Source organism: Myzus persicae, unplaced genomic scaffold (assembly GCF_001856785.1).
Source record: "Myzus persicae strain clone G006 unplaced genomic scaffold, MPER_G0061.0, whole genome shotgun sequence".
Taxonomy (NCBI): domain Eukaryota; kingdom Metazoa; phylum Arthropoda; class Insecta; order Hemiptera; family Aphididae; genus Myzus; species Myzus persicae.
In genome coordinates this window covers 631,209-775,387 of record NW_019104244.1, presented here as the reverse complement: position 1 = coordinate 775,387, position 144,179 = coordinate 631,209, and the positions used below count along the sequence as shown (strand labels likewise).

The following is a 144,179-nucleotide window of genomic DNA, read 5'->3' as shown; positions in this document are numbered from 1 at the left end:
GACAGTGACGGTGGTTGTAGTTGTCGGTGATGGTGGTGGTAGTGGGGGAGATGATGGTGGTGGCGGAGGTGGTGGTCCGGGGTTTAAGTCGAGTTTGTAGAGGGATTTATTTCGGACGACAATTATTTTTTTTCCCAACGTGTAATTTGACGACGCTTGTCATGTCGTTGTCGGTCATAGCAATAATGCGAATAGGCCAAGCGGCTTTTCTTTTCTCACATCAGACGGGCAAACAAATTAAAGTATACAAAGTGCGAAATTCTGAGCAGTTTTTGGAATCGAAAAAATCTTCTTATGTTTGACATGGGGACATCTACTAAAAAAAAATGTGTTAGATGTAAGGCGCTTTTAAACCCTTCGACTCCACCGGCCCATCATCTTGAACCGTGTATATATATATAAATACAAGTTTACAACGTTTGTCGATTAATTTTCCTCGTTGTTCTTCTGACTGTGTTCAAAATGACAGGACCAAGATTAGGGAGGACTTAAGCCAGAACACTTGTTGATATTCCGCCGAGATACTACATCGCAAACTAAAAACGAATCATCCTAACGTTTATACGTAGTAGTCCTACCCACGAATGAAGGTCAGCGTTTTTCAAAACTCGTACAAATTCGCTATTTGCGTGGTGATAAAATATTAAAAAGTTGCTTGTGATAATTTTTAGAAATATATAATTTTAATTAACTCTGTGTGTTTGGATCGCATCAAATCTGATCTATTTATGACGACACATTGTGGCGTTAGACCATGATAATAATATCCCTTGACTTTTTGTGGTATGTAACGCGATGCACGGTTTCATGGTTCATACTGTGCTGTCATAAATCATATTGTGTTATTATTTCGAGTAAAATAATCTTCCATATGTGTATGTACAGGTAATACAATATTTTTCAAGTATTTGAACGGTAATAATATTTATAAAAAATACTGTAATAATTTAATAGCGATCCATACGTTCGATAATAGAACTTTTATTTAAATCCACATGCACCAGCTGATTATAGGTGGCTCCGCCCGCCACCGCAGAAAGTTCTATGCCAGGAAATAATTATTATTTGTTTACCACACTATTTAGCTAGTGCCAATATATACTTACTCGCGGTTTTAGATGTGTGGCTTCCCAATAAATAAATCATGTTATGATTACCCAATAAATAGTAGCCACCAACCACCAATTTGTTTGATGTAGTCTGCGGAGGGTACACCTATTTGTCTTTGTAAAGTGGCGGATCTAGGATTTTTTTTTTTGTAGGGAGAGGGCAACATTTTTCATATTGATTTTATCAATCCAATATTCAGGATTGGATGTTAGGTCTTATTTTTCTAATATGAACAATTTAAAAGTATAGTAGAATTTTTATAATCAATCAAATCAAAGATGTATAATCATTATTAATTCATATTATTACAACTACAAATATAATATAACTGCCAAGAGGGGGAGGCAGACCCAACACTGCTTATCTTACCAGTAGATCTAAATAATTAGTTCCTTTCGTCAGTACACAATATAACAACACGTATAAAACTTGTATACGAAAACCGATGCCTCGAAACCGTCTTGAATCTTAAGTACATTTCTTTATATTCACATTTTTAATGGGTTTTCTATTGTCGTACGTTGTAGAGTCAGCCAAGAGTCAGAGAAAGTTGTACAACAGCAGGACGGACACCACCTTCGCCAACTTCGTCATCGCAATAACTGCGGCATAATGTGGATTATATGGTTCTTGGCCACCGCCTGTGCGATGCTTTCCATGCGAGGCGCGCACTCCAACGCCGGACTGACAAGCACCTCTTTCAGCAACGAGCTGCGCACTGGTTTCGCAAGGCTGTTCCAGAACGGCATCGAACAGCCGCTGCAGCAGTCCCAGTTCGTGCTGCTCAACCCCACCGAATTCCAGCCCGGCACGAGCCAGCTTGTACAGCGACCGCCGCCTTTCAGCCCGCTGGCGAGCACGGGTTACCAGTTACCGCGCCCTAGGTACGAGTTGCAGCATCTGTCGTGGGTGATTCCTTATTATTATGTCCCTACCAGGTACCTGCCGCCGAGGGGTGGCAAGCGGCCCAACGACGTGCTGGTGATCGTTGTCAAGACCAAATCGAATTGTACGACCCCAGCGGCCAACGGGACAACACCCGCGGACGGTGACAACGGCGGAGATGATGGAGACGACGGCATCGACGACGACGTAAGCAGCGGTGGTCATCCGTATATGATATACCTAACCATCTAAAGACGCGTTTATAAGGCCCAGAGTTTGTTGACCCCCCCCCCCAAAAAAAAAACTGTTTTTATCTTTTAAAACGTGTTTTTTCCAAGTTTGTTTTTTTTAAACGGTCGAATTGACTTTAACTAACAGGATTACATGGAATAATATAGTAGTCAAGTTTCCTACTTTAATCTTCAAAAAGTGTGTTTGATATGTAAATAATCAATATAATTTATAAGTATTGGTGTGGGCTTTATGACTAGACAATAGTATATTAAACTAATATATACTATGTACTATAATAGAAATAAATAACCAGTTAGATAATAATTATCTCTAGGCACAAAATAACATAATAACATCAGATCACAGAATTGAGATTATTAAAATATAATTACTTATTATTATCATTATTATCATACAAATATATGAGCTTATCGTAGCTTGTGTGCTAGCTTTTGATTAATTTGCAAAATTCCATAAATAAAAGAATATGGCTTGAGGATTTTAAATCTTAGTATGGTCCAGTTTTAGGGTTTTAGCGTTCTAGGGTCATATAGTATCCAAAGACAGAATGTCAAGCAGCGTATATAAAGGTTCTATCAAAAGAAAAGTATATGAACCTAATACTACTCTAAGCATCTGAGTATACGATCCAATCTTATGGCAGATCACCATAATAGAGGACTGAGAAGTAAAGGACAACATTTATTTAAATCAACGTAACCGGTTTAAGGTTTTGTATAATTTGTATACTTTATAGACGAGATTCTATTTGATTTGTACATACTTTGCTGAACTGACATGCTTAACTGAAATTAAGAAATGTCACATATTCGAGCGCTTTGAATAATCCTTACAACATAACGCTTTTGTCCTTCAATGTTTTGACCAATTACCAAGTAGTGCATTGATCGTGATTTTTAGGGATGTTACTCAATGTTGTATGGAGTGAATAAGTCGTAGAGCTCGATTTTATAAAGAGTAATACCAAATGTACCTTAAATTTATGAACGAAATTACATACACGGTGAAATTAATACAAATTTAACACATACCCGATGAATAATAAATGTAAATAATATTTAATTAAACTGATTCAACACTAATACCTGAGTGTCGATATTACTGATGGTTGGGTGGGTGTTCCTTGAAATATATTGCCCGAAGTAAGAAATAACTACTAAAAAAAAAACACGCGACCACGCCTCTGTCTTAGTTTTGGGTGTTTCCGAAACCCCCACGATGAGTTTTCATAAAAAAATTAATAAAATCCATGTGTGTGTGTGTGTGTGTGTGTGCAAGCACTTGCGTATAAAGTGAAAATTATTTTGTAGTGATATCTAGCTGGTATGAACATGAACAATCAAGCAGCAAGGACTTTCATGAACTTTTAAAATGTTAGGTTTAACTTCGTGATACAAAAAATAACTTATTCGTTTGATTCTTGTTACGTATTCTATTTATTTTGTTTACTCTCATTTCATTATAAATTAATTTTAGACACTACGTTTTTAAAATTTTAAATTAAAATCAAATTATTGTCAAAAAATTTTATGTTGTACCATTAGGTGTATTAAAATAAAGTTATAAAATAATTATAGCCTGCAATCGTTTCGATATTTGAACCACCTATTTGAGAAACGACCTATTCGAGTCACAAAATATCACAAATTGAAATATTGAGGGAATGTGTTATCAAATGATAGATGGATCATGTGTACATATTTGCAAAAAGAAATATTTAATATTATCACTGTAAATAATCAGTATGAATAAGGAATAACCATTTGTCACTGGTAGCGCTAAAACAGTTTTTTCTTGTTTTCTCCAAATTATCTTTTATTGACTTAAATGGTTTCTCAAATAGGTGGTTCATTTATAATATTATTATTATAAACATTGATTATTACATAAATATTATAAATTAATTGACTTAAAATATATATAAAAACGACCCACAATCATTATTAAATATCAAAATAGACAAATAATAATAATCATAATCGGATTTATATGATTTATATTTTATTCATTCATTTTTGGTTAATATGGAAATTTCTTGTCATGATCATAATTTCGTTACAAATTTTTTGATAAAAAGTTTCATTTCAAAATTCTGGACGATCGCTCGAACCTGTGCCAGTGTACCATACCCGTTTTTACCGAAAACGTATTTTTTATAAAAAATCAATATGGACAGGAAACTCGCTGTGTATAGCCCACTTTGGCCACTCGTCCGGCCTGCAGCAGCAGTCATCCATATTCATATCCCGATCTCCCGACCCATGAATCGCATGTGCAGGTGTGTGAACCTTATACCAAATTGTGTGCCCACAGGGGCCGAATCCGGACGACGATGTCGAAGAAGTGACCATCGTGGCAGGTGCCACGGAGAAGGGCAAGGAACCGTCCAGGTGCGTGTGGGCCATTCTTTCGTGCTGCGCCCCATCCAACACACCCATCCGGTACACGTGTTTCGACGTGCTGGGCTGCAGCACCGCATTCTGGGACACCAACCCTTGCGTTCCGGCCATCATCAAGACCGCTTTGGACCAGGCCACCCAGTACTACGGTACGACCATGCCCACCAACCGCACCACCACGCCAGTGCCCACACCACCGGCCGTCCCGGCAGCGGCCTCCACCGATAACGTGGCCTCCTTGATGACCGGCACTTCCGCGGCCGCCACTTCACAGGTAGACCAGACCACACCGGCGGCCACCACCGTCGCTTAGTCGCCGTTTTCGTTGCAGTCCACGCTTCGCCACTCGTCCGACAATCAATCACCGACCATATAATATTTTACAGTCAACATTTTACGTATAACCTCTGAAGATTTAACCAAAAATCATTTAGAACCAGAGGGTGCACTTCTGCGTTTACTGATAACTCGAACCTACCTCAACGCAGTAGGACCACGTATATCTTATTCTTTATTTCTCGCAAAAAAGAAAACTGGGCCCACCTGAGACATGTGGGAGACCACATATCAGGAATAAATTATTGTACAACTCCCCCTTTACTATAATATTATTGTACCAAAGAATATGACAATTATTAGGAATTTGGCTCGAGTACCAAATATCAGTGACGTGTAATTAATAATCAATAATTTTTTATAATAACCGTTTTTCTCTACTAGTAGTGATACTGATTTAGAGTAGATATTGATTTGTTTACATTTTTTAGCATTACATTGGTTGACTAAGGAGTGTACCAGATGGTTTTATGTAATCTGTGGTTAAGGCTAACTCAATGGTATATAACGTACATCGTTCACAAAACGTAGCTAAAACATAAAGCAGCTCATGTCTTAAGCAACTCATTCCGCAAACCAATACATCTCGACATGAATAAATTATAAAATATTATATTTAATTGATTTATCTGTTAAGTGAAATTTGTAGTGCACCAAATATTATAATACAATTATTATATACAACGTAAGATAGACGCCGATGAAAACATATACAATCCGGTGCCGGATCTAAGACATATTATAGTGACGCCCGCATTTTTCTCAATTTATAGAAAATTTGTCTTTACGAAAAAAATTTCGTTTTTTCATTTTTTTTTTTTTTTGAAAAAAAATTTCAATGTTGGTCTGGTGTATTAAACGCACAAAATGATGTATTGTAAATAAAAATATGAACATAAAAGATGTTTCGAGGTATTTAATAAAAAAAAAATTAATAACTAGCAGAAAAACCAATTTTAAAAACTTGTTTCATAGGCCTTCTTCTTTGCAACGAAATCGTTTGTTGCATCATCATAATTAATTCTTCGTCCATTTTTTTGTTATATTTTTATGCTTAGCATATTATTTTGCTCTGTTATATATACAGTAATAAATATGTTTAAAAATTAATACACTGTGTATAGGTTGGTACAGTATTAATATACAACTGCAGTACAGTTAGTTACTGTAACTAAATCATGAAGGTTTAATATTGTTTTATTTTTCTTACGGTTCGTTTCTTCTTCAAATTAATAAATTCTTGGCTTTTTTCATCTTATGTAATAAATGTTGAAGTAACTTTGTACGAACCACGTCAAAGACAAGGAGAACGCTCTGCCCCATAGACCCGGCACTAATTGTATCAAATACTACATAATATCGTGTATAATATAATTAAATATTATGTCAGTCTCATAGTTTTTTATGGATAAATAATAATGTTTTAAAAATATGTAATACTAATTTTATTTTTCTAATTGAATATAATAAAATAAAATATTATTTTTCATCCACGATTTTTGCGTATACAATTTTATGGCTTGAATAATTTTCATTTGGCACATTTCATTGATTCTCCTTTAAATTAAAATATTGTCGATTCTCTCCACAGGTTCTTTTCGACAGACATTTGAGATTTTAAACCCACTAAAGAACCGACTAGTGATCATACAATGTTTATTCTTGAATCAAAAACACTTTGTCTGTCTCAAAAATTGTGTATATTTTATTATTGAATATAAAAACATCACAAAAAATGGTAACTTTTAATAATCCCCATTCGTTTTAGCGTTTAGGGAAAATAACTAAAAAGAATTTGAAAAAAAATAAAATAATTGACGTCTATACCTTAAAATATTCGAGATTCTGGTAACTCTGGTAATGAGTATCTATCTAGTATCTATATATCTATGCGCGTAGAATTAGGCTATTATATCATAATTTATATAACATATGCTTATAATTTGTAGTATTATTTACTAAAATTTGACTTATCATGTCAATACTGATAGAATAAAAGTCTAAGCTCAAAAATTTAAATTTTTACTATTCTAGTTTTTATTATTTAAGATTAAAAAAAATATTATATACAATCTACTACTACTATACGGTTAAGCAAGGACTATGAATAAATTATTTATAGCAAAATTAACCCTTAGAGCATTAGCATAAATATATATGTATCATAAATATTAAATATTTGAATACACAAATACATGAATAACAGTATTATAAATTAGTGCTGCTCATAAGTCTTATTTTAATTTCATTCAAACTAAATTAAAAAATTGATTAAAATAATTTCATCGTTTATCATGATTACCTAAATGATACATCATATATATATAAATATTCAATTTTATTATATTGAAACAATAAAATTTTTAATTTATTAATATCAAATAACTAATAAGCTCTCTGGCATTAGGTACCTAATTGTCTTTAATTTTGTTGTTACTTTACTTTCATACAGTGATTGAACTATATCAATAAACTATTATATTAATAATAATTATGTAATAACCTAAACAACCGTGTTTTTTAATGATCTATGTAGGTACTAAGTTAAAATATTTTTTTTCGTATTATGTTTTAATGATTTTTTACTAACAACAAATCTATTTTAGTTTTTAACTGACTCTAATAGTGTTTGAAATTAATGCAATAAGATTTATATTGTCAACTTATATAGATGATAGGAAAGGTAAAGTAAGGTCAAGCTTTATTTATACTTTTGGGCCTTTCAAAGAAAAATATACATTTTCTAACAATACAAAAATATAAAAGTTACGTTTGATTTTTCAAATAATGAACTACTTACTGTAGGAAATATTTTAATAAAATGTGTCGATTAGTAGTTTAGGTAATTATTATTTGTACTTTTTTGTTAACTACTCTGTTATGTAAATTAATACTTTATTATGACTCGTTCATAATAAAACAATACAAGTACAGAATTAATTTGACATACATGAATTGTATGTACTATGTGTTTGAAGGAAAGTAAATAGAATTATGGTGTCACGCACCTGTCATCACTTGCATTTGGTAATATACCGAACGCACACTCCGGTCGTTACTATCAGTCAATGACACTACAACTCAATCACAGAGTACTTTTGGAGTATATCATCAAAAAAAAAAATCCAAACTGTTCCACCCTTGTCGTCTCCATTATTTTCACTCGGGCAAATGTCTGCCACATTTGTTGTCCTCATTTTTTTCTTGATAAATCCTATTTTTTATATGTATATATATATATACGTACATGAGTCAAAATTAAACGTTCCAGAAAATAAAAATAATATCAAACAAAAGGAACAACAACAAAAAAAAATAGTTATAATAATAATAAAAATCCACCAACGGTATATAAACCGAATCGATGGTCCTTGAAATGGAAGAGCGAGTGCGCGTGCGTGCGTGCGTGTGTGTGTGTTCGTGTGTGTGTGAGCGTGTAAATATATACCCACACTACTGCAAATAGTCAGCAATGGAGGAAACCCTGCTTCACCGGTTACACGGAGTGTGGGGTGAACAAGACCAACGGCAATTTCCTATTTCAATTTTTCAACCCGTTTTCCGGCCCGCTAACCACTGCAGCAGCTAGCGCGTCAGAAAATTTAATCAACCTTCCCGCCGCTCGTACCGCCGCCGACTTCACTGCTGTGCCATACAAATATACAATACACTACAATTGCCGACTACTATAATAATAATAATAATAATAATAATAATAATAACAATATTGTATTGTACACCACTATTTACCGATACTGTTACTACTACTTCTAATACTATATTCTACGACTACGACTGTTAACACTAATCCATATAACTGTTATTATCATCGTCGACTGTCCGCAGTTAACGAAACAACGAGGTGGAAGGGGATGGCCACTAATCAAAAAACCGCATTTTCTGAAACCGTCGAGTATAAGAGACATTAACACGAAGACCCTAGCATGTTCGCCGGTAGGTAGCAGAGCGGCAAGATGACCGTTTGTCCGAGATGAGTTAATAATATGACAACCAGACGACAACACCTCGATTGTTTCGAATCGATCGAGTCCAGACTTATGTACTATGTACCTCGACTTAGATTGAATGTCACATTTATCATTGGTTCTGGCTGTACGGTGAAGTAATGAAATAATTATACACAATATGAACCTACTGAAATAAAATTGTTAATAATATGTCATGAGCAAAACTGCTATATTGTTTTTATTATTTTTGTTGTCACCGTCAGCTACGGCTACAAAGTGCCATCTGTCCATCTCGATTACCAAAGTTGACAATAAAATACAGATTACAAACTGTCAATATGGGAAAATAACATTTTGTTTTTTCTTAACATATTTTGAACATCTTTGGTTGGTTTAGATTGGATCGACCATCTGTTATTATTACATTATATTATAATAAATTATGATTTGCTATTTACAATAATAATAATATAACTTTCTTTTTCTATTATATTTCGTTAAAATTCAATAATTTCGTAGACATTTATTTTCACCATCTCGTTTAAACATTAGGAATTACGCGACCCCTGTACCAACTACAAGATGGTGGCCAATAAGAAATTATCCCGTTTTTTAGAAAAACAGTAATTAACCTGGTTAAAATAATATGAATATTTACAAAACAAACTGTCATAAAATTATTTTTAATAAATTAAAAACTAGTTATCGTACGATTTAAAAGAATTTATCACACGTTTTTCAACAACAAATAGAAACAAAACATTCCAATCTTGGCTTGTCTTCCTATACCAGAAAATTACGAGATGAGGGCATATCTAAAGAGTTTAATACGCAGTCATTCGAATTCATATTATAATCATTTTAATATACGCTCAAACTCCTAAACCGGTCGGGTTGATATAATATCACATGGAGCAACTCATCGGACCAATTATGTCACTTGTCGGGAAAATATTCACTAATTTCATCTCCATGTGGTTATGAAACTTTGTGGTGTATCCGTCGAATCGTAAATAATACGTTTTCTGGTTTTCATACACTGTTATAGTATAATATGAAACCTGCAGAATTATTACAATAATTAACGTGCGATTGTGACAGTATCTACACCGGAATATCGCGAGTAAAGTATGACCTGTTGAACAAAAGTAGTGATCGATTTAATTCACTGCACGCTGCTTAAAAAAGATTATTAAATTATACCCTGACGACGTCGACTTTGATTCAGGCCTGCACGGTAGTCCATCGATTGGCGATTTCGTTTGCGAATTCGACGAAGGTACCCTTTACCCAAAATGCTGATATTCAATGGTTGAAAATCGCGGGCGAGGAGCCATTAACAACAACAATAATGATAATAATAAAAATAATAATAACAATTGAAACTCATTTTATTATTATCACTATTATTCCGTTAAAGTAATAATATTAAATGTATAGAAGGTGTGCCGACAGCGATCGCATAGTTTACGTCGAAAACGCGTACCTAACCTAACCTGTGTGGCTTAGTTTACCAAAGAAACTCGATTCCGGCCTGAACGACCATATAGTAACCGTATATTTTATGGTTATGGTATAATAATAATATTAATATACGGTCAGTATAAAGCGGTTTGCTAAACGGTTATGTCGGTAACTCAATGCTGCCGATTCACCGCTGCTGCTCCCTCGCAATCTCACCACCTTTAACTACATCACCATCACCACCACCTCAACCAGTCCACCACCATCTCCACCGATGCGACCTCAAAGCATAATTTCTTATTCGAACCCGAATTATAGCGCCGTCGTCATCACATAAATTCACTACCCGAACATTTCGTCCACATTTTATTTTTCATATCATAGGGTTCCTATATATTTTAATAGCAACAATAAGCACTGCAGTGAACCGCGAGTATTATATTACTATGTTAGTATATCTATTTCTGTCATAATAATTAATACTATATAACTCATTCCGACCGAATCGTTTACTGTCTGTCGAGAGGGGATTTTCCATATCATATTTTTAGCTGCGATGCCACGTTTAATGTCGTTGTTGCAAATATTGGTGGACGTCGGTCATTGCAAAGCAACGAACAATAACTGAAACCGACAACCAGTCGGCTACGAATAAGACTTTCATCTTAGATTACGGTATCGTGTGTGAAGTTTTACGACGTTTATGTGGCACTCATCTATGGCTATCTTCAAAAATGTATTGAATCGATCGTTCAGAGTTCATATATGAAAATATAACATTATATAGGTAGTGGCAACGCCAATGCAATCATTTATTGCTCATTGTCTTTAATTTAGATTTTACTCATTTCAGGTGAAGCTTCATGGTATGAGGGGGATAAAAATCGACTCGCCTCTTGTCACCATACACCACTATAGTGAGTCAAATCCGAAATCATATAAAATCCAAATAATTAGCGACCGATGATTGCATTGGTCTATTTTTATAGTGTTACATCTTAATCTACGGCATATATCTGCACATAGATCAACCAACCAATCAATGCTGAAGTTGGATTATACACGATAAAAATATCGCTTTTCGTCAAATCCCATTTGTCTGGATGTGATTTTAAGGGGAACGTAATGTGCGGCTTTCGAGGCTCATTGTCTCTGATGCGCCTTAAAATATTAACCATTTTGTGGTTCTGAAGAAACACGCTCGCGTTTCACTCGTCATATTATTATCATATCACGACTCGCACTTCAAAGATAACATTTGTACGTCGAGAACAGATACACAAATAAATTCGTATGTGTACAAACTTCGTAAAACTTTCATGTGATTCGTAACAGAAAACACATATTATATACATGAACACTGGAATTTTGACATTAGATCTTGATTTAGTAACCAAAGTTTCTTTGCTGAAGCCATACACGGTACATGCACATACACAAGTCGTATGGGAGCGTATATAAGTACCTATAGTCACCCGAATAGGAAACTATCCGAAATAATATTTACATAACAGGAATTAAGCGAATTTCACCTAATCATATATTCACGGTGTTGTTTATTCTAATTTTAATTAGAAACCTTCTTCCTCGTCCAATTGAAAAAGATTAAAAATGTAGGCGTTTTCTTTCCAAAAAATCATAGGATACAATATAATAATAATAATATGAACATTTGAAATTTAAAAAAAATGCTTTGCCTACCTCCCTCAAAAAAACATCCTAATGGTAGCATTTAGCGTAAATTACAACATCACAAAACTAGACGGCAAGTATAGAAACCTACGGTGTAATAATCATTGGTTTAATTTTTAAATATTATTCCATCTGTCGAGTAGAATAATAACAGGAAAAATGTCCTAGCAAACCAACCCTTTGTGGTTTCACATTCATCGCTCACAAATATTCTCAAAAGTATTAAACAAAAAAACATTTGTTTGTTCGGCAATCATTTTTCATTTGACGTGTTTGAGCGAATTTTAAAACAAGTAGAGAAATCTCTCCTGAAGCGTTCCGAAGAATATATGAATATAAATTAGCAAATAACAAACTCCGACGCCGTTCAAATATATTTTATACAAGCTAGTTGCGAGTTTTTACGGATTAAAAAAGGATGTATGGGTATATTATGTATACCGTGTCTATAATCTATGTGTTATATTAATAATATTTATGAGTATATATTTTGAAAATAATAATCCACATGGACTGTCTCTTTACCATCCGTTCCGGTAACAACCGTTAACGATACGATCTGTAAACGCATAATATTTTCTCGTCCTGAGTTATCGTACAAAACCTCCAGTTTTGATAAACGGCCATTTTTTTAGTTATATTTCATACTGAAAATTACACACAAGATTTAAAAGAACATAATAATGTAATAATAGAGAGTATAGACATTAGGTAACTGTATGGTCGACCAAATGTTAAGATTTTATCTCGTTTCAATTAAAATAATTTTTGACGAGTTTTCGTTTGAATATTATTCTTTAGTGGTTGGAGCGTCTTCCTGTATGAGCAGGTAACGACGTTGGATTATATGAACCTATAAAAGAATTAACTGCAACAAAAACGGTTCACCCACGGAAGTGGTACCGAATCGATTGTATTCGTATATATGCTATGCTTTTGTTCACGTCCGATTTCGGGTCAAAAGTTATTAAAAAACCATTTCAACGCGATATATATACTACAATATATCCGATTGGTCACAGCACGGTCTCGATGTCCCTGGATATTGTTATTGCCGCTAACCACAAACCAAATGTAATAAATGTCACTGGCAAGACAAAAAATAATTTTGAAGTAACTTTATAATTTTGAAGTGTGTTATTTTTTAAAATGCTATTGTTGTTGTCGTTGTCGTTTGAAGTCTTCTTTAATATTTTTTCGGAACGAAAAATATGAACTTAATTGTTATTAAAAACCAAGCGTTTTGTTATTTTGACTGTATTATAAAAGTATTTATTTTATTTTAAATTTATTTAATTTTAGATATTACAATCTAAGCATTTCAATTTTAAAGTATAATAAATTTTAATTTAAATAATTAGATTACATTTAAATTACAACTGTCCATTTTACCACAAAAGTTGGAAATTAGTTCTGCGATTTCTCTAAAAGAATTATTCATTGGCCAGGCTTATACAAAAAATTATAATACGTATTCGAGCTGTCAGAAGCAGCTAAAAATTAAACAGGGAAAATGTATCATGCAACTAGATGGTGCTTATTAAGCCTATCACTTAACTTTAGACAACGACTCAGGGATTACATAAGAGTGGCTAGAACGGAATTTTCCGAGCAAATAAACTGTTATTCGTAAAGTTTATAGAAAGCTTTGCCAGGTTTGATACGAATTTACTTTTTCTTTTTGGACCGTTGAAATTCAATAGAGTATAAAAAAAGTAAAAGATGAGAACTAAAAAACTCGAAAAAATTTACACACGAATAGTTTGTCCCTGCAAGTCAATATTGAGTATTTGTCAGTGTTCCTTTCACACACATGTGAAGGTATTGCCTATTTAATGCGCCGTGTTACAAATTATGTTTAAAGAGTTACGACTAGATACAATTACTTAGCCCACTATACTTAAAATTAATTTAACTTTTATCAATCATCGTCCTTCAAATTTAATAAATATTATTTCTTATCAAATCTCCGTTTGCCTTAGTATTCAGTCTTACTAGGAAGTCTTAACATTATTACACGTTTGTAATAAAGACTTGAGTTTGATAATTTGAATTTTAAAGAATTTCTTTGAGACAACCATGATGTAATCAGTTAACATCACTTTAACAGTAAACTACTCTATTGTTTCACAAACTGTCGGTAGTTTTTCTACGAAAAAAACTATAAGAACATTTTAAAAAAAGTCTTTCTAGAGTATCTACCGAGTATGGCTGAGTTTTGACTTACAATCAAAAGATCAAATCTCGTAATATTCTATGATGTCTACTATCAAAAATGACCAGATTAAAAAATAATAATAATGTACATTGTAAAACCAATACGTTTAACATCGTTTGCCTCAGATTACAAAAGTGGGTCGACTGGAACAAAAGAAACTTGCGATTTATTTTTTTATTTCATTAAAACCCTCATTTGTTTGTTCCACTATGGCTAAACGACACAGTGTTCGACGACAAGCAAGATACATGTTCCGTGTAAATAAATATATGATTAATTTTATTATTAGTAGTAGTAGTAGTATAGTTACCAATCGTATTATTTATTGTATACTTGCAAGTCTACAATAGTGTTTGGTATCGTTAATTCGGTGCGTTTCCTCTTCATTAGTCACAATCAACAGCATCGCTTTACACACATGTACACAAACTATCTGTCCTATACAAAACGTCCAGGCCCCAGTCTCGGTGGGTAAAAAATCGGTGGGGAGAGAGAAAATCTTTATTGTCTCTCCGCATTACAGGCGAGGTGTGCGTGTACAGGTTAACGTTGTCGTTTTTATTATTAACACAATGCCATATTATATAAATATATATATATAACATGTAGCCAGGTTTGAAGCCGTAAAGAGCATATATAGTGTTCTATGTGTCTCCCTGTGGAAATTTCCAGCTCGTTACTTACACGTCAACCTGTTTCAACCATAAACGTTGTGCGAATGTTATATATCGTGTTATGACGTGACGAAGCGACGTTTTCTTTTTTCACTTAACAAAGAAAGAAAAAAAAGAAGAAGCTGTTTTTATAATCTAATATTATGGCACACTGTGACTTTTAGTCGACGATTTATATGCACGCGATCATAATGTATCGCTGTTACGATGAGTACATACTAACAAGAACCTGCTACACCATCAGTGTTACCGCAAAATATTGGGAGGGGGCAGAGGATGGAGCAATAATTTTACCGATTTAGTGTCCGCAGTGTACTTGGATTTATATATTATTATGTGTCTCTTTTGCGACGGTTGAACCACATTCGTTCTACAGTCTCGATAAATAAAGTCATAATTTTAAGCAAACATTAATTTGATGACACAAAATTATTGCCTGCACTCCGTCTACTGATCATAATATGGAAAGTACACTAAATGTTGTCATCTCGGATGCATTTTTATAACAAAATCAGTGAGAGTAGGCTTTTGATATTCCAATTTTCCAAACGCATATTAAGCTGCACATGTGTGCTGTACAAAATTAATTATAAACAGTTCATATAAATGTATGTCAACGTGCACGTCAAATGATTAAAAATTGTATTTGCACAAAAAAAATTATATAACACTCAATAACATATTGTATTGTTAAGACAAACATTTTTAGGTTTACGTATATTAAAATGCTGAAAATCTGCACTCACTACAGGCAAAAAAACACATTACTCTTATCGCGTATTTAACTTACCGCTATTCTGGGACGTTGGTTTTTTATCTCCTTTGCCCATACCCCTTTCTCGTGAACGGTTAATTTTGAAAGCTGTTTGGACGACTTTGACGGCAAGCTTTATCTAAAATAAATACATAAAGTGTGTGGTTAGTTGAAAGTAAATCTTTTACGTATAAATTGAAATATTAAATTATATAGGTACACATCAGATATAAATAATAATTATTCAATTAATTAGTCCGGATAAACGTACGACGTAATAATATATATTTTTAACTGGTATTAACGACTGAGTCTCGTACCACTTCAATATGCAAATCGACTTTATAGCTCGATGAGGGTAAAAAAAATGAATACATTATACTTGCTGGATTTATAATAATTCTTGGGTCTCATAACACTTTGAATTACCAATGTAAATTTATAAATTTACAATTGGATTTCTTAACATTCTTTGATCATTTCTTGACAAAGTTTAATAGTATATAAATTGAACTCCAGTTGTTTATTAAATTTGATGTGTTCTGATGCAAATATTTTAATAACATTAAGCCTCCAAATTGTCTAATAATTAACTCGTCCGTGTATTGTTTAGACTATCTCGTACTTTATTTCCATGCCTACGTCTTAGATTTTGTTCGGGAATAATGACACAAATATTTGAAATTTAATCATGTTTAGTTCAAAGGTATAATATTCTTATTTACCAGGACCGGTAGAACGGCAGTACCCATATCGTTATATTCTTTCACATGAACTAATTTGTATAAACAAATATAATTCCCTGTTCATCCTCTACTAGAGTAGTAAAATATGAGGATATAACTAAATATAAATTGCATACATGTACATAAAATAATTGTGAAACAAAAAAATTAATTAATTAAAATGGTGATGGTTGATAAATTTACATAACCAAATTATTGGATTCATTTGGACTGTATCGTTTTATTTCCAAAATACTAGGAGAATAGCAGCGGAAAATGTGATAACTTAGGCCATTGTTCTATTTCGGTTAAATCGAATCCTTTTCAAGTCGAATAAATCACTCGATTTACGAGGAGTTTGGATGAACCAAACTACAGCCCAAACTTTTAGACTTTTGTTACTGTCTATAATCCAAAAGCACTGAGTCAGCGATACAGAATATTACTCGTCATAAACTTTATGTTTTATCTTCGATAATAATGTCTATACAAGAATAAAATACAAATAACTGAAATTGTTTAAGAAGAAAATTGCATTTGTTAAGTTAGGTAAGTATTATTTTTTGCTTTTTCTGGACCACAACAAGAACAAAAATAATTATATTATAGTAATACAATCAGTAGTTTTGGGGATGAGGTGACCGAGTGGTCTGACGCGTCCGCTGCGACGCAGCCGGTCGCGTTTCGATCCTCGGCTACCGGGCGGCATTTTTCTCCGGACAAGTCGCGGTGACCGGAGAACAAGTGCTGCCATCCCCCACCCCCGGGGCATGGCAGAAACCTACGGGTGCCCCATTCGAAATTCTGTCAAAAACAAATACACACGTGTTCCCCCCTACCGTCCCAAAATATACAATACAAACCTACAATACAAATCCTACTACAGCTAATGTCCTCAGTTGCCGAAGCTTAAGATCAATAAAAAAAAATCAAAAAAAAAATCAATAGTTTTCCAAAGATTAAAATTAATTTCTTTCAGTCATTGAAAAATCTGGAAAAAATATACCAAAAAATAATCAAAAAGAGCAAACAACTTGTTTTTTGATCCGAAATATCTATTAATATTTCCAAACTGAGAAGGCAAACAATATATCAATACACTTTTACGTGGATAAAGATTTATAAATTATGAGTAACGGATGTATATTGTAAGAGTATAATTGGTAAACACAGAGTTAAGAGAGTAAACAAGTACGATAATTTGTTTTTCCATTTTTCTATTTTAAGTATCAAGGTAAATAAAAAAACAATCAACTCTACAATGACCCCGTCGTGGTCGCCTTTTTTCAATTTTTTATTTAGGTGCTTGGTGTACGATAGCTTTTTGTGGTACAAAATAAAAAAGCCGCGTGTTGTTATATCACAGTGGTTTGCGAATATTATCATGACAGTAGGTACCTATATAATTACTGTCAACAATAACGGAAGTCCAGAGGACACACGTTTTCTACCTCATTTCCTTTTTTCCTCTCAGCACGATTTCGCCACAGGAAAAATAACAAAAGTTCGTATACTGAATTCCATAGTAAATTTACAAACTTCAAAGACCCAGAGTGGTTTATGCATTATTTAAGTCGCAACTAAAATATTAATTTTTAAAGCTCACGTACCACACATCATCATCATCATCATCATATGGCATCAAAGTTAACTAATAGTCCAACTCTTTAAAATCCTTTACGAATACTCAACGGCAATTTAGCTTGTGGGTTCTTGAAGAATGTCTCAAACACGATATTTGCTCTTTTGAAAGAGCTATACTGTTATGATTTAAAATAAAATGTTTAAACATCAAGCCCGCAGTTTTTTTAAAACTTTACACTGAACAAAGACATTTTTATTTAATTGCATGGAAATCATTTTAAACAAAAAATTACTAGGTACTCGCAATTTCCTCCATATAAATTATTATTGTTATTTTTTATTGTTTATGTCAAAAACGTTACTCAAGTATTCATAATAATTAACGACAATATAACCGTGTCTAGTAACATTAAACGTATAATCAATAAGATAAATGGTATCTAAATAAACAGATTTTTTTAATAACCATAATAAATTCATAATAATTAGTCTGGACGTAAACGAAGGGGGTTGTAATGACCATGAATATAGTTTTAGTGTAATTGTATCTGTTAAATGTTTAGTTTTTCTCATATCGTAGATTAAATGTTATAGTAGGTTATCGAGAGTAATAAATGAGCGCTGAGTTGAATAGTTACAGTGTTAGAACACATTATATCATCGACGTTCAAGAGGTCATCGGTGCTGAAAAACAATATAATAAAGTTTATCCGACGCCAACAGGATCGTATACAGCTACCGTAGTAGAAAAGAAGCGATTCAATTGGACTAATCGATTTGGTTAACGTTGTTTAGAGTTCATTATATATAAGGTGGTCGAAAACAAAAACTTTGGCCCGGCCATCGATATTCTCGTCGGTTCATCAGTGCACTGTTCGCATTCAACTACGTTAAACGCGTTTAAAAATTTTAACAGCCAAACATCCCATTTGCTTCGTGAGCACAAAAGTGTTTTCAATAATATAGTTATCGTCTTTTTTTTCGGTTTGACAATAAAAAGTTCAAGAGGTCGGCCGAGGAAACGTCAACAAATAGATTCCAATTATCTCCCAAAAATACTTCAGTTTTCGCTTTGATTTATCGTCTACGCGAAAACTTTATATAGAAACCGCTACGCTACGTAACACATAGAAACCAAGTCTGATGCAACCAGTGGTGGGAAAGTTACGTCTACCAATCATACCATTTTTTTTACTTTTTTTTCAAGGAGATGATTTGTTAAATACATAATTATTATTGAATATTAGGTACAGCTTGACAATACACGAGTGTCTTTGTTGTAGTTTTTTTTTTTTTTTTGAGAGAGTAGTGAAGGGCCATTGCTTTGACGTAGATACAACGAACACATTTTCTCACAGGTATTGCACTCAATGTAATTTTTCTGAAACAACTCTGAGCATACTTGAAAATGTTACTAACAAATGTAAGAAACCTATCGTACTTTATAAAACAAAAATATATTTTTTTTTTGTCTCATACATTGTCTTTGTAAATTTAACACGGGGATGAGTTTATAAAATATGTATTCATAATCATATGTATCTAAAAGCGATTGTAGCTATAAGTGTCTTACTACCACTTTTGGTAGTAAAAGTGTGCAAAATCGGTTTTTAATTGCTTATAAATATTGAAACATCCCAGCCTATATCTCAAATTGTTACGTAGATGTATTTATTAGCTATGTAAACTACATGACTATTGATTACCACTGACCATAACATTTTACAAAGTTTTTTGTGTACTTAAATTATAGGACACACTGACCAAAAAAAAATGTAAATGTCAACAAAAGTTTTATTTTATACACCTTTACCCCACTGGACATATTTTTATATTTGCACTGAAATAAACTAGAAAGAAGTCTAACGTGTGACGGATATTATAGTGATTGTCTTCCACACAATCGAAGTACCTACTTTAAATTTTACCCTAAAAAGTAAAAACCGTGACTAAAACAGTAAAACGCACATAATTATTACTCTCGGTTATAAATGGAACATTTTTTTTAGTAGTGACAGTAATTGCCGTTTTTTTATACCAGGGTACCATTTGAACTTTGGCTACCCTTAGCCGTTGAAAAGAAAACTATGACTTTGGGTGCGTTGGGAGGTGAAAGCGGCGACTGCGACGTTCGATAACAATGTTTCCGTATAGGACACTGCGGCCGAACGAGTTAGGTTCGATGTACAAAAGATAATATTTTTACCATTTTTACTAGATGAACGGTAACTATGGTTACTACCTCGTGACCCGACATCTCCTTGACAGCCGCTCAACACGAAAATCCTAGTATTTCGAAAAGGATATGATTTACATCCTTTAACAGGAATGATGGCGATACGCGCGGTCGTAACCGAGATTACAAGCCGGCTACCCGGCATAAGTTTGACATTCTATCCTAAGAAATTTGGGTATTACGCATAAACGTACGAAAAAATGGATAAAATGGTTTCGGAAATCATAATCCTAAGCCATAAACTGTACCGGCCATTAATAGTCGTATTAACTGTGTGAAAATAATAAAAATAATCCCAATAGTCTTATTTACATTCATTTCATTGAATTTTAATAATATATCATCTATTATCATAATTACCACGACGCTGTGATGACGAATTACCGTTTTGTATAATATTTATACGAACTGAAAGACAATAATAACAATGACATACACAATACTACACTATAGACATGGATATAATGAAGTACCTACCACCACATCTGCACGATGTGACATTTATAAACGTTGATGACTCCGTAATAAATACTTGGCGTAATTTATTAAGTCGATAATTTGACTTTGTTATGCGATTGCCGCCAATTTGGGACGAAATAATTAACATGATATACAGCATTTGTGGTTTCAGTTTATCGCTGAAGCACCACACCTTTGTAATTGCACATACATTTGTCTGGTATGATTTTACTGGAAGAGTAGTATTTATTTTATGCCGCTTACAAATACCGCGTGGAAGAACTATTGTATAATGTAAGAAAATATCTGTAAGGACCATGAAGCGCAGATAAAATAATAACGACGGTCGTTAAATTAAACGACCTAGCCTACGTGTGTGTACGCATTAAAAGATTTTGTGACTGACCCCGCAGTCGATTACATGCCAAGTCAAGGATTCCGTGCGACGGGAAAAGTGTGCGAACAGGTGAGTGTAAGGGCAGGTGTACGATTGTAATCGGTGGTGTACTCGTGTTTTTTTTCTTCCTCCATAAATACGATATAAAACATTTTGTTTTTCCCCACCGTGGTTTTGTCGCCTGTCTGCTTTTTATTTTTTTTTCCATACGATCCACGATTGTCGAAAGGATTTCATGATGGTGTGCCCAATTTTTATATAAACCCACTACTTTATACACCTGCAATCGACATGCAACAGTTTCGTATACCCACAAAAAGTTTTGTTTTCTTCATTACTCCGTCACGGTTAGATCGTATATTATGTGGATAGGGGGGCTAACCTATTGACCCGCACAAAGACGAAAACGACTACCGCTACCACCCACCCTATTTTATAGTCCCACCGCCCCTTCGCTACCTCTCTGCCACATGGGTATCGATTTTCACTCTATTCTGAGTGAAGTAGGATTACTGTATTCCTTTTTTTACTTACATTTTATTGTATATATATAAGTACCTAGTTTCAAACGTTATATAGTGATAAACCATAAATATATAGTGAATTATTAAACAAGTGAAGCTGGTGAAAGTATTTCTCCTTTTCCTCCTATAGTATTAGTGTATTACTGCTTTAGGCTTTACCTTATCGTTGTTACAGTACATATCCATGTTACAGCGATTGTTAGTCGCACTCCGTTGGATATCCACCACCAAAATATTGTCTCAACGATCATCAATTTTTTTCTCATAAAAAAAATGTAAAATAAGAGTATAATATACGAAAATTATTTCTCTATATATAATATTATAATAGTTTATTGCACTATCAGTTTTACAGTTCAATTTATAAATAGACAAAACTATAAAAGCTTGAAATCTAAATCTAAATTCTTTGAACATTTTGTTGATATAAAAAAAAAATACTTCAACAAATTTCAAATATCTACTGTTATTCGTGTTTGAGTTTCACCAAAAAAACATAATCGATTTTGTTAAATCTTTAATTATTTTCCCCTCAATTATTTTTTAAAATACTAAGAATTTTTAATCTTAACCTCTTTAAAGTACCAACTAGATCCAATTTTCTATCAGAAACCACCCTCAAAGTATAAGATCAAAGCATTTTTTCCACTACATTTCCTATATATAGACACGAAAAATAAAAAACACACATCATTGTAAAATCAATACATTCATTGCTTTTTTCAGAATCTAAAAGTGTTTAAATATAGTATACGCTTAAATTTTTTTGTTAACATTTTTCAAAAAATATTAGATTACTCTCACTTTCAAATCGAATATTATATATTTTTTTCGATGCGTAATCTGCAAACCCATTATAAAATCCTAAAATGGATAAAAACCGTTTGGTCAAACTAATAAATCTCTAGAAGATTTTTCTTTTTTAGATAAGATAAAAAAAGTCTCACATATTATATACTATGCAACATACATGAAATAGGTATATTCGTATATTTATTATTTATATTAAATACAATTATATAAATTATAAACCGACAACGTGACTTCTTATAGACACTATTACATGTTGGTACATCAAGAATCATATTAAATTAAATATATTATATACATTTTTTAGTCCACGGAAACTTCCAATGACGATGAGAAAATGTACTTAGAAAATTGTTTTAATCGTTTCGGCAACCAACTTAATAGTGCGCGTATCATATCTTAAGATAATTAGCCACATATTAAAGATAAAAAGATTTTAAGTTAAAAAAAAAAAATATTGCCTTCAAAATAGTTTGATTTTAATAAAATGTTTTAGATTTATTACGACATTAGTACATTACGTTATAACATTATCATGATATTTAAAACAATATTATGATATTAATAAAATAACTATATTTGCATTTTAGAACAATGAGTTAGTCATTATGTTGTATCGAATAGTATTCTACTACCTACTTTGTAGGAGCAAAGGATATATGTATGTTTATTTATCAAACAATGTATTTTTTACTTTAATTCTACATTTATAATATTCATTTTGTGAACGTTTTTTTTTTAATGTGATAATAACTGCTCGATAATATAATAGTGAAATCAACTATCAACTTTGGAAGATACTCAAAATCGTTCTTCTTAGTTGTTCGTCTATAATATGCATAGTTAAAAACTACTGAAAACCATCGAAAAATGTTTAAAAAATATGAGTAAGCAAAGAGTTGGTCGTCGATAGTTATGTATCATCATTAATCTAAAATCTTAAGCAAACAATCAGAAAATGTCACAATATACTGTATTGAGGTGAGCAATTGTCCAATCACCCATTCTCTGTATTCAGCCCTAATTTTAATTATTTTATTTTCACTGATATTTTGAACGTTAACTGGCATAAATATTTTCAACTGTATATTTAGTACAGACTTGATGATGACGTCTTTAACCATCTAACCATTTATCATAATAACAAAAAAATCATTAATTAACATAACGATATTATAATCACTAGTTTCAACGGTTATACATTCATAATTTAATTTAAATTATATTATTGTAAAAAAAATATTTTAAAAACAGGGACCATTCCACCAGCCGTGCAACTTTTGAATTTTACCCTTGACAAATTACATTAATATATGCAGCCAGCAGTCCCATCGTTTTAAAATTTGTACTAAAATAAATAAAAAATTAAACTGTAGCAAACACGCTTTCCAATTACAGATCAATTAAAATTGTATTCGTTTGGGCAACAGGTCCTAAAATCATACAACAGCAGCCCGAATTATAATAAATGGATCAAACATTAACAAGCAGTAAAATATAAATACATTTACATTTACATACACGTTTTTTATAATACGTTTACTAAACTGGTATGGAGAGTCAAATAAAGTTTACATTATCCGCCCTTTCACCTCAACATAGTATACAACTATTCATCCCAGAGCAACACTAATATTTAGTCCATTGAATTTAAATAATATTAATTTTAATTTCGTAATTATAAAATCCAGTTTGTGATGCTGATTTGTTTTGTAGTTTAATACATCTGATAAATATTGGAGTTCGTTCGATGTGAATTGAAAAATATATCGATTCTGACCAAACACAGATAATTATTCAACAATCCTATTTTGTAATTATTTTTAATATATTATTAATTATCCTTGCGATTTTTTTAAATTAAACGTTAACATTTTTAAACGATAGTCTAAGCAAAGATAAGTGAAAAGTATTTTTGACCAATAAACATTTTTAACCAAATTCACAGGAATCACTTTCAAAGTCCTAAATATTTGGTGTTCATAATGCATCCACTTAATGAAGTAATCATTGAAACATTTTCTTTATCCCATAGTTCTCAAAATCGAGATGAATTCTAATTTTTAGTCAACTCGGACTCTAGCTTAGCTAAATTACTAAGAATAAGGGGCATTCAGCAAAATTTCAATGAAACACCACAGTTTTTTTTTAAATACATGTAATTTAGGTTTAATTTTTTGCGGAGTTAGAGCAGAAGTTTACCTGGTTAATATCTAAAATGTTAATATTTTTGTCTGCTGTTTTCACTTGAGTCAACAATTCATCAAAAAACCGAGAGAGCTAAATTTATTATCAAAATACAATTATGACTAAAACTTTTTGGTTTCCGTTAAACTCATTATCATTTTAGCGTTTATAGTTTCATACCATTGTTCGACTTAAATAATGCTACTGACAAGTTATCAAATACATTGCCAGACGAACTTCTGATGATGCTCGAATGGTTTAAAGAATATTATAAACTAATTTTAACCAAAAATTTACAATATACAATGTGTTCATGTTATGAATGGTAACGATAAAACTAAAAACCATGTAGATGCCAAGTATGGGTTTGTAATACTTATAAGTTTGTGGTTATGGTATTGATTGGGCTGTTTAATATTGCCACATCATCATAAATTTCCTAGATCTCAAAATTCATTGATGCTTCACCGATCTTATTTGAAATACAAAATCTTATAAAAAAAACAAAGTTTCCTTCCAAAATGTAATATTTATAATAAATCAACATATAGTTCATAAAAATATTCAGCTTCAGATTATGATATTAAAAATATACGTAGCCAATTCAAAATAAAATGTTGATATTACTGAGAAATGTAAGCGTAAAAAATAATAAAAGTTAAACCTAATGAATATTAAAACTGCATACAAGATGCCTTCGAATTCCAAAAAAAAAAAATATTGAAAAACAAATAATAATATTCTCCATCAAAAGAATCGCTTTTAAGTTATTTGTAGGAGATTACTCTTGGTGATTTTTATTTATTGCATTTTATCAGACCTACTCTCGGTTTTAAGGCGATGTCGTTTGTATCACCAGTCTGATAATCTAGAATACCAAAGACTAAACATACAACATTTTCTGTCGAGGCAGAGGTAAATAAAGGTTTAAATATAAGAGCGTACAGATCGTATGTGACGTGTGTAATCATAAATTTAGAATGTACAGAATTTTATGGCACTCTGTTTGGTATTCATAAGCGCACGACCTAATTTACACTAATTTCGTTATACGCGATCATAGCCGACTATGTGTGCGGTGTTTGTGTGTGTGTGTGTGTTGTGGATATAATAATATATAAATATAATATATAATAATGTAATGCGTTTTCGCTCGTTCCACGTGTATAACTGTGTAATGAATAAAAAATTAGCAAACAGCAGGGCCCGTTTGTCTGTTTTTAAAATTCACGAGATTGTTATAATATTTCAAAATCACAAATTTAAATTAATTTAACTGTTTAGTTCAAATTTTGTGTGTTTTTTTTCCGCGCATATTCAATATTCCGCGATGATTCAACACGCCGATTGTCAGCGGCGCGACTGCCATGGCGTTGGGCTGTCGAATCGGCTTTTAAAACGTCACTCTCTCGCACACCACCCACACTCATTCACCGCCGCGAGCGCACGTTCATGTCGAAATCAGAAATTCATGCAAAAAAAAAAAAATAATAATAATAATAAAAATAATGAGAAAGTAAAATAAAATAAAATAAAATCGGTGAACGGAACGCACAGAGATGGCGTGCTGGCGCGCGTTATTCCGATCACGTACTTGTTATCGTTGCGCATTTATATGTAGCTTTTCAAAGTTTTCCGGTCACCGAAAATCTCACGCGTCCTCGAACAAGGCGACTCTGCACGCGTGGCTTTTCTTGGCGTACGATTTATCCTCTGGATCTCTCTCGCTCTCTCTCTCTCACTCTCTACTACTCTCCCCCCTCCCCAATCCATGGTCCCATTTTCCCGAGCACAAGACTCTATCTCTACCCGTATCCCCAGCTCCGGTTTAATTTTCGGTACGACCAGTGGCGTATTTTCAAATTTTTCTGGGGGGGGTCCTCAGTTTTTACATAATTAATATAAAAAATGATATCTTATAATAGTTACGTCCTTATGAAGTTTTTGGAGGAAGTTGAATAAAATATATAATAGTATAGTCTTATGTAATATTATATATTTATATATTGTATTAAGCACTACATATGAAAAGTATTGTTATAAAATAAATTCCAGTCGTCTAGATTTTTTTGCCAACTCCTCTATCACTTCATCAACAGTGATTTCAAGATCCCTGTGAATATTTAACATAGCCAATCCGTTAAGTCTTTTCTAACAAAACAAAACAAAACAACCACAAATATTAGTTTTAAAATTAAAATGTCTTAATAATATTTTATTACCTCAGATATTGTATTTCGTAGATATGTTTTAATTCGTTTTAGTGATGAAAAAGTCCGTTCGTTTGAAGCCGTAGATATAGGAAGTGTAGACAAAATTTGAAATAACTTATTAACTCCTGGATATATGTCTGCATTACACAACTTCAGTGCATCAATTGAATTTTTTGGTTTTATTTCCAATTTTTTAAGTTTTCTTTGCCACAGTTGGAACTCTTCTATTATTGAATTATTACCATTTAAATCTTCTTCATAAAATACAGCTAATTTTTTGAATTCTTCTTTTGTAGAATTTTCGTCGAAAAGAGATTGAAAACTTGACAAAATATCAATATGATTAAGAAATCTAGATTTTAATTGACTTATAAAAGAGTCTAAGTATGGAATAAAAACCGATANATTGTGTACTTACTTAATATTGATCAAAATACAATAAACACTTGTTCACTGGTTCACACGTTACTCGTATAGTTGTTGAAGGCAAAATGAGACTAATAGAAAATGTGTAATATCTTATAAAAGCCACTAATTTATATTTTATTATACCTATCCATATATGGCTATTGGCTACACAAATATTGCTAATTGCTATACACACAAATCCATCCATAATCGTTTTTCTGTGTGATAAAGTTTATATTTCAAAGATACGGGTACTTGATACCTATTAATTTTATCGGTTTATCGCACTTCGTATAAGGTCGTTACATAGAAAAACTGTCGTCAGAATAACATTACTATAAATTTATAATACGTCTTATTACTTAAAACCATGCTATTATATTTTGTTCACGGGAAAAAACTATATCCGCGCGACCGAGCGTGCTTACATAAATCGGGTTCTGCAAATATGTAAGAATTTTAGTTTTTTTTTTTTTATGAGAGGTTCTGGGGGGGGGTCCAGTACCCCTGGACCCCCCCCGTAAATACGCCACTGGGTACGACAACTACAGAGCGTCTCTTCCACCGGTCTGGACCGGTTATTATTAATATTATATCGTATGTCTGCGCTGTTCGTAAAAATCTATGTATGCATCGGGGTGGTCGCAAACCGTTACCCCTCGTGTCGATGGGCGGTACGACGCCGACTTTCGTAATAATATTAAAACATCGCGTATATACACAGACAGGTATGGGTATAGGCACAATAACATGTAATAAGAGCCCTCGTTCTCCTCCTCCTCTTATATACAGGCGACTCGCATAAACAAATTATTATGATGCCAATCGGCAGCGGGGCGAGTTTAAGCCGCCGCAAAACGAGATAGCGGGTAAGTTATCACCTGTTATGTATGACACTAATCGGACATTATGTATAGTTAACGTTTTGAATTTCAATGCGTTGCACATATTGCGCACGTACATATATAGGTGGCGGAAACAAAACGGCGCCACGGGAAATTCTCATTGTTCCGCTTTCAACTCGCGCACCGCTCCGTATACCTGCACATCACCTATAATATCTGTACATATAGGACAGTTTAAATATATTATAATATATACACATTATACGCCTAGACCAATATATTGCGTATCGTACATCTGCATAATATATTATATTATACGGGTGCATGTGTATTACACGTTTATACGAATGTTATACCTATACTCCTGTGAAACACAATTATTTACCATCTACACGTCACATACTATGTATATATTTTATATATATATATATTATAATAATATGTACGCATATATATTATATATTACAGTGTGTTTGCGCAGGCGTGATGTATGTAGGTACATACCATCAAAATAATAATATAAACCATTATGTGGTTAATATTATATTTTTATTGTTATCATTTGGCGACCACTGATAAAATATGTGACCAGCTGACCCACAGCTATTTTCTTCGTTAGATTTAATTTTTTTTTCGTTAATACCTATTGTTATTTTAAAAAGATTGTATATATTGCATTATTATTTTATTCTCATATTATACCAAACCGTATTTAATTGAAGTTTGCATTCAATTCGGCCATAATACGTTTTTGTCTGTAACACAACAATGTATTGAAAACTATTTTATTATTGTTGATATTCTATTGTCAAGATAATATTGTATATGGACCAGATTGTAAGATTTAGTTCGTTACTGAAATATCTCCCAAAACAAAAATTTAATTACATTTCGAAAGAATAAAATCAGGGAAGTCGTCTTGCTGCACAGTATAGCCGTATATAATACATAAGTGGCGAGTGTATCTCCTCAATCATTAAGTCACTAATAGATTATAATTATTAAAATATTTTAAAAATTGAATTGTGTATAGTAATTTATAATATATTATTATGAATGAATAAAGAGATTCGAGTTCCTATGAATACGTAATATTAATTAAATTATGTAATATATATTGTCAAACATATAATATAAATATATTTATATTATGTTATTTAAAACTAAACTCGTGTATTTTTTTTAAGTATCAAATCTCATCACAGCTGAAACTAAAAAAAAAATTGTACGTTAAAATTGTTGATACTTTGCACACATCGTTGTGAAACTATTAATCAATGCATTCATCATCGACCAGCTCAAAGTCGAAAATTTATAATAAAAAAAACATGTAACATGGATCGTTTATAATTTTATGATGTAGTGATATTTATTAGACAATTTAAGATAAATAGCTTATCTTGCAAGTTGAGACTAAGAATGCATCTTTTGAAAAAGGTAAAATTTATTATTTGTGTGTAATAATATACATAAATATTCGATTTATGTACAATCGTGTATATCTATAAATCTGTGTAATTCACTACTCTGCTTAAATATAAAAAAATATGTAAAAAATAATAATAAAGTTTCGGTGTTGCCATTTTGGTGTAAACGTATCTTCGTGTTTTATTAAGTTTTTATAGAAATTTACCTTTGTTGTGTACCTCATTAGCAATGAATTGCCTCATTAATTTATTAAACCTTTATCTCTTTTATCTTAAGTTGTTATTATATTTTATTTTTTTTGCATTCCTAACGTAACATTGCTAATCTTAAGACACTAGAAAAAGTTTTTCGATTTATATTTAACTCTCTCAGTTTTAATAGTCGATTTAATTTTTTATTTTTAGTTGTATACGTTTAGTGTACGATACTTTAGACTCAAAATTGCTATCTCTAAATTAACATAATTTGTAGTCAAATATTTATTTAAATCTGTTTTTGTGAATATTGTACGAATGCTGTGTAGATGTGGGATTATTGAATTAAAATTTGCTGTTTAAACTCATCAATCAATTATGTTTTAATAATAATAATCCAACCAAAATATAATTTATGGTAAAATAATACATCGAACGTATGGACTTTGTTGTTTATATGTTCCTATTAAAATATTGGAAATAGTGGTAAAATATAATTCATCCTTGAAATATTTTTTTTTGAAAATAATTAAAAACAAACAGTTATTTTTTACATTATAGACGCTAAAAACACTATCGATCAACAATTTAAGCCATCAATTATGTTTCGAGTATCAAGTATTATGTGTAACTTCCATGATGGATGGGGGGAGGGGAGATAACGTTATTATAACGTATGTGTATATATGTACGTTTATTTAATAGGATTTATAACTGTCACGATGAACAAACTATTCCACATACAGCGCATACCTAATGCATTTGAAAAGTGACATTACTATACATTATTATTAATATTCCTCACGCTCGGTTTTTGGCGTTCGGGAGTTAGTTTGTATTATTATATATCCTTCAAAAACATTAAAACGTGAAAAGGATCCAAACAATACGTTAGCGTGTACACGCTTGTCAAACGTTAAAAGGTCCATTTCTGTTCATGTTAAGGGCGTTTCTGCCTTCACTGACATTGTTTACTATAATGCATAATTGATTTATAGACTGGAGACTAGGTAAAATCGTATGGCCAACGTTTAATTACAGCACAAAAAGCGTTTACAAGTCGTTAGCGCCACGCTTGCGGTTCGATAGAAAATACGCGATGCAGGATTCATTGACATACGCAATTTTATTTTTCGGTGTAAAATACTATAATTTGCACAACATCATTTAATGGAATATAATACATATAAAGTATAATGAACAGAAAAAGAACAAAACGTATAACGTCCAGATTTTATCCAAGGCCTCTGTCGGTTACAAACGGAACGAATGGACATTTTTGTGTGGAATCAAAAATAAATGTCAATATATCGTAGACCGACGGTAAAAAAATACTTCACCCATTATAAGATATGTGTAGACCGCAGAGCCATGCCAAACGGGCGGCAATTGGGGCAATTTCCTTAGACTGGCAAATGTTTAAATTTGCATGTGTATAGGGGTTCCAATGAAAGTTTTTACGGGTACTGTGTTTAGATCACTGAATACAGTTTGACGTTAGTGATATACTGAAAAAAAAATTGCAGGATATCCGACTTATGGACTATAATTTTACCCTTGTCGTGTTCATCGGCTTAATTTATTCGTCCATTGCAACTCTTCAATATCTGAATATACCTACAATAATAAATCATCGCACGGAGAAAACAAATTTGCTCATGAGTGCGGACACTAGACACTGGGATTGTACAATTTCTGGTGAATCGTTTCCTACTAATACGACGAATAGCTGTAGGCTGTAAAAAACGATTTGGGAAAACAAATTTAAAAAGAAACAATTATTTCGAGTAGAGATGCACGGCCGCATTATACGCAATAAACACTACTTTAGTTGTATCGTGGCAACGAGAATTGTTTTCGCATTCGAATCTGAGAGAGTTCAAAGTATATACACGACGCGCAGTTTGCGTTTGTAATTAAAAAACTTTAGGCCCGAGGTCGTTCTTTCCACGCCAGCTCGATCCGACACCGTTTTGCGACCCTCTACGCTACGGCCCTTCGGCCCCAAACTTTTTGAGAGAGCCCTGAAATATCATAATATTATATGTACATATTACGTGTGTCTCCAAAAATAGGGTACGGCTTAATTACTTAATATGTTACTCAGTACCCTATATATATTTTTGAATTTCTGTTTGGGGGACATAGACAGAACTGTTGTATCATAAATTCCTGTAACTTTTTTTAACTTCTGTGCAACAGCTTAACTTTTCCTGTGTACCCTATTTTCGAGGATACGCTGTATATATAATATATACATGTACATACAGTTGATGTTTGCTCTCAAAACACGAACACTATTCGCCATATGGTCTGCAGTCGGTCACACGATAAATTATAATATTACGCTATATATGACTATTTCGTATATTATGGGCGTAGCGCGAGGTCGTGTCGGAACATAAAACATTGATATTATAAATTCATATAATATTTACCGAAACGTATACACCGCGGCTGCGTGGTGCGATGCACAGACCCAGCAGAGAGTAGCGAATTTAAAATCATGTTTCACTCGTGTCGAGCGGGACAAGGCGGCGCCGGAATTCTTGGCAATATAACCGAAATGACGTACTATATGTTATTATATTATTGTCCACGATGTATACGAACAATTTTATAGCAGACTTCTTTGGAGTTTCTGGGTGTGACAAACAGCCTCGTAAACCTCACAAATATCGACGTGGATACAAAAATAACGTGTTATACGAATAATTATAAAAATCAACTAAATCGCAAATTGCTACAATAACATAATAATACAATAGGTCAACAATAATTATTGAAATTCATCAAATTAAATTGATATTTTTTCCGCGGGTATACCAACACTCATAACGCAATACGTCCACGCAGTACGTACTGAAGGTTACAACAGGTAGGACAACGTCGACGATAAACCGCAGGTAAATCATACTCGTCAGTATTAGGCGTCCACCGTACACGTTTCATGCCAAAAATGTTTATTTTTAAATTGATTTCTGAACTTCTATACATAACTTACTTGATCCCTAATTACACCCCCTGAGAACCACCGATCTAACGCTGCAGTAATGCATACGTGGATATTTTTTAGCATCTGTATATGCTCAACTCCACTGAATAATAACCACAATTAATTACATTTTTCCCGTGAGCTGGGCATCAATAGCGATTATTGCAATTACACCGTGTCATGTGTTTATACCAGTATAGTGATACGTCGGACGGATAGTTAAGATTTATCGAAATGGCTGTTTATTTTGTTCGCACCTCTACATCATTATTATATTTACACATCACATGAACACCCGTCATCCGAACACCACATACCTGGTAACAGAGCATAGGTAGTACTACTGTTGCACACTTCCACACTGTGTACCTAAAAGGACTTCGTCGAGTCGCCGTACAACCAGCTGCGGCGGTGTATAGTTTTGTCGATCGGCTGAGCGATCAATCCCGAATTCCCTGGTGCGCGATATTGGCGGCGCATTTGTAATTTCTTACAGCGGAATACTTTACTAACGACGGTGAGGAGACTTGAATAATAATGATAATCGTGCGCAGTATAGATTTTTTCCCCACTCTCGAAATCGACGTGTTTTTTTTATTATTTTTTTTTTTTCCTCTTTTCTCGTCTGAAATAAATATGCTACCTATATAGGTGTTTAATATTTTACACATTTTTATATCATACAAATATATATATTATATTATGTTTTATTATGCATGTGCTTATGCATTATTATTTGTCAAACGTTCGCAGCGTCGATCGTTTTTGAGCTACCTGCACCGGCATACGTAATTACATGGATAGTACAGTTTTTATTTTTCGTCGGCTAAAAAAACGCTCTCGGACGTTTATGTGTAACGGCGTGTAACCTAACACACACATCCACTGATACACGGACGCTATAAAAGACGCGTATCGCCGGGCGCATACACGGGAGTCTCCATTGTTCGACCACTTTTATACACCCCCTCCACTCCCCATCCTTTGTGTTTCACCATCGCAGGCGTAACTTATACACCGCGCGTATACATATATTAGACCGCGAGAACCCGGGCACATAAATATCTACCATGCGAGGACACCCGACGGCCGACGGTTTTTACAGCACCAAATTACATCGTAAATCTTGTGGCGGTAAAAAAAAAAAACAGTCGGCCATGTATGTGAGGGGGCGGGCAGTGACGCGGGAGCCGAGGGAGAGTGAAAGGCTACCGGAATTCTCCTTTGACTCAAAGTATAAAAAGCCCGAAGACTAGCCAGTGAGTAAAAAAGAAATCGCTACTTCTCTCTCGCTCTTTTAAATTGAATCTGGTCCGACATTTCGGTAAACATTTTTTTTCGCTCTTTCTTACTATTCCCTCTTTTTGTACACGACCTTTTGAAAGGACTTTGGAAAGTTACACACCGAGTGCACCAACACCACCCCCCCCCCCCCACACACACAACAAGCACCGCGGGGCCAGACCCGACCGGCGCAATTTCTCGAAAGAAAAAGACGGCGACGGTCGTCGTCGACTATAACTGCCATATATGGCTGTTAGTCGCAAGAGATCAGAAGGTTAGCTCCGAGGACACATATAATAATACTGTAACGGTAAAGTTTAAAGATACAATACGTTCGTATGCGTTTTGAGTAAACAAGGAAACTATTTATCATTTATACGTCTTCAGTCCATAAATACGCACGCACGCATAAGAGAGAGCACACCTATAGAATTAATGTTTTCGTCCAAACTACTGTTTGCAAACTCCATTTGCCATTTTGAATATGTTGTGAAAGTTCTGTACTCGCAAAGTGCGGCGGATTAAATTTTACCAACTTGGATTTTTAAATAAATGTCTGCGGCTGAAAATATTACACACTTATAGGTACTCTCCATACTCACATACCTGTTACCTGTTACCTAATACCTAGTAGATGCATGCGCCATTTTAAAACCAACATGACACGGCTGAAATGCTCGAATGAATAATAAAATTGAGTTAACTCCGATTACAGTAGAATAATATTGTAACTATCGCTACAAATTGTTTTCATCAGTTATTCTTATTAAATTTCAGATTTTATCGGACATTTTCGTTGCTTTAACAGTTATTCTAAATTATTATGTGAGCGTCTTTAATCTATGTGATATAAGCTCCTGGAATCACAATCGTCTCACTAGGAGTACTTAATATATTCTTACAAACTATATTCACCTAGTTTGTTTTCTGTTATCGGTGTTTCGAATGATGTTGGCGTAAAATATTTCGTCCTTTAAAAAACTATTAACCATATCAAGATAATATTATATGTTTCACTTTGTGCAACAACTACCTATTTATATACTTTCATAAGAAAATTATTTGTTCCCCGACTAAGAAGTTGCATTATAGTAATATATTATAGCATGTGCCCAATACATTACTTTTTTTTAAAGAATATTTTATAAATAAATAACAATATTTCGATGGCATTTTCCCAATGTTAGATGAGAAATATAAGAGTAATGTATACCTTATTATAATATTATTAGTCCATCAATTTGGATTATAACTTCCATCGACGATAAATTATTTTGCGTTAATGTTCATTGTGATAGTAGTTAGAAATACTCTGTAAGAATAATCGAATTTGAATTTCTAGAGTATAATATTTTATATTAGGTATTTCATGCTTTCTATATCATTAGCTAAAACTCAAGATAAATGTACTCAGTTGCTAATGAAAATAGGGAGAAAACATAGGAAAATGAAACGAGAAAGAAGCAACAAAATAAATGATAATCGTTTTCTGTTTTTAAGTGCTGGTGATCTACCTGCTCGGTGAATAATCATTGCCCACATTAATCATTATATTTGTGTAGGCGCTCTAATAATTTCAGCTCACAACTAATTTATAAATATATTACTAAATTGTTATAATTTGTTTCCATGAAATGTGTTGTTTTTTTAAGACCAGTCAATTGAGTATTAAATAAAAAATTCTATATACCCGATTATGAAAATTCTAACAAAATCTTAACTTTTCTAAAAACAACCAAACTTCATACCAAACCTTATATAATTTTATATGTTTTTTTTTTGCTGTTTATTTTTCTTTTTCTACATTGTACATACTAAGATAAATCATATTTTAATATTGTAAAATTCTATATTGTATCTGAATATAATAGTAATATTGTAAATATGTAAGATAATAACTTTAGTTGTTGAGGCTTTAAAGTAATGAAAACATAAAAATTTTATTTTTAAAAAACAATTTCAATGAAATATGTAGATAATATTATAGACACATTTAATTTCACTAGGCATACATTTTTTATTTACAACAACAGTTATTTTACTGCTCACTAATATAATTATTTTTTACAGTATAAGAGTGTAGATTTGTATGTTTCTGGTTCTTATTAAAAAAAGGTTTTCCTTAAACAATAATTGGAAACCTTGGAATGTAAATTCGTTTATTTTCAGTTGACAGACGTATTTAACATTTAAAACTCTGGAATATAAATTTATATCTCATGTTTGTGTAATATTTTATGTACTGCAGTTTCAAATATTTTTTTTTCAAGGGGATGCAATTTCATGAAATTTAACTCTCAATTTATATTTGATTGGTTTTATCTTTTAAAAGAATATTAATTCTATTATTATATCATATACTTTATAAACTTGTAATGTAGGTTTATTTAGGATACAATGAAAATGATTTGTTCTTAAACATTTTAATCCTGGATAATATTTGTAATACATTCAATTGTATTCTTATGGCAGGGAAGATAAATTTGAGTTTTACATAATATCTATAACGCATGGAATTCCATATAATTCGACAAGGTATACTTAATGCTCGATTTCGATACAGATTCTCCCTCTTTTGTATCCATGCATTCGTATAAATTGGTTTTATTTTTCCGGTTCAATAATACAATATTATGATCACACGGCGTCCTGAATAGGCAATTTCGCAACACAACTGTCATGGTTTTATTCGACATTTTTTATATATAGCGAGCGGCTATGGGCAACTTCCGCAAAGTGTATAATATATATAAAAAAAAGCTACAATGTATAATAATTACAGGGGTGAATAAAAAGGAAATGTGAGGATCAGATAACCCCATGGTTATTTTTTTTTTTAAGAAATTATATGAAATTATGATATTAAAAATACGATATTACGAGTATTGTTCATAAAACAATGTAGTCATATCATTATAATATAATATTTCACGTATCTACTATAATACTTCGTGGTAATATGCGAATCTGATATCGTTAGTAACTATTCAATAATATAAAACATTATATAAGCTATAGATTGACAGGATGATAACAAAACGAAATAGTTGCAATCGTCAAAGATAATTTCATTGTCGCTGTGAGGACAATATAAAAATTGCTGTCACACCATTATGATAGAGCTATAAATTGCACTATCAATGCACGTGGACACTGATAGTAACTATCATAATGTTATCTTAAATCCAACTATGCACTATCGTGGTCTACAGATCTGACTTGTCAGCACGATTGTAAGATAAACATAATAATAGTATAATAATGATTAATAACAAATCATTATTTTTGTAGGAACACATTCCGAAGTATATTAGATATGTTTATGTTTTATTATTTATTTTTTTTTTTATTGATCTAAAGCCCGGCAACTATGGCCATCAGCTGTTTGTACGGAAAACGGTTTCTAAAAATCATGGTGGTAATCCATCCGAGTGTTAGCAACGGTGGCTGGTACGTTGCTGGTACGCAAAGCGTTGCCTCAGATTGAGCGTACGACAGCTCCTCACCAAGCCACTATTTTATATTATAGATAACGATGTGTGTAAGTTTATAACTACATGTAGTTATTATATAAATCCAACAAACCATAGTTAATTTATTTATCTGCATAAACATAAAATACGTGACATTGCTTTTGATTTTGGAGGGCTTAAAATTCACCTAAATTTTCTTTTCATACACTAATGATACTTTTTTTAGAATGTAATAAATAGCATTAAACTTTTTTTCTCTTCATAAGCTTGATTTTTTTCCACTGACCTTCCTCCGCCTTCCACATAAAAAGTTATGTATTCACTACTGATTAAGTGCATGTCAACATTCACATACAAATTAACATATAAATGAAATTACACAACGGATTGGCCACTTGAAACATTTTTGAAATTGTTGACAATTATTACTAAAAAAATATATTAACGTATACTAACTTGTTTAGTATAAATTTGCAAATCATCTTAAAAAATAACAATACAACAAAAAGTTACACATTTCTGATTTTTTAGAAACATGTAAACCCTCAAACTGGCTCAAAAAAAATTTTATTTAGTACCAAATACTAAAGTACAAAGTACAAAGTCTTTCAATACTGCTGATAATTCTCTATTTTCTAGTGACGAACGAGAAAAAAAAACATAGATTTGTTTGAATTGGGTATCATTTTTTTTCATTCAATTTAATCACAGCTAAAAAAGTTATAAAAGTTATAAAAATATAAATATTTTATTTTACTCCATTCCCCGAGGAGAAAGTACAGTGTCTTGTTTCAGAACGGATTTGTTTTTTTCAGAAACGACAAAGCTGAAACGAAAAAAAAAGTAGAAACATTTCGAATTTACTATTATAACACTGTTTATTTTCTGAAAATATTTTTCAATATATAAGAATATCATTATTTTTTTCGTCAAATTCATATGTCTCTTATGCCTCTTGACGCATTCCTGTTTTCATTATTCTTTATACGTAAATGGTGGCCTAGTTGTTTTCTACGTCGATATCGTTTGACCGCGAACAAACGGTACGATGCGATGGAGCGTTATTGAAATATTAATATTTTAATGTGTACCATTTGACCCGGACGTGAAATAGCCCTCCTAACGATATGGATCACTGTCAAATTTTTAATTTAAAACCGAAAGCCTTAACTACACACACACACACACACACACACACACACATGAACACCGAGTCGTACACAATAAGTCCATTAGCAGCACTCTTCCTACCGATACTGAGAAACCGTCTGTTGTGTACAACATTATCGCTATGAAGATATACAATTATAATCGCATTTACGTTTACACAGTTAAACCGACAAACGGTCGAGTCATACATTATACGAGAATATAGCGCCTGGTAAAAAATAAAAGTCTTAGATATCAGATGCAAGCAATATGCATTTCCGCCAAGCACACTATGCGATATGATTACAACACAAACACTACATTATACTGTTATATCGATTTTTGTTTGAGATCGTTCGTGATGTAATTTCGATGATTTTTACTGTTTTCATACAGATACGCGTGTTGGTTTGCCGATCCATTACCACGCCAGCTCGGCACTAAACATATTATTACCATCACGATTTTAAGTTTTTGCTTTTTCAATACTATTTGACACATTGCGCTAAATATTATACACTTTAGTTACCGTTAAAGTACGAGATCCACTGAACTATGATATTGTGTATAATAATTAGTTATTCTGTGGAATTTCCGATTGACTATTGAGAATAGTTTAACTACACATCATCGTTCACTAGTTTCAGATGAGTAGATGTTGATTACATTCAGGAATCATGGTAAATTTTATATTTGAAATATTGTTCATATTATATACATTGAGCCATTCAAGAAGTTTTTTAAATCTGAACAAAAAAACATGCATAGTAAATTTGACAATAATTTCAGTGTGAATACATAGAAATATAAACAGTATAAAAACACCTACAACAGTTTCTATAGAATATAATAAGCTTCCGTTATTTAAAAAATGAATTTACCTACCTAATTTAATTACTAACTAAATTTGAAACGTGGAATACCTTCTATTTATTATTGCAAGACTGATTTATGTGAAATTTTGAATTACTCATTATCCTAAAATATAATAGCACTGTGGACTCTAGTATAAAGAGGCGATATGCAACGTTAGTTGTTATACCTACGTGCATCGACTGTCGATGCACAAGTTACTGTTAATTTTGAAGTATTATCTGACTATGTGTATCATTGTTATTAATATATTTTATTACTAAATAAAATAATAAATTTAATCGCCGTATCTGTTATTGATAACGTAAACAGAAATAACTACTTCACGAGGTAAAAAAATTTAGTATACTTCCAATGTTGACAATTTAGGGAACCGAACAATCACTTTACAATATCTAGTTAAATTATTACCATACATTTGATGATTCATCGGCTTTACTCGGTTAGTATATAAGTACCTAGGATTAATACATACGTATCTGTAATTTATATAGTGTATATTATATTATACTGCACATATTTGCACTTTATTTTTGCCACAGTGAACATTATTGTTATGCGAATCGACGACTTCGATAAGTGAAAATTGCATAGGATAATTGATTCGCAGTAATAGTTTAGTTCAACAATATAACTAAACCATTATCACTACAGTCGTTTTTATCGTACATTAGACCGAGATGAAGTAGATATTCTAATTCATCACCAAAGCACGGCGCTTAGGATTTGGAAAAAAAATTCAATAAAGTACCAATGAAATATCAGATTATTACGTGATCAGTCGTAATAGTTGTAACGAGCCTAAGATTTATTATTAAGTTCTTCTATTTATAACCAATCTCAAAAATAGTTTACAACAGCAGGCAGTAGGCACTCCTAATAAAGATAATTCATCTTTGAACCACTTGGGCATGAATTACAGTAAACACATTGAGGTGTTTACAATTTGATACATTTACTATAACAACCAATTCAAAATATTTTTTAAATAATTGAATATGGCAATGACAGGGTAACGTATACAATTATAGATTAACAAAAAATATTGTATTCTATTCAAAAGCTGTGTCATAATATCTTAGCCGAACAATAAAGGAAAGGTAATCGCTTGAATCACATTGCAGCCATGTGTCACTTAATTGTAAAACTTTATAACTTAAACCTTGCAACATAAATGAAATCTCAAAAATCTCATAATCTACATTTTACACGAAATTACCGTAATATCAGCAATACTTTAAATATAATTGTTATGTTGTACCAAAAATGTTTTAAACTCATAACAGCTGTAATGACATATATTATATCATGTAGTTTTAACTTTAAATTTTACATGGTTTTGTTTTATGTGCCTGAGCATTAAAATAAAATACGAGTGTTCAGATTATAAGCAATTGTTTCAAGAATGTTATGCTGTTAATTCGATTAACAATTTTGAGGATAACAAATTAATTCACGGTTATTAATTTTTAGTGAAATTGATAAGTGTTCTTTTAAAATCTACAAAATTCACAGAACTTTCTTCGTACGTTAAAATATTTGAAACTACCTACGTCGATCGATTTTTATCATTCATATTACATCTATATTAGGTATCTAATACGCCCATATACTATCGGTTAATTAATTCAACTGAAACGTAATTATTTCAAGCCTAATTTGAAAAGGACTGCAGCTGTTTAGTTCAAGAGTCAAGAGTAACTATACGACATTATTTTACTAAATCTCACAAGCAATAGATATTACTACTTGAAAATTCAAATATCCTTCTAATAAACTTGAACGTACTTGTCATACATCATAATACTTCGTATAGTATTTAATAACAACGTTAACAAAACAATATTATTTAATTATATTAAAATAATAAAAATTTAATAAAAACTTCCAAATACCAACACCGCACAAATAAACATTGTCAAACATGTATTAATTCTTAAACTATATGTTTTCTGAATACGACCACTCCCATATATATAATTATTAACCCTTTACGTTTTTGCAGGTGGGTGAAACGGAGAATTAAGTATTGTTCCACGTGTACTAAATTCTGTCGAAAACCTAAAAATACAATGGTAAATTAGTGCTGCCTCGTTGTTATTGCAATCAAAACGCCTCTAGTCTTAAAATACAAATTATACTACAACAGTACGTATTATACTCGGAGGTAATTTATTTATATAGTACTTAAAGAATGAAAAATTTAAAAACACATTGAAATATGATAGGTCAAGTGTAAAATAGCGAAAAGCAAATTATTATTCTAGTGAACCGGTGATATCGAATTAATTTGTTTTTAAATAAGGGTGGAATTAATTTGAACTTAGCTGAAATACACGTACGAATAATTTAACGACCCCGTGAGAATAATAATGTGTACGACATTTTGCACTTTTCTTATCGTTTGTCCCTACTCCCCAACGGTGACAGCCAGTTTGTATGAGCTACGTTTATTTATTTTCAGAGTATAAGGAACAGTGTATAATTTTTTTGTTACTAAACATCGATGTCCAAAATCTATTTATGCGATATCCCACATTTTCAAAGGGCTTACAATATTCAATTTAATATAACTCTTGTATAAGGATTATTCAAATGGCGTGAATAATATATCACTCAAGATAAGATTATAATATTATAGTTGTGGAAGGTAATATATTAGCATGAAACATTTTAACTAATAAGCTAATAAATTGTATTATATAATTTTTTTTTAAATAGGTATTACTTAGGTATTAATATTGAACACTAATATAAGAATAATTTATTTTAGCTTTTAATATATAAATATATTATAGTATATACAATACATGTATATTATATGTATTATTCATTTTTGCAAAATAATATTTTTAACTTAAAATGTTCACTGAAATCATTATAATTGTATATTTGTATGATTTAAAACATTTAATGTGAAGTCATTTTTAATTTTTTCAATAATTTTAATCAATATTTTTATTTTGAATTAGAAAGCAGAATATTCTTTGAAAATTTGAATGTATATATAAACGCTATACCTATAATTTTAATCAAATAGATGCTAGGTTGAGAATACGTCATGGGCCGATTTTTTTAAGGAATATTTGGCTGTAATCTATGCCTCATAATTCTCATATTATAACAAGTATTGAATTTTTGAAAAATATAGCGCTTTAGGTCTTATAAATTTATAATAACACGATTTTGACATGAAAGTTTACCTTAATATAATGAGTTTATAACGTCGAAAAATCTCATTTCATATAATAATTATGGTTGATAAATAAGTCATCAATACTAAAAATATTTATCGTTTAGTAATGAGTTGATCGGATATCGGAAATGTGTACTGGAAATCAGTTTTTGGAAATTAGCTGAGCTCATTTTGCTTACGGAAATAGAAGCGAACATATTTTTGAGTATAATTACACATTGCAGCGGAAACGTCAAAATAACCTAAAGTTTAACTTATGAAACCTCGGATTATTAATTATGATGAATATGTTGCCAGTGATATCCAGTATGAAAACTCCACAACGGTTGTAATTTGTAAGTATTATTTTTGTTTTGTGTAGATTAAACTATAGAAACAACATAGTCATAATAATTGAAGTGTAAAAATAATTAATTGGGATAACGACGTTGCTCAAATTTAGACGAAGTTTGGAGACTGCAAGAATTAATGTATTGCTTTTGCGGTTGGGTTTAGTTTTCAATTATAATATAATATAATAAGTTGTTAAGTCATAGTATTATACTATACATATTGACTGAAGTTAAATAATAGGCACCAAATTCACTTTATAAAATTATACCTCTAAACATTTTTTTAACAGCTATACTAAATTGGCAGTCATTTGTTTACAATATATTATTGCCGTGGGATAAAAACCTTATACTAAAAAGTCCATTATTAAAGTCAGCTTTTATACATAAAACCGTTATCGAGTATCGACTGATGTAATATTATGTCGAACGTAATGTTATTTGTTTTTGTTGGAATAAAATCACATGCGTTATACAACAGATAACAAACCTCCACTGCCAGTATTCAAACAAGTCGAATGATGATGATGATAATAATAATAATAATATACTGTTCTGTGTTTAATTTTGTCCCTCGTCGAGTGTAGCCCGCCTTTATAGCACACTTCCAAACGACCGTCATATTGTACTGCAGACAATAATAATTGGCAAAGGACATGGTATTATTACATACAGTAGAATCGTGTACATTCGTGTCCCTCCGGCTTAACATGCATCGGTTATCGTTATCACATATAAGCAGGCAAACGACCGATGTCCGAATTTACACCAAAAACTACACGATGACGTGTTAACGATCTACGTGGGGCTCGGCCGTATTAAAATTTCATAAATTCACCACAACCGTTTTCCAACGAAATGCCATACGTACGCCGGTCACATTATTGGTAATCGGAAAAAAAAGTCCCGGTAAAAAAAGTCCCAGAAAAAAAAGTCCCGGTAAAAAAGTCCCGGTAAAAAAAGTCCCACATTAGGAAAAAAAAGTCCCGAAAAAAAAATATTATTCTTGTAGGTACTTGTACAGTTCTATAGTAAGTTGTGCTTTGTATTTTAGTGTGTAACTGTGTAAGTGTAATGAATAAAATGCTTGTACATATATTTGTCATCTACCATAATAAGTAATAAATAATAGAAAAAAAAGTTTACTGGAAAATACCAAAATACTTATTCTTATACTGCACTTGTACAGTTGTACTTTGTACTTATTTTAGTGTGTAATGTATTGGTAGGTATAAAATATATTTGTCCGCAGATGAAGCGAAATTAGCTTTAGATGCTGTAGGAGATTCGAAAACTGTTAAAAAACTAGGGCAAACTCGGACAGTAGAAAAACGGCTGCAAAATTTATGTATACAAATACAAGCGGGCAATATCGGTGTTTTAGATTTTTTAACAGCCGTAACTCGTAAGTCATAATATAAGAAAGAGGTGTACCTAATTATAATATTACATTTTTATAGCATTATTATTATAATTATATTGGTACTTTAATTGTATTATTATTATTTACTTTTATTTGACTTACTTATTATTGACTATTTATTATTGTAATAAATTGTAAGTAATTAACATCTTTTATGATATTATATGACTTTGTATGTATTTATATATTCATCGGGACTTTTTTTTCCTAGTGTGGGACTTTTTTTACCGGGACTTTTTTACCGGGACTTTTTTTACCGGGACTTTTTTACCGGGACTTTTTTTCCGGGACTTTTTTTACCGGGACTTTTTTTTCCGCGATTCCACATTATTCGGTCTGCCGAGGTATCCGCCATTGGCCGCGATGTGAAAACTAAATTGTTTTGTATGACTCTTACAGTACCCACGGATTTTGTCCGTTTTGGGCATTCAAACACCCCACCCGATGCCCATTGCCCAACGTTTGATAGATTATTGTTTTTAGCGAGATGGTTCATAATTATTTATTGCGTTGTTGTTCGGAGTACCTACCTAGACATAATAATTGTATAAATAATAATTATTCATTAGTAGCAGTGTGATAGGTACCACCATTGATTATAAGCACCATTTTTAGTATTCATAATCAATAATAGTTCATCTAAGTACGTACCAGAGTGCAGCGGATAAACTAAATACCACAAAAATACAAATTACATTTTGTATTTAAAAAATAAATACATCCAGTTCATTCGATAATTATAAGCCAGAAACCTGTGCTCAATATCGATTAATGTCTGTGAGCCTCTTTTAACATACCATATTTATTGTAATATTAACTAATTCATCTGACTTGTGCACCGACAATTAATTCTGAAAACGCGCCCGGAATACATTTGTTTAAACCTTGTCGTGTTACCGTTATTCTCGTCGGTTGAAGTTGTTTTAATGAGATGACACGGCGGGTGTCTCCTTCACGCCGATCTCCGGAAATGGACAATTATTAATAAGCTTTAACAATATGGAATTTGCCTTAGATTCCCAGTTATCTCTTTTACTGTAACTTAATAGGGTGTTTCTACGTTATCGACTTCGCATATGACCTTTCACTTATCATTTACAAATTCAAAGTACTCAAATACCATTTAGGTATTCAAACCAACTGATGTACATATTATACATTATTATACGTACAAAGTAGAGTCATCCAATATGTCATTTATTAAGTACACATATTGAGTATTCCGGTACTTCCTCATAATATTATGTCAACCTATCAAAGGTATATAAAATCATCTACCTGCTTCCTGCTTAAACTTTAAAACTTACATATCTTTAGGAATAAATAATTAAAATATTAATTCAACTTTTAAAATATTTACATAAATTAACCTCATCCTGGTACATTGACTATCACAGACTTTTAAGTAAAACAAAAATTTAAATTTAAATTCTTATTTATTTGGAATTTGTATAATCAAAAAGCACTTGAGATTATTAAAAATGTGGTTCATTAATACAATGTATTATAGTAGCTTAACAAATTCATACTAAATATTATGTTTACTATAGTAAGAAAACATTTATAGATTAAGTCAAATACTACGAGACAAAATGTACAGGCGAGTTAAATACATTAGGTATATCTGCCGATCTTATAAATAATCGATTTTCAGCTATGGGTATGGTATATACTTTTTTGGACTTCTTTTAAAATCCATCTAAAACGGAGATGTCCAGACCGTATCCTAATTCCTGTGGATCACATTTTTATTTTAAAACAAAATAAATTAAAAAAAATTAAGTGGGCAACTAGGTAACCTACAGTTTGTTGTACATTATAGGTGTTGACTAATGTGCCTCTTCATTGATTAGATTACTGTAATGGAAGTCTTAAATTTGAATTCAATATTAAATTATACAAAAAATCATTCTGAGGGAAGAAAATTGAACTTTTTTGGTAACTATCGTTACCACACAATTATTTTAATAATAATTTTAAATTTTAACAAACTATGTTCGTATTTTTTGTCCCCGATTTCTGACTAATAACTGAGAAACTTCCAGTCTTGATCGACCAAAATAAAAACTAAATACAATCTTCTACCAGAACCCCCATAAAAGTTAATAGGAGAATTTATTTTTAGACAAAAATTATAAACATATTAGTTTTAAAAGTATTTAAATTGCCTTGTTTTTATAATTATTTGTGGCCCGTACGAATGCAACATTTTACTTTTGTGGCCTACCGAAAAAAAAGGTCAGACATTATTGATTAAAATATTATTGACTTAATGAAACAAAATCATAAGAAATTAAAATATAAATTATTTATCTATAGAAAAATTATACACTATGTTCATTTAGTAATGATTTATAATCATATATTTTTATGACGCTAATAGCATTTTTTGAAATATATACTTTATATAATGAATGTGTTCGATGCCTCGACATATAAATAGGCAGAAAGCATGTAGGTTTTTAAAAATTCATTGGGGGATGAACTGAGGGTGAATTTGTAGACTAACTATTCTATAAATATAGTATACTTCAAATACTTTGCTTGCTATTCTAAGTCTGCAAGAGTTACACGATATATATACATAGTGCAATATTATATAACACATTCATTTTAAAAATCATATACTACATAACTAAAATTCATTTTCTACATGTTTTTATTTTTAAAAACTATAAGTTATGGATGGATTTCATTGAAAAACAGGGTCGCAAGTAATTATATTGATGGAAGCAGATGACACAACCATTTTCCGTGCATTTGTCTATATATTTATATACCTATATTAATGATTAAGTTATTGTATTTCAAAATTTGAGATCGAACATACAGAGCACATTATTGACTTGAATTTGAAAATTATTTGTTAATTATTTGATAGGCAAAATAAAAGTTTGAACCATGATTTTAGCTAAATGTTGATCATTTTATAAATAATTTTCTAAACTTCGAATCATTTTTTAAATTCCAACATTTTATTATTATTTTGAAGCATAAAGACATCGTTGACAGTGACCTTAACTTAAGTTCTAGCACTATTCATTTATTGATTTTAAATTTGCTTATAATAAGCTTTCTTCAACTTAATATACATTGTTTACTTATTTGCTTATTTGCTTATTTTGTATCATGATTTTAAGTTGAGAATGCGTTTACGATCATACACGCTGTTTCAATTCAGGCTTTTTCGTGGATTTTTTTTCAGGAATTTCTCTTGGGTATTTCTTGATTCAATATTGACGGATATTTTAATATTTTTCGGTTTATATTTAGTTAAATTGGATTTAGGGAATTGCATTAAGCATCAGTTTCTCTTGAAAAAATTATAAGTACATAAGTTAAATTCCTATGTTATGAAAAAAAATGTTTCCTTATTATATTATGTCCAAATATCCAACTGTAATTGTTATCCATAAAACGTGGTGTTTTTAATCATTATATGAAACAAAAATAAAATAAATTAAAATAAAATAAATTCTCTACTTAGAATAACCCCTAGTCTAATTTTGATTTAAATCGAATAACACAAATTCTAATAAATATCAACTTGTAAATCAGAACAAGCTTAGGCTTCAGAGGGTACTGCAATATTTTAAGTAATTATAAATCGTAAAATGTATTGATCATTATATTGAAATAAGAAATAATAAAATCTTCATGTGTACACAAAGTCACCGTGTAATTATCATAAACAATTATAATTTGTGTCGTGTTTTCATTTAACGAGTAGAATACATTATTGTTTCCGACTTCAAATTAAAATTCAATATTTATTATACACAAGGTGATTCACCAAGCATGCTCGACCCCATTTCATTCTTCCTTTAATAATGTATTTATTCAAAATCCGATGTTTGTTCGAAATTTTCAAGTATACTTATAAGGACGATATTTTCAAATACTCAAATATTTTATACCATTAATGGAGAACCTTTGTCGAAACAAACTTTTTTTTCAAATAAGAACCCCATTTTTTCTTGAAAATGTTGATGTGTTGGTATCGAAATTCGAAAACTATTGAAGTTCTGTAACTTTGGGTACTGAGAATATTAAATCCATAATAATATAGGGGTATAATTATAATGTAGGGGTTATGATAATTTGGATATTATAGTATATAATAATTTTTGAAAATTTTCCAAGTATAACATACTAGATTAAAATGTATTACGTATATTTTATAATTAAGACCATTTTGAAAAGGAAACCTAATAAGTACAATATTAATGTGTTCTACTCCAATACAATTTTTATTCAATGAACACCTTTATATGCATGATATTTAACTATAACATTTGTCTTGGATCCGTGTCCCAGAAATTGTAGTGTGACAGTGTATTGAACCCAGAACAAAGGTGCATTTCAAGCGAAAATTGTCAAAAGTCCTAGATACTTGTTTGTTCAGAAAATCACTTATCATTTCTCATTTGTACATTTTGACGTAATTTAAAATACATTAATAATCATGTTAATCTTTATTTCATGTTAAATTATTTAATATTATATTTTAATATATGATAAATAAATAAATAGTTAAAAATGACTTATTAAAATTTTTTTTAGAAAATTATTTTTTCTCGTTTATATGTTTATCATTTATTATGTCTTCAAAACGTATTTACGCTCATCACTTTTTCCCTTCGTGGCTTATAAAAAAAATGAAAAATGGTGATGTGGTTCAATGGAATATGAATTATTAAATCGAAAAAAACTAAAAAATTACTGTTTGGTATCGTCGCAAAACTGGAACGTACAAAAACAGAACTACTAATTTACGCACAATATGTCCCATGAATACTGACCCTCTCATAACGTTATTGAGAGAGTGGATTTTTGTATTTATTTTTTTCCAACATTTTTATTATGAAAATCCCTATAAATAAGTTATGAAAATCGATAAAACAACACGTAATTGTTGTATGGTATTTTAATGTATACTACATTATAATTAAGTTTTTTTTTATAAATCGAAAAAATATATTGAACGGAACTGCAGAAGTATGTAGTGGAACTTAAGTACCTTCGTACGGCTTAAACTAGGATTAATAAATAAAGTCTGTACTTAAAGTGCATACCACCCAAAAAAAAAACATAAAACGAACTACCTACCTAACAAAACAAAAAAAAACAATTGATTATAATATATTATAAATGCGATTAACATAAATCCGACGTGCGTCGTAATAAATTATTTATTTCAAAACAGTTTTATAACAAATAAATACTACTCTCGCGGTGTTAAAATATTACATACACAACGTAGATATAGTGAGAAAAAAAACAGTCCACTTTTATGAACACACTCGAATATGGTTTTTCTTTTTCAACATTTATATTCTAAACGATATATTATATTAAACATGTCTCGGGCTGACTACCTCGTTTGTCATTGTCGCTATACGTAAAGAATAAGGAAAGAACAATTTAACATTTCATCAAACACCTTTATAGTTTTATACACCTATTATTCCCATCACTTGGCGACCGTCAGTGAGAGAGAGTGAAATAGAGAAAGGAATTTCAGCATTTGAACCTAAATTGCAACTTTACCTAAACACGTCATTCATGTGTTTGAATTATGCAAATTAGCGAAATAATGTCGAATGACAGATGTATGTTCCCATACACATTTTACGCGTATAATTGATTCGGCGTTGTACCACTTTTAAACGCTCGTTCACAATATTTAAAACCTTCTCACCGGTTGAATACATACACTCCCTATACGTATTTATTATTTAAATACAAGTATATAATAGACGAGAGTTATTTCACGCCCTATTAATGCTCTCAAAAAAAGTCAAATGCCCAACACAGCAACTCTTGTCGAAAAATGTTCCTGAAATGTATTTACACTTGAAAATAGTTAAATCGACCGTAAACAATATTTCCGTTTTGATTACGCGTGTGACGAAAAAGAGGAAAATCGTGAGAATTATACGACGAGTGCTGTATAAACGAAAATGTCGTCCTCGCCCGTCGGGCCGAGTTTCCGAAGTGACAATGATAGATGGACAAGAAATCACTTAAGTAAACGAGAGGAACTATAGGAAATTGATTGAGATGAATTAGACTTTGTGAAAAAAATAATAGAAAGAATCGAATATAGTTGAGTGAGTGTTTCGATTAAACGAAAAAAAAACTGCGGTCGCAACGATTGACCTATGAGAAGAAATAGACTATAATATAGTTGTTAGTAAGAACAATAAATAAATACAGAACGTTCGGTAACTTTAAGAATGTACTTAGATGAATTGAAGTAATTTATATTGTATTTTGACATGACTGTAAATTGTAATATGATGTTCTGAAATATGCATAACCACAACTAAGTTATAACACAGGCATTAGTACAATGATTCTGAGCAGTACAATAGGTATACTAGATGTTGTGGTGAAAACACTGTTAGTCTTTATCAATATGAGGTATGCGACTCAAACCTATTTAATAATAGGTTCTTCTTAACTGCTGAGTGACTTGTAACAAATATTAAAATATTGGTTTTGTAGTAATAAAAATTGCAAATCGTTTAACGGTAAAACTGAAAAACTGTTTATTTGATTGAATATTGTGGACACATTTACCGTACATCTTTTCAAGTTTATTTAATAGACATCATATACGTATAGACAAATATGAATTTTCTAAATTTTTTAACGAATATTATACGAGTAGTACCTATACGACAAAATAATAAAAATCGACTTTATTAAAAATACATATATTAAGACGTTTTTCGCCATTTGTTGTTAGTTTTTCATCATCCGTCTGTGATAAAGTTTGTGTATCCAACACACGCCACCGGGACAGTTCGATTACCACCACCATCCGTGCCAGGACAAATAAATTGTGACAGTAAGTTACAAACGGAAAATCACTTGCACCGCAAATCCTGCACCGCCCGCGCGATTCAAAGGTCACAATGGACTGCCGAAATATGTAGACAAAGCAGATTTATACAGTATATGTATATATATTATTGTAAAAATGATTTTATGACCAGCCCCCCCCTTCTCCTCCACACGGTTAATTACGCGGGCTATGTGCATAATCTTCTATGATTTCGACTCTTCTACTATAACCATATCAACTTTGATATTAGACAAAACAAACGTACAATACGATGCAATGCAAAACTTCCAAGTCCTCAACATAATCCAGCTACGTATTTGTACAAAGTTATATTATCCTATTTGCCATTATTTTTATTTCGATTTTTATTCTCGTTTTCGCATTGCATCATTCGCGCTGATATAAAATCGAAAAATTGTTTTTTTCTTTTTTTCCTTACCTCAATATTAACGGGTAAATAAATAAAATGACATTTTGTGTAGTATATATTTTTTGTACGCGTGTAAATCCTCTGTGATCACTTCCCGCACACTCAATGTGCTTAGAATGTATTTTATTTTTATTATGAATGTAACCGCTATTCGTAGTAGATTGATTGCTTCAACATTTGTCCTATAAATATATGTCGATTCAACATTCGTAGTATCTTAGATACGTCTTAAAGATTTATTTCGTTCATTAGTCCACTTGGTCGTAAATACAAAAAAATAAAATATAAATGATTATTGTTAAAGATTTAGTAAAAGAAAATCAGATAAATATCGTGAATATAATTTTTTTTTTTTAATGTGAATTATTTACACTCGTAAATAAAATAATACAATATGATTCATATTTAAAATAGTAGTAGGTACCATGACATAACTACAAGCTGGAAAATTAAGTTTAAAAGAACAGTTGAAATATTTGTTCATAAACCAAATGTATATAATATATTTAATATTTATGTATGCAATTACAATTGTTTTTGTATCGTTTAAAAGTACACATTTCGCATACTGAATATGTAGACTATAAACGAAACAATAGCATACTACCATGAATCAATGTAATTTAGTTGGTTTGGTTAAACTATACTACTCATGAGCGCATACGTATATTAATATATTATAGCGTAGCTTTAACGTTTGGTACTTTTTATTTTTAATGAACATCGTACAAGGGATAAAAAAGATCATAAAATAATAATGAGTATACGACCTTTGGCTTGATGTTATAAATTACTAGCATTATCAATACCTACCTGGCTACCTCAGAATAAATTAAAACTAGTATATATATGTTTTAAGAAAATAAAAAAAATATGATAAAATATTCCTTTTTAGTAATATTTTTATTCAATAACATTACTGTTATACCATAGGCGCTGAAAGTATTTAAATTGTATTGCGTTGCACCTCCGCTTTTTAGAATATGGTAGGTACTGAATTTTTTCTCCTACCTTTTTATTTCAAAACTCAATTTTTAACGCTCTGGCTAAAGTTATTTACGTATTTAGCTTGGTATTTATTTTTTTGGGAATTTGTTTGAAAATTTGTGTCGTTTATACTTACCTATATAAAATGTTAAGTATGTCGGTCGGTTTAAAAACTGTGTACTTTTACAGTGTTACGAGAACAATTTACACAGTTAATGTAGGACGTAGGACATTGTAAACGGCTAATTTATCATCAAAAATCCGTAATAAATTATAATGGTTTTAAGAGAACACTCGTGCGTTAGGTATTTTAGTCGTTGTATACGAAGCATATATATTATGAGACTGGCGCGTGCGTATGTACATTTAATACAATTACAAGTATTCAAAATGTAATTTAGAACAAAAATACGGTTAATGTTCAAGTGCAACTGTCGTCCGAACATGTTAAAAACCATTAAATTCAAACCCCGGTGACGGTAAATGGACATGCAATTTTGTGAGATCACGGGAGGACGCGCTTTCTACCAATTTCAAATCATCTCGTGCACAGAAAGTTCATTTACCACCACCACCACCAGCCCCTGCAATGTCTCTGTCGTCTGTTCTTGTTCATCTTTTCCCGTCTTAGTTCCATTCTACAAATTGAGTGTGCGCACTACAACGCGCGACCGCAAATATTTTACTATCAAAAAAATAAAAATAAATAATACTGTTTCATATGGCTAAGTGGAGAATGTCGTTCGGGTGAGTGTAAGGGAAAACAAACTCGTTTAAATAAGTGTTTGTGATTTATCGATATACAAAAACGGGCGTGGTGTGGGCGCGTGTGCGTGGACTGTGCAGGAGAAGTATGAACGGATTTATATGTGTATATATTGCGCCGGAATATGGCAAGACTATCGACGAGGAAAAGGAGTTGTCGTCGTTTTCGGCGGCGGCGGCGGCGGGGAGAAGGAGAATAATTAAATTTGCTGAGTAAAATTCATTGCGTCTTTTAAACTTGGTCACGCAGCGGGGCAAGGAGGTTTTATACGGCGTGGCTATAGGGACGATCGCGCGAATTCAGAACGACGAACAGCGGTGGTGAGTACGGCACAGGGGGGTGGGGTGAATAAAAACCCGTGTTGCGATATAACTTTCCCGAGTGCGCCCCCACCCCGATCCCCCCACTCCGCGCCATCAATGTTGACCGTGAAGTATAGCGGCGCTCGCGGGGGATTAATCAATAATATTCGTTTAGACTGTGAATATACGTATATACTCGTAATGTTTATATATGGGCCTACGACACACGCGTGTATAAAGGTATCTCCGGCCCCATTCAACAAGTACGTGTATGAAATACTCATACTTATATAATATTATATTATCATATTACACACTCGGGTATAATCACAGAATAACAAATCCACGGTGTGTCACATATTATGTTGACCCACGATCCGAAGGCAAAAGTCCAAAACTTAAAGAAAACAAGCTCGTTTGTTACGTTGTATCAGCAATACTATAGTACGTCGGTACAATGGACACCTTTTGCAATACAGCATTAGTTTACTATGTATTTTACAGTATAGAGTTTGATGGTTACAGAAGTGTGAAAATGTTTCCGGCCAACTACGGGTATCCCGAGGAATTGTGGAAATTATTTAGATCCCCAGTTAAACGCAAAACGGAAAATATGTCTTTGCAATAGATGACATGATTTCAAGGTCACTGTCTCAGGTTTCTCTATTCGAGCTAAAATATTAGTTTAATATAAGAAGAGGGATGGACATTTTATGAAAGTTGTAGTGATTCGTCAACATCATAGACAATTTTCACTAAAAAGTCATGAAAGACACTATTTAGTAGGTAGTATAATATTATATGCTACTGTTTATTTGGTTCTTATGGTAATTTTGATGTTTTGAATTTTTCAAAATGTACCCCCCGCCCCATAATCAAATGAAAACACTTTATGCCAAAATGTACGTAAATTACGCGCCTCGACATATACTCACGAGAAATCCATACTAATATCATAGTATATGTACAGTATTAACATGAGCAGAATCTAAATCGATTTCAAAACCCAATTACAAAGTAATTATAATTACCAATATTATATTATCGAGTATTTCGTTCTGAAATACGAGAGTAAATAATATTATATCAGCAAACGACGGCGATAACAATTACGAAATATTGAGCATTAAAATAATAGAAGCCGTTATTTTATTTCTATGGTAATAATAATATTACCGACTAAAGTATAATGTGACTATGTTAGTACTCTGCACTGTTGTAGGTATATAAAAAAAAAAAACTTAAATTAGTAAACCACTTAGTTCCACCAAATTTGCCAGTGCAAACATTAAATGTTTCTTTTTTATGCACATGCAGTCAAAGTACACGCAAACTATTACTTTTGAATATATTCATTCTTATAACAATGTTAGTCTTATTGTTATAAGAAGAAAAACAAATAAAAATACCACAATGCCGTATTGACATTTGGGAGTATCTGATCGTGTTTTTTTATGAAGTCCATAAAGCTTACCTCTGTGTTCTGTTCAATGTAATCTTAATATTAAATGACATAATATTGTATAAACGCAAATAGCTAGTAAATATTTGTATGGCAATCACTTAAAACCATATAATATACTAAAATAATATATCATAATATATTAATTGAATTGTTTTGTTACGTATGACTTACGTGAAATTAACAACTCACGCACACAGTTTGAAGTTTATATCATATTTTATTTGTGTTTGTTAAAACCATTTGGTCCATTAATTTTAAACAAAATTGAATTATAATATTTTTTTATAAATAAGGAATAAATAAGAAATAAAAATGTATGGAATCTACAAAAATATTTTGGGGAGAAAATATGATTGAATAAGACATAATAGTAAACGTTACAAGAGTACATCATTATCATATAGGTAGGCACATACTTGAATAAAAAATATATGTATTAAAAAATAAGAAAACATAGTTTGAAATAATTAATTTAAAATTTAAATTACGTTTAGTGCCTAAATATGACATTTGAGAAGTTTTATGACATGCTAAAGGGTCATTTTATTTCGTACTAAGTATTTTTCCTTAATGTTGGGAAATTATAAATTAATTATAATAAGAAAGTGCCCTCTTTAAAAACGTTGTTAACCGAAGCACACTTTCTGTATCGATTAGACAACTATGGTTCCCTTGTCACAAGCTGCCAAATATAATATTCTTTTCAAATTTAAATTCAGTCACTAAGTATATTTATTCGTCACTACTTATGACTGTTAACAATTGAATAAAATACATCTATAGTAGTGTTTTGTAATAAACAATTTCAGAATAAATGACAAAAAATTTATTTTGGAAGATTTCAAATTTGTGCTTTAGTTCTAACAACGTGAATTCAAATTGTTGAGTACGTGTATTTTTAACAAATAAAAAAAAGTACTAAATATATAATTTGAAACAAATTCTCAGAAACACAGCTTCAAGTGACGTTCTCTACTCACTATTATTTTATGTATACAAATAATTGCATCATTATTCATTTCCAAAATAAAATAAGCAATGAGATACTTACACTGCATGCACTGTGTAGGTATGCACATTCGGCATTAATGACTATTTAATATTCAATTTTAATAGAAAAAATTGCAATTTAATCATTTAAGCAATAGAGATTGATAGTAATAAGTAGGGCAGAGGACTTGTAGCATTTGCATATTTTTTTTGCATAGTCACAAAAATAGCAGTGTGTGAAACCAATACGTTTCATGCTTCGACAAAGCTAGTTTTGAAATTTTATTGTGCATATAAATGCATATTTTGCGTTTTTTTTGGTTTTAGGGCATATTTCTTCCTTTTAATATTTTTAGATGCATATTTTAAGTAATTTTTCATTTTATCAATATTTTTTGTCAATGCTTTTATTTATTTATTTATACAACCAAAAAACGTTGAATTTAAAATTATTTTAAATTTTGATCATAATATTAATATGGTTATTGATTTTACACAGACGCATGTTTTTCCTAGAAACACATCTTGGGAGTTGCCGATTAGATTGATTGTTGGGTTATTAATTTTATTTATAGACAGTAAGATAATATTGTTCAACGCACAAAATATCGATACGGGCCACGGGGACGCCTATCGCCGACGTCTGACATATTCATATTTCAGTAATCGCCGTGTTTCTCAACGGTTGACTATCGACCATACGTCCAAACGCGTTCTATTTACTATTTATTATACAAAATGCCTAAAGTTAAAGTGTCTTTATCTTCACAATTAAACAATTATGTGTCTGAATTCGGTCCTGAAGTGTTCTCAACAGACGGTAAAATACTTTATTGTAAAATTTGTGATATCAAGTGTGGAAGTGCTAAAAGGTTTAATGTCACTCAACATTTGACTACAGGAAAACATCTGAAATTAGTTGCCCAGAGAGAAAAAAACATAAATATAAAAAAAGCTCAACAGCATTTTCTAACTGATACTAAAAAATCGTGCTTCAATAAATATTTGTGTTCCGCGATGTTATCGGCCAATATACCGTTAAATAAATTAAATAATGAATCTTTTAAATCATTTTTAGTAAAATATACTGGCAAAATAATTCCAGCCGTGACAACACTACGAAAAGGTTACGTAGACGAAATTTACGATGAAACATTAATTAAAATTAGGAATGCTGTTATTGACAAAAAAATCTGGGTGTCCATCGATGAGACAACTGACTCTTTAGGACGCTTTGTCGCAAATGTTATTATTTTTACTCTCGAAACGGATACTCCAGGACAAACATTTTTATTAAACTCTGAAGTACTGCCTAAAGTTAATAACTCGACTATTGCAAAGTTATTTGACGACTCGATGCATATTTTGTGGCCCGAGGGAGTGCTACATAACGACGTCTTGTTATATTTAAGTGATGCGGCTCCTTATATGGTAAAAAGTGGAAATGCAATTAAAATTTTTTATCCTAAAGTTATCCATGTAACGTGTATTGTTCATGGGCTTCATCGCATAGTAGAAAAAATTCGTGGACACTATTCAAAAGTAGATAAAATAATTTCTAATGTAAAAAATTTTTTTTTGAAAGCGCCTTCTCGTGTAATTATATTTAAAAGTACAGCACCTGATCTTTCACTTCCTCCGGAACCTATAATTACAAGGTGGGGAACGTGGGTTAAAGCCGCATGTTATTATTGTGACCACCACGAAACTTTGAAATCCATTGTCTATTCTTTGGATAAAGAAGAGGCAATTTCTATAAAAAACGCACAAAAGTATTTTTTTGACCCCAGTTTAGCTGCAAATTTAGTGTTTATAAAATCTAATTTTGGATTTATCCCCGACGTAATGACAAGTCTTGAAGCAAAAAATATACCACTGTCAGATGCCATAAAATTAATTGAAGACGTTTTTTTTAAATTGAATCTAGTACCCGGTACAGTGGGGAAAATGATTCAAGAAAAGATGAATGATGTTTTAGAGAAAAATAAAGGTTACCAAACATTAGTTCAAATTTCAAAAATCTTATCTGGAGAAGAAACTTCAATGGTTAGAATACCTGAAAACTTGAGCCTTGGCGATTTAGCATATTTTAAATATGCTCCTATAAATTCCGTTGATGTTGAACGTTCTTTTTCAATATTTAAAGTGCTGTTAGCTGACAATAGAAAAAGTTTCCAGTTTGAAAATTTGAAAAAGCATCTCATTGTTCAATGCAACAACCAAGGTAAAAATTTGTGTTAATTTTAAATATTTGAAACTAATATATTTTGGCAATTGTTTTTTAATAGTTGAAGAAGTTGAAAGTTCTGAAGAAGTATCCAGATAAATAAAATGTTGTAAATAAAATGTATTAATTAAAATAATAACTACCTACAGAAAAATCCTTATTTTTTATTCAAAAATATTCATTTTAAAATGCATATTTTTTATATTTAAGTGCATATTTTTAATGCATATTTTGTATATTTAAGTACATATTAGGTGATTTTTTAGAGCTACAAGTCCTCTGCCCTAGTAATAAGTAACATTGTAATAATTTGATAGATGATAAACTCAATTAATTTAATGAAGTTTAGAAATGTAACAAAGAAAATAATACTATAAAGATATTATGTTAAATGTTAGTTTATATTTACTGCAGAATGTTTTCCATTTCAAAATATAATCTACTATTATTTTTCTTCTTATTATCATTATTATTATTATTATTATCATTACTATTATTATTATCATTATTATTATTACTATTATTATTATTATTATTATTATTATTATTATTATTATTATTATTATTATTGTGTTTACACTATTGTGGGCATTAAAATAAAATCAAAAATTGTGTATAGTGTAGTTGATGTAGTGTTTTCCTATAGAAACTTTCCTTCAACAAAGCATACATGTATACAGTTTATACAACCCTCGTATCGTTGATGTTGATGGATGTGCTGTTTTTCATATGTATTATAATTTATAATTTGTAATCGATTTCACCTAATTTTACGTTGATGAAAAAAAAATATATAACAACAACAAAAAGAGATTGTATAAAACACGTAAAACTACATCCCGTCGATTAGTAAAGTATAATGTTTTTCCTCGACCGCCATTAATATATATTGTTAAATCCTTATACACTCTCGATACTCGTTTTATAATTTTATTATTTCCACAGATATGAGTATATCGTACTGCTAAATAGCTGAATCCCTATACCCAAGAATGTAATTTTTGAAGCCGGAAAATTGCAAACTTTTCTTATTAAAGAGATCAGTGTTTACAATGTCATTATAGCGACAAGAGAACCTAATATAAATGTATTAAAGATAAATTTATTTATTGTTATTTTACATTTGGAATTTCAGTGAACAAATCTTAAACGTGGACCTTTTTAATTTGAGCAGTCGGCTATAACTAGGTATAATTGCATACAGTGGCGTATTCAGGGATGGTTGTGCGGTTATGACCCCCACAATCCCTTAAATTAAAAAATCTAAATATAACGCACTGGTTGTGTAATATACCTAATTTACCGATATCGCTCAATGTCGCGATTATTTACAATCTGGTGCAACGCTTCAGCCCGGACATAATATTATAGTACCACGGGGCAAAGATAGTCCTTAGACAAAGATAGGTCCTATGCACACGATATTATATTATCATAATGCACGCGCGGTGTCATTTGATCTAAATTTAATTTTCGCCGCATAAACCTATACATACGTATAGTACGATCGCACATTGTCGCGCCAATACAACGATATTATACGTATAATATTATATTTATATACGTCATAATTGACTGAAAGCGTTTTCCCATCATCAACCATGTCGTCTCAAGTTGTGCAAAGGCAAACGGACGTAAAAGAACTTTCCTCGCAGGAGATTAATGTATCGGCGCCGCACCACGCCATCCCGCGGTCCACCCTCCCACCCCTAACACGCACCCTGCACCGCACACCACCACCGAAGGAGTATTATACATGACGCGCGTGGTCTCTCGCCCCCTCACTCGTTCGTTTGGGTCATCAACTTTATATGGAGTAATTCGACTCGACGTCCGTCTTGAAACGAAATTTCGGATCCGAGAGGCGAAATATTCATCGGACAGACGTGAACCGGGGTATGTGTGCGTGTGCAGTGTGCACGCAAGTTTAGATATTTATACGTATATAGCGACACGCGAGGAACAACCTCTGTAGAGCACACGTATATACAGAATGATTCACCAAACATGCTCAATCCATTTTTTTCTTTAATAATGCAGTTATTCAAAATCTGACTGTTGGAATTTTTAAACGTAATTGAAGTATTCCATGTGCCCGGTGTGGAGATACAAACTCCAGTTTTTAAAAATTATAACTCCCCTCCGCCCTTTCTACTGTAAACCATTTGGCAGACATTATTCCTGAACTTTTTGTGGTATCAAAATTCGGAAGAGTAGGTATAGTCTTTGAGTTATTTAACTTTGTGTAGGTACTAAAAATAAAAGGTCTATGATAATGTAATGGGTTTGGATGTTTTAGGTACATTAAATTAAAGTTTTAGTGATTGATATTAATCTATCAATACTTTTATATTTTTAAAAATGGTCAAAGTATAATATTATTAAATACGAAATCCAATATAACATGCATTTTATATTTTTGTAAAACAATTTTCGAGGACTATTAAACATTTCTAACAGCTGTGGAACTACTGATTTCAATTTCAAATTATAGGTATACTTCCAGCAAGAATTTCATCAACATTTTCAAAAATAATTATCCATTGAATCACCTACAGTAAAAAAGAGTAACTTCTTATTAAAAAAACCCAAGTTTGTATGGCCATAGGACACTCCCTTAAGCTGTAAAAAGAATCTCAAGAATTTGAAAATAGGGTCTTTAATAATATCCACGAAAATTCGAAAAATTATAATTTGAATAGATTCATAATTAAATAAGAAAAATGGGGGTGAGCATACCCTGTATGTGTGTGTTCATACGGTTGTCGCGGATAGTTAAGTATACGTGCGTATGTCATGCGTGTTCATACATATACATATATATTCTAAGCAATGTTCTACACTCGCATCGAGATTTGCGGAATTCGAAAAGTTATTTGAACAATCTAATACGCAAACATAACCCACGCGGCGCAGCGGAGATACACACACATATACGCGTGTCGTAAGGAAAGGCCCAAAACCGAAGTCACAACGATGGGGCTTTGCAGCAAAACAACTTTTATGGTAAGTTTATGCGTTTTTATTATTATTAAAAAATAAACCGTTTTCGTAATGTGTATATATATGTATGTATATGTATACGTGTTTTACTGACGAGGGTTTCCCGTTTTAATATGCCCGGCGAAGTAAGATATTTTTTTACTACAAGACTGTTGGAAGAACGTAATTTTATTTTTCAATAAGATTTATTATCCCCTGTTCATTGTAATATTATAATTTGGAAAAAGTAAACGCGACATCGACTTAACTGCATTGGCACGAAAAATAAAACCTAAACATGAATAAAAAGTATGCGAACGTTGTGCTAAGGCAATACGTAATCGCAATCGTAAAACTATTATTTTATTTTTATTTATTTATGCTTCTTTTTTTTACACAACACTACTCTACACTTTAATTTATTTACTTTTTTTTTAATTTTCATAATGTAGGTTTTTACACTTTTTAAAATTATAACACGGAATTGTATTATTTTAATTTGCATTGCCTTTTTTCTCAAGTTTTTCTCAAGTTGAACAATAAATTATGACCTGCAGAAGAAGTTACTTTTACACTGCAGTTTACAGTCATTTCAATGCCTTTTTTTGTTTTTATTCAGAAATAAATTAGTTTTATAGTGTATACTGCTACTAATATAATGTAATATTTACTTTTCCGTTGAATTGTTTATTTATAATAATTATTGAGTCATATACTATCATATGTCAAATAATGCGTCAATATTATTTAGGTATATTATCGGGGGTGTTGTGTTCCAATGTTATTATGATTATTAAAATTAATAGTATAATGCACTGTAGATACAATCAATTAAAATAAATGTCAGAACTAAGTTACAATATTATGCTTTCACTAATTTATTAAATATTAGTACCTACAGAACGTATAGTTTGTTCCATAATAAAATTGCATCAACCATTAATCAATTTATGGTTTTTATTAATAATTTAATTTCAAACTTATATTTGAACATCGATTATCACGATTTAAAAATACATTTTTAATAAAATAAGTAATTAATCACTTTAAACGTAGACATACCTTAAGTTTAGGTTATTTTAGATAGGTACTTTTTGTATGCCACAGGTCGGTTACGAGTTATTTACATAATTAACTCACTTTTGACATATTTTTTTTTAATGTATCCTACATCCCTTTTGAACAGTATTAACTTCGTTTGCGGTATACTAGGTCCGTGGAAAACCATTGTGTGTATAATTTCATTGGTAGAATTAGCATTTACCGGAAACTTCCAGAATGATACTCACCAAAATATATTTTATGTGAACCGCAAACTTTTATTGTGTTGTGAGTTCGCCCGCCGTAACTATATATTGTAAAGAATTCGTAAAAAGTATCTATCCGTTGATCAATAATATATATATATATATATAATGTCTTTGTCATATAAATTATTTTCATTCGATTAAGAGTTGTATCACTATACACAAATATGTTTTGAGATTATTCGTTAAAAATCATGAAATAAAGACCAACGAAGGTATAGTGTTGTCAAGAGTATAAACGATTTTAATTTCGCATGTAATCCACAGATGATGATTTTTTTTAATTTACTCAAATTGATATTAGTTCGACGAAATTGAGAAACGGCTACCTAAACTTCACGAGGAATTCAAATTAACTGTAACAAATCTTACCATTTCACACTATAGATCAATATCATATTGTAATAATACCTACACAAATACGTCATATTGGTCACACGATTGGCCAAAAAAAAAAACACTGTGTCGTAGCAGTTTAACGAACAGCATTGAAACGCAATAGGTACAGGTATAATATGGCACATAATATTATTATAATTTCGATCATCTGTTGAACAATAGATAACACGTCTCGTCATTGTAATAATATTATGTACCTATATTCGCTTATTGTGTCTTTGCATTTCGGTCCAAAACCAAAATGACGAGGTAGAAATAGATACATTCACGTATAGGTCGCTATCCAGTATCCGGGTGTGCACTCTGCGGATGTTTGGATGGACATGATCGACTGCCACTGCTCCTGTGGCTATAAGTACTCATATATTATAGTCCATTGAAACGATACGAGTGAATAACAATATATATTATATATATGCATTTATATTATTATGATACAGGGTCGTTCGGGGTCGTAGCTTAGGAGGGGGTCCCGCTCGAGCCGCATCGATTTCACGTCATATTATATATAAGCGCGCTTCGCCACGGCGATGCATGTTATTACTGTTGTTACTATTCTACGGCGCACTAGGCGTTTGATTGAAGTCGCTGTAATATCGATGGCGGAAAACCGACGTTACCCTGGTATATTGTCGTTTGGTCGTAGGCCGGTTCACAAGTAGTCCTGCGGTCAGTTGAACCTCGACCGTTGTCTGTTATAATATAAAATGTAGGTACCTATACGACGGGATTAACGGAAGTAAAGGACTATTGCGGGGCTAAACCCTTTAAAAATATAAAATATATGTGGGGCTAACCCTCTCCCCCAATTAATTTAAATTTATTTGTTAGTCTTAAACTATGTAAATTATAAAGGTTAAGAAAGAATAGAGCCGGGGTTTTCAGCCCCTCCAAAAAGTAAATCAGCATTCTCCACTTATTATTAGACATTATGACAGCTCCCCGCTTCGAAATCATCCGCCTGGAGTGATTTTACAGATCATTATAACATAAAAGAGACGATTCTGTGTATACGTGAGTCAACCAGTTGCTAAATAGATGTATGTATCTTGACAATTTTCTTATAAATCCATTATAAATAATAATTGTAAATTTAACGTAATTTTAGAAAATGTAAACCATAAGGGACCCTTGGAAAAAAATTAAGTTGGTAAGTTCTATTATCAAGGAGTCCCCCAGGTGGTTCGATCGGCTTCCAACAAATTTTAAACAATTGTAAAAGGGAAAAGTCAAGTTTCTGTTTCAAGGATATAGTTTTAAAGTTTTATCTGCAGATGAATTTACCAATGTTCCATAAAAGAGCTGGGTCATTTAATTATGATAAATTGATAACCCGTGAACATCACACCAAGGTCGATTATCTCTGTTCGTCACAGATTAAAAAGTGATTTAAAATCTAAGACACCTCTAATAGAAACAAACGGTAACAATATTTAGGTAAGTGTCCGTTATCTTATATTATTATTTGAGTAAATAAATATCTCATATAATATGAAATATTTTTAGATATAAGTCTAATGAAAAAACTTTTTTTTACAATCAATGTTGGAATAAAAAAAAACACTACGGGATGGATGCGCATACTCTCGGAATCGATGATTACATTAACTTTTAAAAAAATGTGCTTTAGCCCTTCTTGAATCGTTTGTGAAATCGTGACAGATATCCGAGGACTTATTTCTCCCATAATACCTATACGTTTCACGCGTGACAGACGAAAATAACAGACCTCGGTTTGACGTTCACTTAATATTATAATACGTGTATGGGTCGACCCGACACGGAGGGTTCGAGGGAAAAAAATAAAAAGGTAGATAAAAAGGTAGGAAAAACCAACCCGCCGCGGCTGTGTATCTCTGTCAGTTGTCTCGTCCCGACTGACGACCGACCACGCCACAACACGGACGGGTAGTACATTATTGTCATCTCGTGACGATGAAGCATCCCCGGGTATCCCGACACGACCGATCGCGAATAATAATGATGATGCGTGACATGCACGGACACGGAGGAGATCGACTTGCGACGTACGTTTATTATATAATTTATATGTACATACATATATATATATATATATGATACATAAATGTATATATATATATATATACATTATATATATTATATAGGTGGCGTGGAGACCGGGAGAGTTTTTCGATAAATTAGCTGTCCGGAGAGCAACAAATGCGTCGCGCGACATTTCCTCGGAGCCTTTTTTTCCTTTTACTCCGCTCTCTCGTCCTGTCCACTGCGAGCACGCCATTGTGTGTGCGAGTATACGTCAGTGTGCGGTGCGTGAGTTTCCCCTCGGCCGCAACAAGTTGCGTTTTGGACTCGAGCCCGTCGTCCGACGCGTGAAATGATAATAAAACACGTATACCTACCTATACACGTACGGTTGTATAATATAATATATTTAACGACGATAAAAGTTACTCCATAATATGATGATATTATTATTGCACGTATACCAGTACGATACGCCCCTAATTACGATAACGTTATTATACACTGTTATTATATTTTATGTGTACGATGCGCCCTGCCAGTACGTGTCCAGAGCATAAGTGAGCGTGTCCATCCGTGTCATCTAATCACATAGGCGGTACGTATTATACATAAATATGTGTGTACGTTTTGTGTGTTTAATAACTTTTTGTCACGATAACGACCGGACGAAACGGACTTGATGAAATTAACTGGGAAAAGGCGTAGCTATATATAGGTATGGATAGTTGTGCGGTTGCGCTTCGTTTATGTATACGTATATTATTATGACTTATGAGCCATTGTATGAACGATGTATAGATACCTACATCAGAACTGCAAAGTTTTGGAGAGAGAGACATGAAACGGAAATTTCAAAATATCCCCTACGGTAATAACGTTGACGAGTATAATCTAGCCCCGCTCAATCCTTGTATCATATTATACACATTACATGCTTTATACATCAAAATATATTGGCCACCGAAATGTCATAGGTGGTTATCGATATTTTTATAACCATGAATCATGATAATATTGTAAAACAACTAGATAGCCGACCACGTCTTGTTCGGCAGTCATGCTATGCCCATAGGCCATAGGCTAATGTTTACAATATATTATTATAAAATTAATGGTGAGATGTGATAATAATTGATACTATCATAAAATCTACATTAAATCCTCCATATTCCTATTAAATCTAAGATTATTTAAATCGGTTGTAATAATTTGTAAATATATTGCCTTCTCTGGGCATGTACTATATGGCCGCGGTAAACTTCAATGATATCGTGGCTAGTCCGATACTCTCGGGTTGTTTTATAATAATATAATATTATGTCTATATGACAGTATAATATTAAGTCAATAGTCGTAACTAATAACTGTATTAATAAAAATATATCAGATTCTCACTTTCTCTCCGATAAACTGCAGGCGTAGGTGGCCGCACAATTTAATGAAATGCCGATATGCAATTACTCGACGATCGTTCGTCTTCGCGCAACGAGGAGAAGATTAAATCATCGGAGCGAACGAGTTCGTTTTGGAAAATATCGTAAAAACGCGAAAACGATTTAGACGTGACCTGCTGCAGTAATGATTTATACAACTGTCCTACATGACGTGTCGCTTAAATTTGTTTGAAAAGACGTTAAGGGTTCACTCGACTCTATCGCGCGTACGTCATGTAATGTATTGTTATAGTAGGTAGCTGTTCTGCGGGCCGACAGAATGCAAGGACGCGATTGTTGTATTATACGCTCCGGAAAACTTGCAGAACTGCGCCTAAATTATAATATTGCCATATCATCGGTGGATCGTTTACATTATCATGTGTCTATTACAATATCCGTTGCCGTGGCATATATATGCGTATTATATAATATAATATTATACATTATACATACGAGTGTTTGTCTAAATAAAATAGCACTTATTCGGATACGTCGTTTACGCGTCATGTAAGAATAACAAATATATATATTATAGTATTATGCTAATATTAAACACACCGCCGCCGGCGATACATATAAGTATTTACAGTTGAGTATGTACAGAGTTTTAAAGTTTATAGAGTTTAAGTATTTGCGGATATGAGTGTATTGTATCTGCGCGTATTGCGTAAAAACAGTACACACACTCACGCATACATACACACACGTATATACATAATATATATGTTATAATATATGAACTGATTGTGTTTCGGATCGACGGTGTTGTATCGCAGACAAGTATATTATAGCAGTGAGAATATATATATATATATATAGTAACAATAGCACGTGAAAATTGGTCCTGTTATCGCATGAATAATAATTATTATTATTTACATCCACCAGTGTGGTACGTGGGAACATGGAAAATAAGTGTGACATCCAGACGACAAAGGTATAACGACTAACATCTTCCAGGCAGTCGGCAACAATTGTATCTAACTATATTATAATTGTATGAAAACAACTATGCACTTAGTATAACAATATGTCATCCTTCTCTTCATAATACGTATATGTAACTTCTCCCTAAACGTGTTCTGATAACTAATTAATTTCTAACTTTTAAACGCCATCACGTCATTCAATCGGAATTGTTCAAGCTAATTACACAGTGTTTATCGTTTCCGAAATCGACGTCTTGAAATATATCATTTAGGATAAGTGACCCGATGAAGTGTTTGTCGGTGTAATATAGCTAACATTTAAGTTAAAAAAAAAAAAAATTATTATTCTTTGAACTGAAGTAATTATTTTAATTAATTTATAAAAAAAAATTTAACAATTTAAAATTTAAACAATTTTAATTATGTGCACAATTCAAGTAGGCATATGTACATATCAGGTTGGGTTATAATATAATTCATTTCGATTTTATATCAGAAAGAAAATAAAATATTAGATTGTTGTAACGATTGTTGTTATACTCGTATGAACGATATCAATAGATATACAAATATTTTGTCAGGATATCAGAAGCATACCTGACAAGGAAGATCAAACTTCCGACATACATGCAATACAAAAATCATAGTTTAACACATCGCCGGCCAGTGTGGGTGTTGTCCTATGCGAGGCAAGAAAAGAATTTCACATTCCCGACAATCAATACGAATAAAATAATTGGAGCATACTCTCTCGTATTAAATCAATAATCTAATTTATTAAAAAATAAATTTTTTACAATTATTCAATATAGTCGATAAATGTTGATTTAATTTAAAAACCATTGTTTAACTAATAACCTAGTGGTTGATGTTTATTACTATGTGTAAACAGGAGTAAATTTAAATTTTCAATTTTTCTAATAATGTTCTCAATACTAGAGCAGTAGGCATCTTATTTTTTCATGATCCATGACTACCTATACCTGCATAACTTGTGTGCCATCAGTCTTATCACATTTACTACAGAAAAATAAACTATAAAACAATATACAGATTGAAAATATGTATATGTTATTTTTAATATTGGTCAACAAAGGTACTAGGTGTATGTTCAATGTTGTACTTGGCGTATTGAAATTACATTGAATTATAGGTAAATCGAAAAATGATTGCCACATTGCTGTAACAAAACACATCAAACCCCCTTCTGTGTTCACACTATAAATTAGAATTATAGCTATGTACTTTTAACTATGCGTCTATCGTCAATTCAGAATTCACTACTATCAAGAAATGTTTTGGGTTGAATAAATAACTAAGATTGGTGTGCCTAGTAAAGATGTGCATTATTGTTAAGACATGACAGAGAAAAATATTTGTTATTTTATTTATTATTGTTTCCAGATTTTTAATTATAACTTATATTATTTTCTATACAATAAGAGAATAAAAAAAACATTATACCAATTAGCAACGATTTATGGTCTCATTCAAATTTAAACGCAACGAACTCGTCAAATAGTATAATCAGTTATCGTTGCGAAACAAAAAAAAACTTCAAACAATCATCATCCAGAACAATAAAATACACTGACAAGACTACTACAGGTATATTATTACAAAGCAATTTTTAACTTTAAAAGTGTAAACAATTTATTTTCATAACTTTATACTTTGACATCCAATTGGTAGAGAAACAGAATTTTTTATTATTTGGACCTACCCACGACCGATTTTTAGTGGGATTTGTCCCTCAATTATAACAACAACAAAAGAACTGAATATTTATCAAAATAAAATAAATAACTTCATTTTTATTCTAACAAATAATTTAAAATTCCAAGTCTGATCATTATGAGACCTTTTGAATATTTTATTTCAGTAATATTATTATATAATCGATGACCAAGTTTTTGTGTTTAATTGATTAAAAAAATAATAGTAATAAGAGGGGAAATTACATTGCTGTATTGTAGATGTCGAATATACATCGTATTGCATGTATTAATTCATTTTAGGTAGTAGGTACATATATTATGATGAAAAATGTATTAGCCTACATTAATTCTAATGATATTTCATTAAACATTTATATTGCTACCTACCGATAATTTATTTTATTATTATTAATACGAATGGTTGAACTCATTTTTTCCAAAAACAAATATCATTGTATACAGGTTAATACCTTAATAATAATATACGATGTAATGTAATGAAAAGTTTAAAATAACCAAAATCGTTATTTTTCGTTTAAATATTCGATTTCTTCTAACTTTAAACTTTAAATATCTATAAAACAGAATTGTGCATTTGTATTTTTGTAATTATAGGATTACTATAAGAATAACTTATTAAAAATCTAATAATGAATTTTCAAGTTTCGCGAATCTAAATTTAAAATTGTATACATTTTAACTTTAATCATAAACTACAAAATAATTTACATATTTTCACGATTTTGGTAAATTTTATAAACACATGACCTTTAAACTGTTATAAAAAAATCTGTGGTTATGTTTTCTCAATATTCTTTAATAAGAACTTAATTAATATAAATAATAATTAATACTGAAGCTTTAACGCACAAACAAAAATGTTATCATGGTTAAATAAAAAATTTAAAATATCTATAAATATCACAAAACATTTTGGAATTTATATTATATATTAAAAATGCTTTTATAAATTTTTGGTGAATGATTTAAGTCTTTACAAGTATTCATTTTTGTAATTACAACAAAAAAAACAAAATTATTTTGGTGAAATCTGGTTTTGCTTGAAAACTCAATTTTTCTCTAATTTTTAATAAACTGAACCTGATTTTCTAGAATACACAGCTCTCGAAATTACTCGAAGAATTGTACTGCTCTAAAAGGATACAAAAAATTAAATTAATAAAACACTCATTGCAAAATCAATATACATATTTTGTATCTTTGAAAATTATAACAAAAAAACTTGTATAGAACTGTTTTGTATGTAAACTATAATTTTAAAAACCAATTATTTATTTATTTATCTTACAAGTAGCTAGTAGGTATATAGTATATTATGATTTATGGAGTGCCTGAACAAAGTACTACAGTATGTAACAATGTACTTTGTCACTGAAATAATTAAATGTATTCGAGCGCCGACACTAATGCAAACATTCATTAGACGGTTGAATAAAGGTGTTGGCATAAATTAATAATAATTATATGAAATTAGTTTCACGGATGACCAAACAATTCTAATAGGATCTCTTGCACTTTTCTCGAATACGTTTTATTAATAATGTATACTATATCTTAATGCACAAATTAAAACACCACGAGAAAAATGTACCAAAAATGAAACAACTATTACGTTTAAATAATGCATGTACATTGTACATAATATTATAAGAAATAGGTTCATATTGGCATGTTGTAATTCATATTATAGTGTCATGGTTTATGCTGTTTATTAAGCAATAATATATATTGGTAGGAAAGATGTTGTTCTATAAAAAGCATATTTCAATTCCTTGTTAAAAAAACTATTTTTTTTTTCATTAAGTATTCATAATGCCAATTTGAATGGGACTTTCACCGCTAGCTTAGAAATTGATATTTCTAACTTTCATACAGTTAACTCGAGCATAATCACTGTAGAGTATTATAATAGATATATAGTTTGTTTTAAACAAACAGCTGTCGAATTGCTGAAAAAAAATTAGGCACGAGTCATGCATTGACACCCCGTGTCAAGTGTTAACACGGTTTAAAATCATGAAATTGAAAATAAATATTATATATAGGTAGGTATAGGTAGGTACAATGTATACTTATATAGGAACCCGATAGGTTCAAGGAAGTGTTGACAAACGACGTTAGGTTGATTTATAGAGAGTGCTTATTTATGTGTGAGTTTGTGTGTGTGTGTGTATGTGTGTGTATGTGTATGGGTGTCATGCGGTCGGGATAGTAAACGCTAAAACGGTTAACCTCGAAAAAAAATAATAATATAAGCATGTCTACATTATAACAATGGCAGGGGCGGTGAGCGTGTAACGTAATCGTAACCATTTACTACGGTCTACGTACATTTGTGCCGATTATTAGCAGCTGTGTGGTATTTGTATTTGGCGATGTTATTCAATATATTATAATGGTCGAACACGCGTGATATTATGTCCGAAAGCTAAAGGGAAATAGTCTTATACTCTCGGCGAATTAGCTTTCACAGGAAGTGCAAAAACGCGGTGCAGCGGGTGGCCTTTCGATTGTCCGGCGCCCACACGGCACACACAATCGCATCCATTTGTCCAGTTTCTGTTTGGATAAATGGGGGGGGGGGCAGATGAGGCCTCATGGTCGGCTCGCCCTTATCGTTGGTTTAATCGTTTAATAAAAACAACCGTCGTCGCCCATAAAATGCAGGCGACACACGAATTACGCGATTCGAGTAAACGACATGTACTCGACGAAATAGGGAAAATGCCGACTTCAAAGTTCTCCCTCCAATTTAAATCCGAGGATCCGTATGGATTACACGCACTCTGGCGAGTGTATGAGTGGGGAGGAGGGTATCCAGTCCAGTTTTAACACTCCTCACGAATACACACACATACACACACACAAACACATTATTACATAGAGAAACTAAACCGCCGCCGCCACTGCCACCACCACTGTTACCGCCACCAGTGGAGGGAAACACAGAGATAGCGCGTGCGGAGAGGAGCTTTTCACGGGAAAATCGATGTCACTGGGGCTTCCACCGGGCCAAGCTTCGCACACAGCGTTCAGACACACATACACGCACACACATATACAGTCATTAGTTTTCACTCTCTGCCACTTCCTCACCCTCTCACTCACTCTCTCTTTCTCTCACTCACTCTCTGCCTTTCTCTCTCCCTCCAACCCGCCAGTCCTGCCTCATTCGCTATTTCCCTTCCCTCTGACTCCGGGCCGTTTCCACTGCTCTTTTTAACTCTGACCCCCCACTCCCAGTGGTTGTTTTATTAACTGTGCCCCCCTCCGTCACCCGTCCACCGCAATCCGAGCGGGTGGATCGCGGGTTGTTCCGCGTGGCCTCTAAAATTCATTACCGTGGTACATACGCACGCGGAACCCGGTATAGCTCTTATGTTTATAATAATAACGACGACGACGACGGTGCGGCGGCGGCGGCGGCGGTATACACACAATGTATATGCAATGTTTCTGCAAGCACCCGTGTTCCACATAAATTATCGCAGCAGCCACCGACGCCGGACGACGACCGCGACCAATGTGGACAGGAAACAAACGGAGCGGTTTATGCTCCCGACGGTATCCGGCAATTAAATCAACGGCGGGCGTGCAGGAGGGCGACGGATCCCGTTTCGCGCAGTGTCTGCAGCAGTCAAGAACCCTGCAACGTTTCCAGGGAATCGCCGAGGTCTCCGTTGCTTACATAATATATACTATATATATATATATATATATGTATATGTATATGTACAACACCGTTTCCTACGGCGGTGACTTACCCGAATCGGTATGGATATCGGTTCGGACGACCACCGCACTATCCACACGCGGCGGCATGCACAGAGTTGGCGTATAAATTATGTACGAGTTTATAGAGTCATTGCAGTGGAGTTTGTTTCTAAGGTCTACCTACGAGGGTAATGGTCAACTGCGTGTGGGACAGTGAAGGTATATTATATTATTATAAACTCTCTCATAATCCATTGATCCATATATAGGGATAAGGTCCTACACCTACGAAGTCGTGTTAAGGGAAGATGGCTGCGGTGGAGTAGACCACGAACCACTCGAAAGACAGCCTCGTCAGCCGCGTAGACTCGCCACGTCCTATGCACACAATGTAAACGCGTTTACATTACTACATACAATAAGACGTATTCTCGTATATTGGAAGTAATAATACGACTTTGATTCTTTCTTTCTCGACGTTTATGGTATACACCAGTGGTTTCTAAAATGTGAACAGCGGTATCTTTACAGAAGCACCGCGCTGCTGTCTGATTTTATATGGTCCAAAAATAAATTTGAAAACTCAACAATGGAGGCGACCGAAACGATTACGATTGTGTTTATACAACTTATAAATTATGTACAATTTTAATTAAATAAATATTTTCATACTACCCATTACATTTTTTTCTGATTTTTATTCATTTTTTCTATTTCTTATGATTAGTCATACTATGACTCGGGGAAGAGCTCCCTGAGAAAACCTTAGTTCAAGAAGTGCACCACGAGCCAAAAATGTTTGAGAACTGTTGGTACCGTGTATACAAAGGTGCAACGAGTTACGTTATTATTTGTTTGAACACAGCAATGTGAACAGCTTACAGGTTCACCGACTATTCGACGAGTACAAAAAGTAATAATGTATTACCACATAATTGAATTGAGCGATTTATAAGACGGTACTCGAGGTAACATTCGTTTCAAAAGAAACCGTAAGTAGTATAAACTAAAATCCTATTCTGCCATTAAAAATGTCATCCATAATAATGGTTTGAATTGTAATTTTCTGGACTCTTCGAAATCAAATCCCACCGGTATATTAATATAATCAACAAGTAGTAAATAATCCTGTATAAAATAAATCATATACTGTATTTCTGACTACATTTCAGAATTATTATAGCTTTCTGTTTATGTTTATATAAATATAATAAAGTTTTTATTTATTTTTGGGTTTTTTTTTGCACTTGAGATACTTTTATTATATTGAAGTTTAGTGTAGTGATGTATTTTCTATAACAATACAATACAATACGATTTAACAGAAAAGTAAAAGTGTTGGGATTTCTTAAATCTAACATAATCTTTCTGTGCGAGTATCAACACTCGACTTTTGTGAGGCTTATTTCTTAAAAATAATCTCGTCCAAAGTTTGATGGAGTGAGTAACTTTCAATATGAAAACAAAAGATAGAAAAACGTCCAAAGGCTCAACTTTCGGAATCTTTATCATCCAATAAAATAATTCTACCAGTTCTGAACAGAAAATTACAAATGAAACTGAATTAAGTGAATATTATATTATATTTTTACAATTTTACATGTTACTTGGCGACAAAATGGCTCATGGTGACATCGACGAATCGTTAGAAATGTTCGACAAGAAACTCCAATGGCCACTCATCACCGGCCACGACGCCGCTCACAAGCGACACCCTCACAAGCATATATAACTCTGTCCAACTGATATGTCCGCGGGGAACAAGTATTTCAAGATGGACAGTGGTATAGGATTTGTCGAACCGACGGCTAAAAATCCAAACCGTTCGATCGAAACTGAACCGAAAATAGTATTTTTTTGTATAGACGAGACGGGCTGGTCGAAAAACCTACAAAATTGCAATATTACTTTGCTTACTTTCGGTCACTAACTACACTAACCTAACCGGTGTTGTTCGCTGCCTGCACAGTAGTCATTATGAAAATGGAAAATTGTAATTTCCGCAAAAATAACTTTTTCATTGACACAACGCGATATCTTTTGACAACTATAATGGCATTTAAAACCTATTTATTTATTTTTATTTTTATTTAAAGTAAGGCTTCAACGTCATTTGTTATTAGCTTACAATTGTTTATTTTTCTTTGTTGAATCTGTTTTTCCGATTACAATGATTTGTTTTTAAATAATTCGTTAAAAACATTATAATCTATCGAAAATGAATCGAATTATTTTGTTATGACGAAGCGGGCCCAGTCAAAAAAAAACAGATAATATTACAATGCCGCTATAAGCTGGCATTCGGTAACCACCCGTGTCCACCGTCCGCGGTATGGTCAATATAAAAATACATAAAAGGTAATTATTTACAATTTCGGTAAAAAAAAATTGCGCCTTGAATCACCAATATTTCTTGACAACTAACATTTAAATGGCTATCAAACTATACCGATATGCCCTTCACTTAATATGTGTTATATCTGTTTATTATAAACTCAACGCTTGACAGATTTAGTAAATAAAGTGAATCGTTTTTTTTTTAATTTGATTTTCCTAGTTAATCATATTTAAAACGTATGAGAAAAATGTTTATAACTATGACTTGACATATTTTATAAGGAAAAGATGAAAAAAAAATACACCAAGCGTGAAAATTCTGAATACGTCTCTGAATACCTTAGTTGGCTAAAGCTAGAAATGCAGTTACGCCGATCTCCACTAACAGACGTTGATTCAGTGTTTAATATCGTTTGTATAAAACGTTAACTATATTCATTTATTTTAAAAACTAAAATACATTCTCGGGTATTCGACACCACTAAAAATAAGTTTAATTCTTCCACATTATTAATTATTATACAAACATACTATTATAAAAACATATTTAATGCATAAAATTATAATTTTTAATTGGAATTGATATAGATGGTTAGTAGTTCAAAGATAATATTTTACAGGTGTCACACGAAACAAGCTGTTCTACAACGCAGGCAGATTTAAAAAGATGTAGATAAATGGTTATTTAATATTAAGGCGGAAAAACGTTTAGAACTAAAATATTTAATACGTTGAAAATATGACATGCAACGTGCGTATTTTCATAAACCTTTGGCTTAAATCCAAAATATGTAGTTTTAAAACCCATAGACTAAATGGAAACTTGAACTGATGAATTATGAAAATTAATGAACTTATGAACAGGCGGTTCCATCAGCTTGACGTTATTAGACTTCCCTTATATGCGTACAATAATATCGTTATAACTTTATAAGCTGTTCATTTATTTTCAATTATCAAAGAGGTGCATATTGTGGTACATATTTATTATTCATGCAATCAACCTGACTTACTCTTCTATGGTATCAGAAAAATAAATATGATATCGGAAATTGCTCATTTTGACTCATCGCTTGTTTTAACGAAACCTAGCCAATTTTCAGTAATCCGAGCTCCACTCATAATCGTTTTTCGAATGTAATAATTCATCATTGCCTTCAAATATTTAGACATCCACCCTTCTACTACTAGTACAGTATTCCATCCATAGTTTATTTCGTACAAACACGCAGTTTTGTACTTTTGTCAAAAGCGAAAAATGGGGGTTTACACATTTTATCTTTTGTATTCATTTCTCTCATGAATTGTGTCTTACATCTATCGTTTACACAATGCACAATAAATCCCTCAATACATCTGTTACTTATGAGTTGCTTATGAGTTATTACTTATGGCCATTATAATTATTCAAGGTGACAATGCATAATATTTTAAATGACAGTTTTAACTATTGTAGAAATGTAAAATAATTACTTTGATGTTGGATTAAAATAGATATTATATAGCAGTTCATATTTAGGATTAACGGTTTTTCAATAAAATATTGTAATACATTTTTGAGTTTTACTGTACATAAATAAGTACCTACCCATAATTACAAAACAATGGGTATTATATACTTAGTACAATGGCACCTACATATCACATGTCTATTTTATTGTGTCATGATAGTGTAGTGTACTATATGCACCTAAATATTACTTAGATAATAACATTTAAAGTACAACTGCAACAACCGTGATTATTTAAAAAAAAATAGTTAGTACCATAATTATTGAAGAACAAAAACAGTGAATTTCTGAAATACAAGTGGAAACATAAAAAAAAATCAAAATTGTAGACGGCTTAATTCGAACAATTAAGTACCAGTCGCATAATTGTGTAAGATTTTCCAATGTTAGTCTATGACAAACGAGGAAGAAAACGTTTATTTAAAGCTCCCTAGTGTTGTACCTATATGAAATATAAATCTGCATTAAGATTTCTACCTTACTACTATTCAATCTGACAGAAACGAAAACTGTTCGTATTCCAATGTACACTACTAGGCATATGCTACACCAAATGATTCACAATTATTGTACACGAGTAGGTATGGAAAAACATATCATGACTTAACATCGGCTCAGAGGTTATTATAAAAGACAAAATATTTTATATTATCTGTGTACCTTTTTATGCAATCTATAGGCATTGGAAATTGTTGAAATTTCTTAGTTTAGTTTCGACGATTAATGTTTGAAGCTTCTCATTAGATGGCCGTGCGTATATTTTCTAGGTAGGTGTAAATGTAAAATACGCGCAGGCAATCTGTATACAGGATAAAAACAATTTCAACCAGAAACACGAAACTCTATGCATAAAATATCAAGTATAAACAGCACAGGAAAACCAGGATAAAAGACCGTCGCTACTACGCAATACCATAATATATAGGTGCGTAAATCATAAAATCATGAATTCAATAGTCATTGTATTCGTTGAAATAGAATGTCTCCGAATTCAAATAATTTATTTAAAAATATGGCACTCGAACGAACGACATGAATATAATGCATACAAATAAATACACAATTTTTTCGTCTATACGGTACAGTATATACTGTGTATTATGTATATATATATATTTATACATAAAATTACATATTCATATACCTACATATAATATACAAGAAAAGTGAAGAAAACTACTCGGTATACTTTTGCAAAATAGTTAGGTAATCATTGAATTTGGTTTGGTCGTTTTTTCGAAAGTAATGCGATAGTCATTAGTCACAACTTGGAGTCTATAATATAATGATTAAATGTTTTTTTCGCTATAATACATAACCTAAATTTCTTGTCAGTGTATTTTAAAAATCTGATGTATTCTGGGTTTATCTGAGAATATCTTTATTTACCAAAACATGGTCAAGTGTGTTTTAAAACAAAAGCTCGCTTACATTATTTATTTACATTTTTTTTAAAAGTTTTGTACGATTTTCCATCGAGAATTTTGTAAAACGACCTATCTAAAGTGCCATCTTGTCCACTTATATAGAATTGTTGCATATAAACTTTTGAGTTTTTTAACGACCAGAAAAATTATGTTTTTATTACATTATATAAAACTAATACTCCCCACGAATCTGGCATAAAATATCACCCGTGTACTAATCAAATGTTTGTAACGTATTCCATGTCTACTGTTTTACAATATTGTTCTTCCTCTTTTTTTTCTTTCATTCTCCTAATGTACTTCAACAACTATATAATATCACAATAAACGTTAATTTAGACACGTGTATGTGGAGTCGTATGTGTAGTTTCCTTGTAATATTCGACTAGGTTTAACGCATCACGGAGGATTATTATTTTGTGTGGGTCACGTGTACGGGTGTGGTGTGTGTGGAAGTTTAGGAACGAAATCGATTAATATCCAAAAAAAACTGTTTTGAGCACGGTTCTCTGTGGCTTTAAATTTGTTGTAAATCGTATTTTATATACTACTTTTTTAGATATCTTGTTGTCTGATTTTAAAATGGATGCAATTAAATATTATGCAGGTAACATTAATTAATATTAAATAATTAAAATTGTTTAAAAAGTTACCTTTATCAAACACGTCAACGTCCAACACGTATTATTATGATAGTAATAGTCAAGCTGCAATAGCTGTAAAGACGCATAGAAAAATTAAAACAAATTCCATATTATTATTCTATAATTTGTTTTCCTGTAAACTTTGAAAAAACCAACGTACACTACATTCACAAGTTCAAGACTGCCAACATACGATACGATATATATGTACTCGTATCGTGTTATACATATGGAGAGGTACGCGCCTGACACATAGAATATGTGTATTTCAATTTCAGAGATCCATTGCGGGTGTATTCCATACGAAACAATAATTGGTAGCTCGTTTGTACTTGACCCGAAACAATTCCCTCGAAAAACAACACACACACAATAGTACAATACCATTGCTAATAACACCATTGCGCACGAACCCGCTTCTACCGTACACATAATATTTATGAAACGATTTGCTTTGTAATTCAATCAGTCTCGAAATGTTTCAATTTTGGTTCTAGTCGTAAAAATAGAAACGCAACTAGAGCTCTATATTTATTTACTTTTGGGGTGGAGAGTTTTCCAGCCGCCAAGGCCCCTCAGACTAAAATTGTATATAGGTTACACCCAATCCATATGAATGTGACCTCTATATTTACGTCTTCAAAATGCGTTTTAAGATGACATGCAAAATATAATAATTTTTGACATTATACTCTTAACACTATTCTATAGAATACTTTTTTGACGCACAGCACGATAGTATCATAGCTGAGTGAGATGAGGTAGCTATAGACTATACAATGTATAGGTATTGATTGTTTTGAACATTTTTGTGAGGATTTTTTAAGGTTCACTGTGGGCGGCTATTTCTCCAAACATAGTTATTGATTTTCTAAGGTTTCCCGATTTTTTTTGAAAATATTATAAACGCTAAATTTTTAAAGAATAATTAAATGTAAATTCTTTGTGCTGATGTATTTTTTAATCTATACCTCTCTAAATATTTTTAGGTATACACGCGTCTATTTTTTTATCTAGCATAAAAAACGACAAAATGTTTTTCAAACCCAGTAATTTAAAATACTATAGTATTTCGTCGGATTTCCCTTTTATGAAGAGACGTTGTACAATGATGCATTTTTTTAATGTATGCCATATTTGTATTATTATAGACTAAGAAGTGGTACAAAAGTTTTGAACAGCAAAGTTTACTTTTTTGACGATTCACAAAATCTCATCATCTCAAAAAATTAATATAGGATAATAAATTAGTACTTATTATTTTATTTCCTTTTACTTATTTTACTATAAACCGATACATTTTCGAAAGGTTAACCCCCTCAAGACCAAAATCTGAACAAGCAATATTAGGGCTTATATCTGAGCTAAGGCGATGCAACTTTCTATGATTTAAACAGACATGCATTATTTCATTAGCAACGTCATTTTCAAGGCGTAATGAATGTCACAATCTGTTTATTTTGGTTCAATGATGCGCAACATTATAATTTATATCTAATACGAATATACGATTGACTGTTCTCTTCTCACAGTCAAAATAACAATCTTAGCCTTAATGTCATAGTTTCGTGAGTTTAAAAAAAAAATGTATCGTTTGTATCGATAACAATGAATTCTGAGAAAACAAAAAAAAATTGATGTCATGAGAGAATTAATAATAGAAAAGTAATAATAATTATAATTTATAAGTGCTAGTTTAAGGTATATTTGAATATTTTGCTGAAAAGTATGTTGGCCTGGATGTTAACAGTTATAAACGATTTTAGAATTATTATTAAACTCCACGAAACTTGCAATATATTTATGTTTTTATACATTTTATATTTATAGATGCTATTATAGATATATATATATTTTTTTTTTTGATGGAAACCATTTCTTTTCTCAACTTATTGAACTCAGAATTTTTCATTACTCAAATCTCATATATTAACATCATCGTAAAATATTTGTGTATTATGCATATTTCTTATATTCGATATATATTATGTATTTCAACGTATCACAACTGTAAATAATACAAAGATCAATACGACCTGTCGTTTCGTATACGATCTCCTTAAAATAAAATAATAATAATAATAACAAAACAATTTTCATTTTTCAAGCGCACCTACGTACGGTTAATGTGCATTTTAAGAACAATGAAAATTATAAATTTTAATAAAATATTGCCGATGACTTATTAGTAAAGACGTCGTACATGCTATATATATTTTCGCTATACAACAATTAATCAAATTCTTTTATTTTAAAGGTTATACGCACTCATTAGTCTTATCTATTGTTATTACAAATATTTCCACATTTCTTAGATGTTTTATCATTATGTATATTAAGCATACTATGTATTACACAATACACACAATATTATTATGATAATGAGCGAATATTAATTAATAATTATTTTAATAATAGCTACGCGCGTATCTGCACTATCTATTTTGTGGCGATAATGAAGCAAAGTGATGCATTTATTACAATGTCAATAATAATTAATAAGTAACTAATGCATTTTTAATTAATACATTCATTATTTTATACGAACAAGTAAAAAAATATTTTTCAGGCCGGAGACTATTCGAAACAGTTTTTTTATTATTTTTGTTACTTTAAAAATCAAGAAATCACTTATTGCGCTATTACTATATAGGTTAAACTTAATTATTATATTGGTATTATTTTATCCGTAATGTTTTTGTGTAAAATGTCGCAATTGAAATTGTGGAGTACCCGATGCAAATGTTTGTGAGCCACAAGAGCACAAACATTCGTATGATGTACGTATGCGATAATGTAGAGCCACCTTTCGACGGATTGTGGATCAAATCTGCACCACATATTATATAGGGCCAGGGGAAAAAAATTCCACTAAATGTTTTGAGAGGGTCATCGAAGGCGGGTCGATAATTCAGTACGTATCGCGTAACACACATATTCATATTATATACATACAATATAAATCTTATTTATGTTCATGAGATCCGGACCTAAAGAAAGTGTTTTTGGGTATTTTGCAGTGAATCATTATGTCGACGACGTTTTAGTTACGATAAGATAAAATGAGATGTTTGTTTGTATGTCCGGTATACTCCTCCAGTAAGTAATTTCATTTTAACAATACATAAAATAACAAGTAAAAGTAATTTACGGATCAAGGCGTGGAAATAAAATGACTGACGTTCAAGCACGTTTGAGGGATTTAGGGCTATAATATAAACATTACCTATTTAGCTAATATACATAAAACAAATTGTTATCACAACTATTCACAATGATAATATTATATTTCAGATGTGTTTAATCACTTTAACTTTAGCCTTTAATATAATGGAGGTAAGTAAACCACGTGATGTATTTTTTAATTTTACGATTAAGTACTTACCAGAGTAAACACATTATACAATATTAAATTTAAGTTATAACACACACAAAGCTTTAACTACACAACAAAGATTCGATCTCAAAGTGTCAATGCCTTTTTAACGTATGATTATTAATGTATCCGGTTAAAAAGATAATAATTGTATTATTTACATTATTCAGTTCGCGAGTCATCATAAAAAAAAATCAGTTTCACTAGTAAAAACAATATTACTTATATATTATTAAAGTTTTGCATTCGTAAATAATATTATTTTACAATCAATTACATCATATTTTAAAAACAATTTTATCATATTTTATTAGGCTTTGTTTTCGAGTACAGTAATAATATGTATTATGAAAAATATATTTTTTTTTTTTGTATTAGCTTTCAGTTTTAAACTGAGTGTTTACAACAATGTTTTAATGATTAGAACGTTGAGTTTTGATTATATGGATTTACGAATGTATGCATTAATATAAAGTTTAATCTGTAAAATAAATATTCAACACAATTTTGATATTATTTAGCCAGTTTAACGTCATGTATGCACGATCTCGTTGGGTATACCATTCATTGTAGATATTAACATACTTTAAATATTCATTAACTATGATATAAGAAAATCGTTAAATCTAAGACTCTAACAGTTTTAATCGTCAATTTGTGAATTAAATCGAAGAAAATATAGATTTGTGTAATAATTGTTATTTTTTTTTCGTTACAAAACACGGATACAATGCCAAAACGAAATTATACGTTGAATATTTCGTCAATATCTGTTGAATCAAGTCGCATGTCCTTTGGAAGTTAATTGTCTGTAAAATGACATGTTGAAATGGGGAACATATTTTCTCACCCAATACAGTGTCTATCTATCTAATGGAATAAGTTTTGTATGAGGGAAGGGGGACCGATGGATAAGAACCTAACATATTTTTTCATACAATAGGCTTTTTAAGGGATTTAAAAATTTAATTAATTATTAGGGCTCAGATTTAACTTTTAAATACCCTAAGAAGTAAGAACCTTCAACTAATACTGAGTACCAATTATATTTGTACTATGTCACTATGTCAGGGATCGATATGTATTATATTATATTTATATAATATGACAATATGTAAAATAATATTACCTATGATAATTAATGAAATAGCTAAATTTGTTTATGAATATGGACCACCAGATTATATTTTGAAGCTTTTCCTAAAAGACTTTAAATTCACCCTTGGATAATAGTTTAACAATAATAATTATAATTTTTACATGTCACAACTTAGAACAACTTTTTGATTGTACTTGTTCAATAGTTTCCAGAATTTGTTCGACGTTCCTATTGGACTTATTCAATGTTTTGTATAGCTGTATAAATGATCTCTAGCCACCTGGATGTCATAAATAGTAATGTAATTTTTTTTACCTACATTTTGGCACAATAATGTTTGAATTTGTTACATAGTTTGTTGAACTGTGTTGACTTTTCTACTTGACATATTCAAAAAAAATAAATAAATATACACGGGGGCCGGGAGATTTGACCACCATAATATTATCCTCGAATACGCCCCTGTATCTATTGCTATTAAATATATCGCAGACTTTTTGTTTGATATTTATTTGATGTTTAAATATTATATCATAAACTCTAATATCTATAAAAACAATACGAGGAGTTTAAAAATAATACGAGGAGTTTTGTGAACGACATGTTCTTTGATTAACTGATTCAACCTATTATTTTTAAACCTCTTTCAAAGCAAATTTAAATTTATAAACTGCTCGTATTGTGACATGAAAAGTTTTAAAAACCAAGACTGCAACAATGTACAAAAACCATTCATCTATAACAAATACGTTGTACACAATAATACCCATACGTAGCTTATTTATTTCAAATCGTTTAAAATAATACTTAATACTGCTACAACAGCATATGGGCAGATGATTTATAGTAATTATAACTATATATACTTGTTAGGATGATAACGATATATACAGTCATAACATTATATAGGTACTTATATAAACGACTGTCTGATGATAAATTAACATATTATATCATATTATATGGTATGGGTGAAACAGTGATACCTTGCGAAATACTTCAAACGTCAAAAGACCTAAATGTATATGGTATTATTTGCGCTCACATAACACTCGTCATACACCTATATACTCATATTATAATATTATCATCGTTTTGGAGCAGTATTTGTTTCGCGATCGACTAGGCAGATACCTATTATAGTACACATACCTACAAGCGGGCTAAACTACAACAAAGCTTTTTTGACACGGAACACTACCACGAATGGTATGTCTATAGGTATGTGATAATCTATCAAATGTCCATCGCATCGGCGAGTTTTTCGACACCCGAACGTTTGTATATGATCCGTCTATATAACGCGTTAGGCATTATTATTCATATATTTTACTGAACATCTCGAGTCTCGGCTACATTAGGGGCGTATTTATGATGAGGGGAGATCGTTGGACGGGCCCTCCTCCTCCTTTTGTTTTTGTTTTGTTTTTTTTTATTGTTTCTATTGTACGTGCATTTATAAGGTACTTAATATCAAACAACATTACATTACAATGTATTATTTTATCAATTTGTTAAGTGAATAGTTAATACTTTTGGCTTGTTATCATGGTACCGAGAATAATAAGATGAGGTTGTTAAAAAACTTTGCCTTAAAAGAAAAATTACATTTTATACTTCAAATTTCAAAAAATCGACTACTTTACTAAAATGTATTACGTTTATTTGTATTATGAAGTAAAGTGGACTACCGACAATTTAATTGTCCATACCAGTCCCGCCGCCGAACGAAAAACTTAAATACGCCCCTGGGCTACATAATTACCATATTATAAATTACAATTCTATATATCTATATGATAAATATATTATGTATAAATCAAAAGTGCATAATGACAAAACAACAAAAATAATATTGTAAACAAGTTAAACTAAATGAAGCAATAAACTATGAAATTACTTACCTACGGCACTATCGTAGCGGATATATCAGCTTCTTTCGCGCGGCTTATTTACTTATATTGATGAGTGTCACTAATCGAGTTACTCTATGTATTATGTAATTAAATTATATTATATTGATACTTTTATTGTTAATACTATACAGTTTATGTCATCTACGATACGGCTAAAAATATGTATGATTACAAATATAAAAGTTTGGAGTTGATGACGACAGTAATAATAATAATAACAACAACAACACTAGTATAATATTATGCGTTTATAACAATGTGTTTTGGTATTTAATCGGATCGTTATTGCGTCGATTGTAATTTGTATTAAGTACGAATTTGAAAACGACGCGTAATCCTCGCAGGAGAGAAGACACGACAACGATTTTATGCTAAGCACGTGAATTGTATCGCATGATGAACTCGATGTATATATTTTATGGTATGTATTGTGGAAAACAGTAACGAAAATAGGTCAGCTAAATTATTATTATTATTTTTTTTTTTTACAAAAAAAATTAAATAGGTATATAAGTTAATAATTTGTAAATATATATATATATATATATGTATTTATATTTATATTTATATATATATGAATGTGTGTAAGAGCTGCACCGACACTACTGGTTAAGTGTGTTCTACTGCTAAAATGCTGCTGGCCGACTGGGGATTACTCGCGGTGTACGCGCGCTACGACCCTTTCGATTGCCCGCGACCGGCGGTGTCGGCGCAGAACGGTTGAAAGTCGTGTCAACAGGGTGAGCCACCGTACGGAGGCGTCGGCGACGTCTCTGCCGGGGCCGCGTGCACTATAATAACCGGCGTCGCCCGCGCTTTGCTCAGCAACGCGATTTTCTTTTCTCCTTTTTCGCGTCTCTCTCTCTCTCTCTCTATCTCTGTACCCTCCCCCCCCTCCCAATCATCTCCCGATCCACAGTGCTGATATATATATATTATATACTATAAATACATATACATGCATATATATATACATATAAAATAAATATATGTACATGCATACACACAGTCCCACACTCGGCGGGGACCACAGAAAACCCTACACCCTACTCCGAAATCTTTAGCTGGGCCACGTCGAACTATATTAATATATACTCGTACATGTACGCACGCTGTGTATGCATTATGTACAAGGTATTATATTATTATATACGTGTGCCGGGTGGGTCGAGAAACATACTTTTTTTTACAAAAAAAAGTGCACAATGCACGCGACTGCATAGAAGTTTTGTTTCAGACCTACTTAAATAATATACGAGTACCTATTTATTATGTACAGTATATTACTTTACAGTTGTGACTCCGACATTTTGTCCAGAAAACCGCAAAACGCTGCGATGGACACGTCATGACTATCACGAAATCGTAATAGTTATATTATTATCTACCTATATAGGTGGCTGCCGAAGTGTAATAGAGCTTGACTCAATTTAGTATACTTATGGTGTGTATAGTATATCTTTTTGTGGTCCTGCAGGAAAACAATTTTAACACGCCAAGATCCTACCACCTTTAGTATAACGTGGATGACCTCATACCATTCCTTAAAGCAACTGGACCATAAACGGAGATTTACAAACTTATTTTGAAATGTTGAAGCTCTGAATCTATTTTATATAAGTTTATTGTTATTACTTATTAATTTAAAGTGACTATAATATTGCAATAATAGTGTACAACATTCCTGAGTTCCTCCGCTAATCCCCAGGGAATAACGATACAACTAATAAACAAGTGTGCTAAAATTCATTAAATTAATTAATATAGATAATGTATTGTAATTTGCAATGAAAAAATATACCTGTAAACAAAACCTTAACAATAAATGAATATAATATTGAATGTCCTAAATCTTAATGAACTGAACAGAACAGAACAAACTAATTTAATGGTCTAAACTCACTTGTTTCTATATATTTTTTAAAATCAATAGATTTATGTGTGTGTGTATACATGCTCATGCTACATGTTAAACGTATTATATGTGTAGGGTCTTCAAAATTGTATGTTATAAAAACGGAAGGGTCCACGCACATATTATATTTTAGCAAATAGGAATCCGGAAAGCTTGACCGCTCTTTAAGTCCCCTGTCCATTATTTATGGTCTAGTTACGTCAATGTATGTATATCATTAAACTAGAAAATATTATATCATTCGAGTATTTCATAAAAGTATGTTTTATTGGCTTCCATTAGATGCTTCACGTATACTCAATCTATTTGTCTTAACTCAATTTGAAACGAAATATTATGTTCAACTACCGTATCGATGAAAATACATGACATAATAGTAAAACATTATTTTATTATCTATTTCTTAAATGACTATTTAAGATAGAAAAAAGTATACATTGTATATTTTTATAGTTTTTAAAAATTTAAGACTGACAATAGAAATTGAACAACAAAAAAACAACATTAACGACAATACATAGTATAAATATGTGGTTAGATTTATTCAATGTCTATTACATATTATTATATTGTTTCTTATTGAATATTTAAAATTTGAATAACTCGAAATAATACATGTTCAGTACATAAATCATAGCATATTATTTTAATATGTATATTTTATGCCTATAATATTTAAACTCATAAGAATTAGGTATGTTATAATGCATTTCAATAATACAATAATAATCAGATGGTATTGGGAATAGGATTTCAAAGAACACCCATAAGTCTGCTTTCTCATTATTTTATAAACAAGGTTATTGTTACAACATAATATCGAGGTGCCATTAGGATTCATAAAAAATAAAGATAATACAACCTATTGGATTCATTTTGAGGACTCTTTCAGATATGTTATTGCTTAGAAGTATGCATAATTTTTTTTAATTGTAATTGGACATCATGAGTTATGAATTCAGGGCTTGCAAACGTTATAATAACGTTATGATTATAACGTTATATTTGATAAAAAACGATTGAAATTTGTAAACGTAATTATAACAAAAAACGATAAACGTAAATAAATAAATAACACAAAACAAAACGTAACGTTTAACAAAATATATGATGTATCATTAAACAAAACATAACGCAAAACGGTATATATTGTATTCCATTAAACGAAATAATTAATTCCCAATTATTTAATAATACTTAGTAGTATTCAATTACTTATTCAATCCAAGAATTAATTTTATTCCGTATCCGGCCTATCCGGGAGATCCCGTATTAGATATTATTTTAAAACTTAATAAGAAGTTAATAGAATAATTTAATTACCAATAGCTAATAATAGTGATGCTCTGATAATATTGTACTGTACTATCTGTACTACGGTCGAAATTTATACCACTCAAGTTATTCAACTATTGTGTTCGGTGTTCAGTTTGCTCAGATTTATTCACTCGTCAGTGTTTGTCTAATTGTTGTCAAATGTTTAATATTTATATTTTATACTAATATACTTATAGTTTTAACGTACATACGTTTTCTTTATATTAGTTTAACCCATTTAATTAAATAAATAAAATTAAACAATACCTACTTAAAACTCAGAATAGGGAAATTATGTCCCCAAAAAAAGGTCATAGTCGTATACTTTTAAAACAGGTATCTAAATACTTTTAAATTTTAAATAACGATAAACGCAAAAATTGTATAGCGTTTTAATTATGAATAACGATAAACACAAAAGTAGAATAACGTTTTAATTCTGAATAACGATAAACACAAAAGTAGAATAACGTTTAAATTTTGAATAACGATAAACTCAAAATTTGTATAACGTTTTGATTGTAAATAACGTAAAACAAAATTTATTTTTCAAATGCAAGCCCTGGTTATGATCCTGAATCATATTTCATATTTTGTAATTAAATTATAGCCCCCCGCTGTGCCGTCGTCTCAAAAAACAATGCTGCCGTGACCTGTTAAAATAAATTAATTTACTTTCACAAAGGAATGTGTCGATGATGAGTGATTTACATCCAAAATCATACAAATCAAAATGTACTTATAACAAAACCTAGTAATAATATGCTTCTTAACTACGCCTATTGTACAAATAAAAAAATAATTAATAGATAGTAAGAAATGTATTATAATACAGTATATTATAGTTCAAAGAATATTATATTATTTACTTATGTTTTGTATAAATAACCGGTAAGTACTTGGTAGTATGTACTTATACACACTTATTATAATTGAATATTTGAACACAAATACAAATATAATTGTATAGTTATTGATTAATCGTCTATTTGTCGCAGTCCGATGTGAAGAGATGATCGTGAGGCACGATGCCTATGTGACATACGAACTTATGCAGCAATTATATCCCAACATGAAGCTGTCTATTCCTACGGAGAATTAGTGAATAATTTAGGTGAATTGTGCATTCCCTACCCGGCTACCCTTTACCCGCGTCGACTGGTCGGATATGCTCAAAACTCGTTTCGCCACTGCAATATGCAAAAATGTTATAATAATGCACTCTGTAACACGACAACAGCGGTAGCTTTTGATTATACATCCGGATTCATGGCCGGGAATTTCATCGCACTGCTTAACGCTATAATACATCTTCAACGCAACATTCGCGGAAGCGAAGACGAAAAATCCTTCGGTGAGTATTTAGAACTTCACCGGAATTCGCCGATAAATGCCTCGAATTCTTGACTACTCTCACCACACATCTCTGTGGAATACACATTTTTTTCATCAGCATGATAATAATTAACAAAAAAAAAACTATAATATAATTATTATCTAGTACGATAAAAAAATATATACCCATAAGAAAATAACAATTAACTTAAAGAAAAAATTGTAATTCTGTCGGAAAGGATAGCTTAACACATATAATGTAGGTGCATATAGGTACACATTTTGAAATTATGCGAAATACCCACACACGGTCATATATTAAACGTACGCACTTAGGCTGGGATCAAATATTCGATAATTCCAAGACCCATTTAGATTATACGAACTTATAGACGGATATTCATTAAAATTTTAGAGGGGGAGCTAATATTTATAACGTGAATTTAAGACTTTGGGGCTGTACCCCCCCCCCCCCAACAAAAAAAACCCTCCAATACCTAGGCAATCAAAATCACTAATATGATTTCGTTTAATATAATTTTGTTTTTGTCATTAATTTAAAACATATATAACTGGTTTACATTTTATACACTCTTTCTAATCTCCTGATTTAAAATCATTTTAACCACAAACACTAACAATTTTACATAATATTATTTAATAGAAACGATAAAGATATAAATATTAAGATACTTGTGTTGTTGACATCCACGCAGAAAGTATTCTCTCAGTACCTCCACTCAGGTTTGGTTGTGTCCGCCACTTATCTCTCGTATTTTCAATGTTCTAATCATAATACTGTATTTATAATTATACATTTCAAGTAATAATATAATAAATACCAAAGTACTAATATTTTTTAGTTTTTAATGAGCTCAAACATTAAAAATATGTATCGAATACTGAATAAATAGTTATATTTTTCTTTTCCGAGTAACGCAGTTACAACTTTTCTGTTTATAATATCTATAATAAATTCTGTGAATACTCAATATTATAATCATTACTATAAATTATTTATTACTTATTAGTTATTACTTATTAGATTTATAACTAATGATTGATATTTCTGATTATATTTATTTTTCTTATAAAATTAATTTTCACAAAACAGAATATATTTTAAATTGTTGGTTTTAGGAAAAAAATTTACTTAAAGTGACAATAAATCGAATTATAAATTTAATAACAAATGTTTCGAAAATCAAAAATACGATACATATAAGTGGTGGGAGCCGGGAATAAGCTAAACCTGAGTAGCGGGAGAATGCATTCTTGACGGTCGTCAACTTCACCAGTGCCATTATTTTTTTTTTTATATACCTAACAAAAATGGCGGTTATTCTGGTCTAAAACACTTTCGCGTTTTTTTTCCACTACCTATGAACTGGTATTATGGTTAATATTAATATTTTCTAATTTCGTTGATTTAAAGCAAATTTCAGAGACATATTTTTTTCTTACAAATCATATGAAACATAGTGAGTAGAAAATTTGACTTATTTTATAAAGTCAATGACATGTAACTCTACAAATGACAAATGAAAATATATAACCGAGCTATCATATAAGAATTTAATACATAAAATATAGTATTAATCTTACCTCTACTTAGTATAAGGATTAATAAGAGGTCTATTTCGTGCGCTCAATTTACCACGACCAATAAATATTTCACATGGAACATAATATATTTCAAACGCATAATTAGATTATCGTTATAATTTTCTTATATTATTCTGAACGAATGAGAGAAATTCCAGATGGATGGTTAATATTAACCGAGACTTAGTACTTGTGAGCTTCTATAATGTCAGAATTAAGTGTTTTCAACTCGCATAGAGTGAATGGACCGAATGCACCAAAATGTTGTGTGTAGGTGTAACTCACTTTCGCAGCTACACCGTGTAAGAATTTTATTAGCTAAAACACATTTAATGATTAAAATACAATAATGTACCTTCCGAATATATGTACCTATTAAAACATCTATAATTTAAAAGGCCCCTATGCAGAGTAATATGGTTTATATCCTCAAATTTGTAATAACCCATCATTGTCTTTGCAGCAATATTGTAATATTACACATATTATTTTTTTATCAATGGCAAAAAATCTTATCAATTTACTATCAGTTAGTATATCTCTTTTTTATTTTTCTAAAAATGTAATTGTTGACATGAAAAAAAATAATAGGCATAGTAACTACGATACCAACAGAATACATACTCGTAGAATTACACATTTAAATGGCAGTAGGTACCAGCACGAAAAAATCATTTACCATATAATTAGGTTATTCAATGTCGTGTTATACCGTTGGCAGAAGGGGCGGTAACATCCTGAAAATGCATAATTTATTATTTTTTATCAATATTACAATGACACGGGGACATATTTGATTATTGATGGCACACGCAGTGTGGGACAAGGGAGTTAATAATAATTTACCTCTCAATAAAAATAGGCGGTACACTGTCAACTGTAATAAAGTATATATGTATATAATATATAGGTAATATTTGTAGTTTTAGGAGTGCATGACGTCCTTCAAAATTATTTAATACAAGACTTAAATAAAAATTGGAATAATTCAATGTAATATAAAAATGTCCCCTATGAAATATGTATAATTTTACCTGTATATTTTAAAAATATGGCTAAGGGATTACGAACAATAACTCCATGTTGATTTAGGAAAACATGACATTAAGGGTGGGTAAGGGGTAATTTTTATGGTCGAAAAAAATGTTATAAAATATTATAGGTAGACATGACTGCATGAGTAAACTTTTAAGATTCAACAATATAGGTACATTAAATTATTCATAAATCGTTCAAATTACTTGAGATCAAAGTTATAAGTTGGATTGGCCAACCTTGTATAGTCGACTATTTATTAAATTCATAAAAGTATAAAACTACAGTCTACAGCCAAAGTTAGTTGCACACATTTGTACAAAATATAAATTTAAAATACACGATTATTACATTATTATCATCGATAATCGATTAACGAGTTTAATTTTGATTACATTGATACAATGTTTGGTATCATATGAATAGACAGTAGTTGTTAACAATAAACAATTTTTCCAAAAAAAAGTCATGCGCTCAAATGTTGAATCTCCGCGACTTATATGGGTGCAATATTAATATTTTTTTGTTGGTACTAAAGGAAAAAACTAAAATATGAAACTGAATTAAGTGAATGAGTTATAAATTATAATATTAGGTTATATTATGTTTGCATGTTACTAGTTAATACGTTAACCATAGGTATATAATAAGTAAATATATAGGTACACATAAAAACATAATGATTACGAATTGCCACCAGTGGGGATATTAATATGCCGATATGGTATTTGATTGTGATAGTTTTCTGATAATCGACAAATAGTGCGACTTATTAAAATATATAGTATATGATGACGACGATAATAATGATTCGTGTTTGCATTTTGGTAGTATTTTAAGTGTTTTTAAATTAAAAACTACAATAAAGTATTAACCATTACTTCTGTTTACAATTCGTGGCATAAGATACTATTTAGTTGTATCATAATATTAGAATATTTGTATTGTACAGTAAAACCTCCAAATAATGGAATTTTCCGTTACAAAGAAGTTTCCATTATAGGTAAACTATGAAATATAGATTATTTCGGAAATGTTATTTTCCACTTGAAGGAGATATCTTTCTTAAATGGGGCTATGGCGCTATGCGATAGTTTTACCGAATCCAATTGGCGATATTTCATATAATTAATATTATATTCTTTAGCATTCAAACCAGCACTGCAATAAAGCAATACACAGGTCCAAACTGAAAACAGTATTTCATCGGCCGCCATATCGACCCATCCGGCCACCTACTACAAAGGCAGCTAAAGCGAAAAAGTAGTATTGACTGATTGTTTTGAAGTCAATATTAAAATTATTTTAAAATCGAAGTCGAACGACGCTCGCTAGGCCGAATCGTAATAAATATTTAATAGATATGTGAGCACATCGCACAGCTATTTAGCGGGAACCGGAACAAGACGCGACATGCAGTATAATCGGCGCCCAGCTTATCACATATAGAAACAGACTATGACGATTGGCGGTGGAGCAGCCCCGTTTGAAATCGATTTCAAGTTCCGAATAGTACATCAAATTGTTAGTGTCCATTATAACTAAAAATAATGTTTGCATTATATCAACTGCGAGTGGTGACATAAATGGCTCATAGCGACATCGAAGAATCGTTAGAAATGTTCAACAAGAAATTCCGATGGCCACCCATCACCGGCCGGGACGCCGCTCACACGCAGGTAAGGAACATTACCCATTGTAACCACAATATTAATAACACGTATAGGAGATGGACACTCGCGATCTACGACGATGACGCAAAACGGTTTGGTCGACAATCGGATGGCAAGACGGACGTGACCAGTGACCACTGCGTAAAATAATTAAGTTGTGTAGGTACCTGAAACCTGCGTAGGACAAAACACTTATAATACATAATAATGCCAATATATACCTATATAATATTTTATAGGGCTATAAGTATAGCCTATAGGAGTTAGCATATTTTTCAATAATCATTCTAAACATAACTAAGTGATATAGACATTTTTTGTTTCATTGTTCTAGAGAAGTTTAAAGCAATAATTTTTATTTTGCATATTCAGCTGTTTTTTCCTTATAAGAGCATATTTTGTAATGTTTGTATTTTAAGAACATATTTTGCATATTTTATTAAAATTAAATCTATACTTGGCAGAGAATAATATTTTATACATAGGTACGTACTATACAACATTTAATATGAATTTTCTAGAGATTGGAAAAAAATGGATAAAAATAATTTTAATATAATCTATACCGCGTGATTTCCCAATTATTAGTGTGTTGTGAAAAACGAAATCGGTCGATAAGGAATACGCCTGATATTTATTAATTATCATTCAGAGTGTACCTATACTTTTTAAACTGTAGATTTTTTTAAAGCAATCCGTCTGTGCTCCAAGGTGCATACCACGTTAGCTGAATTCATACAAGAAGACCACATTATTAGGTCCATAATATTATGGGTTACCTACGTTACTAGTTACTCGCAAGCGATTATTTCCGCCATCGGTCAGTCGGCCAGCGGGAAGGAACGGTCAACAACGGCATTTTTCTTCGCGTGCCGTTGCAAGCGGGAGGTTATACACTATTTCGATTGTATGATAAACTCTTCCGGGTCAACATTATGCTTACCTAAAGCCTAAAGGAAATGTGTAAACTCTATCTAAAGTTATTTTAAATTGTATTCCTACACTATGAGTTAGCTACTGCACTACAGAGATTGTGATTACTGTTAATTATTATTATTATTATACAATTGCCCATTTTTAAATAAATATTGTAAATAATTTAGTAGTACTGAGGTAAACTCGGGAGAGTTTACGTGTTCCCGTCAGGTAGTATTGGAGTAGAATTAATAGTATTCGAGAGAGTTTACATCAGGTCACTAAAACCGCGAGTGTATAGTTGTATACTCTCTTTAGTTAATCGCCCTTGCAAACAGTTTTCTGATCATCACGAGTACGACAACTGTAAGTTGTGCACATTTCGAAAAAAAAGAGTCTTTAATACATAGGTTCCTAAATATATGTGCGTGCTCCCTCACTTCCGGTCCTACGAAACGTGTCACCCGTTTGCCGCCGACGCACACCAGTCACCTGTTTATATTCCCATGTTTCTCGTACAGAGATGTCTCTATACGACCGCTATTTACAATTATTATTTATTATAGTTGCACCAAAACATTTTTTTTATTTCCGTTCACTGTGAAAAATTATTTGTTTTCTGACATTTTGGTGGGGGGGAGCTTGTTAGCTACCTCTGGCAACAGCCAGGCATATAAACACTTGGGTAATAATTATAGGCACATATTATACATACTATGACTTTTTTAGATAAATACCTATATTATGATATTATGATATTCATGTTAATTCACTGATACTGTATACCAAAGATCATTTTAAATTCCCTTGCATTGTTTCTTTCTCAACTGTACTACAATACATACATCACCCAAGGGATAATATCAGTTCTCACCATCTTCCTAATTGTAACATCACACTTTTAAACAAGACAAATATTCATACATTGAACATTGATTTGGATACTTACTAGCTATACTACCTATTTATGTCATAAATCCGTTATATTGCCTTTTCTATGAGGTAAATGGTAACTATACTTAAAGGCTACGACCTGATACACTAAACCGTGAAAACTGCATACCAAAAAGCTCGACTTGTCCTTTTTATAACTCTTGAGAACCCTTTTGGTGGACTTGGGATCCAGACTTCCCACTTAAAGTATGGAGTACTTTATTATTAAAAAAAACTAAAAATTAAAATTATTTTATTTCACCAAACACGGTGTACCCTATGATACTTAAATTCAAGCACAAAACCCATGTACAAAAACATCAGAGTATGCCCTTAAAATGAAATATATATGTCCTAAAATCTTCAAGTATTGTATGTATTACAAATTTTGGTAATTTCATACTTTCATAGACAACATTGATAATCGTATTTTGTAACTACATATAGCATCCAACAAAAACTAGAAAAAATATGCAAATGCGCGAATAAGGACTCGTATTAAGGGGGGCTGCAAGGTCACGGAGCCAATGTTTATTCCCGAAATATTTTGTTTTATACATTCAAAACAAAAGCTTCCAAAAAACTAAAATTATTTTAGTAGGTAGTAATTATAAAATGTTCTTAATTTTATATCACGAAAAATTACTAAATTATTGTAAATATTAAATTGATATTGTAATAAGTAATAATTGATAACAATATGATGAGGTTTATAAAATGTGAGTTGTGATACTTGCGAACGAAGTCTTTATTATCTATGATTGTACGTGGTAATATAGTACAAATTATACAATTAAAGTCGTAACAATTTTATAGTGATACAATTTTTTTCATGTTCAAGTTGAAAGTGGGCTCAGTGTATGGTGTGGTTCCGGAACCCAATCGATTCTTAATCCTAGGGCTTGGGCATGGCTATGGAGGAGTGTTCAGTGTATACCAACGAAATAATGTTTTAACGAGATTTTGTCGATGTCTTTGAATATCTATTTTAAAGAATTCAACTATTTTGTATAATATATTAAGTTTTATGAATATTATGATAAATAGGTTCATCGTACGTAGGACTCGTAGGAGTATACTTGTATTATGAGTAATAGTACATGTCATTTTAAATATAGGTAGGTACTGTACTAGGTTTATTAAAAATGTTCAATATTTCATTTGGCTAAAATCACACACTACCTATTATTAATATACTTAATTTTTGGTTATTTTGTAATTTTTCGAAAAAATACAAAGAAATTCGAAAAATTTCTTTTCTGAAGTATCATGTGTTTAATTTCCAATCTGTTAAAGTGCTGTTTAGAGCTTTTAACTGCCCCCGTGATTGTAAAGTAAAACAGCGAAACCAATACATTTAACCCTCTACTCGGAATCTAAAATGGTCAATGTTTTGAAGACACTTATTACTTATCGATTAGTTATCATTTATCACAATCATTTTATACATAATCAGTAGGGGAAACCTAGTTATTTTAAAAAAAAAAAGCAATCCATAGTAAAAATCATTAAATTCACGAAAAATAAAGGAGTTAATGTCCCAGTTCTTCCTAAAATACGTTAGTCAGCAATTTTCAATATGATACTTTCATACTGTGACTCAAAATAGGTAGGTACACATTTTTCAAGAAACAAAACAAATTTTTTTGTCAAGAATTATTACTTTAACTTAATAAATATGTTGATTTAAATCAATAAACCTATGCCCACACTTTTTGTTATGTTAATATTAATCATAATTATTTTTTTACATTATTCAGATTCAGATAAGGAAACAGTTAATGTTATAAAGTATCATTACTCAAAATAATATGTGAAGTTATACCTTTGTGCTTAATATAACATTATTTATTATAATGATATAATTATATTACCAAATATAATTACAAAATTATTAGTGTGGTGGAAGTGCCACAGTCAATAAACTACAAGTTCGGTTAAGATATAATGAGAACATATAATTTTAATTCAACCACAATTTTAATTTTAATAATATATGTGTATTATATAGTTAACAATAAACGGTATGTAATTTTGCTACCAATTGATAAAAAAATTGCTGTTAACAAATCATAAAGGCAGTTTGCTTTATTATTTATGAACATTTACACTATTTTATGAAAAGTTAAATACATAAGAAATGAAATACAAAACAGTTGACAAATATATTCAAATTATCCGTAAAACCATAACAATAAATAATCCGTATTAAATTGACACATTAAAAAGAAGCAACATCAGTAAATTTACATTTCAAATACATTTTTGTATTTACATTTGTTGTTTTTAGTAGATAATAAATAATATAGTAATAATCATATTTCATAATAATAATATAATAATAATCAATTATTAAAAGTTAGAATCGCTAAAACAAATTTATTCTATTTATCACTTCATTAGCGTCTATAGAAAAAAAATCATCATCTTATACCTTGTACAATATAATTCCCCAAATAAGCTTATCACATTTATTTAAGCACACTAAAATTTGTTTATACACATTGAGCTTGTACGGATAACAACAAATTTGTGCAAAAAAAAAAAACAAACAAACAAACAAACTTCTACACTTTTTTGTCATATATACAAAAAAAGTTATTATTTTACATCCATTTACCTTAACATTTATATGTAATGTGTATTATTAATTAATATAAATATGTAAAGTTCAAGTATATGCATATATATATATAATATGTTTACATACATATATTCATATTTAAACACAAAAGCTACTCATATTTGAAAATGTATTTATGTTTTTGTTTTGGAGGTATATCTTTTTGAGATCAAAGGCACTGGCATATTCATTTAAATGAGTTAAATGAACAAAAAATATAAGTATAAGTATATATGTATGTATACATACATACAAATATTAACATACAATGTATTTTTTGTTGCACAGTTATAAAAATAGTAAATACTTACACTGTCATGTGAAAATATGTTTATTATAATATTTATGGCACAAAAAATGTAAAATAATTTTGAATAATTCTTTTAGTTAATTATAATTTGTTTGATGAAAATAAACATTTTTACTAGCAAATACTTTTCATTGACATTACTTTTTTTTTTTTTTACACAATAAACAATAACAAAATAATAATAATAATAATTAAAGAAAAATTCAATCATTTCAAAGACAATCAGTCTTTATTACTCAGCACTTTAAGATAAGTGATAACATATACAATATACTTATAAATATATATACAAAACACGCTCATACGTGATCATGCATGCACGTTTATATATGTGTGCCTGTTTAAGTAAATTAAACAAGATTAACTCGAATAAAGTATAAATATATGATTCTGAGTAAGTAAATGGAAATTGTCCTTGAATTGCATACATTGTGTAGCCGACATTTTTGTTAATCAAACATGTGTATCTACGTATAAATTAATAATAATGTGGATGTGGGCTACAAACTTTTTTTTTGCTGAGCAAACCTATTTACAATACTTAGACTAAAGATTTAACTTAAGATTTTTGATTACAGTTAACACCTGGAATTGCTCAAGCTACAACAAGCTAACTCGAAACATATTTTTTAATGAATAAGTATTTAACATTGATTTATCTAAATAACAATATATAACCTTAGGTATTACATGAACTTTTAAAACTACAACAAATATTAGAGACTAATGTTAACAAATTATATATTATATATATATGGGTTTATACAAGTTATATATTTCCACATGTACATGTAATAAAATATAATAATAACCTAGCATAGCAAATATGTGTATAGTAGAATGTATAAAATAGTTGTTACTTTAAAAACGAACACATTTTTTTCTTTTTATATATATATATATAATTTAATAATAATATTTTATGCAATATTATTTATTATGGTTATAACATCGAAAATTAACATAAATTATATGGGGCGACATAATTAAAACATTTTCATAGACTTGTCTTTAACATTTTCCATAGAACATAGACATTTGTATCAACTAAAACAAAAAAAAAAACAAAAAACATAAGTAATTACACAATTCAAAAAAGTTGTTTATTATAAATTACAATAATCAATAATAATAACATGTAGTTTTACTAATCAATTAGGTCATTTGACGTTAGCATAATTCATTTCAGATCGCTGTTTAGTCTATTATTCATTTGTTTCAAGTAAAAACAAACACGATACTGTAACGCTGCAGCATTGTTAGAAATCCCCCTCCCTCCCTCCCACCACTACCACTAGAAGCTCTACACAGTAAATCTTAAAAACGTGATGGAAAATAAATTTTGAAGTCATTCCCCTCCACCCACGCCATTGTCAATCTCGGTAAATGTTCAGTTTACGTCATGCACAGCTTCAGAAAATATATGTGTAGTCTACTCGAGGAGAAACAGCGTAGGTTTTAAATTAGCACGACGCATATTAATAAATAAAATAGTAAAATAATTTGCTGCAAAAAATCTTCATGTTGTTCGGAATTTTTCATGTATTAGGTACTGGTGCTCTAGTTACAATGATTCAAGTTGGAATAAAGACTAAAGTTTTGGAAAGACTTGATGGCCTCTCGTTATTCCAAAATAATTTTAAACAAAAAAACAAAAACTTTTAACGATGTTCAAATGGTTATTTTTGAAAATATTATAGCGTAGTGCATTTATCATATCTCTGATATTTGATTGAATATAATATATATTTCAACTGAACATATATAGAGTCGACCACAAACAGAAACAATGAAAAACCACTAACGACGGTCAACAGAAATAAAATATTATTAAACCACGAAATTTTCATGAGAAGCTTTGGATTTCCAACAACAAACACGGACAGAGTCCACTACCTACTGATTACCTACATCAAATTTACATTATGAAAAACAATTGAATTTCTTATCGAGTTGACAGTGAATGAAGTACCTATTCAAATATTTAAATATGCTGTACATGTAGAGAAATATTATTAATTACTATTATACGTACCTAATATTATTATTATTGTTATTATAATAATATTTAGTACACCGTACACGGACAACGCACGTCGACATAAAACTAACGGTAAAATAGAAGGGCACATCAGCCACGATTAACGCAACCTTTGAACTGTCAATTAATTCTAAATTCTTTAAAAATTAACGTCAATTAAAACGTCTATAAAATATCCACGCTTTAATTGCATGATCCATAATCGCAGTGGTTATTTCCATAGAACATAAAATATTATTAATGTTTTCGTGTTGATTAATACGGAAAAAATGGGAAAAAATTATAATGGACCGACCATAAAGTAGGTATGCGCGCTGTTGATACGATCGGTTGAGACTTGGCTAGCGCCAAGACGGCTAAGTAGTGGAAGCGACCCCGGGTCGTAAAAACCCGGACACGAATTGGAAGTATTTTAATAACACAAGTGCACTGGCCGACCTTTCGGAAACGGACGAGACGGTGAAGGAGCAAAGAGAGAGAGGGGTAATTGAAGTCCACGACATTGTTTCACAAAGGCGCCACCGGTACCGATAACAGAGAAACAAAAACCCTTGTGAGGAAAGAACACGACCGGTAAAAACAAAACCTTACATAATTTGTACCGGAAATAATATGACACGGGGCTATAAAAAAAAACAGGAAAGAAAATGAAGTTCTTTTTAAAAAAAGAAACAAACAAATAAAACAGCGACCGAAAATTCGAGTAGATTAGCTCGTCGCCGCGCCGGCGGGATTATAAATAATTGACATATATAGAACGATTCTTGGTTCTTTTTCTAGGGTATTCTCAAGGGTTCCTTACTGAAATTGAATCATTAACGGATATTTGTCAGTGCTCCGGTTACAACAGAATACCCAGAAACCACTACTACTCCGAACGTTAGTGAGAACAGCGCATAAACACGAGATAACGAGAGACAGAGTAATTTATTAAAAAAAATTCATATTTTTTTAAATTTCATCATCAGTGTTAATATATACATAGGATCCACTCAACATACACATATAGAAATGATTTCACGACATTGCGGCGGCGACGTGACTCCGCCTACACTGAAACACTTCGATACACTGATAATATAAATCGAGAGAGAAAAAAGGTATGCATTACAACACCATGGGTGTGCTTATGTTCGAATCAATAATCACAAAACATGGTGACCGCTAACACGAAATATTGAAATGAATTTAGAAGAACACAATATTCTACACACAGTGATTTCCATCCGTTCCGATACTATATCGTATTTAAATTTTACAGCACTACAGTAAAGAGCGGAGATTTCGTATTTTAGTTGAACAAACCAAAGTGCTCGGTGCATATAATATGATTAAGCGGGAGAAATTTAAAATTGCAAAAAGTTGTTTGTGAAAACCATTTTCTTTACAAGTTTCGACGATACGATACGGTTTATATTTAGGACACAATTAATGACAAATCGAAGACCATCCAACGCACAACCGAATATTTCTATATTAAATATCGCACTAAATACACACATAAACCCACACACACCTGTTCAATGGACCCAATGTTGTCCGGAGGTGAACGACGATTGGTCATGACTGACGGACGCCAAAGTCTGCGTGGTGGCTACCGACGGTTGCGGTTGTGCCGGTGGATTGAAGTTGTTGAAGTCCAAGCAGCCACCCAGACTGACTTCGTGGCTGATCACCTCATCCACGTTGCACTCGACTGGTGGGAATTTGTCCAAGTTTATGTTGAGCTCGTCGAATGATAGATGTGACGAGCCCATTATTTGTCCGACCACGGTGGCCGCCATGTTGTCATCCTGCTGATCGTTCAACATGTTGTCGAACGATATGCACTCCTGGGGAGGAAAAATGTGTAAGTTCCAATAGTCTACTTGTATTTGAAAGCTGATTTTCTAATATAAGCTTAGATAGCCCGAATCCGGATTTTTAATTTTAGAATTTAGAGCCAAAAGATTTAATATCAAGCTCAACACCGGTCGTACCTATATCATATACTATTCTACTATATACCACACCAGTTGGTCACCAGTGACCATGGTGATCAGTGACCACTAACTACCACTACAAAAATGACGCTTATCGTGCGGCATACCTGTTTTATGTAAGTGTTCTCGAGCTGGTTGAGGTTGAAACACGAACACCCTTGGTAACCGTGGATAGGACACGACTGGATCGATAAGCTACTGTATGGCGGCGGGGGTGGACGGTTGTCCAAGAACACGTCTCTGTAGCTTTCGAGCGTCTGCAGCGGCTGAGAGAGGCGGACGGTCTGCGCCAAAGTGCCGGCCAGCTGGTCGGCTTGGCCCTGTTCGGCCACCGAGTCCAGGCCGTAGTCGGCGGTGAGCTGCTCGCTAAATATCGGTGACAGGCGGCCGGTGGATGAAGCGTTTGACGAAGCCCGAGCTCTGAAGTCGGGACTGTAATGTATAAGTACCCAAAGATTAGTGATGCTAGTGAAGCTACTAACAGCAGTTGCGTTTTTTAAACCAAACAGTTAAGTATTTGATTCGGTTCGAAAAATCAAACTAACGAAAACAAAAATGCGAACTAACTTTGAAATTATTAGATAAGTGATCAATAATAATAGTTTTCAGATAATATAAAATATATTTGATTAGTTTTAACTAGTTTGGTTCATATTCAAATAAAAAATGTGTAGATCGGTTCGGTTCGACCTGAAAAATCGGGGCACGTGACATCGCTAATAACAAGACACGATAAGAAAACTAATCATCATCTAAAATAAACCAATAAATTGTTAAATAAAATTATTTTATTTTCAAAATGATTGTCAATTTTCCCGTTTTCGTAAGTCAATTACTTTACATATGAGTATTGAGTACATGACCATGCAGTTTAATATTTTCGGCTGCAATTCAATTACGATACACTTTTGACGACAAATAATGGCCAAATGGCCCATTCAACAACAGGCTTATTAAGTAAACATCGGTAGGAAACTTACATAAATCGACGCGGTTAATAATTAAATATTAACAATATTCCACGATTATCGACAAGCGTTCATCGAATAGTTCGTTATACCACGTAAAAGTGTAATGCACACACGAATCGACGAGCGTCGTCATTACACCCATTATACACGACGACGTATTATTATTATTTTACTTCCTACCAGAATCCAGTACGTACACACGATCGATAATGATGCATTTTGTTCTTACAGAGTAGTATACAAGAGTATATATTCTACGCGGACACAAAAGATTTTTAAAAAAAATACAAACCTGAATTGGTAATTCCTGAGGGGTGACACGGGTATCATGTCGGAGTTTTCGGAAATCGAAGAGCTAGGACTGGGCGTGTTTTCGGGATGCAGACCGTTGCGAATGGCCTCGACGACCTTCTTAACGCGGCCACGTTTCTTCTCAAATTTGGGTGTCTCCATGGACGTGGCGCGGCGCCTGGACTTACCGGTCGTCCGGCTCGCGTTGTGATTGATCTGCCACCACGACGACTTGCCGGTGCCCTCGTTTTGGATCTTCTCGAATCGGCTGTGAAGTGACAGATTGTGGCGTATAGAGTTCTGCAAACATAAACGGCCAAATATTAATTATACGGTAGCGATGTGTACCTATAGACTTAAGTCGTTATTATGCCACAGAATACAAGTAGCTGTCGGGTACAGAATGAGAGTCATTAAATGCATGTTACACGCCCTAATGATCATTTAACTGGATAATAATATGGTTATCGAAATAATCGACCGAACTCTAAACTAATATATTAATATTATGAATATAAAACGCGTGTACTTAATACAATTATTGCAAACGCGTCGTATACAAAATTATTGGGTTTGTTACGAGTTAATTTTTTTATTTTTCTCCGCCATTGAATATTATAATATTTTAGTACTTAATTAATATACGCTTTGCACGGCTTATCAACTTAGTTTGGTATAGAAACGAGGAAGAATATCTCGACTTTCGAGATTTTGTTAGTAATCTGGTAATTTATATGTATACCTGCAGGTATACATAATTGTAAAGTGCTAACACTGATCGTCGTCGTCGTCGTCGTCGTCGTTAGCTGTTCACTAAACGAAAAGACAAACCTTGACGAGTACTCCCACCTATACAACTGAGTGGACTTCGTATTACAAATTATCCATTTTAAAGTGAATATAAATTATGTGTATTATATGTATCACATTAATAAATCATGCATGGCCGCCGCCGGTGTAAAATTTAAATCCTAACGAAATACAATATGGTAATCGGTACGATTTGTTAATTTTCAGTGTCCTCAAAAGCTATATTGCCTACGAAATTCGTATAGCATTGGCACACGGTTGACAATATGTTAGAAGCATTAAGCGTGTCTTATAACACTGCAGTCGTCTTATTGCAATAGCGGATCGCCATGCCCTTTAATATACTCAAGGCTGAAATCCGGGAATATAATATAAGTATTATATCGAGTTACCTACACACGACACGCGGTAGAACATCGTGGACCAATTAATTAGACTGTGTGAGGTGTGAATGGTACGAATTCTAGACATCGTAATTCTTATTTGTAGGTGAAATATGTGTTTGATTTCGTCGCTTACAACCTACAAGATAAATTCTTAAAAAAATTCTCTCTGCTGACTACATTTATTTTGTAATAAATTTAATTATTGTGCTTGTGTGTCCATACGACCTTCTACATTTTTTTTTCAATTTGATTAAGCTTTATTAAATGCACGACAGACAAGGATGGAAGTATACGACGGGAATACCGAAACACAAGTGTAATGCGTAGTAAGTGCAATAGTCCCGGCCAATGACAGTATTTCTATAACAAGGGTTAAGTGAAAGATCAACTTTATGAGCAGACTCTCCTTAGCCTATATAAAATATTATTATTTATTTATTTACGTAGTTCTTCAAGACTGTGATCAAAAGACATAAATGTTGCTGGCTTTTAAAAGTTCCTCAAACAAGTAATTAGTTAAATCATTTATATTAAATGTCTTGTGAGGGAGGGGGAGTTAATTCAACATAACGAAAATAAATCGGAAGTTATCAGGTAAAATTATAAATTACAGAATAAAAGTTGTGTATGATAAAATATTCGATTCCGATTAGTTAGTTGCGACCAAATAATTGTACAAACCAAATAGTTTTATCAATAAAGGTAAACAAATATCAATTGTTACCGAACATAAAATAGAATCAATTGTATTATATAAGTCATAAAATATACTATCAAAAAATGATTCAACACGTGATTCACTTAATTTTTTTTAACATTTTTAAAACTATATATTCCAAGCTTTTTAATTAAAAAATATATAATATCATATTATAAATCCAAAAAAAAAAACTTGACATAACAACATATTATTCCATAAGGTGTTACACATGAAATAATACACCTTTACATCTACTATACACTACTTATTTTTAATAATTATAATAAACCTGTCTTCAACATTCTAACTATAAAATTATTACTATTTGTATTTAGGTTTAAAAAGGTGATAATATTATTTAACATTAATATTTCCACTTTAAACATGCAAGCCTTGTTTGTTTTTATTTTGTTCTTAATTGGTATTTACAAAACATAAATTTTCACTTGTTTCTAATTAATATTTATTGATAAATTAATAGAAGTTTGAATGAGTAGTAAATATTCAAATCACAAGCAAAAATTAAGCTTACTACAAAATACTTGAAACCGTTTGTTGTAAGATGTTGGACAACAAATCTTTTTTTAAATAACGCGATATTTATAATACTGTTTGTTAACGAAAATAACAAAATGTAAAATAATAAACAAGATGATGTTGTTTCAAAAAAATAACATTTATAGCTCCTCATTATAATAAGTTAAAAGATTGTTTTAATTATCTCGATATACAAATTAATAATAATAATAATAATAATATGTATACAATATACATATGTATATTAATTGTATTTATTCTATAATATTATGAGATCATCAAAAAATTCATAATTATTTAATAATCAATATTATACATTAATATAGGAATAAAATATAATTTCACAGTCCGTGGGAATCGCAAATGGACGGCTCTTCCGAAATTCCTATTTAAAGAGACAAAGAGACATAATAATATTATAATCTACATAATGAGGTATATAATGAACATCACGATAAGTAACTTCACGATACTTCGATTGAAAATATCAAAATGGTCTTCACTATAAATAAATGTTTTTATTAAGAATTCATTGAACAGCCCGCCCAATCAGTCAAAATACACATTATAATATTAATAATATGATACATCGGATATAATCGTAGATAAACCGAGACGATAATATGACAAAAGCTACACCGCGTACACGTAATATGTTTCTACAGGTTACTACATGAATCAGTCGACAGCGGTAAAATAATAGGAAATGAATTTATCGTATAAAATATATTTTTATATTTTCTTGAACAGTATTTAGAAAAATATTAAGAACTGTTCAATGTGCACAGCCGTCTGTAAGAGTATGAATAACGATAAACCAGAGATATATTTTATATTTCATATTAATACGCATTAAGCGCGCACAGGTCGATTTTTATTTTTTGACCTTAAAACCGTAATTTAACGGATAAGTCGATACAATTCGATCCGTGAACCACGTATGGGGGAGGGGGGGCTGAAGCTACAACTGACACCACAGTGGTAAGTGCTGAATTTGGGGGACGCACATAAATCCGTTTACGGCAAGTCAAAAGTATACATGTTGGCATTTAACAAACGGGATAAAAAAAAATTCTGTGAAAAGAAAAATGTGTCGAGTACATCGAAAATTACAGTAAATTATTATATTTTAATATAAGCCTGCCGATCTCCTGGCTCTTGTAAACGGCACACCCGTGTGAGATGTGCTGGTTTTAATGAAACCACGATTGGCGCGCACGTGTGCGCGGCGGCGCATAATATTGGCAAACCGGTGTGTGCGATGTGATATTTTGTGCCATGCGCGCGTGTGCGTATATTCGCGGCGGCGCTCGTTAATAAATCTATATTACAATGGATGCGAGAAAATGAAATCATTTTTGTACGTCGCAGATACGCCGATGACGCGCTACGCGGCAACGTTGTACTAGGTTAGGTTTTATTTATTTATTTATTTTCGAGCACTCGTTATTATTATTCTCACACTCATCATAAGCACGGGAATTCACGCAAAATGTCGGCATTTTAATCGTATGCGTGTCGGTGAGCGAAAAACTCGCGCGCCCAAGACCTTGGAGCGGCCACCGACAAAACCGCGGTAATGCGGTGACGTAACGTCCGATGATAAGTTGGCAAATCCTAGCTGTATTCTATTTATCTATACCGCGATGTACTTTGCGAAATAACTATCGAAACAGTTAACGAGTATTAAAGGTTTTCCGAAGTCTTTATTGGTTATTTCAGTTATCCTACGACTGAGGTTAGGAGGCAAACGACGACGAAGGATAAAATGGTTTTAGTACGATTTGTTTTAAGGATACCATTACTCTGAAACCGTAGTAGAACAATTATTATTATTATAGCAGTGTCTTCGGTGAGAAAATGAAAAAACGATAAGTCGACAAAACTAACCGTTGACAAACTTCACTCGGGACACTAATTACTATTATATTTTGATATGGGGAAAGAACACTGAAAATAACGAATTCGGCGTATTTATAAATTATTAAAAACGATAACAAATCGATTCTTGATAATTTCGTTATTAATATGAAACGAAATAAATTTTATAATATACAAGTTCGATGTAAAATATTATGTTGTATTATTACTAAACATAAACACGCCCAGCGAGAAAATAATTTATACTGGAAAGATGGTAAAATTACGGACCGCGTGTTTCAATCCGTACAATAATATTATTATACCGATCGTACGATATAAATAAATGGTTACTACGAAACGATTTCGCTACGTCACACATTGATACATCCGCATTCCCTTCCCCGCGAAGTCAGACCAGAAGTATGAATACATATTAAACTATGGGTACCGCCGACCGAGCAGAAAGCGTCGGTTTTCATCACACGTTGTCATCTCCCCACTCGGGAAAAATTTCGGTATAATATGTGTCGTAGTTTACAACCTTATGTCTTAATATTAATACATATAAAAATATAATAATATTATTGAACACGCCAAACACGAAGACGACGTCATCATCTACTACTACGTTACTATACCACTATTACCACTATTATTATTATTATTATTATTATTATTATTATTATTATTACTACTACTACTACTACTACTACTACTACTACTACTACTACTACTACTGCCGAGACAAACCGGTTGTCCTTCAGAGGCCTCGACCGCTTTGCAGGTCGTCGGCGAGCAGAGCGTTTCGTCATTACTACTGCCGTGGCGCTAAAATATTATGTTCTCCTGAAAATCTCGCCACCTCTATATAGACGCGAGTAACGTGATCGATGCCATCGACGTGGACGACGACGATGACGACGACATGGCTGCCGCCGCCCGTGGCGCAAGCTACACACAACTCCCCTTGGCGGTATGTCGTTAGACTCGACGGACAAACGTTTTCGAAACCCACTCGCAGTCGGTAGGTATGTTATATACGTCCACACGATAGTGTGCTGACTTCAGCCGCTGACGGTGTGTATAATAATATGAAGTTAGGTGTGTGTGTGTGTGTGTGTACGCAGTCTGTACTCCCGGGCTCACCACGGTTTCCATTGCAGGTTAGGTTAGGTACAAACGCGCGCGCCTACGGGGGTCATTCATTGGGTAATTAAGACGCAACACACACAGAATACCGGCCATTAGACGACCTCGAGTAATGTTTTATCAACATTTATTTTGAGGTTGGTTGGATATTTTGTGCTGTGCATTTCTTTGATAACTACCTATTATGGAAATCGAATACATACATAATAATATACAAGTAAAATGCACACAGAGTACGTTATATGTATATGAGTAATACACATTATTTTTATATGTTCAGAATATATTTTATCATGTACATAAGATAAACATTTCTTAATGGGTTTTATTTATATTCACTTTAATTGGATTCTAAACTTAACCGGTATCCTAAATATAGAGGATGGATGCCCCGCTAACATATGTGTTACTGTGTTAGCACTTATAAGGTTGTGTGTACAGAATTACTTTCCATCGCCGTTCGATATGAAAAACATAAACTGAACAATGCGAATCCACTAATGGACCAATATTGTAGGTACAAAAAAACTTTGTTTCCCAAAACATTTAATGGGTTCATATTATTCACAGTAAAACTAGAATTATAGGTGTACGTTTTAAAAATTAAGTACGCTTTAAACAAACACACACCTAGCGAGTTAATTGGACGTTACAGGATTCCAGGTGGCTAAACGAATCTGGTTACAATACCTATATGTTAAAATACATTTTACAAAACAATTTTGTAGAAAAAAATATTTGTCAGCCTATTGTTTGACTAATCTTCTTACTACCTACCTACTTAAAGCAATACATAAAGGTAATATTAGAAAGGGACAGATGTGCAAAGATGTTAGGAATTAAAAACCAAACCATTTTCGTCGGTCAGAATGTCGGTGTTTTATATAATGTCTGATCGATGATAAGTCTGCGGAAATTCTTTTAAAAAAATCCTTTTCACTACCTACCTATGACGTGTTCTTTGAATCTTCGGCAATCGTGAATATAAATCTGAATAGTAGAAGGGAGTAAGGACAAAGACTTTCAGCATCAATATTTTACACATGCATAAAATTTGATCAATAGACCCTTTTCGGTATAATAATATGTTCCAGTTAAATGGAAATCATCATATCCTCGCGATACATTTGCAACTCTATCCACTCATCCTGCATCTGCCACCACCCCGTGTGTTAATCTGAAGGACCATTGTCCGGTAATGGTGGGCCAGCTGTTTCAAAAAATCATGAGAGAATTTTGGGACAAAAAGGGACGTTTGCAAACAATATTCCGCGCCCCCGCAACCCTTTTTGTGTAAAATTCCCAGGAAACGAATTTCTCACGGTCGCAATAGTGGATGTGCACAGGAGCGTATATGCATAATACATGTATAATAAATGCAAAAACTTCCAAAATTATAGAAACAATGCCCAAAACGCGTTTCAAACGGCACGAGGGTGACAGACGACAAATCTCAAGCGACCCAGGCGCATTATCTGACATGAATGTCAAAATTGAAAATTGTCAGATAAAAATAATTTTAAAACCGTCCGAAAATCTGGTTTGAAATTATACGCTCAGTGCACAAAAGCCTGTGCTGTTGGCGATATTCGTCAGGGTAAAATTTAGTTGGACGGTCTCGTTTGTCAAGAGGAAACTGTAATGTTGTGTAAACTATAAAAAAACCAAAATACAAATAACTTGTGCTATAATAATAGTTAACAAAGTCTTGTTATGGCATTATCGATTAAACAATGGTGGTTTTGTAATTGCCCAGAAGTGATAATTCATAAACGATTATAAAATGAAGCAACTAATATATACAATATAATATGTACATTAACATACACATACGTTTAGGTATACATATATTATGAACGTATACGATCAAGGATACAACGCGACGGTTCTATGGACATAAATAGTACTATTAGAAAAAAAAATTAAGTACATAATATTAATATATTATATACACGGTAGTCGGGTAACCTATCAAAAGTCTTCATGGTTCCCAAAATATTTTAATTTTTATTACACCCGAAAATGTATATTTATTCAAAACAGTTTAAAACCTATAATATTCTTTCAACTGGTAGTATTAAATCAGGTTATGCACTAGAAGTGTTTAAATGTAAATGAGTATAAAAATAGACTTCAAGAAATATATGCATACAATTTAAATAGTATTATACCGATGTTCGACACGAGGAGTCTCGACACGTTGATAAGGCAATTTATCACATTTTTCTGAATAAAATAAAAAATTATTAAGTCAGTCATACAGACGACAAAATACAGCAATCCACTGTGTTAGGTAAAAAAGACAGTAGGAATATGAGAACAAAGATTTATCATCAGCTTTTAAAAAAATAATATTACCAATGAGAAAGCTCACTATTTTTGTTCTCGATTCGACAGCACGGCCATGTTTATTAGTGTAAAATTTACGTACAGCAAAAAAAAAGGAACTCATTTTTAAACTGAGCCCATTCTCCTTTCTACGCTCTCACTCACTGCGGGCTCTTATACGCACAGGCCATCATTTATACGAGTATGCTCTATCGGACACACGGATCTGGAAACCGGTTGGTTAGGTGGAATCGAAATTAGATGAGTATATTATCAGAAAAGGATATCAATTTAGAATCTATAATAAATCTGGTTATTATAATGCTCATGTATCATTTTCGTTTTTCCCCTAGGAATATATTTTCTAAATTGTTATCTCTTTCTGTTGATTTTTTATATTTCAGACTTCCAGTTATCGTGCAGAAGTAACAGGAGGATAATAATACGAAGAATAAGTATACAAAGTTAGAAGTCATCTTCATCGTCGTACTAGTGGGTTATTACTTATTACTGATTAGGTATAATTATTTTTGAGCACCACGTATACCCGTTGTAGGCGGCCTGTGGTATTGGCCAGCGGCAAGGTAATTCTGCTGAAGAAAAAACGAAACGTATCATACGAGACGCGGCCATCGAGGTCTTTGACCGTCAAAAATGTTTATTTTGCGACTTGGAACGCATTTCACGTTTATTTTCTTTTACTCTCCTACGCACGCACATGAGGACTAGTGACACTATACGTAATAAACGATTGGCAGATGCTGTCGATGACGTCGCCCGCCGCAATGGTTCCGAAATCGTACGAAATTATATTATTAGTATAACATTATAATTAATTCATGATTGTGCAAATTGTAAAAATAATTAACCTCTTCCGGTCTAACAACGTTGATTTGAGGATTTAAAGTTTCAGAGAAAAAAAATATTACTTTTGATGTAATACTATTTCATACTTGATTGTTTATACCCACACTTTTTTGTTATATTATAATGGTTATTATAAAAGATTTCAATCTCCAAACAAGACACTATGTAGTATGTACTGAGAAAATATATTGCGTTTTATCCCGGGGAAAAAATGCGTGGGTTTCGCTGAGCTAGAATTCCGGGAGTTTTAAATAGAACACGATTTTGAACAACCCCCAAACATAATGTTAGAAAATATATCACACATAACGTAACTAAAATTTAGTCTGGCGTGGAAGCGAGAAAAATATTGATAGCATTATTAAAGAAAAATTTTTAAAACTACATACACAATGTGCAATATTATTATCAAGGCTAGATATTATAACTTTTATTAAAAATTAAAAACGATTTTATTTAATATTATGGCGTTCATTCAATATATTTCTAAAGAGGTAACGTAAAAAAATATTTTCAAAACAATAACACCGGAATTAAAAAATTTAAATCAAAATATTACCTCATAACAAGCCAATCATATATTTATTAAAACAGTAAGCCGCAAGAATTTAATTCATTATTTAAAAAATGTGCACCGTAACAGTTGTTTAATTATGAAATGTTGAAAATGTAAATTTTATGTTCACGTTTAGTACCAATGTATATAATATAATAGTAATGAGTATCCATAATACGTGTGCGCGTGTGTGCGTGTGTGTAGAAATGCGAATATTCTAAAACACGCATAATTTCCGAATTTTAGACGGAACGTGATTTATCAACGTTTCAAAACTATTCGTTTTAACAAAAATATTCGTAATAAAACCTCAAGGCAATTTCTTGTATAGGTTATTTTTCGCGGAATTCCTATTGAACAGACTTGCGACCAACCAACCACCACCACGTGGGTCATCGGCCGATTTTTCGATTAAAAATGCGTACAAAACAATTCAAAGTGCAATGTACGTGCTGCTGCAGTACAGACTTACCTACGTCACACATACAAACACTCACACATACATACACACCACACTGCAAGACAAGAGACGAGAGAGGCGTGCCGCTTGTATGCAAACTTATCAGTGTCGTTCGATATTTACATATATATGTATTATTATTTCTATTTTTTTAGCGTTATTTTAACATCCGCCCTATCTCTTTTCATTCCCCACAATCTCTTTCTCAGGATGTCTCCGGCTCTCTTTGACCAGCTTCGAGTCCGTTTTCAGGACTCCACGCGTCATTCTACACGCCTATAATAATAATTGGGTTCCCGGATTGAGAAAGCGTTGCGGTGTGGCGTCGTTTCGCGGTGACCTGAGCCACGGGTGAATTCGATTTCATACGTACTTACATATATTATTATGATAAATATATATATATAGATGGATATTATTATATTACGGTCGGCGACGACTCGTCCTTGCCGCCTGCAGATGTATTTTAGGAAAGTCCAGTGTTAACTGTGCAGCGGCGCCACGCTAAACCAGACCGACCAGTTTTAGTCGTCGCCGTCGCCATCGTCGTCGGTTTCTTCCTCTCGGGGTGTACCCACACACACACACATTCGTCGTGAATTGATTATAATATATACACTCGCATAATATTAAGTTATATCGGTTATCTCTGGTTTTCGTATAATATTATTATTTTCACTGTTATAAACGAACGTGTGCCGGTCTAAAAATAAACGCGTGGCGTGTACGAACGAGTACGCGTTTGAACCGGGCGAGGAAGGTGCGTCGGCGGCTGACCGACCGATGTAGGCCGCTGCCAATGTACCTATAATAGTATTATCATATTGGTCATATCGGAGTGTTGAGCGAGTCAACGAGTGTTTCGGTATAGGGAAAAATTGTCATCGGATAAAGGAACGAAAAGTATCGTGTATTTGGTTAGAAATAGGTTCTCAACGTATTGAACACCCCGAACTTTGAGAAAAATCTGGGTTCGATATCGATACTAATGTTATAAACATACATTTTAAGCGAGTTTGTTCGTCTGTGGAAATTTAGCAGCGACCTGAGTCAACGTTGATGCTTTAATGGTTTTTTATTTTTTTTATCATCATTTTTTTTGATACGATGCCCCCGAAATAAATGTGCACATTCAACTGTCGTAATCCAGAGCGATATAAATATATAATATACACTGTGTCAGCGCTCAAAGTCGGTCGTAATTCGTGAACGTCCAGTCAGTCCGACGAATTAAATACACGTCATATACAAACGATAAGGTAGTGTCGGAAAACTGTAGGTAAATAAAAATAAAACGACAGAATTAAAAATATAGATATAAAAATAATATTTTTGACTCGACATCGACACACACGGTGGTCGATCCCAATCGTTGTCGTGCGTTGTATATTTTAATCATAATAGTGTTAATGAACAAAATATAGGACAAAATAATTTTTTTTTGGCAACGTGAGTTTTGATAATTTCCAACACGCCATTTCTCGACACACGTTCTTGCGCACATAGTTAACACTATTATACGCACACGCACATTTATATATGTATTTATTTAGGCTAGTTATTTTTCACGAAAACGCCTACGTCTCTATCTTGTCTCTTACAATAAAAATAAGAAGTAAACATTGTTTTTGCTATTTTAAGAGTTGGCCTACTGGGTGGATTAAACCCTAATGAAAAGACAAGAAAATAGGTTTCTATCATGGTCTTATACCACGGAAATAAAAAATATAATTTACACGTGTTTACTGTTCGTTATACAATAGCCACCCAGTCTACCCAGGACCTTCGACTTATCAAAAACTAGTACGTGTGTAAATTAATGTGAGCATGACGAATGCGTATCACGTTAAATAGTTAGATACAACCTTGAAATAATATGATAATATTTATAATAATAATGAAAAAATGAATTTCCTGCGTCGTCCCAATGAAATGCATCGATTATAGAACTAATTTTAAATATTTCTCGTAAGTTAGGAAAAGGGCTTAAATAGAAAATATCAAGAGAAAGAGAGGTTTAAACATGATGCGAAATACGTTTATTGAACGGCACAGTATAGCATAACAAAGTTTTTTACTTCTTATTTTGTAAAACCTTCAATTCCCAAACTTGTATGTCTCACCTCAAAAAGAGCAAAATATTTGAAATCAGCGTGCACAAGTTTTTTTAATTGTACTAAAATTTTTTACAATCCTTATTGAACACACCTCAACAAAAGTTATCGTATCATTTCAAGAATTAAGATGAATCTCAAAATGTGTTGTAGCAGCGGACACAGTAACATAATATGGCGACGTTATAGCCATTTATCACGCGCCGAGAATCAATAGACCATTGATCCTCGATCACCAGTGGCCTATACGCCTGAAGAATGAGTTACAACGTTTATGACGGTCGAGCAATTTGACGCACGATATATACGTGACGACACGGTGGCTAACACACGCTGTAAATGTACCTACACCGCATTCAATGATTTCAATGTCAGAGGAGAGTATTATACCTATTGGCTATTACGACGTAGACAAAAAAACTTGCAGGAATTGCGAGGCATCAATTCTAGCGGCGGCGATGGTTGGGATGAGTGGGAGATGTGACCGTGTGAAAAAAAAATAATAATCCGTTAATTCGGCTGAACCGCAGTTGTACCGAGTTGAAAAAATCCATCAGAAAAACCGCGGAGTTCTATCGATCGGAAATGTGTACCGAGAGAGAACGCGCCGACCACATCATTGCTACTAATATACGTCGGCTTACTTTGTTAACTGTTTTGTAACCTAAAGCCGGGAGCACACCAAAAACAGTGAAAAAACTGCCATGATCTCCACTGCACGCATCACCCACTGTCTCACCCGCATATTGTGTTTTAGTACGTAAGGATCCAAAATAATTGCCTCCCGACTCCTTGAAGTTAAAAAGGTGGTCAATTTTTATACGGATTGCCTCCCGATTATATACGAGTTGCGTCCCGGCTAAATAGATTAATTAATGTATACACAATATTATCTAATGTTAAGTTTATAAAAGATATAGGATCACAACGTGTATTTAATATATTATTACTATTTATTTAAAATAAAACAAAAATATAATAAAAATACAGTTTTACATAATAGATAATAATAATGATTTTCTTCAAACTAACATTGTTGAGAATAAATAATAATCGTTTAAGAAATATTTTTTATGTTTAAAAGTGTATAATAAAAACTTCAGTCTAAGGTACAGTATACACAGTTATTAAAATGTTTGTTATTCGTATATGGTATCCATTTATATATTTATTACTTTCCATTTGAAGGAAATTACTAAAACCTATACGTGTACTATGAAATTTGTGATACGTCGGGAGGAAATTCATATTATACAGATATATATGTAGTTTGGAGGTTATTCGTATAAAAATGATCGACCATTTTAACTTCGAGAGGCAAATAGTATAGATTTTACTATGTATTCTCCAGTGCGTAACATGGCAAATTTAAGTTCATTGGTTTCGTTAGTTTTAATATTAATTTTAATATTCGAGTGAATTTATGTTATTAAACTTATAAAGCTAACAAAATTATTCTGTGGTTTGTTGAAAATGTTATTTCGATATTTTAATTTTTGAGCGTGTAAAGTATAATATGGGTAAGCCATTTAAAAAAGTTCGTAACTCGGTACAAAATTAAAACTTCGTAAAAACACATCCGACAACAAAAAGTAATAGTTGTTGTTAGGTACCTTTAAGTTTGTTTAGAGGTAAATTTAATCTAATATTTAAATTAACGAAACTATAAATGGGAACCGTTCGGCGTAAATTTGCAGTGTTACGCACTTGTAAGACGAAGACAGCACTCGAGGGCGTCTTCTCAATAGGCACGGCAACAGCATAACAATACAAATAATATATACAAAAAAAAAAATAATAGTGACGCGGATTCACCGTACGCCACAATGCACGAATTAAATCTCACTTTCCGAGAAGTCGACAATCGAAAATACAGTCGACACCGTATCCTCTTCGTGTTTACTTTGCTCCTCGCCAAAAGCCGCGGCGGCGCGTGCGTAATATTTTCCGGCCGTCAGCCGTGGACACGAATAGTATGGTGTAGCCGAATACTACGAAAATAGCGCTGGGTAATCATTTATTGTTACACGGCCGTTGATCGCACCATTCGCAGCGGAACGGTTTACACGCCTCGAGCGTTTTTTCCGAAATCGACGGCGACGGCCACGGCGAAACAGCCGCCAAAAATACGCCGAAACCGGTTGCGACACGCCTGCGCACACCAGGAAACACACGTACGGGAAAAAATCGAATTGATTTTCGTCGTTCGAATCCAACGTAATATTATTATTAAATATTCGCGACCACTTGTATACCGCTCCATATATTATACGTAATACATATTGTATGTGTTAAATACACATAATAATAATAATAATAATAATAATAATAACACGTAGAACGCCGCCACGCCGCCACAACGCCGCCACCGCCGTCGCCGTCGCCGCCGGACTAATAATAGGTCAACTTTGACGTCATCGAATATAAAACGGCTACAACGGCAGGCGGGCCAAATTAAAAAAAAAAAATGATGACATCGGCGGCCATTTAAGTGTGTAATATATTATATTGAATTAGTTACAAATATTAAATACTGTTACAAACATAAAAACTTAATGATATTAAAATATATACTCGTTTATATAGTATTTTATTTATTTATTAATATAATAAATTGTTGAGCATTATAGTATATTATTCAAAATTTATTTTGTAACCATGAAAAATTAGTAAGTAAAATGCGACTTCTATGGTCCCCACTCCCTCATTCATTTCAAATACACACTTAAACCATAGAGTAGGTAGGGTAGTTCCGCGATTAAAATTGAATACTAATTACAAGTTTAACTAGTATTCAATTGGACCAATATTTTACCAACTATATAGGCGTGATTTTTCACAACAATTGAAGATATTTTCAATACGCAGAGCATGCAATATTTAGTGCGCATATAGAAGGTATCAACTATTAACCCCATGTTTAATATAATATTAAAATCTACACAATTTTTTGAATTTGTAAATTAATAATTGAATAAAAATAATATCTAAAATAATGATAATTTATATAGTTTAGAAGCATGAACAATTATATCAATTTATGTATTATGGAGTTACTTGGATATATAATTGATAGGTAGAATAATAAACTTTGGTATGTCTATTGAACGTTGATAAGTGATAACCATGTGTGATCGGATTACTCAATCTGGCAACATTGCAAGCGGGAAATGATTTATTTTAAGTAACATTTGTTTATTGATTGTAGTTGTTAATAATCATCGGATTCGTACAAGGAAAAATGTAATATTATTATAAATTATAACCACTGTACCTATTTAATTTTAAAAAAAACATTTTATTGACGAATTATTTTTTTTTATGGAATGTAGGAAAAACTAAACGTTTTAAAAAAAAAACTTCGTCAGACTTTCGTTAGTTTGAAGTTCAGAGTTCCGTCCTTATTATACAGCTAAGTGTAAACACATTTCGAATGAACGTGTTACGTTTCTTCTGTATGTATGTGTATAATATACTGATGTTTGCAGTAGGTGTAGAGGAGAGATTATGTTCAATTCAACATCGAATATCATATGGTCGTTGACATCTAGTTTTTAGCCAGGCATCATATCGCTCCTAGGATAAATCGTAAAAAACGATACAAATCAACGGATTAGAATACTCTTGACCGTTCAATATCATACTACTTCGGAATTCATTACAATATATACTCAAACGTGAGCATTTTTCACGCCTATACAAATACAATATATTTACATAATATTATAATACAAGTAATAACGAAATATTTTCGTTGTTAACTACGCAGCAGCACAGCAGCGCACTTAGTCCTATCACAAATATAATACGAAGGACACCTGATCATATTATTATATACATTATCAGTGCGGTGGTTATATTTGCATTATACATTATCACCTATCGGTATTAGGAACGGCTTATAAGTAGGTGCGCGCGTTATCAGTGAATAAAAAATATTCGAAATTGCGCAACGACCACAAACACTTGTATCTTCACAACAGCGAAATTATCTTGAGATAATGTTATTGTAGTAACGTATTTACTAAATATACATAAAATATATTATATTTTATCGGTGTCATAGTATTACATATGTGACACAGATATTGAGACTGAACAATTTCAAACACAATGCTGCAACGTGTGTGCGCATAAAGGTGTTCGGACGTTTTCCAACAATGAACAAATAGAAATAAAATCATAATTTATATAAATTATGTAGTTTTTAACAAACCAAAACAAAAACATTCTAGTGCCGAGAATGAGACACTGCAAATGCGAGCGAAGTGTCGTATTGAAGAAAAATCAGTTTTTTGGAAACACATGACACACTGAAGCTGCAATGAAGAACCCAGCAGTAAACCAGTATTAAAGTCATATAGGTACCCAATTTTAAATTTTTATTTTTTACCCAAAAGCACTGTTAAATTTTAGAGTACCTAAGTGACAAGCCAAGATTTTTAACAGACTTATACAGCCGTGTAAATATAATAGTAAATAATAATAATAATCTTAAAAACGTTAAAATAATGTTTGGAGTATACGTTTTGCATCTCAAAACGGTACAGTACTCATCGTAACACGTTGTAGAAACAAAGAATGGTTTCAAAAACACTGCAATATCATTTGAGACACAATTTTAATACGTTGAAATAAAATTAAACTTTTGTCAAACATCTGTTGAGATTTTAATTTAAATAACTGAATAGTAGTAACCGAACATAATTCACAACCTGAAGTGTTAAAATTGGGTTTTATCAATAAAAGTTTACACGCCCTAATTATATCTATTAATATACGTTTAACGGCCATACATGAAAACTGAAATCGTGATTGAAGAACATGGTCATCACAACTGACTTTTCTTAACAAAAAAAACGCACTCACTCGCAGCAGTCACCCTGATGTGGCCCGTGCAGAGTATCACTTCAGTGAAATTACGAAATTACAATCATTTCGCTGGTACGACATAATGACGCGCAGGCGCGCAGGCGCGCAGCTGATAATATTCCAGATAATTTACGAAAAAAGAAACATCGGTCGATCCCCTGAGGAAAACGAACCGCAGTTGGTCGGCATTGAAACATGACGTGTGTTATACAGGATGGCCAATAAAGATTAACCAAACATTAATCGATGTATATTTGTCAGAAAATTAAGCCAAAACACAATTTTGATTATTCGGTATAAATGTTTGGTCAACTCTTCAAACTGGATACCCTGTATAACCGCATAGGTATAATATGAATATATATATATAAATACAGTAGGTAATAAATAATTTGGCGCCCGCCGGTACGAATTTAAATAAAAACCGAAATCGCCATGCGCGCGTGTCTCGGAACGACGACGAACCTTGGACGTCCCACCGCTCGCTGTCCGGTCCTCCGCCTCCGTCCAAAGCTCGGGCTCGGGGCCGGAAGCCAAAACGCTGATGGTGCCAGAGGAATGTGGCAGCGGCGGCGTGTGAAAGTGCGACGCAATTCGCTGGTCCGGCCCTCGAGGTCATCCGGCTCCTCTTCCGATCCCGTAGCGTCTGAGAACCCCTGCACACCGCCAAACCCATACCGGCCGGCCTGCAGCAACGGGGGCGCCACAGTATTCGTCCCGTTGTCGCGACAACACCTGTTGCTCCTCCGGACCGCCTTCGAGAGCCTAAACTACCACTACAACGATAATACTTCGAAATAAACCTGTGTGGGTGTGCGTGTGTGCGTTACGGGATTTACGCACCACTCGCCGCCGACGACCGAACAGCACTACTTCGCATGCGCAGAGCATGTGAGGGGGAGGAGGCAGTTAAACGAAACGTAGGTATACGGAGGACGTGTCACCATATTACATAGATATCTTACAAAAAAAAATAAACAGTTATTATATTGGTAAAAAAAACACAAGTAACCGTTTTTGGTGTTTCGCCGTGGCTTGTTATATCCAATACTTATCCAATCTTCCAAACACATGACCCGCGATGAAGGTTAGGTTAGGTACACTCTCTCTACTTTGAATACCCATACAATTTTTACCTGACCGATTGTAATATCGATAGAGACACATCTTTCTTCTACGCAGTTTATATGAAAAATATTTCGTTAGGTAACAACTAACGATATGAAATTGGTATATCATATTATGATTGACCATTGACATGCGCAAACACATCCCCAAAACGGCAGTAAAGCTGGAATATGACAACGTGAATACTGTAATAACGTAAAATAAAAATACATATAGCTATCCCGACGATGATCGAATTATTATTATCTGCGTTGTACAGGTCTTCCAAACTTTGTGTGACGATAATAACTTAAGAGAAACACTTTACACAGTCCCCACTATATAGTTGTCACTCAAAATTTTTATTTAACACCCCGTACGGTGCACCAAGTTGTACGCTGATAACAACCACAACAGTATAGTTAAAAATTCACATATCACCACGTGCTGCGTTTTTAGTTAATAATTGGATACCTACATCGACGTGATTTCTACATTATACAATTAAGAAATTATGAAATTAAATTGATTGGGTTAGTGCACCATAATAATATTTGGTTTTCAACAGTGTTTATAGAAGTTTTTGAACAAGATACGGATTTTGTGATATCTGTTTTGTTTGAGCGCAATTCTAAATGCAAAATAATTTTACGGAATCCTGTATTAAACCAATGAGATGTATTTTTTTAGGTTCTAGAAATTAAAATGGTTTCCATAATGCAGAAAATTTAATTTTAAAGACTGTTTTGAGGCAATAATATAATGCAGAATTGTATAAAAACCCGTAAAAAGAAGTGGTATATATAAGTGTGTGTGTGTGTGTGTGTATGTGTGTGTATAAATTCGAATATTATACGCCGTTTGCATCTAGCCGTTCTCGAGACGACGCAGTCGGTCGCGCAATTTGGTCAAGGAGACGACAACTCGACAACCGCTTAATTACACTACTCCGCACTCTCATATCCACGTGGGCATTCTGGACGTCCGCCTATACATGGTGTATGATAATAATACATATTATAATATATCACCGAGCAACTTTTACCATCTCGAATAGTTCAAAACGTAAATTACTAATAACAGAAGACAATCGGAAATAAAATGAAATGACGTTACTATGTTAAGAGGTCACGACGTTGCCAACACGTCATATTTCACCTCGATGACCCGTCCGTGTACTTCCGAGATAATACTTAGTAGTTAGTACCTATACAGATCGCAATATGATTAAAATAATAATAATATTATGTTACATTCGTTGTAATTTTTTGCTTTTTTAATTAAAAAAAGTGAACTTTAATTATAATTTACGAACGAATTATATCGAAAAAATCGTAGTACTGTATCCTACATCACAAACATGCCAATATAATAGCCTAACATTACGACTTAGTGCTGGAGCATAAATCGCAACGAATGTTTGGCAAAAATTAAACATGTGCCGCCATCGATACGGTTTTTATCCACATGGCAGGTATTCAATGAATACATTGGTACATGAATATGGCATGTCTAATTTCCACAGATTATTCAGAACGATTTGAAATCACGTCTACACTCTACGCGCCAATCTACTCCCGCCTAGTGCGTATGCATTTGTATCATAATTATAAAGCCAAAGAATGGTTATACTAAATCTAAATAAAATTCCAACTATCTAACTCAATATAATATATTATTATCAATGACCTGGCCACAACAGTATATTATATTTTAATTGTAATTTATAATATAGGTATTTAGGTATTATACGCACTATGTGCGGTAATAAAGCCTACAACGAAGAATAATAGTATGATTTTTTTTTTTGAAGGACGTAGATGACACATGTTTTGGAAATTTGATTTAAAAATATTTCAACACGACGGCGTCCTTGAGAAGCGGGAAAAATGAAGTGCATAAATTATAACCGATTTTTAAACGCGTATTTAAAACAGGTATTTAATGAACACAGAAATATTCAGTTACTACTACTATAGGTAGTATAGGTACTATAGGTACTACTACAGTGCGCCAGTACTATTTTACTAGTTACTACTATAATAGCGAGTAGTAAGTAGTAAGAAGTACCTACCTAATACTATATTTACTACTACAACTACCACATTTAAAGCATATGTAATATGATCTGTTATCATGGATGCAAGTGGAATGTGTGTATGGCGTGTAGACGGAATAAGATTCGAGCCGTATGCGCACGTTTATAATTATTGCACTATTCATAAGTGCCTCCCTACATAATGGCGGCGAATAAAAGATAACAAACTACGTCAGTGTTAATTCAGAGACGTCGGTGGTAATTAATTTTCGTTATTGTAAATAGTTGGCTTCGTTAGACAGCATAAGATTGGGGTAAAAAATAATTAATTTTGGAAAACCCACGACAGAAGTTATTATAGAAACACTGTCACAAGATCAATCCAGCCTTTGCCACGCACGCATACGGATGAACTCGAATTGTTAAACCAAATCGGTCCAATTGGCAATTTCACTTACTTTTGTATTGATAACAATGTATTGCTAAAAAGTACACACACATTCGTAACGTCATGTTAAAAGTCACTATTTATAGTTTTTTTTTTTTTTTATTGCCCTTCGCTTCAGGTTTTTTAAAAAATGTGTACAACAGTTTTGAACAAGTTATTATTTCACGTGAAAAAAGTTATATTTAAACGGAGTCCAAGACGTGAATAAATCGTTTAAAGAATCACACTGGCAGAAATGTTGTCACTAATCTCACCGAATGTATATAAATATAATACACAATATATATGCTAAGTATAAACTATTAATACGTCAAACAAAAAACGGAATAATTCAATTAAACTCGGCCGGTTGGATTAGGTGTTAAAAATATTGGCTTGTGCACAGGAATACGAACTATCTTATCTAAATTATGGCCGACGTCGGATAATAAAAACGTTCTACGGTCAATTAAATTATAATTTAATGATAATTATGTAAAAGCATAATGTGCTTTTGTGGACGTCACCATACGCACTTGCAACAATATTGATTTTGCTGTATATTTGAGACAAGAATAAAACAAGTACCTACACATTAATTACTATTCGAGATGTCTTCAATTTTAGTTATAATACATTGCTATATGCCTGTATATTAAAGAAAAAATAATAATATATCAATTCATACAGCGAACATTATTACTTATTAGTTTATGAAATGATACAATTTTTGGAGCAACAGCAATTTAAATTTAATTAGCAATTGTCTACAAAATAAAATACATTCAATACTAATGAAAAATTATTAGCAAAATGATAACTAATATAAATTGTTAGCAAATCCATACAAACGCATAGAAGTAACAGAAAAAAATATTTTGGTAAAAAAACACACTTCCATGGACCCTGTTCAAGTAATAACTAATAACTAACCGGTACCCAATAAAAAATCGTTTACGCATAATATGCATATTATATACAATTGGCGTTTTTATGAGCAACAATTCATTAATTTATTTTTTTAACTTTTCGAGTAGGTACATACAATGAATACAGCAGCATACGAAGGCATCAAAAACAGTTTCTTATCGAATCTTTTTATAGTATGTATACTATCTGTTATTAACCATAATATTAATTTATAATAAAACCGTGTGAAACGCAATAGCGTTCATGCTGTAACAATGTTACTTTACCAAAAGAAAAGAATGTGCCTACCTTCCACAAAAAAAAAATTATTTGACTCGACAGTGGTAATAAAAATTGTTAAAAAAAAAAAATATTGTTTGAATAAGACATAATAGTAGTAGTTGATAATAATTATTTTGTTCAAAGGTAAGTAACTTATTTATTTTAATACCCAGTGTACAACAATGTGCAATTAAGATTTTTTTTTACGTTTTATATCTCTGAAATGTAGGTCACATTTAAATAAATATTTATCATACGAGTTATAACATATTACACATTTCAGGAAAAAAATGTATATTATGCGACTGAATTTATAAACCAAAAAACAAAATGTGATTTAAACTGCTTTGAAGTATACTTAACATCACTAAAGTAGTTGAATTCAGAAATATTCCCAAACGATTTTGCTCTATTCAAAAGCTAACAGAGGTGAACGTATTTCGCGACCTTTGAGATTTTACTGACGTCATTCTACTGATGGGAATACCCCACGTAACACTAGTAATACGGCCCGATTTTAGAAGTTTTGCAGATATATGGTGGGTAAAATAATGTTGTTTATACACCTACGTCATGAGATAAAAAAATATTGAACTTTGACATGTAATTTTCGGAAATTCTTAAAAAAAAATTAAAATTGAATTATAGATTTAACAACAATGTTATAATATAATAACAATGATATGATATCAAAAAAAATTATAATTAGGATAGTTATTGGTATAAAATGAGTCCACTAAAAACCTTAGTTAATTACCGTATAGATATTTAAGGACAAAATATGTGTTAAATGTTTGACACATATTATAAACAATTTTAAGTTCATATGATAACCATAATTAATTAATAATTAAATTATTGTTATCAGAGAAAAAACAATTAGTCATGTTAATTAAATTCGTGTTAAAAAAAAGATGAAAGGCAATATTATATTCGATGAAACATAATATAATAAAGAACATAATATCAACGTTTTTGACCACAAAATTTTCAAAAAATCGTAAATTGATATGTATATTCCACACACAAGTAATGTCTTAAAATATACCTCAAAACTGTAAACGTTTTCAATTATAACGCCTATGGTCAAAAAAACCTGATGAAGGCTAAACTAATAATTCTATTCGTCGAACATAATATTATAACATCATATTACACATTTACACATACATTATATTATATAAATTATACGTGTACATTTACTATCATTATTAAAGCCCTGTTCATCATAGGCGTGTCGGAGAATCATGTTAGTATGACTGCAAATAGTACGATCCTCCATACAATATTGAATATTACATACTATTATACATTAGAAATATATAATTTAAACACACAATTGATGATCGTCATAACCTTGAGATCTTAGAATTTATTATAAATATAGTTAGTTTGCACACACATTTGCGACGTCTTAGTAATATTAGTTGTAGCCGTCTCGTATAAGCCCAAAATTGTGAAAGAATGTAACAAATGGTCTAAAATATCAGTAAGTTGCATTCATGATCAATAATTAAGGTCAACATCGATAACGTTCAATAATTGCTTACAAATATGAAATAAGTAGTATACAATACATACAAGGAACTGAGTACTGTCAAGTTTAATTTAATATAAATATATTGATCGCAATGAAAACCCAACACGGACGACACATAAATACGTCAATTGAACGTTTTTATTACGTTTTAATTTTTATTATTACCTAAGATCTAAAATCAAACCAAAATTAACTCGACCAACAAAAGAATAACATAGGTTGTGCAATTTATAAAACCATATTAATTTTTTAATTTGTAATAAATGTAGGTACATTTAATAATACATAATATATTAAATATAACTTTTTCAAAAATCAAAATTTTATTCATGTATTACTGACAAAATGGTTTATACTATTATTTATCGACGACAACTATTATGAATTTTAAATCATATCATTTACCAAATATTTATACTGTTACATATTTATAATTGTAAGTATCATGGTACTTATTATATTGTAGTAGCAAATGAAATTAAGAACAACGATTTTGGAAGTTTAATTAAGTCTGCTACACCATACCCCCTCCCACCCTCCGTGTTTGACATATCGATATCATGTTATGAGGTATTTGATATTTTAAAGTTGGACGATAAACCTATAATTAATTTATTACGATAAGCATTAAGCAGCCGATATTCAATTATTAGTTCTATTGAAATTGGTAGTCATCCCATGGCTAAATAACACTTTGTTTAGGTTCATAGAAACAAGTGCGCCACTCCTATTTCTTCTAATTAAATCCTGAACACTAAGATCTTATGAACCAAAGGGTTCTGTATCAAGAACATTTCACAGGGTTCTTTCAGCGTGGGCCGCGGGCCTACATGGCGCGCGGAGACGACGATCCCTTATCGATTCCTATGCGAATGGCGCCAAGACCGGTAGTTATTTTTCCACCGCTCACGCCCCCGCACTCTGCAACAGAATACGCACAACCGCCCAGAATCGGGATGATATAGCTTTATAATACAGTGTTTTAGGGTGCTCTGACGGGAAAATTCTATGAATCAAAAGGATGGGCGGACGGTGTACCGAGTGGTGGCAGAGTGGTTGTGTTACATAATATATCATTTTATATTGCATAACCGTCGACCGAATTTCGAGCTTAGACAAATTATATTTTTTATAATTTTTTTTTAAGGCAGATAAAAAATACAAATATTTATAATAATAAGTAGAAGACATTTTTGAGTTGTACTGTATACCTCAATCATGGCATCACGGCGAATACAATTCGCGTTGACATCATCGGAAACTCGTTAAATTTCGCTCGATTAGTTCGAGAGAGTTCGGTAGCGCTACGCTTTGCAGGGGACATTAAACAGTACATACACGTGGCTTATATTATATTCACTTGGGTTGACAAGTGGCAGAAATCCGTAAACTGTTGTAAAGCTTCAGATCTCTCTTCTCGGATGACTAGAAATATTTTATAGATTAGGGCAAGTCTAGTTTCTACACACCATATTTGGAGCTTCTAATGGACCCACGTGTTAACTTCAATACTTGAGAAAAAGAGACAGACCAAATAGATAAGGGGAATGAGAAGAAAAAGAGATAGAGAGAAAATAGTGTAGTTCTACAAGTTCAAGCGATTTATGAACATGAATCACTCATAAAGCCCGCGAAAACGCACGAGAGCACACGTGCCATTTTGGACCAACCTAATCCTACTAATACAACTACTACTACTACTACTACTACTACTACTACTACTACTACAATTACAACTACTACAACAACTACTACAACTACTACTACCACTACTACTAGAGTTCGATTCCGCGTCAACAAAAACAATGATTACGTAACATTCAACCATCATCAAGAATTTTACTACATGAACTTATCATTTGAACGCAGAGCTTTAAAAAAACTTTAGATTTACTAATTTAAATGAATGAACTGCGTATGTTGAGCACAAATCTTGCACTGAACTAGTGTATTTCAAACATTGTCACTTCGCCAAAAACCGTATTATTTTAATTCAAGATTTCTCAAATGAATAAAAATAATCTTTATTTATTCATTTCAATATCCAACCAATTTTACTATAATAGTTGTTTCTTTACAGCATTGCTATTTGCTATATAATTCCCAACTCTCGATATTAGTAAGCTAATAATAATTGATCAGTTTAAAACAAAAATCAAAAATTCAAATAGACATCACAATATTTAAAAAAAAATTCATTATTGGGTTGATATTGAGGAGAACCAATTAAAAAATATACATCAGTAACGTTTTGGATATTAAGTGAAATAAGTTTCAAACACTAGTGTAGCCAATTGTAAAATAGATTATCATTGTATTTACAAATAGTTGCATTTAGGTTGATTTTAGACAGATTTAAGAACTTAAATGTATGGCCATAAATATGTATGTCACATTAATTACAGTAATTCTAAATTAATAGATTTATAACAAGAAATAAAATAAGAAGAAATTAATTAATTAATATTTTGGTTAGTTTACATAAGTAATAATAACCTAATCGTGATTTTCTTTTTGTAAAATTACCTACATACATGAACTTATAACATTTTACAATACGTTTAATTTGTTCACCCTTAATAAACTTCAATAAGTGAAACTATTATTATTAACATTAACTATTATTATTATAAACTACTATCCTTAAATGGCAACTCCGGTAGCAACTTATATTATTAATTTTATAATTTAAAGCATCGGCTTATTTTATTTTAAAAGATAAAAAAAATAGTAAAATATAGAAACAAAAATGAAGTAGCATCGTTTGTTTGCTTTTACAAAATATACCTAAGTACATGCTATGTTAATTTGTAATTAAAAAGTGTTATCGTTTATAGCGTTAGTGGTAAAATAGAAAGTCTTATGTAATTTTAGGTTTGGTGTGAATTAGATTTAAATTTCAGCATGTTAAACATAATTTGTGTATACATTAGTTATGTAACTGTATAACCGCCGACAGTATATATATCAATATTATTCATGATTAATAAAAATGGATACAACATAGCCTACTAGTGCAATGTGATTATGATCATATTGAACCTAATTATGCTAAATGCATTAAAAAGTCTATATTTTCAATGACAGATGAGATACACTACTTGGTCATTAATTTACACAAGAAAGAACCTTGGGATAAGTTACAGTAAAGGGCAAGTTTATAGAAAATGCTTAAAAACCAATCACAAACATAATATTTAATATTTTAATTTTGATTAATATTAGCCTTATTGCAGATATTCAATGTCATAATTAATAATATAGGTATTGTACCTATATACTTTTAATAAAGGTTGATTCACAGTCCTTTTATTTTTCTGTGCGAATTAAAAAAAAACATAGGAGCATATTATTGCTACTGCGCAATGGGTTAAACTGGTTTCACACTGTCTCCATATCGCGTACAGGGGAGGGAGATGTTCATTGTTGTTTTTTTTGCCCAATCGTAACCATGGGGGGAGGGGGCATGGCCCATCTTGACCAATAAAAAAATAAAACCAAATAATATTATATAACATATCCCTCGACCCTCATACATTGTAAAAATAGTTAAATCGTAAGTACTTACATATAAATTATTGTTGATTGTTGAATATTGTTGAATTATTATTGTTTATGTTTCAAACTATTAGTATACTATAACATCGTATTGTAATTAAGACATTTTATGATTGGACATGATGTCATGATCCCGAATCATATTTCACTTTTTGTAATAATTAATAATATGTAATTACCCATTTTTTATATGTATGGAAATACCTATATAGTAGCCAATAGATAGGAAGTACTTATACACACGAATAAATTAATAAAAACAAATTGGTATTTTATATTAATTGTTGTTATACACCATACTGCATGTATGTTGTAGAAGGATTTGCACACGTTCGGAGCACGTGTCCGTGGTCCCCAGCGCAACTATTTCACACAAAACATTTCGATGTTCGTCAAAATACCGACAACGTTCCAAAATACCAAATGTAACATCGAATCTCATCCCTCGAGCAGTCGAGCATTTCGGTTACATATCACCAAGATTCACATGAAGCCATATAAATTATGGGTATCGATGCTGCCTTGTCAACGAGTTGACAACAGTTTATACACGATAACAGACGGTAATTGATGTTTATGATATTATTTTATAATAATTTATAGTGTCTTACATTAAAATAAATCGTCCTCTACAGCGTGTTTTGCGTTATTTTACGATGGTGTCCCAACCCTACTTAAATAATACTACAATATTTTTAAAATACAATTTTAATTTCTGATTTTCTAAATAACGGTTGCCTTGACGTATCAAACCGTATATTCTTAGGAGGTTGGTTAACAAGTGACAATGCGCGTCGCGCGGAAAACAAGCACGAGTAGTTTAGTGTGTAGAAAAGTGATCAAGTCTTGTTTTGCCACTTCACTGCTATTATCATATGCACCCGTGAACGGCAACGCGACAGTGGTTGGTTTGTAACTCGTATATTATTATGGTGTAAATCGAGATTCAGTGAAAAAAAAACGAAAAAAAGTAAAACCGAGAATTATACAAGGCGGCGCCGAAAATTATATTTTGGATCGGTCCGAGTTCATATTTAATATCGTAACTCCATTGTGTCGTATCTTTTTGTCTATACACATATGTATCAAAATGTTAGTTATACATTAAAACTACCTTGCTAAAACATTCTGGCGACACATGGCTATTAATTATATTATTTTTAATAACTGATCGTAGTAGACCTTAGTACAAACTTCAATAGTTATAATTGAATAACGTATTTTCTAGACTGCAACGACGTTATTATAATATTATTAAAATATTGGTGGCCGATAACGGAATTCATTCGATGGAGCGAAAGACCAAAGCGCCGCTAACATTGGACGTCGTAGTATTTAGATAACGGTGCATACTACCTAATATTAATATGCTCAATAGAGTACCACCGACAGAGATTAGAGGTTGCGTGGGTGTTTTTTTTTGTTAACTGTAATAAAATAAAACTCCATTGGGTTTTACTGCCTAAAATTTATAATATTTAACAATCAACAAGTGGATCACCTATAAGTAATAACTTATAATATTAATATAGATAAAAATTCCCTGTAAATCAAATATACATACTAGCGGCTTCTATGTTTACTTGTCGTGCAGTTATCTTTAATTCAGAGCGTAATATCATTGATTATAAATAGTTGTACTATTTATAATCAATAGTAATATTGAATATATGTTGTAAATTGATATGGTTATTAGGAGTTAAAGTGAATCTATGAAAATAGATTTAGGATACCTTCGTCTAAATATTATATTTGATTTTCTTAAAGGCATAAACAATATATTTCATTTCAGAGGATCCTGAATTTGTTAGAACACATTAAAGCTACCAATTTTTCAATAAGAAAACTGCAGCACTTATTAATTATTGAACAGGAAACACCCAAGTGTGCAACGAAGTGGGGAAAGTTGGCTTTAAACATTTTTATTTATAGAACCAGAGTGTTTCTAAGATTAACGTCTTTTAAAACCGGATTTCTTGAATCGTCGCGGACATGTAAGATGTGCCTAATCGTCCTAACCTATACACGATTATCATTGATCAGTCATATGGTATTCAACGAGTTCACTCACTAATTTAATCGGAATATTTTCTGTATCAAGTCAATCTATAATTTCAGTGGTTAATTTCAACGATCAGGAAAATTGTATCCAATATTAATTTATCACTGACGCTGACGCCTGATAACGTATATAGCACGGGATGAACAGCTGACACGGGTCGCGCGCTACACTAGAGGGCACACGCCAGAGTACTATATAATATCTGAATATCATTAGATTCTAGAAATTCAACATCATGTGATAATTTAAAACGATTTTACACATTTGTTGACAGTTACGAAATTGTTTTCACATACCCAAAGTATTTATCTGTCGAAACAATACAGACGTTCATAGCAGACTTTTGTATCTATACCATTTAACAAGTCTTGTCAGATAAATAAAAACCCATTTGGTATAATATACAAATATACTCTTAGAAATGGTGTCAAGTCCGTATGTTCTGAACGATTATAGTTGACATGGAACATAATAGCTGCATAGGCTTAGGTCTATGCTAAAAATGTATTACTTGTGTACGATGGTTATCAAACAACAATAGTCAATAATTGTATTTAATAAATAATAATAACTATACCTAATTAATAATAGTATTAGGGAAAATAGCAAAAATTCGAACTTAAAATAAAAGATATGCACAATAATACGTTTAGTTGACTATGAACATTTGAGTGTTACTAAGGAGTCAACACACGCGTTTTGAATAAAATATTCAGTGTTAAATTGTAATAAATATTATATTTAATAAATTTGCAAAATGTTTAATATAAAAATGTAATTCAACTAAACTCATAAACATGTCGAAATTAAAGCGACTCTGTACTTACCTTATACGCTAAAATGGGTTTCAATGCAGTAATATAGTTTCTATGTATACATATTCGTGACTTCCTACTTATTATGAGTAACATAAGTATGCCTTAGTACTTGAAAAATAGTTATAACGGCACATCTTAATTCATATCATATTATCAGCTCAAAGCTAAAAAGCTTTCATATCGCGAGTGTGAGAGTAAAAAAATGTGATTGTAGGCCAATTGTGAATTGTAGTTAATTTGACTTATTTATTGCTTCTACCGTTAAACCAAACTAATACAATATAATATAAACTGTTGTTTTACGCATCGATTTTTCTCAATTTTTAAATACCTAATTCGTCAATAAAAACAATTCCCTACCTTGAATGATCGTGGAGAAGAAGAAATTGAAACTATTTCTTAAAGCGAATTCAAATTCACTTGCCTAATTGGGTGTGCCGACGATTTCAAGTCGTCTTCAATATTCATCACTGCTTATGGCTCGTGAGCACAGTGAGATAAGATATCACTCCGGGTGGTTTTTATCGCCTTGCGCGTGCTTTAAGTCTATTCAAAGTGCAGTAAATCCTCAAAACCGATCAGTCAACGCAAATAATGCTTAGATACAAAAAAAAAATTAAGAACAATTGATCAAACATAACAATAATTAGTGACTATACTTCTAATCATTTGCCTTGTGTTGTCTACATATTATAGAGTGGACACTTCATAAATTTCAATTTTTTTTTCAATACCTTTTCGACATTCGTGTTTTAAAGATAAGTAGGATTTTCGTAGTATCAATGATTATTGTGAAGAGCGCAATAATAAAATAATATTATTATACTCCATGTGAAACGCAAGAAACGTATTAGGGACATTAGAACTTTGGAGTGGCGTTAGACGTGTGCTTGGCCACACCATCAGCACGAAACGGAAATGCGACGAGATGCTTGCAGAAAAACAGTCGTGTGCGCGTAATAATAATAATAATAATAATATTTTGCGCGGTAGTGTCAGGAAAAAAGACGTACGAGAGCCGTATCATCATCATATTATTATGACGATGTGAGTAATAACGTACCTACGGAAAATAATAATAATGATATAAATAATAGACGACGACGGATTATTGAGATGGGGAAACGGAAAGAAAAATAAAATCCAATCGCGTACTTATCCGAAATGACCCTTTCACCTGTGAAACACCACGGTCCGCGTTATCGGATAATATTCCGACACGATTATCTCTACAGCGCAGGTGGGTTGGTGGGTGTTACCACCACGTTCCGTATATTTCTAGTATTTTTAATTAGCAACGATCCTTTTCTCGTGTGTTATTAAAGTACCTACACACACACACACACACACACACACACACACACACACACACACACACACAAGTACGCACGCACCACTGGTCACCTCTTATCAGTTTGTTTGTGTGGAATGCTCGTTCGTGTACGTTGGATATTGCGCGCGAGCGTGTGTCCGCGTACTCTTTGCACCGGAGAGATGATACCGTTTCTCCGCTTGCCACACCGCCGTCGGCTCCATCACTTCCCCTCGTCACAAAAACCGTGGGCGCGGTGAGTTCGCGCAGTCATCGAATCCCACCGAAAATTGACTCTCCCCGGAGTCGCACGTCGTAGCCGGGCCAGCGGCATCTCGTGCGCGTGCGATTCCCGGGTTTTCCGTACTTCTTCGGTACTGCTCCGCCGCCAGCGACGCCGGCCGTCGTTGGCCACTCCACCACGTGCGCCGCCGTCGCTTTCGGTCCATAAATTATCATCGATTACGCGCGCGCCAAAAACGCGGTTCGTCGGCGGTTGACCTCTACCGTGGTACGCACGCTGCGGTGGAGGTCACAATATAATTCTCCGCGTGCGTCGCAATACACTCTAGAATACCTAATATTTTGTTACAATAATATAATATAATACGTTCGGTTAATTCCGTCCGATCCGATTTCAGTAGCTACCCGACGAGCGACGGCCTCACGTGCACGCGGCACACAGGTGTGCGGGGGGTACCCGGTCCACAGAGACGGCGCCCCCCACCCCCACCAACACAAGCGTAGTGGTAATACCCCACAACGATCTTTTGTCCAGATTAGCACAGGACACTGACCCAAAGTCGATTATTCTCAGAATTATTAATAAGTATTGTCACTAAACGGATTTCTTCTAAACGAATATATTTAAAAGGTTTCTGGCACGGTGAGAGAGCAGGGGGGCATAACGAAAAACATGGACGTTTAGTAGGCACTTGATAAATTATTTACGCAGACTGGTCCGGTTTTCCGGAGTTGGGGGAGGAGGTGTCGTGTGAAGACAAGTCGGGGGAGATGTTTTTAAGATACCAATATAAATACTACTATGCTACGGTACCATAGACGGATAGAGATCACTGTCTTACCTTCCATCCAGCCGAACTGTTGCTGTCACCCTTGTCCTTGAAATACGGTACGTTCTGCACCATCCACTCGTAGATCTGGGACAGCGTGAGACGCTGTTCCGGCACCGAGCTGATAGCCTGCGTGATGAGGTCCGCGTACGACTGGTTACCCCAAGCGTTCCGCCGGCTGGACGTCTTCTTGACCGGCCCGGTGACCATACCACCACCCTGCTGTTGTTGCGGGGGGTGCAACCCGGACCCCGGCGACGGCACGCCGCCAACAGTACCTCCACCGTTTCCACCCACGTCGTTGACAATGTCCAACAACTGCGGGGGACTACCCTCGGGTATCTGCGGCCCGCCATCCTCGGCGTCTGGTCTGGGCAAGGGCCAAGTGTTGGACCTGGCCCTCTGCTGCGGCTCCAAACCGTAATCCATGGCTTTTAAGATGAACGTTTTTCCTTTTTACACTTGTATTAAAAAAAACTTACACAGGAAACCGGTTAACGTATTTTAACCAGAGTCCGATAGAGTTTAAACACAGAAGGAAAACAAATATTTACAATGAAAAAAGATAAAAATGTTTAAAATGAAAAAAAAATCGCTTCTATTGTTCAAAGACGGAAAGTAATAATTATATTAATTATGTACGCATCGTATACATATTATACGCGGTGTATGTGTTTAAAATATGTTGAACTGCATACATGTACACATTATAATAACAAAATAAAATCGCGGATGTAGAACCACACACACCAGACAGAAATACGCTACGGAACGCGAGCTTCACGAGTGCACACTAATTGCGCCGCAACTGAGTACTGACTACTGACGATATGTGACGGCGACGGCGACGTAACGAGAAACGCGCGCGGGGGAAAAGTCACGAGGACGACACTACGACGCAGCAGTCGGTGGCGGCGGCGACGGAGTACGTTCGGTGTGTGTACCGCGCAATGGGCCGGTGGAGTGTGGAGTACTGTGGACGACCTCGACGAGGTGGCAGCCGGGCCCACTGCCGACAGCGGCGGGGCGGCGGCACATTCGGCACAGTGCTGCCAGTACGCCAACGTCGAACGACCGACCGAAACCATGACCTTCCGCGCGAAGCGTGTAGGCCGACCATAATATTATGGTCGCAGCGACGACGACGACGATGATCATGTGTTATGTTTATAATAATACCATGTAGTATGTACAATATTATTATTATTATTATTATAAATGTGTGTCTATATTAGTACAACAATATTACAGTGCTTACTAGTTACTGTTCGGTTCTCGGGGTACGGACGGGGGTGTCAAGGACAGTATTATTATTATTATTCGATGGCTACGAGATTGACCCGATCTCCCAACTAGTCGTTTATTATTGGATACGAATTTTAATACAACGTATCTTGTAATAATTACCCACTCTGTATTTAATAATATAATATATTATTTTAATCATACGATAGTGAATGTGCGGATGAAGGCGGCGCGGCGGCGAACGCGCTTTGAATCCCGTCGACTATTTTAGGATATTGTGTGTGCGTGTGTATAATTAATTGTAATTATTTCCAAAATGTCGTGGAATAACCCAGACACTCGATCGCCGGTCATGTATTTCGGGTGGGCCTGAAGGAGGGGAAATTTAAATACGACGTAATATAAAACATAACATAAATAATAATATTTATATCATACAAAATACTCAGTTTTCGGACACGTTGATCGAGTTGATTCGTGTGTCTTGTATTATTGTATTAATTGTATGTTTCGCACCGCTCGAGTACTGCGGACTGTAGTGAAGTTCTACCTCTATGGAGCTGAGTAGGCCTCTTTTACACAATCCTTTTTTCTGATGTCCGTTAAAATGAATGAAGCGGTTAAATAAAACGGATAATAATGAAATGTACTATTACCTAAAGCCCGTTCCATAGCCACGCGTTTGGTAAGTGTGTTTTTTGATTTCCATTATTTAAGTTCATATGCGACGACGACACGATGCGCGGGTTTGGCTTCAAACCGTCGCGTACGAACTTAAATGAATGACTTAAATCGAAAAACGTTAAATTTATCGATGTAGTACCTATGATACTCAAGCGTACTCATGACGTATACTTGGGGGTAGTATGGTGGATGACAATTCCCAGCATGACAATTCCCGTCTACGCCACTGTGATACGGGTCTCAGTATGAATTCGATAAATGAAAAAAAGCATCCTCAGAAAACAAGATAGTAAATTTGCTTCTCCTATTTCAATGGTTGAATTTTCGGCCGTAGGTTGTAACACTCAAATAATTATTCCCCAACAATTCACCAGGTTTCTTTGTTCTGTGAATCGTGTCTTTTTTTCTTTATCTTTTATCAAACACATGTGTATCATCACATTTGCAATATATTGATTTACGAACAGATACTAAAAAATGTAAAAGTTAAAAAAACAAATATGTCCACAAAACGAAATAATATTGACATAATGTTTTTATGCTACTACAACTTTTTTACTATTGTCGTTGTTGTAATTATTATCATTACTATTATTACGTGCAAATTATTTACAAATTGGAAACGATATTGTACAGTGTTCCTGGTTCCGGTTTAATTTTTGATAATAAACCGACCTTGAGTGATACGAGCCGATCGTAGATCAAAATATTTAATAATTATAGTTTGTATCATTTAACAACACTGTTCATAACATATTTGAATAATACTTTACCAAATTTTATGCACTTTTATTTCGGAGCTTTCCGCTGCTTTCAACTATACGCGCAGCGTATTACACGTGACAGATATGACCAGTGGTAAGTGTGCAACAATAATAAATACAAATATCTACAATAACATTTCATACTTTCCAAGCCGCGGTGGATACCCGATGTGGCGAGCCTCAAACTTCTAGTATTAAACTCTGATTGCTAAAATCTGCTGCAATATATTAATAATGAAAATATATCCACATTATAATATAAACTAGTGAAGAATACAGATATACGGAACAAACAAAAATATTTTTAATTAATATTTACTGTACCGAAATAAAAACGTACACAAATTGTGTACAAACTACAATATTAATGTCATTTTGTGTTTTAGCCGACAGGTATTTTTTCATACGATTATACTTTACAATAGTCAATAACTATAGTGTTATTCATATTAAAAAATAACAGTTATTTTTCCAACCATGCAATAAGATAAATAGGGACGCGCCAGTTTCGGGACCGAGACGTTAAATGGCCCACCCCGGCGCCAACGCTGCCACTGAATTACGACGTGTCGATTTGTAGTTAGTACTTTTTTACACTCGGTAACTCTGTTACGATAATAAATTCATACTTCATAGCGTTTATAATTGAGACAGTTGAAGTACACTGTCACTAGAGTGCAAGACAGAGGTCAAAAACTTAAAAATATGTAAGCAGTCGCACATTTGAACATGTATAATGTCGTAATATTCATCAACCTATATGAATAAAATGATGATAAATGTCTAGTTTTACTTTTAAATTTTAATGCCGCGGTGAGATAGTGTTTTAATGAAACTTTTCCTGTTGATAAAAATGCCTGTGTGTGGCCAAAATTGTGTGTGTATAAAATTCCGAATAAAGCACAATATAAGCACACATGGCTAAAAAAAATTCCATACAGGCACCGTGGTTTGAACATATTTTAATCTCCTTTTCATATCTCACAGGCTGTTTCGTCTCCTTAAAAGGATTCCTTTTGTACTCTTATTAATTCTAACTATTTTACGCATCAAGCAACACAGTAAAAAAAATCGCCAGTGTGGCCGTCTCAATATTATCATTATTATTATTATTACTGTGTCTTTTCCATTAGTATGTAAAATATGTACACTCAGAGTGTCTCTTTGTAGTTTGTTGTCGTCAACCCTTGATAATCTTTTGGATTATTTACAAATATTTTCACATATTTTACACACATTTCAAAAATGTTAAATAATATTAATGGTACCTACTACCTACATAAAATACACATTTGGGCTCGCCCTTTTGACGTTAAAGGTTCTCTGAAATATTTACACTAACACACGCAGGTTATTGTACTTGTTGATAGTGACTATAATATATAATATTAAATATTAATATTACCTCACTTGCACGGCTACATAACCTAACCTGCTGCTAGCCGGAATAATATAAAATGTTATACCCAGTGTATACTGTATTGTACGAAAATAGTACTTCCGTAATGTTATCCGTACAAATATTATTCGTCACCAATAATTTATGCTTGACAAAAATTTAAATGTAAATATAAAACTTTTGTATAATAGTCAATAATGTACAACATGATACATAAAATTTAATTATTGTCTGTATAATTTATTATGTGATATATTTTTAGGTCAAGGTTACGTTAAACTAGAAGTTACGTGAGTGATAATAATATTTAATATGTATAATATTGTGTTTCAAATTTTTAACACTAAAAAATATTCCGAATTTACGCACATGATATTATTTACATATTTCAACTTGGTATATTAATTTCGAGATTATTTTATTTCCCATTAATTTATTATTATTTTATTTTCATATTAATAGGTTCTCATTTCTTAAATTAATTAAATTAAATTTATAAAGTTGTATTTCCGGATTGCATCATATTTTCCAATAAATTAATAATAGTATTATTTTTACATGCACAAGTAAATTTTAACCCTGGTAAAGCGTTTATAGAAATATATACCTAGTTAATAATTACATTCATCTCCAAAATAATCTAATGTTAAGAAAATTGATAAATGTTTATGTAAAATTTTTAATTATTAGTTTTTAAATAACTATAATACCGAAATTTGTTATAATTTTTAATTTTGTAGTATCGCGTCTTTCCATGTAATTAATCTCAAAATAAATCTTATTTGAATATAATTAATACAAAAAACGCACCTATTTTAATTGTTAAACATTTAAAATTAAATTTAAAAAAAAATATTGACAATCGTCCCTCTTTACAGTTCTCTCATAAATACTGCTTGGTTGTCTTTTATTTAATGTATTATAATAATTATTGCGGTGCGTGGCACGTACCTAATAGTTAGTACTTACTCAATATAGATAATGACACTAAATAACAATATTATATCAGCTCACCCTCTCGTAAAAACCCAAACTAATTATTATAATTTTTATAGTACCTATACTGTATTTGTACGAGGTACTATAATTTATTGCCCATTTAAATGAATATCTGTCGTCGTAATCTAGTAATCATTCTAATATTCAATATAATATTATGTTGTGACCAATTTATAAAATAATTTCGAAAACTAAAAATAATAACATATAATTGGAATCTGATACTTAGGGGCATTGCACTATTTTCAGACAACATTTAAAGCTCAGTGTCGTAATAATATTGTAGATGTATATTAAAATAATAAATTAATAATTATTATTAAGCTACATAGCATACGATTTGTGTTGTGGACATGGCGTATGAAATTCAACAATATCAGGCATATCTGATCGAGCTCAAAAATAGAGAATTATCATACCCAATGGCCATAATATGTTATAAAAAAAACTATTTATTATATACATTATTACACTATTTACATTATTTATGTTGCAGTATACACTCAATTTCAATATGGCATACACCATTATATTATTATATTTATTTTCTAAATTTCTCAACGTATTCTACAACTACTGAACTTCAACACGACAACTCTTTAATACGTACTCGTGTAGCACATACGTCATACAGATAAAATAAATAAAACCAATTTGACTACTGCATCACTACTCAATCATAATATTATATTATGCTGTAAATAAAAATAATAATAATAATGTATCATAATATAGTATTATTATACGGCGCCGCAGCGGACTACCGGTCCACGTAAACTCATTCTACAGTTGTCGGTTATCATAGGAATTATTCATAAATGCACTGATTGTGAAATAATGCATTCGAGAATATAATAAATTAAAATTTAATGACATATAATTGTAATTAAATATCAAAGTTCTCTCAGCTTATGTGTGCAAACTGCGTCCCTGAATATGATTGTGTATAATAGTAATATATAATAATAATTGTAGATGACGTACGGGTTCTGCAAGTCATATTAAAATAAATAATAATATCAATTCAAAAATGTACAATATCGTTTAACATCGATCGATCAAACAGTATGGTTATTCATTTATTTTATGTACCCAATATAAAATTATAATATTTTTGTAATATAGAGTACGTTGCGTTGTATGCCAATACGCCACAAAAACGGTATTCACGGTAGTAAACAGGTGGGGGAGGAGAATAGGAGGACTCAGCCACTCAGTCCACCCTGGACCATTTTAAGCCTTATATTTTACTTAGTTTTTGTATTTATGTTTTGTAGTCTATAAGCAAAAGTTACAATTATAAATGTATTTTATTTATTCAATTATTAGTAATTGTCGGTAGTCTATTATTATCAAGCATTTTTGTAATGTTGTGATGTATTATACATACTTCCCTTTAGCTCTTGAAACCTTCTGAGCTCAAGATCTAAGGCTTAAGGAGTCTATTTACACGAGTATGACCGTATTAATATAACGATAGGATATTATGATATGATTCATATTTACTCTTTACATCTTACCAGGGTGTGCAACGTAATACTGCTGTGTTACGTAAGTGTAATTGAAATAAGTTGGTATTGAGTGTATTATAATATAGAAGTAACCACGAATGAGCACATTTTTATTTTAAGATATTAGGTTAACGTGAGCAGATTTATAAATATTTGCAAGCACTGCAAACGAGTAAGTAACGACTGTATGAAATTACGCATTTAGCATTTGGTACGCCTTTGTATAGTTTATAGCTTATACTGCATAATAACAGTAATAATAATAATAATGTAGCGAAATGTCATTTGATCCGGGTCATATTATACATTCATAACTGGAGACAAATATTGATAAATGTCAAAATGACCGGCGTCAAAATCTCCCGTATCAAAATCCATCGGTTATCCCCAATCCCCATTATAATGCACTACACTTATTTGTGGTTCCTACTTCCTTATACCTAACCAGTTGTCAGTTATTATATTTTGTCATCCTTCACTCGAACTTAATAATATAATTCTGACAACAATTGGCATCACATCATTGTGTATTCGTGTACAAAATATGTAATAACCGATTGCTACCCACATCGATGGGGACCCAGGAATATTTTATCGTGCATCGTCCAAAGTTAGAACGTAGTTTGACCAAAACTAAATTTAGAAAAATACCATTTTACTAAATTATATTTTAATGTTATTATAAATAGTTAGGTATACATTTATATTTGATAATCGATACTATTATCGTGATTCGTGACAAACGTTTCCCTAAATTATCGGATTCCAGTATTTTCCCAGTACAATATTATAATTTATAAGTAAACGAGTTGCAGACTGTAGCATATTATTAGTTTGTGTTACGATAATATTATACGCACTAGACGATTAAAACTTATAATAATTTATCAATTTATATGTATAATATTCCAAATGCAGCCGATCGCCGATCTGGTAAGTTTAGAGCTTTGATCCCCGATGCATTGAAATTATACCTGCATATTATAAACACACATTTGTGTGGGCATCACATAAATGATATTATATCAAATTGACGTACCTACATTTTTTCCACCTCGGGCCATTTGCGAGTAAAAGTTGTCCGATGAGGTGGAATTTTTTTTTAGATCGTGTGTATAAAGTGTACCCCGCGCGTACTTGTGTCCCAAATTTCACTACGTCACGGTTTCTCTGGTGGTTATCGACTAACGTGTGGGCAGATAAAAATAAAGACATGCGTAGATAGTATAATATTGTTTGTACAAATAGTACGTAGGTACTTATAATATACACTGTGCAACTGATTTGCGAGAAATACACACACATACATTGCACACATCATAATTCATATTAAATTTAAAACAACAATAATATTATTATAATTACAAGGTGTAATTCCGTCGGGCTTCACACTGTGCGCAATAAAATAATTTACAACTAAGAAATATGTCCAGATCGTGGTGCCGATTGGACCTTAACTATATTCGTGTTGACTATAATTATATTTTATATTATATGCAATCAAATTACTTATCTTATCTATACGAAAAT

At 32.1% G+C, this 144,179-nt stretch overlaps 4 protein-coding genes across 6 annotated transcripts in view; 2 read left to right on the top strand and 2 right to left on the bottom strand.

Annotated features, from left to right (window-relative positions):
- The window catches only part of LOC111040404, a 17,535-nt gene extending 11,154 nt beyond the window's left edge, over nt 1–6,381 (top strand). For 2 of the 3 annotated variants that reach the window (XM_022324322.1, XM_022324323.1), the window contains 2 exons: nt 1,638–2,202; nt 4,564–6,381. In XM_022324322.1, the coding sequence (XP_022180014.1) occupies nt 1,723–2,202; nt 4,564–4,962 (879 nt within the window). In that variant the 5' untranslated portion in view covers nt 1,638–1,722 and the 3' untranslated portion in view covers nt 4,963–6,381. The remainder of the gene's footprint in view (nt 1–1,637; nt 2,203–4,563) is intronic. The other variant, XM_022324324.1, reaches the window with a different exon arrangement.
- Nucleotides 6,382–26,651: 20,270 nt separating this feature from the next.
- On the bottom strand, nt 26,652–27,506 carry LOC111040421 (52 kDa repressor of the inhibitor of the protein kinase-like). Its single transcript, XM_022324346.1, has 3 exons — nt 27,443–27,506; nt 26,900–27,303; nt 26,652–26,828 (listed from the first exon to the last, which is right to left on the bottom strand). The coding sequence occupies exons 1-3, from the start codon at nt 27,504–27,506 to the stop codon at nt 26,715–26,717; spliced, it is 582 nt and encodes a 193-aa protein (XP_022180038.1). The 3' UTR covers nt 26,652–26,714.
- Nucleotides 27,507–56,717: 29,211 nt separating this feature from the next.
- LOC111040403 lies at nt 56,718–58,655 on the top strand. Its single transcript, XM_022324321.1, has 2 exons — nt 56,718–58,507; nt 58,572–58,655. The coding sequence occupies exons 1-2, from the start codon at nt 57,022–57,024 to the stop codon at nt 58,607–58,609; spliced, it is 1,524 nt and encodes a 507-aa protein (XP_022180013.1). The 5' UTR covers nt 56,718–57,021; the 3' UTR covers nt 58,610–58,655.
- A 40,480-nt stretch (nt 58,656–99,135) lies between these two features.
- LOC111040392 (forkhead box protein O) lies at nt 99,136–137,019 on the bottom strand. The gene is made up of 5 exons (XM_022324299.1): nt 136,060–137,019; nt 104,281–104,579; nt 103,125–103,449; nt 102,552–102,867; nt 99,136–100,041 (listed from the first exon to the last, which is right to left on the bottom strand). Exons 1-4 carry the CDS (start codon nt 136,474–136,476, stop codon nt 102,556–102,558), a joined length of 1,353 nt encoding a protein of 450 aa, XP_022179991.1. The 5' UTR covers nt 136,477–137,019; the 3' UTR covers nt 99,136–100,041; nt 102,552–102,555.
- Between the last annotated feature and the right edge of the window lie 7,160 nt (nt 137,020–144,179).

What these genes read in the sequence shown, in the direction of transcription:
- LOC111040403 (XM_022324321.1), top strand. Translation starts at nt 57,022, where the DNA reads ATGCCTAAAGTTAAAGTGTCTTTATCTTCACAATTAAACAATTATGTG. An exon ending in TGTTCAATGCAACAACCAAG is followed by an intron (nt 58,508 to 58,571) that starts GTAAAAATTTGT and finishes GTTTTTTAATAG; the next exon opens with TTGAAGAAGTTGAAAGTTCT.
- LOC111040392 (XM_022324299.1), bottom strand. Translation starts at nt 136,476, where the DNA reads ATGGATTACGGTTTGGAGCCGCAGCAGAGGGCCAGGTCCAACACTTGG. An exon ending in CTCAGGAATTACCAATTCAG is followed by an intron (nt 103,450 to 104,280) that starts GTTTGTATTTTT and finishes TATACATTACAG; the next exon opens with TCCCGACTTCAGAGCTCGGG. An exon ending in AGAACACTTACATAAAACAG is followed by an intron (nt 102,868 to 103,124) that starts GTATGCCGCACG and finishes TTTCCTCCCCAG; the next exon opens with GAGTGCATATCGTTCGACAA.